This window comes from Bactrocera dorsalis, chromosome 4 (genome assembly GCF_023373825.1).
Source record: "Bactrocera dorsalis isolate Fly_Bdor chromosome 4, ASM2337382v1, whole genome shotgun sequence".
NCBI classification, from domain to species: Eukaryota; Metazoa; Arthropoda; class Insecta; order Diptera; family Tephritidae; genus Bactrocera; species Bactrocera dorsalis.
In genome coordinates, this window is record NC_064306.1 from 16,157,568 (window position 1) to 16,301,746 (window position 144,179).

The following is a 144,179-nucleotide window of genomic DNA, read 5'->3' on the forward strand; positions in this document are numbered from 1 at the left end:
TAGGGTCCCACGGCGCTGTTAATAGTCATAACTTCGAAGTCGTAGATAATTTCGTCAATCTTGGAACCAATATCAACAGCAACAACAATGCCAGTCCCGAAATCCAACGTAGAATAAACCTTACCAACATGCGCTACTTCGGATTGAGTAGGCAATTGAGAAGTATAGTCCTCTCTCGACGAACAAACTCTATAAGTCACTTATTATTCCCGTTCAGCTTTATGGTGCAGAGGCATCGACGATGACAACATCTGATGAGTCGACGTTATGAGTTTTCGAGAGAAAGGTTCTGCGGAAGATTTATGGTCTTTTGCGCATTTACCAGAGCGAATACGATAACGATGAGCTGTATGATATATACGACGACATTGACATAGTTCAGCGAATTAAAAGACAGCAGAGGAAGACCTCCAATCCATTGGAAATACAAGGAGGAGAAGGGTCTGGGTTCGCTTGGAATTTCCAATTGGTGAAACATTGCGAAAAGAAGAAACGACTGGCACGCTTTTGTAAACTAGGCTATAACCGCGTAAGCAGTGTCTTCGCCAGTAAAGAAGAAGAAGTGGGTCGTTGGATCGTTTTAAACACCGGCAAAATATCACACTTAAAAAATGGGCTGCGAAAGTTCGCCTGTTAATGAACACGTACTATCGAGCCTTTACCGCCATTTTTTTTAGCGTAAGCGACAAAAACCAACTTTACAGGAGAAGGTTTTTTTAAATACTTTTAACCATTAATGTGATAGTATTTAAAATTTCTCATCATTAATGCTTTTCAGACATTAACCATACATAATTGAAAAAAAAATAAATTAGATTAAGTATTTATGCTATTTATGGCGCTTACATTATTTTTGCTGTTCCAATCTAAGGTTATTTTGGCGTTACGATAAAAATATCTATTAAAAGTCACTATGTCTAAGGAGACTGTATTTGGTAAATAAATACGTTTTTTTTGAAGGGTTTTTAATGAAATAGTCATAATTATAACTGAAAAATATATCGAGCCAATACGCCAAATTATCGTAAGCGACAATTTTGTTCGAAAATGAGTTTTTTTATAGAAACTAGTAATTTAAGACGTAACGGACCTATCCCTGTTGAATTGTTTATCTCCAAAAAGAAACCGTTATAAAGTTAAAGGCAAGTGCTAAAATTATCGTAAATACATACATTTTGAAAACCTTAACGTAAGCGACACCTAGCGTTTTTTATCTAAGTGGGGGGGGGGGCCTTGCGCACAATTTCATGTCGTGCAAGGGACAATAATACTCTGAATACCACTCGCGCAGGCAGGAAAAATCTTCGTCCTCATAATAAATCTGATGAAGTAAAAGTGGCACAGTTAAAATTGTTCATTGAGATGTTGCCTGCTGTTCCATCCCACTATTGCTATTGAAAAATGTAAGCAATTGTTTTTAGAAGATCAAAAAATTAGCAAATTAGATGACTCAAACTCCTTATGCGTGAGCTTTGATTTAGAAAAAGTCCTCAATACTCCACATGGCAAAAGTGTGACTTTATATTACTCGAGAAAATATGCATTCTATAATGAAAGTATATATGAAAGCGGCACAAGGGATGGATATTGTTACGTTTGGAGGGCGAATCCACAGGGAAAAAGGGGATGTAATGAAATAGTTACCAGTTCTCTTTTTAAGTATTTTGAATATGTTAGAGCAAAACGGTACCCATAGCGTTGTTGATTTATATTCTGATAGCTGTGCTGGGCAAAATCGAAACCATGCGATGATATCAATGCTAATTCATTTCTTGAAAACCGCAATAAAAATTACACAAGTAAAGATAACTTATCTTTTACCTGGGCACACCCCCCTAAAAAAAATGATGCCTGTGGACTCTATTCACAGCACTGTTGAAAGTTTTGTTCGTAATAAAACAGTATGGGCTCTTCTGAGTGGCCAACTATTATTACTAATGCTAGATATAATCCTAAAAGCTACGTACATTGTAAATGTTTAAAGTATGAAGACTTCATGGATTGGAAGTCCTTTTCATCATGCTTTATTACCAGCTAAATTAAAAATTAATTTTTAATATTAAGGGTTGTTCAATTTAATAAAAACAATCGCTATTGTTAGATTGAAATACGGTTTTTTTGAAGATAGTACAATTACGAAAGTTAATATGGATTCCATCAGTCCAGATCGAGAGCAAACAGAGCTACTGTCCAAAAAGGACCACAATCTTTATACGTTGAAGACCTCAAATTTCAGCTGCTAAATACAAAGATTTATAAGAGCTATAGCCAATTAAAATATAATACCAAGCAGATACCATCAAGAATATTTAAATATGAGGCATGATCGGTAACCATACGCGATGCTCTTAGCTGAAACGGATGATGATGATTCTGATAAGGAGCATTAAAAAACAATTACTTCATTTTATATAAGTACCTAGTACCATCTGATTACGAGTTTTTAATATAAATTATGTTTCATTACACATAATATTTTGTTTAACAACTATGGAGTGGAATAATACGTGGTGTTAAGTTAAAGAAAAAACTTTATTTTGTATATACACAGCTTAAGTTTTAACAAATATTCATATGATTTTATATAGAATAAATATCGAGCCTTTACCGCCATTTTAGCGTAGCCGACAAAACCAAACTTTACAGGAGAAGGTTTTTTAAATACTTTTAACCATTAATGTGATAGATAATTTTAAAATTTCTCATACATTAATGCTGTTCAGACATTAACATACATAAAATTGACAAAAAAAAATAAAATTTAATAGTATTTATGCTATTATGGCGCTTACATTATTTTTTGCTGTTCCAATCTAAGGTTATTTTGGCGTTTACGATAAAAATATCTATTAAGTAACTATGTCTAAGGAACTGTATTTGGTAAATAAATACGTTTTTTTGAAGGTTTTTAATGAAATAGTCATAATTATAACTGAAAAATATATTTATTTATATAAAATTATATGAAATATTTGTTAAACTTATGCTGCTGTATGCTGTATATTACACAAAATAAAGTTTTTCTTTAACTTAACACCACGTATTATTCCCAGTCATAGTTGTTAAACAAATATTTTGTGTAAATGAAACATATTTATATTAAAAAAACTCGTAATCAGATGTACTATGGTACTTATATATAAATGAAGTAATTTGTTTTTAAATGCTCCCTTATCAGAATCATCATCATCCGTTTCAGCTAAAGCATCGCGTATGGTTCCATCATGCCTCATATTTAAATATTCTTGATGGTATCTGCTTGGTATTATATTTTTATTGCATAGCTCTTATAAATCTTTGGTATTTTAGCAGCTGAAATTTTGAGGTCTTCAACGTATAAAGATGTGGGTCCTTTTAACAGTAGCTCTGTTTGCTCCTCGATCTGATGATGGAATCCATATTAATTTCGTAATTGTCACTATCTTCAAAAAAACCGTATTTAAATCTAACAATAGGAATTGTTTTTATTAATTGAACAACCTTAATAACTTCTAAAATTAATTTTTAATTTAGCTGGTAATAAAGCATGTGAAAAAGGACTTCCAATCCATGAAGTCTTCATACTTTAAAACATTTACATGTAGCTTTTAGGATTATATCTAGCATTAGTAATAATAGTTGGCACACTCAGAAGGAGCCCATACTGTTTTTTATTACGAACAAAACTTTCAACAGTGGCTGTGAATAGAGTCCACAGGCATCATGGTGTGCCAGGTAAAAGATAAGTTATCTTTACTTGTGTAATTTTTATTGCGGTTTTCAAGAAATGAATTAGCATTGATATCATCGCATGGTGTTCGATTTTGCCCAGACACAGCTATCAGAAAATAAATCAACAACGCTATGGGTACCGTTTTGCTCTATCATATTTCAAATACTTAAAAAGACTGTAATACTATTTCATTACATCCCCTTTTCCCTTGGGATTCGCCCAAACGTAACATAATCCGATCCCTTGTGCTCGCTTTCATATATACTTTCATTATAGATGCATATTTTCTCGAGTAATATAAAGTCACACTTTGCCGATGTGGAGTATTGAGGACTTTTTCTAAATCAAAGGCTCACGCATAGGAGTTTGAGGTCATATAAATTTGCTAATTTTTTGGTCTTCTAAAAACAATTGTTTACATTGTTTTCAATAGCAATAGTGGGATGGAACAGCAGGCAACATCTCAATGAACAATTTAACTGTGCCACTTTTACTTCATCAGATTTCAATTATGAGGACGAAGATTTTTTCCTGCCTGCGCGAGTGGTATTCAGAGTAATATTGTCCCGTTGCACACGACATGAAATTGTGCGCAGGCACTTAAGATATAAAACGCTAGGTGTCGCTACAGTTTAAGGTTTTAGAAAATGTATGTATTTACGATAATTTTAGCACTTGCTTTGACTTATAAGGGGGTTGTCTTTTTGGAGATAAACATCAACAGGGATAGCGTCGCGGTACGTCTTAAATTACTAGTTTCTATAAAAAACTCCATGTTCGAAAAAATTGTCGCTTACGATAATTTGGCGGTATTGGCTTCGATTATGTACATATGTATGTATGTTTGGAAAAACTGAGTGATCTGAAAAAGGATTAAAAATCAAATAATATATTAAATGCAGACGAAAGCGAGTTACTCTACAAGTGTTTGCCGGATCGAACCTATTGCATGAAAAATGTCACAGGGGCAAACACATTTGGAAAGAGCTATCCTATTATTTGCTGTGAACAGGGATGACACCGAAAAACTTAAGCCCCTGCTATTCGCAAAGTCAGCAAAACGATGGTGCTTAAAACATTTGTAGATTTCCAGTGCATTATCGACATAAGAAGAAAGCGTGGCTGACAACCAACTAAATTTTACGAATATAATAATTCCATGGCAGTTAATAATCGAGTGATATTGTTATTCATAGACAATTGCGTATAAATGTTACTCTCATCACATCCAGCAGCAGCCCCTTGACATGGGTGTCATAAAAGTTTTTAAATCGTTATACCGCAAGGAAATGGCTATAAATTTGGTTAACGGCATTGATGAAAAAATTGCAGAATATTAACAGCTATACAAATTGCTTTTAAAGCGTGGAAAAATATTAGCGTATTGAGCATTCAAAACTGCTTTCATGCTTCCGGTTTCAGTAAAATATTAAATGATGATTTATTTGAGGATAGTCCATTGCACGTACTATAGATTATCTTTGGACAACTATTTCTGAGAACTCTCTAAATTCCGGTATTAATAAGTAGACGTTAATAATGCAGTATGGTATGTTGACAGATAACGATTTATTGGAGGAAATTTCATTATACATACATACATACATATGTACATACATATATAACGAAAGTGACGAGAATGATGATGATGCCGAAGAAGATGAATTTTAACCAACTAACAAGGCAGAGCGTCAATTCCGCAATTAAAACTTTTTTCAACGCATAATTTGTGATTGACAACCTAATCAGTTTGGAGCAGTGCCGGATTAGCCACGTAGCATGAGTAGCAAATGCTACGGGCCCCGCGCTCCAACTGACCGTAATTAAAAAAATATCAATTTAGATGGAGGGTAAAATGTCTTTGCATGCTTTAAACGCGAAGCGGTTAGGCTACGCTTCACTTCCACCTTCCACCTGAAAATCTAAAACTCGATTTCGTCACGTTAAATTATAAAAATAAGTTGGCATTTTACCAACTTCTTAACTTTAATGTTCTAATGTTTAATTATAAATATTATAATCGATATATTTAGACTAGGTACATTTCTACCCTTCAAGCGTCCAGCTTTTTATTTTTTTATTAATATCCATTAATTTTTATATTAAAATAAAGTTAAATTTCTGCCGAATACCGCTATTGTGAATTTTTATTAATTAAATAAATATTTTCATAAAATAAAATAAAAATATCATCATTATCGAATATCTCTAAATTTTCTATGCTTCATGGCCATCAAAAGAAAATAAGTAGTATAATTATTAAATTTTTACAATATTTTTATTGAAAATTATTATTTAACGATATTCTTGTGTCTTTCCATAATATAAAAAAAAACATTATTTTATATCATAAAACAAAATGTGTTATCTAGTTATTTCTTTTTCTAAGCAGACGCTGACCTCTTAAGAGCGCAAAAATTTATAGTTCAGTCCAGCCTTAAGAACAAGGTGTTTCAGAGTCTCAAGTCATGTTCTGCTATCTGGACCAGTGGAAAGATTTATTAAGTTCTTGGACATGGAAGGTCAGACTGCTAAACAACTCGCTCAAAGTTTACTAGATTTCTTGAGTGAAGGTGACCCGAATTAAGAAAATAAATAAATATGCAGAATACATTCCCTGTCTTCTACATTCATTAAATTTGGTTGCTAAGTGCGCTTCAGACTGCTGTACAGAAGCATTACTTTTCGATTTCATTGAAAACCGCTATACATTTTTTTCCGCTTCTGCCTATCGATGGGGTCGTCTTACGAACGCACTTAAAGATTATACTTCAAAAATTCCGATTTTGAAACGGTTATCGGACACTAGGTGGTCAGCACGTATTGGAAGACATTTTCAATAACGTGGATCAAAAAGCGGAGTGCCGTAATAAAGCTTACGGACTAATTTCAACGATGAATAAGTTAGAAAGGGGAATTTCTTTATTTATTTATTTCATTTATTTAACGCCAATCGTCACTATACATACATCTAATAACAATTATAATTCTAAATAAAACAAGCTTAAACATATAAAATTAGGAATTAAACACGTAACCTTGTTCGTATGCTAGTATTTTAATAAAGCTTGTTTAACGATCTTTCTGAGGTTCTGTAGAGATCCGCAGAAGAAGTTGATGTCACCGTGCAGAGAGTTTACCAATCTACAGATTCTTTCCTTTGGGCCATTGATTACATAGTTATTGTTCGATCTGCATGTTTTCAGAACCCTCATCTGTCTAAGGTTAAGCTCATTTGGTACGATTTCAAAGTCTGCAAGGATTTCTGGGGCATCAATTAATCCATTGAAGATTTTGAATATGAAGATGAGGTCTGCTACCTGTCGTCGAGATTTCAGGTCATTCATTTTCAGGATTCTTCGGACGTCTTCTGTTGAATTGATATCGTTTCTGTGTCTGTTATGAAATAGCAGCGCTTTGCAGAACTTGTGCTGGATTCTCTCTACTCTGTTGATCATTGAGTCCGTGAATAGGGACCAAATCACTGTTCCATATTCTAGAATAGGTAGCACTAATGCTGAGAATAGGCAGGTTAACGAGCAATTGTTCTCAAATTCCCTACACATCCGATTAATCAACCCTAATACTTTGTATGCCTGCGAAGTAATTTTATCGATGTGTTTCTTGAAATTTAGTCTTCTGTCAATAGTTATACCCAGGTCTCTGATGTCTTCAACTTCCGTGAGTCTTTGGTCGTTCAACGTGTAGGTTAAAGGTACATACCTGCGTATGCGCACGGGTGAAGGACATCACCGCGCATTTTCTCACATTCAAAACAAGTTTATTTATCTTTCACCAGTTATACAGCTCATTTATATCGTTTTGTAAGATGTGAATTTCAGAAACGGTGAAAATTCTACGAAAAATTTTTAAATCGTCAGCGTATAATAAGTACTCAGACTGCAGTTTCCTCCCAGAGTCTCATGGTCCACTTTGTCGAATGCCTTGCTAAAGTCCATATATATTGAATGAACTGGAATACCACTGTCCATGGCCTTCAAGATGTAGTTGACATAGGTATATAAGTTTGTTGTAGTGGATCTGTCACCAACAAATCCGTGCTGCTTAGGAGAAATGATATTTCTGAATGATGATATCAACTGAGGCAGAACAATTTTCTCAAACAGTTTTGCTAATGCAGATTGGATACTTTATCTGCTTTAACTAAACATAAAGCATATAATAATATTACTAGTGTTTTTGAAGTATTTCGACAGCTAAAATCTCTTACAACAGAAGAGATTTTGGAAAAATCCTCTAGTATGGTCAGTGCCTTATGAAGGTGATTTGGAGAATAGCCTAGGCGGCGAATTAGTGCAGTTCGCATAGCTGCTGAAAACAGATGTGGCTACTGTTATTGACAGCAAGAAACCGGAACCTCTGGAACACCAATATTATAAATGTTTTTAAATAATTCTTTAGAATCGTGTTTCCCAAACTTAGATATTGCTTTGCGAATTCAATTATCTCTCATGATCACTAACTGCAGAGCCGAACGTTCTTTTCCAACATTAAAACGTATTAAAAACTAATTAAGAAACACGAAGGGCAAAAACGTCTTCATCCTCTCTCTTTGTTGAATATAGAGTATGACTTGCTCAAAGATGTCGATATTGAAAGTATTATGTCTAAATTTGCCCATAATAAATCCAGAAAACTTTATTTGCAACAATTTTGCTTTATTTAGTACCCTAAACTTGAGAACCTATAGCAAACCAAGGGCCCCTTGACAGAATTTGCTACAGGCCCCGCGCTAGTTTAATCCGGCACTGGAGGTGTATAGTTATGGTTTTGTGGAAAATAATATGCAATTAATGAGTTGAATGTGTATCCAGAATTTGGAAGAAAAAAAAGCAATTTAATGAGCAAAATTATTGGAAAAAATTTAAAAAAATATATTTTTTTAATTTACCCAAGTTTGAAAAGTCTAGTACTTTATTTGCATTTTTTGTAATAAAATTAAAAACAAAGGAACATAAGAAAAAAAATATTCAATGGAGTTAATATTAATTTCTAATTAGTTTAATTTTTTTTGAAAATCCAATATTCTTTAAAACTGATCCAAATCACTTTTTCATAGCATCAACTAGGTTTTGACAAAGATAACTGGAATTGCGTACCTTAAAATCTGATTGAGAAGTTATTATAGACACTTTCACTGCATTCTACAAATTTTCAATAAGTTTAAAACTGGGATTGAGGTGACCATTACAATGATGTTGTTGACCCTAAAAAACGTTTTTACAATTTTGATAATTATGTACATATTTATTTTTTATTATTAAATTATTTACTTTTGCTTCGTCGTTCTCTGTTTGACTAAATTTTTATATTTATATTTTATTTTATATGCTCTCGAGTTCTTGGACCGCAGAGCTTACCCATAGATGTTCTAATTGATTTCTGAAAGTATTATTCTTACCTTATTCTTATTATTTAACGATATTCTTGTGACCTTCCATGTTAAAAAAAAAAACATTATTTTATATTATAAAAACACAGTAATTAAAATGTTCTATCTAGTTATTTCTTTTTCCAAGCAGACGCTGACCTCTTAAGAGGGTAAAAATTTATAGTTCAGTCCAGCCTTAAGAACAAGGTGTTTCAGAGTCTCAAGTCATGTTCTGCTATCTGGACCAGTGGAAAGATTTATTAAGTTCTTGGACATGGAAGGTCAGACTGCTAAACAACTCGCTCAAAGTTTACTAAATTTCTTGAGTGAGAGCGGCCCGAATTAAGAAAATAAATAAATATGCAGAATACATTCCCTGTCTTGAACATTCATTAAATTTTGTTGCTAAGTGCGCTTCAGACTGCTGTACAGAAGCATTACTTTTCGATTTCATTGAAAACCTCTATACATTTTTTCCGCTTCTACCTATCGATGGGGTCGTCTTACGAACGCACTTAAAGATTATACTTCAAAAATTCCGATTTTGAAACGGTTATCGGACACTAGGTGGTCAGCACGTATTGGAAGACATTTTCAATAACGTGGATCAAAAAGCGGAGTGCCGTAATAAAGCTTACGGACTAATTTCAACGATGAATAAGTTAGAAAGGGGAATTTCTTTATTTATTTATTTCATTTATTTAACGCCAATCGTCACTATACATACATCTAATAACAATTATAATTCTAAATAAAACAAGCTTAAACATATAAAATTAGGAATTAAACACGTAACCTTGTTCGTATGCTAGTATTTTAATAAAGCTTGTTTAACGATCTTTCTGAGGTTCTGTAGAGATCCGCAGAAGAAGTTGATGTCACCGTGCAGAGAGTTTACCAATCTACAGATTCTTTCCTTTGGGCCATTGATTACATAGTTATTGTTCGATCTGCAAGTTTTCAGGATCCTCATCTGTCTAAGGTTAAGCTCATTTGGTACGATTTCAAAGTCTGCAAGGATTTCTGGGACATCAATTAATCCATTGAAGATTTTGAATATGAAGATGAGGTCTGCTACCTGTCGTCGAGATTTCAGGTCATTCATTTTCAGGATTCTTCGGACGTCTTCTGTTGAATTGATATCGTTTCTGTGTCTGTTATGAAATAGCAGCGCTTTGCAGAACTTGTGCTGGATTCTCTCTACACTGTTGATCATTGAGTCCGTGATTGGGGACCAAATCACTGTTCCATATTCTAGAATAGGTAGCACTAATGCTGAGAATAGGCAGGTTAACGAGCAATTGTTCTCAAATTCCCTACACATCCGATTAATCAACCCTAATACTTTGTATGCCTGCGAAGTAATTTCATCGATGTGTTTCTTGAAATTTAGTCTTCTGTCAATAGTTATACCCAGGTCTTCAACTTCCGTGAGTCGTTTGTCGTTCAATGTGTAGGTTAAAGGTACCTGCGTATGCGCACAGGTGAAGGACATCACCGCGCATTTTCTCACATTCAAAACAAGTTTATTTATCTTTCACCAGTTATACAGCTCATCTATATCGTTTTGTAAGATGTGAATTTCAGAAACGGTGAAAATTCTACGAAAAATTTTTAAATCGTCAGCGTATAATAAGTACTCAGACTGCAGTTTCCTCCCAGAGTCTCATGGTCCACTTTGTCGAATGCCTTGCTAAAGTCCATATATATTGAATGAACTGGAATACCACTGTCCATGGCCTTCAAGATGTAGTTGACATAGGTATATAAGTTTGTTGTAGTGGATCTGCCACCGACAAATCCGTGCTGCTTAGGAGAAATGATATTTCTGAATGATGATATCAACTGAGGCAGGACAATTTTCTCAAACAGTTTTGCTAATGCAGATTGGATACTTTATCTGCTTTAACTAAACATAAAGCATATAATAAAATTACTAGTGTTTTTCAAGTATTTCGACAGCTAAAATCTCTTACAACAGAAGAGATTTTGGAAAAATCCTCTAGTATGGTCAGTGCCTTATGAAGGTGATTTGGAGAATAGCCTAGGCGGCGAATTAGTGCAGTTCGCATAGCTGCTGAAAACACATGTGGCTACTGTTATTGACAGCAAGAAACAGGAGCCTCTGGAACACCAATGTTATAAACTTTTTTTAAATAATTCTTTAGAATCGTGTTTCCCAAACTTAGAAGATGCTTTGCGAATTCAATTATCTCTCATGATCACTAACTGCAGAGCCGAACGTTCTTTTCCAACATTAAAACGTATTAAAAACTAATTAAGAAACACGAAGGGCAAAAACGTCTTCATCCTCTCTCTTTGTTGAATATAGAGTATGACTTGCTCAAAGATGTCGATATTGAAAGTATTATCTCTAGATTTGTCTATAATAAATCCAGAAAAGTTTATTTGTAACATTTTTGTTTAATTTAGTACCCTAAACTTGAGAACCTATAGCAAACCAAGCGCCCCTTGACAGAATTTGCTACAGGCCCCGCTCTAGTTTAATCCGGCACTGGAGGTGTATAATTACGGTTTTGTGGAAAATAATATGCAATTAATGAGTTTAATGTGCATCCAGAATTGGGAAGAAAAAAAAGCAATTTAATGAGCAAAATTATTGGAAAAAATTAAAAAAAAAATATTTTTTTTTAATTTACCCAAGTTTGAAAAGTCTAGTATTTTATTTGCATTTTTTGTAATAAAATTAAAAACAAAGGAACATAAGGAAAAAAATTATTCAATGGAGTTAATATTAATTCTAATTAGTTTAATATTTTTTTTTGAGAAAATCCAATATTCTTTAAAACTGATCCAAATCACTTCTTCATAGCATCAACTAGGTTTTGACAAAGATAACTGGAATTGCGTACCTTAAAATCTGATTGAGAAGTTATTATAGACACTTTCACTGCATTCTACAAATTTTCAATAAGTTTAAAACTGGGATTGAGGTGACCATTACAATGATGTTGTTGACCCTAAAAAACGTTTTTACAATTTTGATAATTATGTACATATTTATTTTTTATTATTAAATTATTTACTTTTGCTTCGTCGTTCTCTGTTTGACTAAATTTTTAATATGCTCTCGAGTTCTTGGACCGCAGAGCTTACCCATAGATGTTCTAATTGATTTCTGAAAGTATTATTCTTACCTTATTCTTATTATTTAACGATATTCTTGTGACCTTCCATGTTAAAAAAAAAAACATTATTTTATATCATAAAACAAAATGTGTTATCTAGTTATTTCTTTTTCCAAGCAGACGCTGACCTCTTAAGAGGGTAAAAATTTATAGTTCAGTCCAGCCTTAAGAACAAGGTGTTTCAGAGTCTCAAGTCATGTTCTGCTATCTGGACCAGTGGAAAGATTTATTAAGTTCTTGGACATGGAAGGTCAGACTGCTAAACAACTCGCTCAAAGTTTACTAAATTTCTTGAGTGAGAGCGGCCCGAATTAAGAAAATAAATAAATATGCAGAATACATTCCCTGTCTTGAACATTCATTAAATTTTGTTGCTAAGTGCGCTTCAGACTGCTGTACAGAAGCATTACTTTTCGATTTCATTGAAAACCGCTATACATTTTTTTCCGCTTCTGCCTATCGATGGGGTCGTCTTACGAACGCACTTAAAGATTATACTTCAAAAATTCCGATTTTGAAACGGTTATCGGACACTAGGTGGTCAGCACGTATTGGAAGACATTTTCAATAACGTGGATCAAAAAGCGGAGTGCCGTAATAAAGCTTACGGACTATTTTCAACGATGAATAAGTTAGAAAGGGGAATTTCTTTATTTCATTTATTTAACGCCAATCGGCACTATACATACATTTAATAACAATTATAATTCTAAATAAAACAAGCTTAAACATAAAAAATTAGGAATTAAACACGTAACCTAGTTCGTATGCTAGTATTTTAATAAAGCTTGTTTAACGATCTTTCTGAGGTTCTGTAGAGATCCGCAGAAGAAGTTGATGTCACCGTGCAGAGAGTTTACCAATCTACAGATTCTTTCCTTTGGGCCATTGATTACATAGTTATTGTTCGATCTGCATGTTTTCAGAACCCTCATCTGTCTAAGGTTAAGCTCATTTGGTACGATTTCAAAGTCTGCAAGGATTTCTGGGGCATCAATTAATCCATTGAAGATTTTGAATATGAAGATGAGGTCTGCTACATCGTCGAGATTTCAGGTCATTCATTTTCACGATTCTTCGGACGTCTTCTGTTGAATTGATATCGTTTCTGTGTCGTTTATGAAATAGCAGCGCTTTGCAGAACTTGTGCTGGATTCTCTCTACTCTGTTGATCATTGAGTCCGTGAATAGGGACCAAATCACTGTTCCATATTCTAGAATAGGTAGCACTAATGCTGAGAATAGGCAGGTTAACGAGCAATTGTTCTCAAATTCCCTACACATCCGATTAATCAACCCTAATACTTTGTATGCCTGCGAAGTAATTTCATCGATGTGTTTCTTGAAATTTAGTCTTCTGTCAATAGTTATACCCAGGTCTCTGATGTCTTCAACTTCCGTGAGTCGTTTGTCGTTCAATGTGTAGGTTAAAGGTACCTGCGTATGCGCACAGGTGAAGGACATCACCGCGCATTTTCTCACATTCAAAACAAGTTTATTTATCTTTCACCAGTTATACAGCTCATCTATATCGTTTTGTAAGATGTGAATTTCAGAAACGGTGAAAATTCTACGAAAAATTTTTAAATCGTCAGCGTATAATAAGTACTCAGACTGCAGTTTCCTCCCAGAGTCTCATGGTACACTTTGTCGAATGCCTTGCTAAAGTCCATATATGTATATTGAATGAACTGGAATACCACTGTCCATGGCCTTCAAGATGTAGTTGACATAGGTATATAAGTTTGTTGTAGTGGATCTGCCACCGACAAATCCGTGCTGCTTAGGAGAAATGATATTTCTGAATGATGATATCAACTGAGGCAGGACAATTTTCTCAAACAGTTTTGCTAATGCAGATTGGATACTTTATCTGCTTTAACTAAACATAAAGCATATAATAATATTACTAGTGTTTTTGAAGTATTTCGACAGCTAAAATCTCTTACAACAGAAGAGATTTTGGAAAAATCCTCTAGTATGGTCAGTGCCTTATGAAGGTGATTTGGAGAATAGCCTAGGCGGCGAATTAGTGCAGTTCGCATAGCTGCTGAAAACAGATGTGGCTACTGTTATTGACAGCAAGAAACCGGAACCTCTGGAACACCAATATTATAAATGTTTTTAAATAATTCTTTAGAATCGTGTTTCCCAAACTTAGATATTGCTTTGCGAATTCACTTATCTCTCATGATCACTAACTGCAGTGGCGAACGTTCTTTTCCAACATTAAAACGTATTAAAAATTAATTAAGAAACACGAAGGGCAAAAACGTCTTCATCCTCTCACTTTGTTGAATATAGAGTATGACTTGCTTAAAGATGTCGATATTGAAAGTATTATCTCTAAATTTGGCCATAATAAATCCAGAAAACTTTATTTGTAACAATTTTGCTTTATTTAGTACCCTATACTTGAGAACCTATAGCAAACCAAGGGCCCCTTGACAGAATTTGCTACAGGCCCCGCGCTAGTTTAATCCGGCACTGGAGGTGTATAATTACGGTTTTGTGGAAAATAATATGCAATTAATGAGTTTAATGTGCATCCAGAATTGGGAAGAAAAAAAAGCAATTTAATGAGCAAAATTATTGGAAAAAATTAAAAAAAAAATATTTTTTTTTAATTTACCCAAGTTTGAAAAGTCTAGTATTTTATTTGCATTTTTTGTAATAATGCGAAACTTCTTGTTTTACTGAAAAATTAAAAACAAAGGAACATAAGGAAAAAAATTATTCAATGGAGTTAATATTAATTCTAATTAGTTTAATATTTTTTTTTGAGAAAATCCAATATTCTTTAAAACTGATCCAAATCACTTTTTCATAGAATCAACTAGGTTTTGACAAAGATAAATGGAGTTGCGTACCTTAAAATCTGATTGAGAAGTTATTATAGACACTTTCACTGCATTCTACAAATTTTCAATGGGTTTAAAACTGGGATTGAGGTGACCATTACAATGATGTTGTTGACCCTAAAAAACGTTTTTACAATTTTGATAATTATGTACATATTTATTTTTTATTATTAAATTATTTACTTTTGCTTCGTCGTTCTCTGTTTGACTAAATTTTTAATATGCTCTCGAGTTCTTGGACCGCAGAGCTTACCCATAGATGTTCTAATTGATTTCTGAAAGTATTATTCTTACCTTACCTCTGAAAATAAACAAATTTTTGCAACTTTTAACAACAAAATTTCCTTATTCACACAACGCATACTGTAAATAATTTGCGTTTGTTCAAAGGAATTTGATTTCATAAAAAGTGACGCTCCGAACACATAGACAGCGACACGACATGGCAGGACGACAGTGAACTGTAAATGACGTAGTGAATCCTGTTACGTGAATATTTGTAAGAAGGCAGCGACATAACAATGGCTGACCAGTTGACGGCCTGCAGTCGTGCAGCTGTCTAAATAACTGTGTCCATAAGAACGTGGATATTTGAATATTTCACAGATGTCGCTTGCAGTCTGTCGCGCTCTATGTGTTCAGCACTTGAGTACTAAAAAGATACCGTTACCGACGGAAATTTTCATGGCTTATTAGAAATGAATTTTTAGTTTTATTTTTATGCATCACTGTCTTTATTATTTTTCTTATATAATGTAACTGTATGTGGAGTGCATATTTTTCCCATATTTTTTAAAAGTGCAAATAGGATTTTTATATCGCTTCTAATTCAATAGTTCATCATATTATTATTCCGGCCGTGCTTATGTCTTTTTGATCTTAAGGATTTCCTTAGTACATACTTTTACAAATATAAAGGGTGATTTTTTTGAGGTTAGGATTTTCATGCATTAGTATTTGACAGATCACGTGGGATTTCAGACATGGTGTCAAAGAGAAAGATGCTCAGTATGCTTTGACATTTCATCATGAATAGACTTACTAACGAGCAACGCTTGCAAATCATTGAATTTTATTACCAAAATCAGTGTTCGGTTCGAAATGTGTTTCGCGCGACAAATTTTGTTCAGCGATGAGGCTCATTTCTGGTTGAATGGCTACGTAAATAAGCAAAATTGCCGCATTTGGGGTGAAGAGCAACCAGAAGCCGTTCAAGAACTGCCCATGCATCCCGAAAAATGCACTGTTTGGTGTGGTTTGTACGCTGGTGGAATCATTGGACCGTATTTTTTCAAAGATGCTGTTGGACGCAACGTTACGGTGAATGGCGATCGCTATCGTTCGATGCTAACAAACTTTTTGTTGCCAAAAATGGAAGAACTGAACTTGGTTGACATGTGGTTTCAACAAGATGGCGCTACATGCCACACAGCTCGCGATTCTATGGCCATTTTGAGGGAAAACTTCGGACAACAATTCATCTCAAGAAATGGACCCGTAAGTTGGCCACCAAGATCATGCGATTTAACGCCTTTAGACTATTTTTTGTGGGGCTACGTCAAGTCTAAAGTCTACAGAAATAAGCCAGCAACTATTCCAGCTTTGGAAGACAACATTTCCGAAGAAATTCGGGCTATTCCGGCCGAAATGCTCGAAAAAGTTGCCCAAAATTGGACTTTCCGAATGGACCACCTAAGACGCAGCCGCGGTCAACATTTAAATGAAATTATCTTCAAAAAGTAAATGTCATGAACCAATCTAACGTTTCAAATAAAGAACCGATGAGATTTTGCAAATTTTATGCGTTTTTTTTAAAAAAAAGTTATCAAGCTCTTAAAAAATCACCCTTTAAATACATTTTTATATAGCTGAAAAAATATGAGAAGTTATTATAGTAAAGTAAAGATTTTTTTACATATCTGGTTTTAAAATAAATGTTCACAATAGACTATTTGGATGTGTAACCTTGCATTTACAAAATTAGTGGTCTCCAAACGTAAAATGAAAATATTAGTCGTCCCTTTCATCAACAAAATGCAATTAGAAAAAGCGGTAAATTAAGTACATAACTGACTTGCATTAGTTTCATTCATGAAAAATTTACGAGCAGTTCATTAAAAAGTAGTTTTTATTCAATGGAGCTCGTAATGCATAAATTGACAACTATTGTGGAAATAATCACTTTATTTGCTCGTATTATATGATCAGCAGTATTTATTACTTAGGCAACATTGATATCCCGATAAACTGCCGAATACGAAATGCATCGACAACAACGAGTGGGCGTGCGAAGTGCTGTCCTGCTTATGCACATTGTTATGTTCTCCCCTGGCGGGTCGTTGAGCCGATGAACGCGTTTTGACAGCACTGCTCTAGTATAGAAAAGTTTCGTATTTCGTGCTGGTCGTCAACAAATTTTCACAATGTAAAAACTTTAATATCTCCTATAAATTTTATTGAAAATCGGCTAATGTGATTGAATAATATTTTTGAAATGATTATTGTCTAAAGACAATTGAAAAAAGCGGCTTTGGTGGTAATTAATAAACAAATATATGATTTGTAAATGTAGTTAACTAAAATCATGTCAGCAAGTTTTCATTTGATTGTTTTTTTTTGAAAGTTAAGTGAATGAAGCTCTAAAGAAAAGATTGTGCTCACACTGGCGCAAGTCGAGTTGAATCTGTAGTAGGTTCTATTGTGTTCCATAAGTGCACATAAGCCTGGTGGTGACAAGCACATTTGGAGATTACAAAAGTTTATAAAATTCATTGAGATCAAAATATTTATAAAAGTGAAGTATTTGAAAAGTGAATTGTGTACATGCATGGCGATAAATTAAGTAAACGAAAATTCTTTGTATGCGCACAAGAAAAGACTAGTGCAGTATTGAAGTTTATTGTGAATGAGAACTGTGAAAGCGATGCGTTCTAACATTGAATGAACCCCTCTGAGTTAATCAAAATAGATATGCTTCGTCAATGACAGAATTTGAATATTTGGTAGCTTATGGTAAGTTCAAATATTTGTAATTAACAATATAAATGATATTTTAAAAAGCAAAAATATAGTTGTATACACCTCACGAATTCCTTTAAAAAATATTTAATGGGTTGACTACGGTTAATGTGCATATTATTTGTGTATCCATCTCACTACCGATATGTGTGCTTATTACATGATATCAACTTCCACATGAAGTGGATTCTCTGAAATTAAGGAGTTCACTTCGTGAATTAATAAAAATAATTGTTTTGAAAGGTGCAACTGTCAGAGGTGAGAAAGATGGTAGTAATTTAAGTACATTTCATAACAACAGTTTAAAAATCAATATTTCGATGGTGGGAGATATCTTTAATCAATGCTATTTTTATATTTTGATGAGTGCTTTAAAATGTTAGCAACTTTGCAATGAATTCTCTACATACTTCTGTTATTATTTTTATACTGCAATGAAATAATTTATCCGAACTAGATGTTCTCATACGTTTGCAAATGCATCACTGTCCTTTTTGACCTGACCATTTAATTGCCCATTCACAATTTATACATTTTTGTGTTTGATTTTGTCTCTTTCGTGTGCGAGGTACAAAATAATAAAGTTCGAAAGAGATAGTAGTAGAATTTTTAATTTGCTTCTCGCCATTTCCTTTTAGTTTTAGGAATATTTTTTCGTCTTGAGTTGAAGGAACGTTTATCTTACATTAATAAAAAAGTAGTTTTACATTGAAATAAATCTCAGAAATAGTACGAATATTTCAAATTGAGTGGCTTAGAGAAAGTGCAATAGCGGTTTGATCTAAAATAAAGGTGAGACTTTATTTTATTAGTTTTATTTCTCATTGAATAGAAGAAAATTTTTTCATGCTTGATTCTTCTTCCTTTGGCTTAATATTTTTCCTGTTTTTTGGCATGCCAACCCATGTAGGTAATGCAGTTATTCAGTCAGCCATCTACTTCCCTGGACTATTCAGTGTATATGGTGTTTTGAACACGTTTCTTTGGTTTAGACCAGTTGTTGCTTTCTTTGTACAATAGCAAATATGTATATACATATGTAGTTAGCTTGCCCGTAATGGCGAACCAGTGGTAAAAACAAGAATGAAAAAGCAATTTTGTTTTGATCGTCCCTTGCTTACAACTCAATGTTGTCAAAGCAGTGTATTTTATATAGGGTGTCAAAAAATATATTTACTAATATTTTATTGAAAATTTTAATTAACGTTTTTAGTATAAAAATTTTGGAAAATAACATTCCATGTTTAGTTGCGGTATCGGATGTACAGTGTGCGACAAAACTAAGACACAGAGTCTACATTTTCAATATTTAACTAAAAAAATCATAAAGTAAGCGTTTATGTTTTATTTATTTATTTGTATTATTAGTTAATGTATTTTTTTTTTTAATTACCAAAAAATAAACAAATTCACTTGTTAAAAAAAAAAATTAAATTCCGTATATGAAGAATTCCAAAAATCTGGTGCGACAAAACTAAAGCACAACCAAGAATCCACAATAACGCTCTGAACACATAGAGAACAACCCCATATGACAGCTCGACAGTGAACTGTAAATGGAGTCGTGAATCCTTCTACATGAACATTTGTAAGAAAGTATCGACATAACAATGGCCGGCATGTACACAAAACGACACAATTGTCCAATTTGTATGTACACAATTTCATTGTGGCCATACTAATATCTCTCACTTCAATGAAATTTTAATATTTTTTTCAAAGTGACATTTTTTATTCAAAATATAAGTAAATAGGTAAATATTTGTTTTCAATTATCAATTGTTATTACAAATGATATAATACAGCTATTCTATGCTTTTATTTGTAAAATAACGTCAAATTGTTAGTTCTTTGAATAATTTTACATATTAGTAGCATCACTGTTCTCTACACTGTCGACGGCAATTAAAAGTATTTTCATGTTAGCGAGAGCGACAACTGAGAGTGCAGTCGTGTTGTCGTGTAGGTGTCTAAATAACTGTGTCCATAAAACGTGTGTTTTTTAATATTTGGGTTCAGCACATAAGTTCCAGTTCGTTATTCAAAGCGGTTGGTTGTATGTTAAAGTGTTAAATATATCAATGGCTCGAATTTGAATTCTTGAATCGGTTATGACTATTGCAAAAAAGCTTGGAATAAACCATACAGTTTTTTTGCCGAACATTAAGCCGATTTCGCACATCAGGCTCTTTAGTTACAATGCATAGAGGTGGAAGGCCGCGGAAAAAACCGAGTGTGAAGATAACGCAGCCATTCGGCCAATATAAATTGATTACGAAATGGTGAATTGTACATTTTCCCAACGAATCGAAATTTAATATGAAAGATTCAGATGGATTGAAGCTGGTACGCAGACCTTTACTAGTGTTGGGTTATTTTTCAGGGCAAAGCATAGGGCCAAACCATCATATCAATGGTATTTACAAATTTAAGTATAAAATAATTTTTCTGGATATTATATTGTCACATGCTGAAGAAGAAATGACTTTAAAATAGAGTTGTCAACATGACAGCGACCAGAAACACACTGCTATTTGAGTGAAACAATGGTTTGTTGATAACAGGATTAAGGTTTTGAAGTGGTCTGCACAATCACCAGGTCTCAATTACATAGAAAATCTATGGGAAATTGTACATCGAATAATCAGACACGAGAATTGTAAAAATAAGGACGCTTTATATTCATACAAGTAAACAAGCATTTCCTGCGAAATAAACTAAGTTTTTTAATAAGTTAATTTGTTTTATTTTTACTAATTCAAAAAGAAGAATCAATCAACTAATAATAAAAATAAAATCATGTAATACCTACTTTGTGATTTTATTCGTCTAAATACCGACAGTGTAAACTTCGTCCGCACGGCCGAGCGTTTTTACATCTGTGAAACAAACATTTATCGAGGAACGAGGCAGATGAATGCCGGCCGTGGGCAACGTTTTGTGGCCGAGCCGAGATGCATGCTTCTTGGATAACCTTTGTCATCTTAAAACGCTTGCAAGCAAAGGAAAAAAGTCCGGGGGCCACATCTGGGCTGTAGGGCGGCTACGGAAGCGTTGAGATGCCACATCCCAATTTTCTTAACATACTTTCACTCGCCGCAATTTCTGGTCGTCAGTGAGCACTTTTGGGACCATCCTCGCCCACACCTTACGCATGTTTAAATGCTCCGTCACAATGTCATGAATCACAGATTTTAATAAATTTAACATCTGGGCAATTATACGAATGCTTAGTCGACGATCTGAGTTCAAAATTTTGAGCACAAGAGTCACATTGTCGGTATTTTTCGAAGTCGCAGGTCTCCTAGCACGGTCTTCATCAGCGACCTTCTTCCCGGCCCTCCGAAAAGGCCTGGTGCTACCGAATTACACCACTTCTTGCTAAAGCAGCATCTAGGTAAGCTTGCTTGATCATATCAAACGAATCTGTCGCAGATTTACCGAGTTTCACAGAGAATTTAATCGTGTACCTATGCTCTAACGAACGCTGCATTTTCGGCTTGCACCACTCACAGAAACACATCGCGCGAATGTGTTTGTTCTGACCTTTCAGGTGCTCGGAGACAACTGACCAGCCCCTCGTTCATTAGCTAGGAACGCCCTCTAACGAATCCAGTCGTTACGCGCACGCTCCGAAGTACAGTAAATTTAAAACAGTGCTTAAACGCGTGGAAGAATTTCCCTCTGAAATGTAAATTAAGAAGCTTTGTCCAAATTCAAGCATTCTCTAAAGCCTAAAAGTCCATGAAGCCACCAATTGCCTATACGGGCTCGAAATGACGAGGAAATGGCTAATTGTTTTACAAATCGTCTAGAAAAGGTATTTCAACCTAATTGCCTAAAGAACAATTTTAAGCTGTCCAGCTAACCCAACGCAGCTAACTGTCACTCGAGTCTTTTAAGACTTCACCTTCTGAAATTATTAGAATCATAAAAGAACTTAACCCAAAAAAGTCGCCAGTACATAATAATATTACTCCAAAAATGCTAATTAGTTACCAAATATTGCTGTAGAGCTGCCCTCGCTTTTTGCTCTGCAATGCAATTCTGAGTTATGGAAAATGATGCAGATTATATTGATAGATAAACCTGGGAAAGACGTAACACATCCGTCTTAATACAGACCAATCAATCTTCTATCCCGTCTTTCTAAAATATTTGAAAAAGTGTTGCCATCAAAAATGTCTCCTTTCCTCCTAAAAACATTCTACCTTCGGAATTGTATAAAACATTGGAGTCTTATTTAAAAAATAGACAATTTATGGTTAAAGTAGCAGATTTCATATCTGATGAACTTCCGATAAGGGTTGGTAGGCCCAACTCTCTACATCAAATATACAGCAGATCTACCAACAGCTAATAATGTGTTGACATCAGTTTTTGTGGATGACACAGCTTTAGTAAGCCGTAACAAATGCCACATTAGAGCATCAAGAATAGTAGCGGAGTTCTGTCGAAGAATGGCTAGCCACTGGCGTATAAATGTAAATGAATGTGTAGGGTTAGCCAGACATGCTAAGAGGTGGTTAGTGTCATGCGGGGACTCATTGCACGCTGTACATATACTCGTATTTGATATGTCGGATTAAGTAGGAGTTTAACCTGCCAGGGTCTTCGGTGCTTCCTTTTGGCAAACTTAATATACACTGTTAAGGCTATAATTAATGTACGATATAAACATTAACATAACATTTGGGTAAATTTTAGACGCGTTCGAAGAAATAATAACAACCGTAGCGAACATTGAAATACATTATTAATTTTTTTTGTAAAATATTTTATTTCAACTTTCAATTGTGCATGGTAGGAGTTTCTTAAATGCAAAATTCTGGGATTTAGAATAGCATCCCCGATTAGAATTTTTGAACTTCAAAGGCAAATATCTGAAAAACCATTGGTCGGCGACAACTATATACACATTTTTTTAATCTGGAGGATCTTCTCTATACTTGTATACTCATTTTAACCCCGAAATCCCGGGATGCTATTTTAAAATGTAATGTGTAATTTTTGTTTTGTTAATTTGGAGTACCTATTAGGAACTATAAGAACGAAATCAATTAGAGACCGTGGCTACACAAATTTTCATAGCACTCTAACATTTTTATCTGAGTGCGTATTTGGGCTTGTTGAGAGTTTATGTTATTGTTACTCCTTTATATCTTGGAGGAGGTCGACATAGTTCTACTGAGGAAAGGAAAGTTTTTGAAAACTACTCTCAGAAAAGATAAGTCAATAATAGGGAGATACCGCTGACTTATGATTTTTGATATCTTTGTATGTAAAATTCCAAAGTTTAACAGTTTTAAATGTGTAACTTTTTTAAATCTATTGTGCACTAGAGTAACCATGTTTTGATTCTAATCTTATTTTAGGTGTGATATAAAGCACAAATCAGGGTAATATACATTCTAACATTTAACATATGTATATATGTACATATGTATGTATATATTAAAACTTTCAAGTTAATTTAATTCAGCTCTATTCCGTGTACAATATTCTATCAGAAAAATAAATAGTGAACAAATCTTCAACAGAAGATTATTTGATTTGTTTCATTTTTATCAACAACAATTTCGTTCGATTTAAAATCCATCAGATCGCCTGGCAATAATAAATATATGTATGTAGTCATCTGGAGTCATCTATTTTTTGCTGCCAATATAGCCCGTTTCTGAGACAGTTGCAAGTGATTATTTTGTATATCTGGGAAAATACTGCCAATTAATTAATTTTTTCCGTATATCACTTCAGAACTTGTATGGGTTTTGAAAGCATTGCGTATTTGGTTGAAGTTATATTTTACCCTTCCCAATGCTTAGCAATTATTGGGAAAATATTTATGCTGATGGATCATTTTGCAATTGTTCGCGCACGCTTATGGGCAATCGAAGTTTTTTATCACTTCGCCTTAAGAATTATAGTTGAAACATACATACGTTCATTTACCTCGTCGACGAAAGTAGGTCTGTCGCAAGTTATGAGACGTAGTAAGACCATGTTCTTGTGATTTCAATAGTCTGTGGCACTATATTTGTTCTATCTTCTGATAATCTCTTCCAAACGTTTGCGGTCTGCACTTGTTGTGGTTTGACTTTTTTCTTGGTATTTTACTCAAAATTATAATTATTATTTATTAAATATATTTTTATTTATTTTGATTATATGCTTATAGTTTGAGACGTACTTTTTATACTCTCGCAACAAAGTTGCTAAAGAGAGTATTATAGTTTTGTTCACATAACGGTTGTTTGTAAGTCCTAAAACTAAAAGAGTCAGATATAGGGTTATATATACCAAAGTGATCAGGGTGACGAGTAGAGTTGAAATCCGGATGTCTGTCTGTCCGTCCGTCCGTCTGTCCGTCCGTCCGTGCAAGCTGTAACTTGAGTAAAAATTGAGATATCGTGATGAAACTTGGTACACGTATTTCTTGGCTCCATAGGAAGGTTAAGTTCGAAGATGGGCAAAATCGGCCCACTGCCACGCCCACAAAATGGCGGAAACCGAAAACCTATAAAGTGTCATAACTAAGCCATAAATAAAGGTATTAAAGTGAAATTTGGTACGAAGGATCGCATTAGGGAGGGGCATATTTGGACGTAATTTTTTTTGGAAAGTGGGCGTGGCCCCGCCCCCTACTAAGTTTTTTGTATATATCTCGGAAACTACTATAGCTATGTCAACCAAACTCTATAGGGTTGTTTCTTTCAGGCATTTCCATATACAGTTCAAAAATGGAAGAAAGCGGATAATAACCACGCCCACCTCCCATACAAAGGTTATGTTGAAAGTCACTAAAAGTGCGTTAACCGACTAACAAAAAACCTTAGAAACACTAAATTTTACCGAAGAAATGGCAAAAGGAAGCTGCACTCAGGCTTCTTTTAAAAATTGAAAATGGGCGTGGCGTCGCCCACTTATGGACCAAAAACCGTATCTCAGGAACTACTCGACCGATTTCAATGAAATTCGGTATATAATACTTTTTTAATACCCTGATGACATGTACGAAATATGGAGGAAATCGGTTCACAAACACGCCTTCTTCCAATATAACGCTATTTTGAATTCTATCTGATGCCTTCTCTGTATAGTACAATATATACATTAGGAACCAAAATAGAAAAATATGTAAATGACGGATAATGAAATCTCGATTATCACTTTATCATGCGAGAGTATAAAATGTTCGGTGACACCCGAACTTAGCCCTTCCTTACTTGTTGTTTTTAAATTCTTGCAAGCGATTGCTACAGAGTAAAATAGTTTTTTTTACTTAACGGTTGTATGGTAGTTATCATTTAAAACTAATCGAGATACAACTAATTAACAACGCCGGAAGGAAACATCCAAATCGGTTTATATTTTCATTTTCGAAAAAATTTTTTTAATTATACTATGTCGTAAAGATAAATAATGCATAGTTAGTTCTTGGAAATTAGCTATTTTTTTGTTATAAAAGAGGCATTTTATGACTTCAAAGTCAAAAGTGGGTCGTACAACTAATTAACAAGGATTTTTTTTTTGTAAAATGATTTTATTTCGGTTTTAAAGTTAATATTTGCTTGCAAATCCATTACTTTCATTCATCATTCATTGACATCAACGAGATATTGACTCGACTAAACTTTGGCAGACGTCCTTTGGAATATGATTCCATTCTTGTTTAACCTTTTCGTATAATTACTGCAAATTTCCATTTTTATGCGAACGAAGTCTTTTCTTCAAATGTGTCACATTACCCAAAAGCTATTTATAAAATACACATTCTAATATCTTTCAGCAGTAGTGGCAAATGTTATAAAAAATGTTTGACAGCTTTCTCTCGAATCAAAGAGTTTCGCATAATTTTATCCATGACTTTACTACATTGTTTCTACATATTTATTTTATATTAATTATTTGGATATTTACTTAAAATAAGCATTTTATTTTTACACAAATTTCATTAAATACACAACAAAAGTGTTCCGTGTTGACAATTAATAAGTGTTGCCATAATTAGATATGTAGCAAACGAATAAAAATGAATAAAAAAAATAGAATTATACATAAAATCATTATCCCTTTTTTTGATAAATCATGATTTTTGAGCGTCCAGAGTTATTTTTTTGAAGCGCGTCCGAAGGAAGCCAATGCAGAAAGAAGTCGGACACTAATAGACTAATGTCCACTAATGTCCGCAAATACAAAAATGAGTTTTACGCAAAAAAAATTTGACACAACCCGGTGTTGGACCGACCAGGCTTATTTTTTTGACGGACCCCAATGCAAAAAAGATGCGAAAAAACTTGACACACCCTGGTGTTAGAAATAGAAATAGAATAAAGTTTGAGATTCTGCACCGCGACCTAGGGTCTATTGTGCCCTCCCCTATATCGCATGACCTCCCAGAGCCCCAGCAGCCTGAACAGTTCCAGTAGTTTGCCGGGCGCCAGTGAGGTTAGGTGATCCCTGCTGATGTATACTGAATCCAGGGCCTTGAGCCTTTTTCCACAGATTGCTGAGCAATCTAGGATTAAGTGTGCTGGTGTTTCAGCTCCAAGTCGCAGAACCGGCAGGTAGCACAGGAGACCATGCCCATGTTGGAAAGGTGCTTCCTGAGCTTACAGTGCCCTGTGTAGACTGCGACGAGGAGACGGAATTTCTCACGGGGGAGGTTCATTAATTCTTTGAACCTGGAGAGGTTGTATCCTCCTAGGAGCAGCCTGGCGTGATGCATACTTGCTGCCTGCTGCCAGTACCGCTCCCTCTCCTCAGTGCGAAGCAGCTCCTTAAGAGTGTGGGGTCCTACTACTATATATGGCTCTGGTCCCAACATCTTGGACGCTGCCGCCTTGCGCGCCAGTTCGTCGGCCTTCTCATTTCCTTCTACTCCCTTGTGCCCTGGTACCCAAATTAGGTGCACCCGGTTGCGCAAGGACAGGCGGTTTGGTCTCGAACGACAGGATCGCTTTTAGTACCGCTTGACTATCACTGAGAATAGCTATGCGCTGGTTGCGATAGTTGCGGCTGAGGTTAACTTCGGCGCACTGACTGATGGCAAAAACTTCAGCCTGGAAGATGCTTGGGAAGCAGCCCATAGGGATGGACATCTTAGTATGCGGACCCACTATGATGGCCCCAATGCCTTCCGGTGTTTTTGAGCCATCAGTGTACCATCAGGTGTTAGACAGACCAGGGTTATTTTTTTGAAGCCGCCTACGCAAAAAGGATTTTTAGCAAAAAAAAAATTGAAACACCTTTTCACCATTTATTTTCTTTATTTCTTTTAGTTCATGTTCAAAAGATTGTCTGTCCGTCCGTCCGTCTGTGCAAGCTACAAAAAGTCATTATCTGAAAATATATAAAGTGCCATAAGTAAGAACTAAATTAAAATAAAAAAACTCAAATTTGACACAGGGGAGCGCAGTAGCAGTAGCAGAGCAGTAGAGCAATTTGTGGCCAAAAAAATTGAAAAAGTTGTTGTCTAATAAGTTTAATAAGTTTAAAGCAAGTTTTGTCTAACCCAAATATTGAAGAACTGAAAATGGATCAAATCGGATGATTACCCCGCTCACTCCCCTTAAACTACTAAAAGCATTATAAATCAATAACTAAATACCTCAAAATTAATCGAAGGCCGTGGCGCCTTATGACCAAAAATTACCCAAATTCAACCGAAACTGTTTAAGCCCCTAGGTACCGAGTATGTGGACCCCAGTACCTATAGTTGACTTTTTACAGAAAGTGTCGGTCAATGTGAAATATTTATAACTGAAATTCAGAGAGAACCTTTTCTTGGCAATAGTAGCTCTAACTGCCGGTTCTGCGACAGGGAACCTGAAACCCCGGAGCACCTGCTGATCGATTGCATTGCAGTCTGCAGACGCAGGTCTAAGGCCCTTGGAATTACATTTCCGGATAGGGATCACATCGACTCACTAGCTCCCAGCAAAATACTAGTATTTATCGATTTGTTGGGGCTTGGTGAGTTCCTGTGAGTTAGGAGAGGGCACAATAGACCCAAGGTCGCAGTGCATACCTCAATTAATTCTATTGTCTATTGTTGGCAATAGTATATCTGTGTATCAAAAATGAGTTGAATCTGTCAATACCTCCTGGAGCTCCCATATACAAACCTCCGGGTGACTTTAGGCTGCATATATCGGCCAATATTTGAGTTTTCTCAGTGAAAACTACAAAGCGTGCTTTACTCATAACATTTTATCTTTGTGTTTAAAATAAATAAAATTGGGTGGAAGCGTGACCTTTACCCATATAACTAATAGAATAGAACATCCGGCTGACTTTACTGCAATTCGCAGTCGAATTTAGCCTTTCCATACTTGTTTTAATTTTGATTGCTTTTGACGTTTAACGTAATTGAGATTTAAAATACCTTTTTTTAAGTTGGATCAAATTGGAATGAGTATGCTAAATTTTTCTCAAATCGGTGCAGTATTTTAAGAGTTTAACCCGGAGAACACGTGACACGTAATTTCTTTTATGAATAGGCATAAAGATATACATACATATAAACATATATTCTCGCCTACAGTAAGATCTTGGGTATCCCCGACATTGACCTATTCTGCGCTTTGAAAACGTTTGTGTTGTATTTGAGTACCACACAAAATTTAAAGATCTGACGTTTTTGTTTACTTTTTATTTTTTATATCTCTATTCAAAACATTATAAAAATCTCGCTATTTATTTTCTGTTATATATAATATATATCCATACAAACATACATACACCAAAGTTAGGTGGCATATACATACACATACAGTATTCCAATAAAGTCTTCGTACAGCACCTAATAAATAGTTCATTTATAAAAATCAGTAAAACATTTAAAAATTGTTTAATTTTTTTTAATAAGTATTTGTTGGCGACATATTTTATTTTATATTATATAAAAAATAAACATAATTCATTAAACCGTTTCAAAACTATACATAAAAATTGGAATAATTTCACTATTTTAACCCCAATAAAGTCTTCGTACATTCTATTACAAGTAAAATAAATTATAAATATATCTAAATGTGTAAGATTTTAATATTTTGTGAGATCGCCCTTGTTTTTAATAACGCTTTAAGGCGGTCTGTCATCGATTCCACAAGCTTTTGTGTGTACGAGTATCGTACATCTATTTTCAGCCATTCCTCTTGAAGGACTTCTTTTAGGCACGCTTCTGAACTTATATGATGAGTCCTGATACGTTTTTCGAGCAAGTTCCAAATATGCTCCATTGGATTAACATCAGGACTCTGTGGTGGTGTCTCTAGTAAATGGGAGACATTGTACGCCAAGTACATCTTTGTATTATGAGCCATGTGCTTGGGGTCGTTGTCCTGCTGGAAATAAAATGCTTCAGATACGCACAATTTTTCTACGCTTGGCTTCAAATTTCGCTTCAAAATGTCAATGTCAATATGGACCACCCATAATTTCTTCTATTATTTCGAGTTTGCCAACGCCATTAGCAGCTATATAACCCCATACCATCACTCCATCGCCTCCGTGCTTTACTCTTTTAATTGTATTTTTGGGTTGTATGCTTCTCCCGGTTTCCTCCATACTTTAATCCTGCCGTCAGATCCAAAAATGTTGTCTTTGGATTCATCAGAGAATAATACATTTCGCCAAAACACAGGAGATGAATTTTGGTACTTCTGAGCGAAGGCTATACGCTTCCTACGGTTTATCAAGTTTACGGTGAGGCGTGCGTGACTTAAACCCAGCCTTAATTATAGCTTTTCACACAGTTTCGGGATTTACTTTTTTTTTGCCTGTATTGGTGAAGCTCTGTAGCGATTTTTTGAGCACTAATGAACGGATCTGGAGTAACCATTTGCTTAATTTTTAGGCGATCTCCATCGCCGAGAATTGAAGGCCGACCAGATTTGTTTTTATTTTCTACACGGCCTTCATATTTAAAGCGGCCAATAACGGATTATACTGTCGAACGGCTACGGAACACTATCTTGCCTATTTCTGTGTATGATTTATGATAAGCTCACGTTCTTTAATTGATAAATATTTGCCAGGCATTTTTTATAATCACGAAAGTTTTTGTTAAAATTCACAACCTTTACGATTCAAATGAGACACTGAAATATCCCGCTAGCTTACTTCGTTCACTTTAACAAAGTACCGTTATAAGGAAGGTTGCCTGTTATTATTTAGAAAAAGAAAAAAAGCGAAAGGTACGAAGACTATTGGAGTTTAAATAGTGAAACTTTCCAATTCTTAAGTATAGTTTTGAAACAATGTAATAAATTATATTTATCTTTCGTTTAATATGAAATGAAATATGTCATAAACAAGTACGCATTAAAAAAATAAAATAAAAAAATTGTAAATTTTTTTTATCGATAATTTTATCGATAATTTTTTTATTAGGTGCTGTACGAAGACATTATTGGAACACTGTATATAAGTATATATATACATACATACGTTCAGTCTTACATAAATATGGTGAATAACATTTTGTATTACGAAAAAAATAAGTGGTCGTTTATGAACGACGCAAAATGTGTCACATATTATATATACTTCCTAAATTTCGCCTTGAAAATATCTATATGTATTTTGTCTTAAAATAGTATAAACATATACATATTTATATTGATAATCATTGTTGTATATAGACCTCTTGCTCTTCGGATACTACTTGGAGCTTATTCTTCATTTCACAGTGTATACTAGTCCTTAAAAATGAATGAAGTTGGTTTTTAATTTTTTTTATATAAAGGCTATTGATCATAACAAACAAAGAGTTTCATATTCGCCTCTTTAACGCAGAACATACATACATACATGTATATTTATTATACCAGGTTCAATTCAGTATACAGTCATGTACAAATTATATGGTTTGTTTTTAGACAGGTAAAAACATTCTTTATGATCCTTGGTGGGCAACAATGTAGTACTTTGGGAAAACAACAATCATATAAAATAAATAATAAATAAATGCAAAAAAATCAATAAAAACTGCTGTGGTGCATATCCAAAGAGATAGAGTTAGTGTGTTAATTATAATTGTGTTCTTATTTTCATCCATACGTTTTCTAAAGTGCATAAGAAATAAAAGAGTCAGTGTACGATCGCTGAAATAATAATAAGTCATCATCTTTCGTATTATTCGCCACAAAACGTTTGTAAGAAGTCTTTTATAAAATATTGTGAGTACAGTAGAATCCCGATTATCCGGATCAAATAAAACCAGGGGTGTTCCGTATAATCGAAAATCCGGATAATCGATTTCAAAGCAAATCAAACAATATTTAAATTACATATAATAAAGTTTTATTATGTAATAAGTTTTACAAGTGTAGTTTAGATAATATGCTATAACGATACATAATGTATTCATAATGCCTATGTAATTTAAAATGTTGGTTGGAAATAACTTGTTATTGGTCTTTGACATAAAGAATCACATCGTTTCTTTCCGGCCAAGTCCCTGATGCGTTTCAGTTGTAACGACTGCATGGGATCCGATTGACAATTAGAGCCGAGACGAATGAGTCCGGATAATCGGATATTCGGATAATCGATGTTCGGATAATCGGGATTCTACTGTATGTTTTCCTGATCCGTTCTTGTCTTACGGAAACTTCATATGTACTCTATGCTAAACCCCAAAAATACATTCGATTTAGCAAAAAAAATTGTGGAATTTAGTCAAGGAGCTTATATGTATGTACATACGTTCAATGAAAACTAAAAAAACAAAGCTAGAATACGGTCCTCGATTTTGCAAGAGTGATGCTAGGATTTAAAAAGATAATTTTTAATTAATATAAATTTTAAGTGGAAGTTTATTATCCAAAGCACATTTCAGTTACTATTACTTTAACTATCAATAGCACCTGTCGGACCAGGTATGTTACTTACGTGTTCATGAGTAGATATATACGAAATAATCAATGATTGTTTATTTTCGATGAACATTTGGGGTTATATAAAGTAGTGAGTTAATTACAGTAATTGTGTGCGGTTTTAAGAAAAAAAAACTAAATAATGTATGACTATTAATTTAAACTACCTCAAATCACGTGCTTTTCCAATTAGTATTACAACCCCACTAATACATTTCCATAACTAATTTGTTTTTCTGGTTGATTAACACCTCATTTACATGGTTTCTCAAATGAATCCCTAGAATCTATCTTTTTCCTGCAAATTTAATTATACGCACATATGTACATCCATACTTATGTGCATATATAATCACAAACATAGTGTGAAACAGTTATAAGTATATATGTATAGACAAATTGGCAATTGACAACGAACGAACTCTTAAACGCCGCCAAAGAAACTAGTTTTAACTGTAAAATATAAAATTTTTACACTTTTGTAATAATATGTTTATCAAATTTGAAAGCTGTTCCAAGGATTTAATGTTCCGGAAGCTTATACGTATGCATACATATATGTATATGTACAGTGAATCATTAAAGTTTGCAAACACTAATAATTACTTACATATATAAATCAAAAGAAATTACAATAGTTTTAGATATATTTATTATTTTTTTTCCTTCATTTTGTTGCGATTCTTACCACAGGCGTCGACGCATGCTCTCCACTCAATATCTAGTATTATTTCCTCATATTTTGTCCCACTAAGTCAATAAGGCAGTTTTTAGGCACTCTTTTGATGATGGGCGTAATCGGATCACTGCCACGCCCACATATCACCATTAACCCAAAACACATAAGCTGCCATAACTAAGCACTAAATTAAGATATGAAGTTGTAATTGTACAGATGACCGCAGTAGCAAGGGTCACTAGAGGGAAACATTTTTTTAGAAAGTGGGCGTGGCCCTACCCTCTAACAAGTTTAATGTATGTACCAAAGCTTTGCTGAGTACAAATCATATGAGAACTTCTACCGAGAGTGTGGAAATGGATGAAATCGGAGTATAACCCCGCTTACGTGCAATTAAATCGTTTTCCAGAAAACGTCTACGAGCTGATACCTCACTAAATTTAAGATCTAGACCCTTCTTTATTTCTCTAAATGCCACTTTAGGACCTTCTTTAGACGATTGGAATATGAGTCGACCGATTCTCTAGTGGTTTTGCCTTTTCGTCCACGTTGCTGGGATTTATTTTTGTAGGACAGGGAATTTGTAATCATTGAATCAGACCAGCAAAGAGCTTTTTTCATTTCTTTATAAATTTTTTCGAAGATTTTTTTATGATTTCATGCTTTTTGTCGTTGCAACTTTTTTTCTCTACTCACTAATTAAAAAAAACCGCCTAAAATTTTACAAAAATTCATCGTTTTTATGGTTTTATACTTACTTTTCAGTATTTTACAGATATTTTTTGATAATAAATTTATAATACCACTTTGAACAGCGTAAATAGTAGGTGACAGAGACAGAAATGAATGAATAACATCGCAAATAAAGTAAACAGTTGTAATTTATTCTCTGTGTTTTACTCGCAAATTATCCTTAGAAGTTTTGCTTGAATAATGCTTGGATCAAATGTTTTTCTCAGGGGCGCTCCTATTATTTTGAATACAGCTGTACATATTACATACATTCATATGTACCATATATACGAAGGGAATTTTTCCTCTTAGTTTCAATAACATACAACAACTTTGTTTTGCACGTGAGCATCTCGCTTTATTACACATACATACATATGTATCTAAATTTTTCAAATATTCAGCACATTACTCAATTTATACGTATATTTATATATATTTATGTATATATGTACATTAAAGCACGAGAATGCTCGAACTACTTCTGTCTGCTGATATTAGATATTAATGTGTAAAACACTCTTGATCTCTCACTTCTGTAAACGTATGTACGTACATATATACTTAATTCTGGCATGGACATTTTTATACGCTCGTAACATAGTACCTCATACAAAGAATTATATGTGCATCATGTATTTTTTTGATAAAAAAATTAAATTAAAAGATAAAAAAATTTCAAATATATGTAACAAGGAAGTTAAATAGTCTTAGTACTAAATATTTATATGTGCATACATATTTGGTTTTTATTTTTTTAATATTATTAATGATTATGTATACATATATGATATTCACACGTCAGTATTATTACCATTATTCAGTATTACGGATTTAAGTCGGGATGGAATCTAATTCACCAAGAATTTAAGGTGGGCTGGGTCAATAGTGGCCCATTCTTGGTCTATTGCTGTCTCAAACTGTATACCGTTCTTGAACACTTTGTCAGAGACGACACCCCAGAGTATCTCAATCGGATTTAGGCCCGGACTTAAGGCGGACCAGTCCAATACAGGTATTTTTCGCCCTGTAAAGTAGGATTTGGTGACCTAAACTGTGTGTATTGAAGCTTTGTCCTACTGAAAAGTCCGATCGTCGCCATATAAATTGCCCCCAAATTCTATTAACTCACTCTCCAGGAGACCCACCTACATTTGAGTATTTATTAGGGTAGAGATGTAGCACATATATGGCTTTCTCCTATAGCAGAACGCAGCCCATACCATCCCACTACCACCGCCAAACCCTCGCTTAAAACAGGATCGCCGATTCTGGCGCATATCTCTCCAATATCTATAGTTGCAATCAGGGATTGAACTTCTTTTCATTACTAAAAATTACGTTATGCCATTCTTAGCATTAAAAACTAATTTTTGCAACTAAACTTCCGAAACTCTATCAGATATAAAGAGATTCCCAACTCTCCTTTCACTGGAAATGTGAGAGCCGCTCACCTACGAACTTTGACAGTTGACCGGATTGGGTTGGTTTTGACGTTTTGCAATTGGAATGTCTGGAACGGCCAGATTGAAATAATACCAAAAATATATGTGAACGGAGGAATTTGTTGCCACCGTTCAAGATTGCTTTATTTGAATTTAAAACAATGAAAATCAAAAAAAGGCGAAATTTAAATATATGTATTTCATGAAACGTTTTGTAATTTGATGCATAATAGAATTAATTTTCTATTACAAATGATTAAAAACATTTATTAATTGAGAACTAACAGGCTTAATACACCTTATTAAGTATTGAAAGATCGAAAGTCAGTTGTTTTAATATACCATAAAATCATAAAAAAGGAATTAAGTAGTTTCGACATACATACATATGTATATTAAAAGTCCAATATATAATAAATTGCAATCGTAATAAATGCTGGGTATTTTAATTTGAAATGCCTAAAAATCCTTATTTTGTTCGATCTGGCCATAATGGAAAATATCATAAAAAACGCTTATTTTGAGGCGCTCTCACACTGGAATAAGTTGGGCCTCCCATTATCCGACTGTATTTGTTTACATTAGAGCGACAGAAAACATAAAAGCTGCTGCTTTCCTAAGCCAATCTTGTTTTTTTTAACTTTAAATAAGTTACTTTATTTAAATAAGTTATTTATAAAATTATATTTTTATATCTAAATGCAAATTCCAGCTAATTTTTTGTTGTAACGGCTAACCAATTTGAATATGTCAAAAGATAGCTTACCACCCAGGACTGTATCTTTTTGCAAGCAAAAGTTAAGAAATTCTTGAAACGTGTTAACACTTGTTAAAAACAAACAAGTAATATTCCAGTAAAATTTAAGAAACATGCAAATTAATTCAAAATAATCACTTAAATTATGTAAATACCTTCATTCCATAATATCTATTAAAATTAATATCTTTAAAATTTATATGTAGCTTAAATAATTAATTATATGTTGCTTAAATACTTAATTACGTTATGGTGGAAACACCATTTTTATAGACACTTCTAGGAAAGCTCAGTATATACAGTAATAAACCTTTGCTTTGTTTACATACATGTACTCAACTCTAGAAAATCTTAGGGTGTTGTGTAACACCTTTTTAGCTACTTTCATGATAATCAGGGTGTTTTAGCATTTAAGCTACATATAAATTTTAAAGTTTGATAAACTACACTTTAATAGATATTATAAATTGAAGGTATTTACATTATTTAAGTGATTATTTTGAATTACTTTGCATGATTCTTAAATTTTTCCCCAAAAATGTGCAGCCGGGCCCACTCCAGCCTCTTAGTTCTCATTACCTGCGTCAAGATGGGTTTTTCGCTAGTCTCTTACCTCAAAGTCAAAATTCCTCAAGCTTTCTCCTTATCGTCCTTGCACTAATGTTTACGTTATGTTGTTGCTCTAAGTCCCTTCTTATTTTCACACCATTTTTAAATTGCTCCTTGAGACTCATCCTGTAGATAACGCCATTTGTTCGGCTGGGGGTCTTCTTTTTTAGATCTTTCCTACTTTTTCTGTTTTTTGTAATAAATTTAGTTGGATGACTGCAACTTATCCCCTTTGCGATTTCTCGGAATGAGACTCTTTCTTCGGCCAATGTGTTATAAAATGTATCGCTTTTTCATCTCGCGTCAGTCTCATATATTTTGAGCTCATTTTGAAACTCTTACTAACTTTGACCATTGAATGAGTTTTGGTTTTAATTTTTAATATTAATTTGAAAAATTACAAGTCACTTATTTACATTACATATTACATTTAAAATATTTATAATAATTCTTTACTTTTAAATAAAGTTAATATTTTACACAATCTACCCTAATTTAAAGTTTTTGTTTTTTAAGCCAATTTTTTTCTTATGAACTTTGTATCTCAATGAAAAAATCATTTTAAATTACATAGTTTCATAGGAAAATTTCCGCTTCACAATAAGATCTAATGCACGAGTCTACCGCCCGCTTTACCGTAGGACACCGTAGATTTCCATGGTATTTGGATATTTCCCGTAGAAGCGTGTCAGCTGATTGCTATCTCAGAACGCAGGGTTGTCAGTCTCGATATACTGTAGTAATGTAGTAATTATAAAAATTGTCTTCTATATGTTTGAAATTTTCTTAAACTTACTCAAAATCAGAATCGAATGCTTTTATTTATAAATATATAAACTATTTTTAAAAGTTTGTTTTCAGTTTTGATATTTTATATTATGAAAAATTGTAATTGAAATCTTAGATATGATAGAGAATGGTAACATTGTTCAAATCAAAACAAAAAAAAATGGCTGATTTCTACGGGCTCAAGTTTTGCCACATTTTGCTCACTACAGTCGGCAACTGAGGAAGGGAGGAGCGTTTTCGCTGTTTCTGCTATAAGGCCGAGTTTAAGTCTCATCATAACACGTTGCTGGCGTTTTGTCTTAAAATTTGGTTTGAAATGTTGTTGATATAGCTGATGCATAGTTTTGTAATGAGCATTCATTTTATTCTCATTATTTAAGACACGTTGTTTTTTTAATGAAGTTTGCAAGACACATTTTTATACATATCTTTTTTGGTGTAGTTGCTGATTAAGAGGTAGGATGTGTGTGTGCGGATTTTGCTAATTGATCGGCTGTCGTAGATAAAATTTCTATGCTTTTGCCTCGTATGAGAGTCTCTTTGACCCTACGTGTGAGAATAATAAGCTAACATTCGTTGATTTTAAAGCGTTTATTGATGAGAGACTGTCGGTGCATATTATTAGATTACGGCCTTTAGACTTTAATTTTCGGCTTCTTCAATTGCTGTTATCTCCAAGGTGAAGATAACTGTAGCTAAGCGAAAGCCAATTTTTGATTAGTTCTTTTGATTCTGTATGTAGTAATTGCAAAGGTGTTTTCAACTTTGTTTGAACCATCATAGTACCAAATTAGCCAGCTCTTTTGCTTCCTTTTTTGCACTTCCTCGGCGTGTAGTTACCTTAAAGCAAGTAGGTTCGTGCTATTTTTGGGAAAACCACTGGATATGAAAAGAGATTCTGAAGATTTCCAGGGAGGACTTAATACTTTATAAGTTTTTAGTTTCGATATATCATGTCTATCTTCTTAGCCATTTTGAAGATTTCGAAATATGCGTGCCGTCATGTGGTAGTACTTTTTAATTTTCTGCAGACAGTGTTTGGATGTTCTGACATACATATAAAATAAGGCCATAGTAGATTTGAGAACACGATTTTTTGCAGAAAGGTATTCAGATGAAAATTGTTCATATGGCGAAGCCGATGCAAAATAAGTGGCAAATATTTCTGCGATTTGGAGCGCTTCTGTTGTAATTCCAGTAGAAGATTTAAGTGGGTGAATGTAACAAGCGGTGGGTTTGTCCGTAAAAGCTCTTACTACTCACCAGACTTTTTCGTTTGGGCTGATATGAGTGGTAAATTGTTGAAAACAGCTAGTTTTCGTCGCTTTTAATTTTGCGAAAAAGAGCATTACATTTCTTATAGTTAAGCAGGTTATGTCAGGTTAAGTTGTTTTTTAGAGCACATGCCAGTATTTCATTTTCTCGTTTCTAAGCTCTTGCAGCTCTTTTGTCCACCAACAGGTATTACGTCTCTTCTTGTATGGTTTAAATTGCGGAATGCTTACATTGGCTGCTCGCTTAATAGCATTCGCTTTGTTGGCCGCCTCTTTATTAATGTTATCAGTATTCGGACATCGATCTACTTCAATTTTTAATCTCTTAGAAAAGAGAGGTCAGTTTGCGTTTTTCGTTTTGGATCTAGGGTTTGTGGACAGTACTCGCAGAATTTTCCCTACAATCGAGTATTATTGGATTATGATCACTACCGAACGTATCGTCCAATAAGATCAGTTTTGCAAGAATTTGGACCAATTGTCGAAGCAAGTTTGGCACGCTGATTGAGGAATCTTCAAAACATGCGTGCTGAACACATCATAATTTGAGTTAATTTGTTTGAATTTAAAATAACAATTTCGGGCACGAAGCAAAATGTTGCAATGATACTAAGTGAGTAATTTAATAAGACACCAAATTTCATTGTAATTCGTTCGGTTCTTTGGAATATAAAATGTTAAATTGTTACGTAATACATTTTTTTTATAAAATTTTGCCATTTCCCGAAAGTATATCTCCGGCTTAAGAGCTTTGGATATTGGGAGATAAAATGTTTGGTTACACCCGGTCTTTGCTCTTTTTTACTTGTTTGTAATAAGCAATTTTTTAACGCGTGGACGCACAACTAACTATCGATGAGAGAGAGTGTGAGAGATAAAGCAACAAGTGGAATTCACTTTGCAAACACAAAGAGTAAAAACAATAGCATGATGAGATGAGTTGATTTAGCAATGTCCGTCTGTCTGTCTGTCTGTATGCACGATAATTAGTCAATTTTGAGATATCAATCTAAAGTTTTGCACACGTCCTTCTCTTCCCAAGAAGATGCGCATTTATCGGAACCATCTACATCGGACCATTATAGTATATTACTGCAAAACTATATGAAATCAAGTGCTTGCATGGAAAACTTTTTAATTTGAAGAGATATCATCACGAAATTTGGCATGTGTTATTGCTCAAGGCAGTAATGCAATCTCCGAAGAATTTGTTCAGATCGGATCACTATAGCATATAGCTGACTTACAAATAGAACGATCAGAATTAAGTTCTTTAAAAAAACATTTGTATTGTGAAAGGTATTACAATTTCTTGTTATACATATATAAATTGAAAACTTATTGCCGTAAATAAGCTCACTTGGGATATTACGCCACTTGTCGATTGCTGCGTTCATATGTTCTGACGGTATAATATAGCTTAACGGCTCAGAGGCTTCCTGTTAATTTTACATAGTATATAATATATAATGTACTCGTATATTTTCCAAAATGTGTATATGATATCTTTAAAATTTATTGTTTAAACGTTTATTTTTTATTTGGACTTTGCACCATTGGATAAGAAAATAATGCATGCTAAATTTCATGAAGATATCTTCTCAAATAATAAAGTTTTACACGAGTAATTGATTTTGTTCGATCGGTTTCAAAGTCAACTATGTATACTGGTATATAGTATGGTATTGGCAAATGAGCACCCTCTTGAGGACAAAAAGAAGTGTACGAAATTTCACAACGATATCTCAAAAACTGAGGGCCAAGTCCGCATATATACAGTCATATGGTCTGACGGATATGGCGAAATCGACTTAGGTGGTCACGCTGATTATTTATATATACTATACATTTTATAGGGTCACCAACGCTCCTTCTGGGTGTTAAAAACTTCGTGGTATATTTTTCTATCGAGTTTTATATATTTTTCTGTAGCTCATATGAACTACAATTTTAAGTAGTATTTTAAGATTTCCTTGCGCTCTTGGTTTCTTTAATTTTTTAAAGGTGCTTTATATTTATTTTGGAAGTCTAACGGAATACCAAACACCCAACACTGTCAACAAGTACCTAGAGATTTTCATCGACGACATCTTATGGAAGATAGGATGGACGATAAAAATAAGAAGTTTTGACAGGTATATGGAATATGGCAGAATTGTAAGAGCTTTCTATGTTGGGGTTATATTTGAAACGTAAATATTTTTTTTTTAAGTTTTAAGGAGTCAAATGTTAAAAATTATTACGAAAGAAATGTTTTAGTATCACTGTAATTCACGGCCGCTCTGTACAAAAAATGTATGTTTTAAATATGTAAACTTTCGTAAGATTATGTAAAATTTGTACTTTTAAAATATACTTATATTTAAAACACTGTGGGAAGTTTTCATGCCGAACTTTTTTGTATTACATTTGTATTCAAATTTAAAATTATTTAGAACTAATTTAAACTTATGAGAAATTAAGGGGAGCTGTCCTAAAATTTGTGTTAGAGCGAGTAATTATACTTGGGTAGGAATTTTTCATTCAATAAATTTAAAGTTAGTTAGTTCAGCGTGACACCCATCAGTTCTGTAAATAAATTTTTCGTCATGTGAGCTTTTAACGTTAGTTATGGGCTTGGTTGTTTCCAATGTATACGTAGACATAATTGCATTAATTTGATTTTATTATAAAATTGTTTAGCAAAAGATTATTTATATATCTATGTATTTATAAAAAATCAGCCTGCGGACTTATAAAATAGCTTTCATATTGACAAGCCCCTCACAGCCAGGCCTACTACATATTGGTATCCATTCACAATTAGTTCGTTTGTACACTTTTAGTGGGGAGAATAGTCAGTGCAGTAATTTTTCTCGCACAGTTCAGTATTTGAGTGACGGCGCTTTCAATTACATATTGATTAGTTGTTATCTCACATTTACTGTTAGCATTATCGGCGTTGGCTTCTCTCTAGTAGTCAACTTGTGCTCCACCACACTTGCTTGTATATATTCCGAACTTTGCTTGCGCGCTCATTCTCGTCTTGAACGTCAAGGCGAACGAACACAATAGCCGATTATTAGTGATAGTGCGTCAATATTTCAGGTGCTATTAACTGCTGGTGTAATACTGGTGGCAGTTCATTAGCAACAGCTTGTTTTAACAAGCTAATAAAAAAAAAGTAACGTTGGAAGTGTGGTCTCTACATTTCATCATTGTCACTTGCGTAGTCGAAAGTTGAGTGACCAAATTGAAAGTGCTTATTTTATTTTACTTTTTAATTATTTGTTTTACTTCTCATCACATTTACGGTGCGGTGTGGCGTAAATTTACAATTTTCGCAAAATACACTGACCGCATTTGCCGTTATTCGATATACGGACGAGTTTAACGCGGAGTCAGTAAACATTTTCAAATTTCTCTTTATGCTTCTATTGACGCCGTGTCGTACAGCGTATCGCCACCAGTGGTGCCGACAAAGATGTTCCTATGACTGGATTTATTCGTCTGTGATGCTGTGGTAACAAAATAATACTTGTTGAATTAAATATTTTTTTTTACATAACCATATGGAGGAATGAAATCGAAAGTGAAGTTTGTTAAATTGGCCATATGCGCATTAATAATTTCTAATAAGTGGAGTCTCATTACACCTTTAACACATGCTACAATGACTCATCAGTCCCACTGAAAGTTGTTTTCTATAAGTGAGGAGCAGATAAATCGCTTGCAAAGCCGCAATTTTATGCGTTGAAAATCGCCGACCTGACACTCATACAAAGAATTTGTTGTTTGTTGCTGTTTTTTTTTATTGAGCACCTCGTTGCAAAAATATGTGTGTACATATTTTTATGTTCTATTGGCTTGAATTATTTCGGCGGGTATTAAGTTGAATTTGTTGCTATTTTTATCGCTGTTACAAAGGGAAGAAAACGTTTAAATGTTTTAAATTTGAGTGTATACTTATATAATATCCATGCAAATATATAATTTACAAACATACATATGTATATAGGTGCTTTTTCCATACATATTTAGTGTATAATCATATAACATTTTAACGGGCTCTTTCATTTGAGTGCTTTGTGAATGTTAATCACCAGAGAATATTCGCATACGAGTATGTTATATGAACTCGAAAAATGATTTTTGATAAAATTTTTTAACTCGATATTTACTGATTATTTTTGGCCAAATTTTTGTTTATATTTCAGCTATGTGCTTCTGAATAAATTGTCTCCGCTTTAGTTTGACTTAGTAGCTTGTTAGCATTGCATCGTTTATTTTGTGCTGAATCTTCTTATCATAGTATACTGAGTGAAAAAACCATAGTTTTTCACGTTTCTGTTTTGCTATTTAACGTTGTTATTTCACCCAATTTTAAAAAGTAAGCGTATCAGTGCGGAAATGGTAAAAATTTCTAATACTTTTCATAGTACAGGCTTCATGTCTGAACGCAGTTCTCATAATTCATTTTTGGGGTGATATGTGGTGGACGTCACAAAAACCGTCAAGCATTAAAAACCAAATATAAAAAAAAAAAACAAAAAACGCGATAAGGCACAAATTTACACTCTCATTTCGTATGTTTTTTGTGGTACATATGTGAATACGTTTGTATATACATACATATGTATATGTATTTTACGCAATAAAGAATTTTGCATTAGTTTAGAGCTGTTTGGAATAATTTAGTGTGTTTACGATTGAATGTGATATGCGAATTTGATCACGCTTGACATCCGTGTTTTCTTGTCAGGTTTGCTGTTTGTTTGTTAAATTTCACTTTATTTTTTTGATATTTTTTACTGTGGAAACCGCAACCGGTTTGATCTAATAGAAGTTGTTTTACTGAAGATTCGATATGGCGCATAAAGTTTGACCGTAACTTCTGAAATATTGAATATAGTTAGAAATTTGTGTACAAAAGAGCTGTAACGAACTTGTTGATAAAGTGTTATAATATTTTTTTCTATACATACATATGTATATAGAGACGAAAATAATTTTGTATGGAATTGCGTACCATGCCCCCTCGATCTAAGTCCAAAGTTCTTAAGCATTTTGGAATTTTTTGTTTGCATTCTGCATTTAACATTGCTCCTTATATGTTTAATGGGACTTTATCCTGGTTAGCGCCAGACGTCAATACTTTCTGCAGTGAGCTAGTTTTTCACTTTTTAACTACGTGCTTTGGATCACTGTCATGCATAAAAAACCAATTCACAGCACCGATTCGAATGGGAATAGTTCCATAGTATTTTTAAGAACATCAGGTATGAAATTTAATCAATTCTACTATATACGGTCAGCAATGATTCAATATCGTGCCAGAAAAACATTCCCCAGACCATCAAGTGCTTCCAAATACGAGGTGACTAATCTCACTGTGCTGCACTAAGTGGGGTTTGCTATACCCCAATTACAAAAGATATAAAAAATCCGCAGAAGAACAAAGACTTAACTTTTTCTTCTATCTTTTCTTGAGTACTAAATTCAAATATATCTAATTTTTAAGTTTCCGCAACTTGCTTGTTCCATGCATATACGCTTTTTACATTGTTTACTAATGAGACAAGTCATCACTGTCGGAATCCAAGAACAGTATGTTAGTATCCAAATCCACTATTTGTATTGATTTGAGCTCTTATATAATGATCATCACCTTCCTAATCTTGTTCTAACTCAGCGTTAGAATCATCGTCTTCTCCCTTTAGTGCAAATCAAATTCTTCTTTTAAATTATAATAAAAAAAATATTTTTTTATAGCCCTTGGCTATTTTTATTTATTCCGTGACTTATACAGTAAACTCTTACAATATCCAAACTTGCCTTCAGCTCATCACTAAATCCGTTGGGCGGCTGTGTCAGGGCTCGGGTTAACTTGCATGTAATAGTCTTGTTCCGCTTCGAGACATGTTGTAAGTTACCGAATACCCAAGCTCAGTTTATGCACATGTCACATGGTTCGTAGCTGACGCCGAACTAATTGTTTCACGGGTCCGGGCGGCAACGTCATATTTGCAGCTACTGAGTAAACCAACTTGCTGGATACGCTAAACTGAAATTCCTCATTTATTTCAAACATACTCTCTAGAGAGGATTTCAAAGCATCGTTTTTTGTGTAGATCAAATACCATTCTTTTCTTTTCCAGAGTACAATACCATTTTTTACCCATTTTTTAAATACAGCTACAGTCTAATGTCTTTTTTTCCACAACTGCCGATTAATGTACAAATAACCAAATGTGCGCTATTTCTTTGTCCAATTAATTTTTGTTACGTTGCGATTTAAAGGAGTAACAACAAAAAAGTAAGCATGATAACTTCATCAGCTTACCGTTTTAAGTTGTGGAAGGCGAAATTTGAACTAACGTTGGAAATTATTTCGATGCACTTTAGTTGATAAAACTAAATACTGATTTGAATAATTTATTTTAAAAGTGTGCTATTTCTCTGTCCATGACTGTATAAAAATGTTCGATTTAAATTATTTTTCTATTTATTTTTTAACCAAACACAAGTAAGCCGAATGTTTTTACGGTGTGTAGTCAGAACTAGTGGTGGGGTAATTGTTCACCTTTATTGTCTTCCTAATGTTACAAGTAATTGGATTTCTTTGTTTACATACCTATGTATGTATACATGATTATTTGATATTGTTTATTTGCCATATGCATCAGTGTGAGCAGCAATAAATACCTATTGAGCATATGTACATACATAAGTATGTTCCGTGTGTATGAAAAAATTAGTTTAAGCAAAAAGTTCAAATGTTGTCTACACAAATTTAACGTCGTATGTATAAGTTTTAAATCTAATTTATCATTCGGGTATGTGTGAATAAAAAGTAAACATATGACAATTTTGCTTATAGGCAGATATAATGCCTATTAATTTATTAATTGTCGCAAGCAAACGTTTTTATTTAATTATACATATATTCAAAATATTCTGAAAATTTCAATAGACTTTTTTAATTGCTAACAAAACAGTGTTTTTCTCAAAATATATCAATTTCAATTTATGAATACTGAGCGCAAGGGAGTAAATTACATTTTCTTATTAAAAATTCACTTTTAAAGAATTTCATAAAGGGATTCGTGTGTTGTAGGTTGAAATTCTAACCATCAAAAGAGCTCAAATTGTAAAAAAAAATCCAACAAAAAGCTACAGCTTTTTTTTTAATGAATATAACAAATATTTTCAAATAACAAAAATATTAAATAAACATCTTTCTTTAATTGTGTTGTTCGATAACCATGTTTGCAAATTTGCTTATAAAAATAGGTCATAGATACATAGATAGGTCTTTTAAATATGTTATTATAAAGTTTTTTGTTTTTGATGATAAAATTCCGCATTGAAACTTCTTTGTGAGGGGATGATACTCTCGTTTATGTAAAGAGTTTTCAATCATTGCAAATTCATTCAAAGAAACAATTTGTAATTGCCGTATGTAAATATATATGAGTATGAATGTAGTTTTTTATTGTTGACATCAATATATTTATTAGAATTACAATTCATTATCTCTGATTGTAAAAGTCGATTGTCTGAAGCGCTGTTATCAGCTCATAACGTGTATATCACGCACATACGGATATGTTCATTGTATGCATATAAAACTGTAAAAAACCGGTAAAAGTAAGAATTAATAGGCTTCGGATAAAAATATGCATCAGTATTTGTTTCGTGTTCCCAAAGATATGTATGTTCTATTATTAATACACTCAAAAAATTCAGTAGAACGTTTTGTAAACTCATACATATCTGCTACTTTAGATTCCTTTAAAATGAGTCACAAATATAAATTATTTATATAATATAGTTTTTAGGTTTTTTTACGGCAAAATGCGCATTTATAGAGTTTTTTGATTGATATTGTTTATATTTTAATCGATTTTATAAAAAAAAAATTGGATTGCATTCACCGTATAAAAATACATATTTACATATGTATTTAGATATCCAAAAATTATAAATAATCTTTATAGAAGATTAAAACTCTTATTGTGTATCTATAAAAGCGCGTTTATAAAGCCAATAGTATGCCAAAATTTACATTGTTAATGGTATAGTTAAATAGTTAATAAACTTCAGTTATTACGAGTACCTTAACAACGTAACAAGATTTTTGTTTTTTAATGCTTTACGTCTAAAAAAATCGTCAAAGATGTGTGGTTAAGGGTATAAATTCCCTTATTGTACGAAATAAATTATATTTTGCTTTATTATAGTTTCTTTCTTTTCATCTTTTGTTATTAATGTCCGTAGTTGGAAAAATCCTTTTGCAATTTTATTCGTGAGGGGCCGTAGGTTGATGAGATGCCGTAATTTACTATTTGTGGCCGCAAGCGTCCATAACATCATTCTTTTGTGCGAATATTTCATATTATTTCTCTTAAATTTATTGATACATGTTCAATAATTCAGAACTGGGTCATTATTTTTCCAAGTGTAGTTCTAGATCTGGCGAGATTGTTATACATATACACAAACACTGTTAGCACTTTGAATAATATGAATTTGCTCTCATGACAACTTTAAAAGAGACAAGACAAATTATGTCAACTCATTAAAGAGTTACTTGATTCACAATAGCTTTAAATAATTGTACTTTGTGTGTTTCTGTTTGGCTAGATGCGTTTAATAAAATAAAAAAAATTAATAATTACTTCAGACGGTTGCTTAATTTTATATACTTTTGTAGAGCAAATATCTTACCCGATTATTCATGGGAGTAACTGTATACGAATACATGTTTAGTGTGTGCATTTGTTTATAGCCGTGTAGTAAAACAGAAGTTTTCTTATTTGAAAAACTAAATGTCAGTATAGAAATAAACATTTTGCGGGCAACACGTGTTTCTATTCTGCGTTCTTCGTTAGTTATTCGCCCTGCCTACTTCATTCCCTGTCTATTCGCATTCATTTGAATTTTTTGATTTCAGACGGTGATTAATTTTTTGTGTGAACTTAGCTATGTTTAAGAGTATGGAAATAGAAAAGAAGTGATTGGTTTAGTGAATAGTTTCAAAAGTAGTCCTTGTGAATGTCATTTGGTTAATTTGTATGATTTTATATAAAATATAATATATTTAATTTGCCTAACACTTTAAAATTAACAGCAAGTCGTTACAACTAGCTTTGTAAAATTTAATGCGAAATATGTTCATTTCATGTGTGTCGATGATTAGCGCCAAAATAGAATATGAAATTATGAAATACACGAAATTAGAGAAAGTATAAAGTAGAGAAAGCCAATAAATGCGTGTCACCAAGCAATATTGACTTTCATCAATGTGCAGGTTTAAGGAAGTATATCGTCACCTAAAATGCAAAATAACGTAACAACATTTTCGAAAATTTACAGTGGCGTGAATGAAACATGAAATAAAATAGAACAAGAGTGAAAAAAATGTATATTGGTTAAAACTGGTTCATATATGAGCTCAGAACCGGAAAATGTTGGACATACATATGCAATATTATGTATGGATTTTGATGTAGTGAATCGTAATCAATAGGATACTCAATTTCCAATTTTGATGATACGTTATTTTGCACTTTAGGCGACGATATGTATATTTGACTTAAAGTGCAATGTTGTCAGCAGTAGTACCGTTAACACGGAATCAATTGCGCATGCATTTATATAAAACAGCATTCATATACATTTAAATTAATTTTCAATATTCAGGTTGTGCGTCATCATTACTTCCTCTCCTATAGCCTTTTACTTTTTAATTTTGTTTGTGTTTTCTTGTAACTCAGAATTTCTATGATTAAGCCCATAGAAAAATAGAATATCGTATGATGCGCATATACATAGGTGTTGCCTACTGATTAGGTTTGATCTTTTCCTGACCCGAACTAGTGTAGTTGATAAGTTATCAGACCAATAGGACTCACAAAACAGTATAAAATGGTTCATGTGTAAACAGTTATTGATTTACCGCCACTGTTAACTAATAACTCACTTTACACGGAATTCTTTCAAGTTCACTTAGATAGGAATTGGAATTAAACTGCAATTATGCAGAGAAGGAAATCGGATACCACTGGTCAAGTCAGCAAGTGGCGTTTTGCCACAATTAAGGAAGATAATAGCAGTGCAGATTTGGAAAGAAGAAAATCGGACACGATGAGTCAAGGTAGGGAGCGAGTAGGACTTCAATATAAAATAATAATTTTTTTAACAATTATATGAAAAGCGACATCCGTTATTTAGTTTGAATACCAAAATATAGCTTTAAAACTTAGGCCGCATCTTGAAATTTACATTGCTTAGTTGGTGTTTAAATATGATTTAATAGCGTTCTTTTGTTTCTCATTGTACGTTTTTGTTGGAGTATGGAATTTAGTAAGAACTGTTTTAAAATTTTACTTTCGATTTCATCCTTCAATAATAAATATATGAATACACTCATCCTCTACCTCTTTGGCGTTGTATTCATATGCGATTTTTATAGTGTTTATATGGAAATTTCTTTTTGTTCTGAATTTTATTTGCAGAAAGCAAATCGCACAAGTAAAAAGTCTAACCAAACCGAACTCAATACGAAACGAAAGCAGTGAAACTTATAGAGAAAACTGTTTCAGACTTTCTGCCAACATAAAAGAACCAGGAGACTGCTCTACATACAATAGGCTTGGCCAAGCGGCCTGCAGGCAGGCAAACAGGCAGAATACAGGGTGTAGTTAAATTTGTGTTTTACGCACTGGCCGGCCAAAGCATCTTTAAATATTCACAACGTCCATCCACCAAATTTCGTTAGAAACGAAATACAGACTACATTAATAAAATAAGAAAATTTTAAAATAATATCAATTTTTTAGGCAACATTTATATACTTAAAATTCCATAATTGTAACTGTCGCAACGTGGTTGACCGCAATAGTTAGCTAGTGGTTTATAGAGAACTTAATATATTTTTTTATTAATATTGTCTAAGTTTGAATTTTAAAAGGACTATTTATGAATACTATTGAACGTATCAATGTAATCGCATCATCAGAATCATCAATATCATCATCATCATCATCATCATCATCATCATCATCTCCATCACCATCTTCATTGTCATTATCAACACCAGTTATATCATCATCATTAAACGAACTGGATTCATTAAACACTAACAATTCGTCAATAACGACGAAGACTGTGACGGAACCATCACAGTCCCCCACTGCGTTATCTTTGACAGCAGATACATTGACAACATTTTCATCATCTTCTTACAGACAAGCTCAGTCTAGCGCACCTAGCACTAACACTCAAGCACATATACACGACCAAACGCAGACGACGAAACAACCGCTTTTGGTTGCATCTCCAACACCGCCGCCCACACCGCCTCCATCTATTATCGATTCATATTCATCATCCGCCTCCACATCACCTTGCTCATCAACCACCTCAGCATCCTTTCCCCAAACGTCTATTGAAAAGTTCAAAAATCAAGAGACACAAACCCAATTGACCCTCACAAATTCCCTACTGCTCTCCTCCACAGCATCTGTCGTTGCCGCTGCAATCAAAAACCAGTCCCTTGTACGCTCTGTGACCGCCACTAGCATAATGGATATGCCCTTCAACACATCACCCTCGCTGCGCGTGCGTACCACCTCGCTCAATCAATTGAAGAAAACAGCCGATCTTGCCATCGGAAATGAGTTGCATGTCTGTCCTAGCGTTATGTCTGATGAATTGCGCAAATTGCTACCACCGACATCTGAAACGGTAATGACTAAGCCATTTCCGGTGCGAGGTGAACGCGCCATTACCGACGTTACTACGCCGCATGTCATTGCCATGGTCGGTTTGCCGGCTCGTGGTAAAACTTTTATCTCCAAAAAACTGGCGCGTTACTTGAATTGGATAGGCATTTCGACACGCGTCTTCAATTTGGGCGAATACCGTCGTTGTGCAACCACAGCCTACAAGTCACATGAATTTTTCCGCGCTGATAATGAAGAAGCAATGGCCATACGGAATCGCTGCGCTAACCAGGCACTTCACGACTCCTGCGAATGGCTGCTGAGCGGCTTGGGCAGCGTTGCCGTGTTTGATGCGACAAACTCGACACTTGATCGTCGTCAACTAATCTACGATACTGTCGTTAAACAACATAACTTCCGCTTGTTCTTCGTGGAATCTATCTGTGACGATCCAAATATTATCGAACAAAATATTAAAGAAGTAAAGGTGAGCTCGCCCGATTATTACAATATGAACACAGAACTTGTGGTACGCGACTTTTTACAACGTATTGAACACTACGAAGAGCGCTACCAACCGATTGACGAGGAAACGGAATCGCATCTTAGCTTTTTGAAAATTTATAATGCAGGTAAAAAGACTGTGGTGTATAACAATGAGGGTCATGTAGAATCACGTATAGTTTACTACTTGATGAACACCCACATAACGCCACGTACTATATATTTGACGCGTCATGGCGAAAGTGAGCATAATCTAAAGGGGCTTATTGGTGGCGATTCGAATCTAAGTGAACGTGGTCGCCAATACGCCAAAGCATTGTCTTCGTACATTGAACAACAGCACATTGATGGATTACGAGTTTGGACTTCGTGGATGAAACGTGCTATTCAGACCGTGGCAGATGTAAAGGCACCTCAAGAACGCTGGAAGGCGCTAAATGAGATTGATGCCGGTCATTGTGAGGAGATGACCTACGAACAGATCAAAGAAAAGTTCCCTGAAGAGTTCAAGGCACGCGACTTAAACAAGTTTGCTTATCGTTATCCACGCGGGGAAAGCTATGAGGATTTGGTAGCGCGTCTTGAGCCGGTCATAATGGAGTTAGAACGTCAAGGTAATGTGTTGGTAGTATCGCATCAAGCGGTTTTGCGTTGTTTATTTGCTTACTTCTTGGATAAGTCTGCCGATGAGCTGCCATATTTATTTGTGCCGCTTCATACAGTCATCAAACTGACACCGGTAGCTTATGGCTGTAAGGTGGAACACATTAAACTGCCAATTGATGCAGTTGACACACATCGTCCCAAACCGAAGATACCCGGTGATGTGTCGCTGGGTCTGGATGGATTGAGTGGTGAATTGGTGGCACCCGATGGCGTGGGTAAGGTTTTGATTGTAGGTGACGATGTCAACGCGGCAAATGGCAGTAACAGAGCTATGGGCAATGGATTGGCGGTGGTGACAGAGGGCGTGGTTGTTGGCTCAAAGGATGCAGCCAAGAATAACCCGGCCTACCTCTGACGGCAACATCCAAGTACTCCACTCAAACGAGGACTGCTGGCAAACCTCCAAAGGGTTAATACATTATAAGTTAATGCAGCATAAGCAAACATATACACAATGTACATTAAGCATTCGAACTGAATTTGTAATGATGAACTTTTGATTGATAGTTAACTGATAACTGATGGTGATTTTACACACGCGTTTTTTTATAAGAAATTAGCGATATTGAACTGTTTAAGAGGTTCATTAATGACACGGAAGTTTACTATTTGCAACTTGGATATGACTGGACTCGATTTTGTATGCTAAGAGTATAGTTTTAGCTAAATGTCAATAAATTATATGTACTTATGTCTGTAATAGTACGCTTTTGTGGGAATAATTTTGTCTAGTTACGTGATGAGTACATACTTACAAAACTATACATGCATATGTTCAATACAATATTATCATATATTATTACCCAAAGATTTAAAAATTAAGCATAATTGTTAAAATAACATACATATAAATGATTGTAACACATACTACCAATATCTATCAATTTTTAAAATTATTTTCGTAAATTTGTGCTAACATTTTTTCGCATATGCTTGTATTTTAATGAACTTGTGAACTTCAAATTCAATAAAACTTACTTAATTTTTTTGCAGAGGTAAGAAGACTAGGCTGAAACTATTTTATAGCTAATTGCATATTACACAAATTCGTAGACACGCATATAAACAATTTTATTGTTGTAAATTAATACAAACTAAAATACATAAATTTTGTAAAAGTAAGTTTTTTGTCATTATTTAAAAGCAACACCCAATGTACTGAATCCCAAATAAATTATCATATAAGAAAAACACTATACTGCATGGTTTTATTTAATTTCACTATGGGCGACCGTATGCATAAAAAATACTTTTATTCTAGTTACAAGCCAGCCGATAAATAAATTCTTAAAGTGTTAAAAAGGGGTAGTAATTATTTATATTGTACTACATTTTCCGATTGTTTTGCGAGGACATTTTTAAGGATTTTTAGCGATACTGAAATAGTTCTGAACTTATATCGATTTTGTAGCTGTTACGGCTGCACAAAATATTCGCTTCGTACTTTATTTTTAATAGACACCATCAGTTCCCGAAATAAATGGTTGTTTATTGCAAAAGAAAATTTTCTGTTACCTAAATGTGTTTGAACTAATCTGATCATTGGGTCGACCTACTTTTCTCTGCGTCTGTAAAATTTAAACTAAAACGTTATCTCTTTTTCTATTTTTCTTCTTATTTTTGTGGTTTTCAAGTTCGTATATGTTCTAACCATTGTTCTATAACTTGGTGTGACTTTAGTTGAGACTCTAAAAATTTAATAAGGGATACGAATATTCTGAATATTCATATAATTTAAAATTAAATTATAACAACTCTGACAGAATTGCTGCCTCCAAGTGTTAAATTTATTGTCCGTCGTTGATATTTACTTTAACAAAAAAGTGTTAACTTGAGTTATCAGAACTACGGGAGTTTTATTTTGCAATTATTTTTAGAACTAGATAAACGAACTAACCTCATCAAACTTCAAGTATATGTAGTTCAGAAGCAGAAATGAAAAGGTAAGTAAATTTCTTAAGGTGCCTGCAGACTGCGCGCACAAAGCCGAGCCGTACCCAAAGTTTGTTTGCGATATTCAGAATGTATGTTTTATGCATAAAAGAAAAAAATACGGGTATTTACTACTTCCTGTTAGATTAGGAAATTGCCATTATAAATTTAGAGGTATTTAATAAATTCCGATGGACTAGGGGATTCTCGTAATTAGTTTTCCTTGAAAATATTTTTCTACCACATTTATGGTAATTCCTTGTAAGCAAAATATGAGACCAACTTATAAATGAACTATGCAACACGCGGGACTGCTTTACGCTCGGTTCCGGATAGATTCCACTCTGCGATGCCCGTGGGATTTTGTACGAAAATGTACGCGCATAGTTTTGAACTAATTCGTTAGCTTTGCCTTGGATTTAAGCGTCCACTCTGAAGGCACCCTTAGAAACAACGCTGGAAATGCAGTTGAAGTAAAGGGTGATACATTTTGAGGTTCCCTGCGACACCGAGTCCACTGTCTACGGTCTTCGTGTACACTCTCAGCTGCGACTGCTATATTTTCTTCACTTCGTGCTGGACGTGGTTTCTTCGGTCGAATATTATCCAATAATGAATGCTGGGTCTCAAGATAGGTGATGGTGTTGCGAATAGTACGCTCAGTATGCCGATTATGTTGGAAGCGAAGCGAAACATATTCTTTACAGAACGCGAATTTTCGTAATCAAGTTGCACGATTTGTAAGCGTTATTGGCATTGAAATGCCAAATAATATTGAAAAAAATAACATGACAATTTGACATGACTCACGCGTGATCTGTCAAAAAAAGGCTATCGAAAAAATTATCTCTAATCCAACATACGTTACTTTCGATCAAAAGCTAGATTCATATTACTGATGTTTATGTCTTCAATTTGATGGTTTCAAGATAAAATCAAATTTTGAACGTGAAAAATATTTCATAATAATAAGAAAAGGAATTCAGAAGATTTACCGTAATTTTTAATGGGTTTAATAACATTATTTTAATTATATTGAAGGATGTGGTATTAAAGACTGTTATATAAAAATATTTCTAATGTAATGTCAAATTATATAAGTTGTTGTTAGCTTAAGGATTAAAGACATGTCCCGCCGCACAAGCAGTTTAGTTTTTTCGAGTCAAAGAAATTTAATGTTTTAATATTACTTCCATTTTGGTATGAATGGTGAACATTATTGCCTTAAAACGCCTAACATGAAAGTAACATAACAGTAAGTAATTAATTTAGCGACATACATTTACATACTTTTTTTTTCTCTGATGCCACAACGAAATTTTTCAAGCACTGTTTTTTTTTTTTTTAATTTTTCGAAGTTATCGGCAATAGTAGAAGTGGATGGAAAAATCGTATAAGGCTTTGTGGCACTCAAATATTTGTGTTGTTGTGTGATAAAGTTGACTCCCCAAAACACTTCTGCAACATTTTGAATGATTCCGTAGCTGTGATTCCATTGGCAACAAAAAAAAATTCAAACAAAGTCTTTTATTTCATGCTAAAATTTGCTAGTGACACTTTTCGATTCGTAAACGTACAGCTTTCAAACAATACACAATACTTTATACTCGAAACAAATTTAATTGAAAGAAATTAAAGTTTATGTCAGATTTTAATTAAAGTGTTGACCTTAATTTTATTCAACCATATTTTTTTCTTTAAAATTGGAAAAATTCCCAGCCAAGTTGATAAAATAGTGGCCACATTTACAACAGATCAGCTTAGAGAAAAATGCCTCTCTTTTAATTTCAAATTGCGTGGTCTGTATAACCATTTTAGTGAAAGCATACTGTGTTAGAAAAACTTCAAGGGAGTGCCAAATTTCCATATACTTTAAGAAGCCCATAATAACGCGGCTCAAGCATTCAGAAAATATAATTTTCAATTTTGACAGTGTGTTACGACATGAGATGTGAAATTTTTAAAGTAGGAAAAAATTCTGCACTTCCTAAAGACAAACATATGTATATGTAAGTATATTATAGTCTTTTTCTTTTTCTAAGCTCTATGGTCGTCGCCTTTGGATTATCTCTTTTAGGGATAACAATTAATCACATTCGTGAAGACATTTTGGTTGCTCATTAAAACAACTTTTGTTTTTGAGTTAATAATCAAGTAACACAAAATACAAAAAATACTTAACAGCGAAATATTATAGCACCGTATTTCTATTTCGCTGACGTCCTTTTATACATACAAATGTACTTACAGATTATATGTATGTACGTAGATATAATATACCCATATATTATTATAATTTTATAAATATACTTCTGATAACGCAGAAGGTTCTCTGCATTTGCAGACACAAAGAACACAATGCAAATGTAATGATATTGTAAATAAAGGTATACAACCTCTCACCTCTGTTATCAAACTCGTCTGCAATTGTAGCATGCATATGTATATAGTATTCACAAGAATTAATAAATATTAATGTATACGTCTATGTACATATATGGATGTATGTTCCCTACAGTCACAATTATGAAATGTTCCTAAATTATTGGTTTATTTTAGTTGGCACCTGAATAAACTCGTTGCCGTGCACTCTCTTTTTTGCATGTACGTACGTATGTACTTGTACGTGTATTTTGATAATCATTTAAGCCATACATCATGTGAGCAAATAGTATTCGCACATTAATCATAGCCGACATTTTACTAGTTAGCCTGCGAACAAATATCCGTAGTTTATTTACTAAGTTAATATGAGTGTTAACTATTAGCAAACGTCTGTCGCATTGTATGTATTTGTAGGAGCATATACTTACATAATATCTTTATTATAATGCGTTCAAACGGCGATGGTTTATCGGCAAAATATCTCTTGGTGTCACTCAGTGCGTTCACACGAGCGAACACAAGTCCAGCAGCTCTAGTGGAGTTTTTCTGTATTCCTTTTCATAAAATTTTCGCTAATGTTTGTGCGGTTCGGCTGCGCGACATTTGTTACTTGTTGCTTGTTACATAGTTAATTTGTATGTTGGCATGGTGGTCACAAACTTTGATTACAAGGAATTACCATGAATATAATAGAACAATATTTCGAATACCCGCTATTAATATGACGGGAGTTCCCTAATCCATCAGAATGTATTGAATACTTGCTAATAATATTTTCAATTTAGAAATTTAAATATATTTATTTTTTATATTTCTGTTATACTGTGCATATTACGTACTACAAAAAGTAGATAACAAAATTCAAATTTCCGAACGTAGCTTATTGTTATAACCATTTGAAACCGCGCGCCATTGGAACAATAAAAATAATTTCAAAAAGAAAAGGTTTGCTTAAATGCGTAGCAGCGAACTGTTACGAACAAGAATACAAAGACTGTCACCCGAGCACGAGCGGCACGGTCCCTTCTCGCCGAAAAAACACTCTCGCCCACAAAACAACGGCTTGGGCGACAAAAGAGTACATGTGTGAACTGGCACTTATTGCTTTTACTTTCCGTTCAGAATTAAAAATGAGTGTGTTATGATATTACATATCTTGTGTCTACATATGTTATCGGACATATACATACATACACTTCTAAGTTACTTTTAGCTTTATTTCAGATCACATTTCAGTTTCACTTGATAAGGTGAAAATTGCGACGAACAAAGGCTTAAAGAGAAAATGTATTAAAATAAACAGAGACTGCATTATTAAAATTAAAAGTTTTTTTTTGACAGAATGTAGAAGTTTTGCAAAAAGATTCTTTGTAACGACATACTGTAGCAAGACATGTACTCAGATAATTATGATCAGGCACAAAATAGAACGACAACTACGTTTTTTTCCATATAAAACTATTTTGAATTTCATCAGGCCATTTGATTCTAATTCATGCATAATTCAAAATGATTAGATCATTCAATTGATCATGGTTTCGACTAACTCCTAAACGTACATATGTACATATGTTTGTTCTCAATATTTTTATTTTTTTGTACTGTGTTTAGCTTACGGTTGTTTGTAACACCTAAAACTAATCAATATAGATATAGCGTTATATAATATATCATATATAAATGATCCACCCGTTAATGAGTTTATTTAGGCTATTTAACCAAATTTGCTGGGAAGAAGTTTTTCTAGCACATTTTCAAACACTGGAGAATAACGAAAGGCGCCATAATTCAATAAATAAAGACCTCCGAGACATTACATTTAACTCTCAAGATGGTACGGCTTTATAGGAGTTACTATCAAAATTGAACAATTGGGCGGCCCCGCCCACCTTTAGATGAAATCCTATATTTCAAAAACTCTTTGACCAATATCAACCAAATTGAGTGTATCGCTTATTATTCCACATTATTTTACTACGGAGTAAAAATGGGTGAAATCTTTAACCACGCCTACTTCTCATATGTATATTACAATTTTAAATTACAATACAGTATATACATACATCGCCAATGAAGTTGTCGAAGTAAAACTTTGCACAAAATGCATTTAAGGCATCTTGTCTCCAAAAATAGTCGAAATCATACAATAACTTTACAAGACCCCAGAAACCTCACCTAGCCAGCTTATTTTTTATTGAAAATATCGGCCAATCTTTGAGGAATCTTAATGAAATTCAGGAACCATTTTTTTCTGGAAATAATATTCTGTGATGCCAAAAATCCCCCCCTTACACCTAATATGTTAGAAAGATTTTTGAACTTCCGGCTTATATGATATGTGAATATAATATATGAGATACATTAAAGAAAGCGCTTTTAAAATAAATTTTTCGGATATGAAGCAATAAGTACTACTGAAATTAAGTGACATAGGTACACATGTTAGGTTAAGTTTCTTCGAATAATGCAGCGTATCATTTCAAAACCTCTTTGACCAGATGACGAAGTTAAAAAACTTTTCCGACCATATTTTGTATGAAAATTTCGTACTGCGGCAGTCAAGAGTAAACTGCCTTCTTCTTCTTCTTCACTGGCGTAGAAACCGCTTTCGCGGTTATAGCCGAGTTAACAACAGCGCGCCAGTCGTTTCTTCTTTTCGCAAGGTTTCGGCAATTTGAGATTCCAAGCGAAGCCAGGTCTTCTCCACCTGATACTTCCAACGTAGGGGAGATCTTGAAGATGTTGAAGAAGTCACACGAAAGAGAGTCGCCTTGTCTGAAACCTCGTTTGGTATCGTATGGCTTGGAGAGGTCCTTCCCGATCCTGACGGAGCTTTTGGTGTTGCTCAACGTCAACTTACACAGCCGTATTAGGGATACCAAATTCAAACATCGCGCAATAAGGGAGCTCCTGTTCGAGATGTCAAAGGCAGCTTTGGAATCGACAAAGAAGTGTCGATTCTGTTTTCAAGGATCTTTTCCAAGATTTGGCGTATGGTGAATTTCTGGTCAGTTGTTGATTTGCCAGGTCTTAAGCCACATTGATATGGTCCCATCAGTTTGTTGACGGTGGGCTTTAATCTTTCAAATAATACGCTCGATAGAACCTTATACGTGATGTGGAGGAGACTTATCCAACGGTAGTTGGTGCAGATTGTGGGGTCTCCAGACGGGTAATTGCTATTCGAACTTCTTCATGGTCGGGCAATGCAACGTCTGCTCCATCGTCATCGATTGGGGAATCGGGTTTGCCTTCTCTTGGCGTTATACTTTCACTGCCATTCAGCAGGTTGGAGAAGTATTCCCTCCATAATTTTAGTATGCTCTTAGCATCAGACACTAGATCATCTCTGGGGGTTCTACAAGGGTATGCTCCGGTCTTTAAACATTCTGTTAGTCGCCGCATATTTACGTAGAACTTTCGAGCATTACCCCTGTCGGCTAGCTTGTCAAGCTCTTCATACTCACGCATTTTGGAAATAGGCAGTCTTGAAATGCCGTCACAAAGTTCCCTTATACCGAATTGTTGACGAGTGCTCAGAGAGCAGGAGTGCAGTCGAGTAGAAAATCGATGTCGAACTTTCCTTGTGTTTGTTGACGTGCGTTTTTTGCTGCACAGAGGCGGGTAGAGGAACCTTGGCTGCAACAAGATAGTGGTCCGAGTCGATATTAGGACCTCGAAACGTATGCACGTCTAGAACACTGGAGACGTGTCTTCCATCTATCACAACATAATCGATCTGGTTGGTGGTTTTTTGATCCGGAGGCAGCCATGTAGCTTGATGTGTTTTCTTATGCTGGAATCTAGTACTACAGATAACTATATTTTGAGACCCGGCGAAGTCGATCAGCCTCAATGCATTTGGGGAAGTTTCCTCGTGGATGCTGAATTTACCGACTGTTGCGCTAAAGATACCTTTCTTGCCCACCCTGTGGAGCGACAGTACTCGCCGACGGAGTCTCTCCCACTACGAATCCTACACAGAACTTGCGCTCCTTTATATGGCCACCGTAGTAAATGCCACAAGGATCTACTCGCCTCAATCCTTGTCCCGTCCATCGCATTTCTTGGGCGGCGATGATGTCAGGCTTCACTCTAACGAGGACATCAACCAGCTGGACAACGGCACCTTCCCAATTAAGGAACCGGACATTCCAGGTGCATGCCGTCAAATCGTAATCCTTATTTCGTTTGCCATTGTCGTCATCAAAAGTGGGGCTTCTCTTCCAAGGCTTTTCATCCTCCAGACAGAGACTCGATCCTCCTGTCTTCTGCCGATTTGTTTTTATTTTAAGGTTGTCAGCACCACATAAATCTTGAGTTAATTTTGGCATACTCTGTATATAATTGCAATCTTGCGTTAACTTTGGGACAACCTTTACATGTTGAATTCCATTTTAATAATAAAATCATTTTGTATTAGTATATATTGTTACCTATAATGAAAAATAAAATATTCCAATTTTTTGTTGATAACGATTCACTATATCAAATTACGTATGTTCAAAATTTTAAGCTTCAGCGACAAGATAAAGCTTGGTTTTAACAAAAAATAATTTTTTTTTTTTCAATAAGAGTAGTTTCTATTTTATATCGTTTTTTCGTCTCTTGTGTTCCATTATTTCGCATTTTAAGTGACGGTATGTAGGTTTAACTGTCGGAAATTATCAATCTTGTTTGAATTTATGAATAGCTTACTGACAAGTTCTTAAGTGGATCCCGTTTTCAACTGATATTACTGAAATTTTAAAGAATATATGTATGTACTAAAAATCAAGAACAATTGGCGCCAGCGGTTATAGTTTTGTCCATATGTCGAATCTCGGCAAATATTTGCCATATCTAATCAAGCAATGAACCGATCGATCATATCGCCGAAAGAATCGCGATGATGCTAATATAATCATAAATCTGTTTAAACCTGATTAGGCACAGAGAAAATTACATTAGTCTAACAGTATGTTTTCTTCTTATTCTACACTAGAATATTAGAAATCACTTCGATATTTTCCGATTTCGATTTTATTTGCTTTTTATATCTCTAAAATATTTGATATAAATGTTGACATAATGTAGGCAACTTCATATCATAAAGTTCTACATATACTTAAGTGGTAGGATGTTATGTCCAGTTATTAAATTTAAAGCCATACAAGTTAGATTAAGGACTAGTACATACAAAGGTTATATAAATTTACGGTTTCTAGTATATATGCATATGTATTTAGGAAAATGATTATAATACTCACTGGTCACAGAATGGGGCTGGCAGATCGAGATGATTTCTGGTCATGTAGAAATGCGCGTCATGCGCGGCACCCTTAAGGATTACTACTTCTCATGAACTACTACGTAACACACCGCTTTTGACATCGCTAAAGACCTGACTGAACTGATTTATGCGTGGCGCACGAGCGTACCAGTCTAACTTAACCTAAGCTATTTTTACATAATCATACATAATAATGTACCATTTAAATAATTTATAAATGGTAATAAAGATGCCTCTTAATTCGCTGAACTATCTTAACTATAGTTATCATCGTTCCATCCACTGCGGTATTCGCCGTTGCAAATTCGCAAATAATTTTCCACAGAACCTTTCTCTCGAAAACTCGTAACGTCGACTTATCAGATGTTGTCGTCCATGCCTCTGCACCATATAGCAGGACAGGAGTAATGAACGACTTATGGAGTTTGGTCTTTGTTTGTCGAGAGAGGACTTTACTTATCAATTGCCTACTCAGTTCGAGGTAGCACCTGTCGGTAAGAGATATTCTGCGTTGGATTTCGAGGCTCACATTGTTGTTGGTGTTAATACCGGTTCCAAGATAAACTAAATTATCTACGACTTAGAAGTCTTATTGTCTTCCTTAGATTCAGATAAAGTCGATGTCCGATGCTAAATAGTTCCAGAAGGTTGCTAGGTCGCGTAACATAAATCGCGATAAACATAAATAGGTTTGCCAATCATCCACCGAAGCGGCGTGAGTTAGTTAAACAAATTTCTGTTGTGTACTTTAAGTTAATGGTTTTGGCTGATAAATCAGATATAACTGATAAGTAAATGCTCAGCAGCGTATAAGCTTGCATTGAGTATCGGTACATGGATTCAAAGGAGAAAATAAGGTGGCATAGCTTATTTAGTAGCGGTCATTAAGCCGATATGACCACAACCCTTCTTTACTATGTATTATGTCCTATTACCATAACGGAGATTTTTAAAGCAGAAATGACGGAAGTGGCATCACTGGTGGTAAAATATTGGCGTATTTGTCTATCCCTCACTGAATGAAGGTGTAAAATCCTACCTCTCTAACTTATCGAGTTATAGGACTGAATGAAATTTATCAAAGAGAAAGGGACCATAGAATCATAGTGCCATTAGCCATTTACTAACATATATTTTTGTAAAAATGTAAGAAATTTAATGTCATTCAATTTGTGATTTATTAAAGCGATTTCATTCATCTTTTTTCGTTTTATTTTAATGAAAATTTATATTCTAATAAAAAATATAAAGGATTATCTCTTTAAAAATTTTCTTGAAACTGTCGTTTGTGTATAAATTACTATGTATGTTTATGTGGGTGAAATCTAACAATTTAATTTTATAAAAATCTATAACCATTTGCATTAACTAATGTTTCATATTTTAAATAAAATCTTTCATTTAAATACTTTGTATATCTCATTTCAGAAAACTAATCATGTGAAGTATTGTATTTAATCTGATATTCCTAAATACTGTGGGTTATAAAAAAGTACAGCACAAAATCAGCAATTTAGAGTACACAAGTTGCAAGTCTTTTGTTGGATTGGCCATTGTTGCAAACATGTCAGAAGATAACGCTTATAAGGATGGCGACATCGTTTGGGTGAAACTGGGCAACAACTGGTGGCCCGGTGAAGTCACCGATGTGCATCGTCAGCCTGATGACCTTCTCAAACAACTAAAAAAGAAACCCTATTGCGTTGTAAAATTTTTCCAAGAAGATGCCTAGTCAGTATAATTATTCAAATTCAATTGTAAATAATGTTTCTAAATAACTGTATACATATCTTGTTCGTATATTTTTAGTGAATATATAAAGAGTGCAAAACAAATATTTCCTTTCCAATGCAACAAAAAAGATGAGTTTATTAAAAAGGGGACTGGTGAGTATACTAATTTGTTTTTAAAATTTCATTATGCACGAAATTATCTATTTTTCAAACAGCTTTATATAATGCCAAAAATAAATTTATGGAGAAGTTCCCCTCTGATGTGGAGACCGCTGAGCGTTTAACGCGTAAAACTATTGATACAGATTTGCTGATTATAAATGATCGTCCAGATAGCATTGTCAAGGCAATACTAGGACCGACTCTTACACGACGTAGTGACGATTATTACGACAATGAATATATACATAGTTCTACCAATGACTACAACAATAAACGCAGAAGTGGGGTAGGTTCAGAAAACTAACCACGTTATTTTAATTAGTTTAATTATTTCACTTCCAATGGAACGTAGTTACTTATCTCGGCAATTTCATATCATAATTCATTTTTATTAAAAAACCTTCAGAAAAAGAAACGCTCCAACGACTATTTTCGAAATTATGAAGGATACCTCAAAATATATTAAAAAAATTCTAATTGAAGTTATAGTCAAAATATCTCTTATCTATATTTATTTATAGGTTTAAAGTCTAGTAAATGTATACGTCGAAATTTAAATTCTATTTCTACTGACCATTTTAAATATCGCTCTTAAACTTTTTCATAATTAGCAGTTTTATTTTTTAAACTCTTTTTACTTGCATTTAAAGGATTCTGTAACAAAAATCCTCAACATTACACCGAAACGTACAACAACAACAACAACAAACCTTTCTCCAGATAAAGGAAAATCAATAATTTCACCGCATGTCACTTCAAGTTTCGTAACGAACCCGATTCCCAGCAGTGCAGAAACGAATTTTTATCGATGTAATTTGTGCGCTTTCTCTAGCCAGAGGCAAAACGTCATGATCTTACATCGACGGACACATAGCGGCACTGGCACGCCAACATCCGCACAGACGCCTTCAACATCCAATGCACGCAAGGTACCTTCGGCTACTATAACTTCAGAAAACGAGTGTAAGAGCTATATATCTACGATGACTTGGAAGCTTCAGTTACCTACAATATCTTCGAAATGCGAACGAAACTCTTTGAGCGAAGATGATGATCAAAAATATCCTGCAATACTCGACACCTCCACATTTCACATAGCAAAGTCCACAAAAAATGAAATCTTGTCACCGGTGAATAGTCGAAGCGTTAGTGGCACTAAATACAAGCCTTATCTGCTGGCCGGAAGCGAAAGAGCAAGTCGGTCTGCTGCTGCAAGCACGTCGCGTGAGAAAGCATACACATCGTTGCGTATTGATGCCGATGTAAAGGAAATTACTTTGCCCGACGGAATGCCGGTATCTTCCATAAAGGGAGAGCTTAAATTAAGTATTGAAGACGATACCACCGATAACTCATCGTCACACACGACAGAGGACATATTGAGATCATGTAGTCCGCGAAAGCGCAACTTTGATTCCGGTGAAATTATGGATAACAAATCCACCGAGTTGAAAAGTACGGCTGAAGAAATACGCCTACGGCTACTGGCCGACTGGAGCGACGGTGAAAAAGAGGATGAGTTGGTTGATGGTGTAAAACTGAATTTCAATCTGGAAACGCCTTCAAAGATAGAAACGCCACAATACAAATTAGATAAGTTAACAACAACCCCATCAATAGAAGTGAAAAGTGAAAACACTCCATTGGATTTGGCGACACCAGTATGCGCGACAGTAAATAACTTTGGTGCACAAACTTCGAGTCAGACTCAACATCAAAATCGTATTAGAAACATACCGAAGAAGGATCGACGTGACGCGGTATTAAAAGAATTCATAAATGACTATACTGTAGAGTTGCCTACAGTGGTTGATAATATGGAGAATATAAATTGTAATAGCAGCAGCAGCTCCGATTCAGTGGTTGTAGTTGGGGTTGTGCCGCCAAATTGTGGCGAAACAATTATTCTCGATGACAATACTGGCACGGATGGTGAAACAGAATTAACGGTTGGCAAAGATCGATTGATCAGAAATGAAGCATCGATAAATAATACACAATTCAATGATATATCAAAAGATACAAGTTCTGTTACGAGCGTAGTACAAGGAGAACACTTATCTGAGGAACATCAAAAAGAGTCGAATATTGAAGTGCCAGTGCCAATGAAATGCACTGATGTATCGACTAGCCAAAAGCAAGTGGATAAACTTGAAGATAAACATGAAGAAGAATTGCAGTCAAAGCAACATGAAAACGCAGAAACGCATGAACTTGAGGAAAATGTACAAAAAATATCGAAAGAAGAAATTAAACAAGATTTGAAGTCAGAAAGCGAAGATGTCAAGCAACCGAAACAAAAGTGTCGCGGAAAGGGGCAAAAATCAGATAAAGGGCTAAAGAATTCAGAGAAAGTTCTTAATGATAGTTTTGAAAATACAACATCAAATAAATTGGCAGAGGAATTGCCAAACGTACAAACTGCTCATGAAAAAGTAGAAGAACTTATGTCAGCGTCACCACAACGCTTGAAAGAAGAAGAACAACCTCACACCAGCGCTCCCGCGAACCCACGGGCCGATTGTTTTGATTTTCAAGAGGAAGAAGATGAAACTAGCAGCGATGCATTAAAATCTATAGCCGATTTCAAAAAGAAATATCTGTCCCCGGAGAAAGGACAAGACAAACCTCAGACTGATAATTACATATTGCCCGAAAGCGAACGACAACTTTCAACTGAGCAGAGGGATCAACAGTTGGCGGATGATATCGAAAAATTGCTTGAACAAACAACAGCACCCAAAATTTCTGAAGAGGCATCTCTTGGGGACATTTCGCCAACACAGTCTTTCTGCAGTAGCAAGGAGGAGTTGCCAGTTAAAGGTTTACCGATTAAAGAACGAGGCAAACGTATATTTAAATCTCGTAATCGTTCAAGGATTGAAGAGCTGCCTACATCAACAGCAGACAGTTCGGAAATTGTTCTGTCAGGGCAAGCAATTGATGCTGCTGGGACAAAAATGGATGAGAATTTAACGGTGACCGTTACCGAGCAAATCCAACTCGAGGAAAAAAATATGTTTAGTGAGAAAGTTGAATCGAACATAAAAGCAAATCAACAAAAAGAAAGTGACGTCGATGAGTATGAAAATGAAAAGCAATCTTTGACATTTACAGCACCTGCTTTAGGAATGAATGTTGTAAAAACGAATGATTTTCAAGTAATGGAACAAGATAAAGAGAATGAAGGAAATGTCGAAATCGTGCGGCTCGATTCCATCGAGGAAACAACTGTATTAAAAGTTAAAAATTTAAAAAATGGTTCATTGGCTACTCCTACTACGACGATGGAGGTCTTACATTGTGCAAGCTTGGAACAAAAGAAATCCGCTATTATAGAAACTAATGAAACACTTTTATGTCCAACAGATACAGAGATATGCAATCGTGATGATTTACAATTCTCAAAGCAAAATATTGAAAACACAGAACGAAAAAACGGATGTGATACCGAAAATTTAGAGCCAATTATGGCGGACAATGTTAAAGAAACTGAACATTTTCCACCACATGAGAATATTGAAGATGAACTGAAGACACTAAAAGATCATTACAGTACTGCCGACAATACCGCAGATTTGGAGGATATTCAAGAAATTTGCGATATACCCACGAGTGAGGACAGAACTACTATCTGGGAAAAAAGTGTAAATCTAATACTACACCCGAAACAGAATATTACACCCGCAACAGAAATGATAAATGAAGATATTAGTAATGATTTAAATATTCTACTACCCACAACGACATTGTCTAATATACATAGTGAAATAAATTTGATGGATGCATGTACAGCTGAAAACAAAGAACAATCTGAAGTCACAGACATAGAGCACCAGTTAAATAATGATGATAAACCGTTGGAACAAGAAACGGAGAATTCTTTAGCTGTAAATATAAAGAATAATATAGTGGAGGAACAACAACATGACGTCATGTTGTTAGGTGAAGAAGTGCTACAAAGCCGTCTCACTTCGCCAACTGATGACAACAGTTCAATTTGCATTTCTGAAACGGGTGCAGAGTTTGGATCGCCCACCTCAATGTTAGACGATGAGCGTTTGCCAACTTTGACTGACAGGCTGATGACACCCACCGAAGGGTTGGTAGAGACAACACCTTCACAAAACGAAGATGCAAAAACACTATTGGAACAAGAAATAAATATTGTAGGAGGAGATGAAGTAAACGATAGGCAAAACAAAAATATAGAATCAATAGACGAAGTGCTTGTACCCTTGGTTGGGAGCAAAGAAGATTCAGTAACTAAAAACCAGAAAATATTAGGAGTTGTAGTACAGGAGAATGACAATGAAACACATACACATGTTGTGGAAGAATGCGATGGAAATGCTAAAGATGAAAACTCTGGACTCGTAGCAACAAGCGTACAAAAGAAGAACATAGAATTTGTATTGGAAGAAGAGGAGATTTCGAGAGAGGAAAAGAAGAATAACCACGAAACAAACGATGGCAATGAGCAGGCTACAAGTGATGTGAATAACTCTCTTATTGAACATGTGGAAATTTCCGAAAACAATAAAAATGATGAGTCAAATATATCAGAATGTAATAATAGTGTAGTTGATACAGTGCGTGCTGAAACCGATGTAACTCATTTAAATCTTGTAGAAACTGAAACTCCTGAAATACAAAACCAAACGGAAATTGGTGTAGTGGCGCGTGAGGCACAGCAGAAAGAAACTGAAGAAGAAAAAGATGCAGGAGATATTGTAAATAATGTTATTAAAGAACAAAATGAAGATAACGAAAATCCATCTAAGGAGGAAGACAACATTGTCGAAAATAAATTAATTGAAGATCAGTTGCAGATTGAAAACAGGGGAAAACAAGAAGACAACAAAACACTAAGCACGGATGTTTTAAGTAATGAAGTGTCTAATGAAGAATCAGCTAAAGTCATTGAGTACGCACAGCATGAGGAATCCGATGCAGATGACGATTTCATCGAGAGTCCACCTCATGAGCCCCTTTCCGGACATGAAGGGGAAGGTGATACAGAAACATTTGCGACAAAACCAAAATTATTAAATAAAACACATAAGTGGCGTGCAACATCGAATTCATCGGGCAACTCACCAAACTCATTTTCTGAATTTACCAAAGATACAACCAGTAGAAAACGACATACCCGAACGTCGAAACAACAACAAGAAAAATCTAATGATTTTATGACAGAGCTAGATTTAACAGATTTAAATGACAAAGATAATACGACGATATGTCAAAACCAACGAAAATCAACGAAAGTTGCAAAACGAGCGCAAAAAGAAACAGATACAAAAAATGATGACGTCGTTGTTGAAGCCAAAGCAGAAAAACAAGATGCTGTCGCCGATCAAATTGGAGTTAATCACCTGAATATAACAACTCAACAACCACACAATGAAAACTCTGATCCCACATTGGTCGTTTTGTCTACCGATACATATGCTAATCCACAACCAGGCGAGCAGGTTAATGAATTACCAACTGGCCAAGCTGCCATTAATCCCTTGCCTGCAGTAAAATCTGGATTTTCTCGCAAACGACGTAGCGCGACAAAACCAACTCCTCGGCGTAATGCGGTCGCGGCCAAAAACTACGTAATGGAAGAGAACGATGTAAATAACGAAGAAGAGGGCATACAGCATCTGAAGAGTAGAAAATTGGAGAGCCCAAATATCATCAATACAAGTATTGAAACTATGGAAGTAGCCGAGGAGATAAAAACTACGCCAAATGAGATAAACTACGAAGATGAAAATAAGAGTAATTATATGAAGGAATTGGAGGGATCAGAAGAAACCGTCGAATGTAATGATAATGAACCAGCAGACTCTCTTATAATAGAGGATGACCAGTGCATAATTGAAGAAGTATATCTAAATGATACAGTGTCAGTGCAACAAATAGCTATAGAGGAATCGCCAGATAATAGTACCACCAAAGATGAGAACACTGCAGAAACAACAGTCTCTGAGTTAAATTCGTTTCATCCTATTGATGTACCCAACGCAGTGGAGTATGTGAATTACTCTTCAATTGAAAATCAACAACCGATCGAAGAGGTAATAGTAGGAGCTACCAACATAGTGGAGACAGCCACGGACATTGACTCACTACGAAATATGGACGAGGGCTCAAATATTGCAAATGAGACGTCGAATAAGCGGCTGGTGCCTGCCATTAATCCACATCCTAAAGCAGATAATACATGGTGAGTGTATATGTATAAGTACTTATGTAGTAAGAAATGTCATATATAAGTATTAGGGCATCAACTACAAATCGTTTATGAACACTGATTATTATTTTATTACTCCTTTTAATAACTGAAATATACAACATTTTAAACATTGTCCTTCTTGATTTTTTTACAGTATCAATATTTCTCCTATGGAGAAGGTTCGGATCAACGTAGATGTCGCCAATCCACTTTCCACACAAATAGCAAATATTTTAGCCACAAAATCTGCAACTAGTGCAACATTAACAGCAACAAAGCAAAGGAAGTCCAATCTCGAAGAATCTATACCATCATTTATAATCGAGCGACCAGGACAGGGAGTGGTTTCACATCAACAACAACAACATGCATCATCTTCCGGTTTAGAGTTTATTGGCGAGCAAGATGCCGTTGCACACGTTCAGCAAATGTGCCCCCAGGTTAAAATCACCCGAAAAGAAAAATTGATTGAAGTAGCGTCAGCAGCTACCGTGGTAGAACAGGAAGAAGTTGGAGCACCTTCCAATGCTATGTTCGACATCAGCAATATGCCTATAGTGCTTGGTAATGAACATTTTATGTCAGCACAGGGTGATATGCAAATTGTACTGACGTCATCTGCAGAAACAGAACAGCATTTAGGTTCAGACGGCCCACAGATTTTACAACAACAAATTATTCAACCTGCATACAGAACGACACAGCAAGTTTCTCAGCAACGGCAACGCAAACGATCCACAAGTCAACAGCAGCAACAAACGAGCACCGTGGGAGGTAATAAACACGGTATAATTATAATTAAGGCGGCGCCGAGTGATTTGATAATACAACAGACACCTTCAGTTCAAGTGACCCAATCGCAATCGCAGTCGGTTGCCGGTGGTGCCACCCAACAATTCTCTACATCTTCCACCGACACAATGACCACATATAATCTCGGTTCCGGTGTCACCTTGCGTCCAATAGCTGAACCGAAACAAAAACAACAGCAACGCCAACAACAGCAACTTCAGCAGAAGCAGCAACAGACTGGTAACAAGACAAAACCTGCAGCGTCCTCATCAACTGGTGGCCGCAAACACGCTGGCAATACAATAACATTGCCAAGTAGTATTACGGTGAAGCATCGTCAACAAAAAATTTCAGAGGATCAAACAAATGCAGTAGACAGCGCAGTAGCAGCTAATGAGCAACAATCGCAACTAACTCCATCGACAAATGTTAAAGGTCAGAAGTGTAATCATCCAACGAACTCAAGACGCTCACAAAGTCAGTCGCAGATTCAGCAACGTCGATTAACTGCTACGGCGAGCAATTTGGGGGAACTTCAGCAAAAAGAGCAACAACTATCTACTAGTGACGATTGTGCGTCGCTAAATAGACGATTAAGTCACTCGGAAGGACATGCGCCACCACCCGCAAAAATATCCCGAAGCACCGCCACTGGCTCATCTACATTCGACAACCACAACGAGCCAACATTTGCTGCAACGGCGGAACAACAACTTTTACAACTGCAGCAGCAACAATTACAACAACAAGCAGTACAATCTCCGACGACGACGCAGCCACCGCCACTACATCCGCTGCACAATCGCAAACAACGCCATTCATCTCAACAAAATCGACGATTGAGCACAAAAGCCGAGTTGTCAGCGCAAATGTGCTTGCAGGAACAAGCCCAGCAGCAGCAGCAACAACGATTACAGTCAACGCAGATGGTATTGTTGGATCAACAGCAGCAACAGGGTTTTGAAGAGCAACAACAGGAGCAGCACATGACTGCAGTTCATATAGCAGAGTTAGCGTCGGAATCGCCGTCAGCTGAAATTATTCCAGCGGAATTTGAAGCGATACAAATGCAAGAGCAAGTGCCTGAGGTCTACACCGAAGAGATTTTAGCTGAAGAATTTGAAGCGAATGAGGTAAGTGAAAAATTAAGATGTGATTTACATTGTATTTGCATGTATTTAATAATAACTAAGCTACATATGCAGATATTGTAATATATTTTTTAAATATTTTGCAGCATACACCATCGGTAATAGCCGTGCCGGCACAGTCAGTACCAGGCTACCCCGACACGCTATTATTATGTCGAAAAGTAGGTGAGGAGTGGGTCCCGATAGTTGCTCAGCCTTACTACTATACACGCTGTGACCAACAATTAAGGCCCATACCAAAGGAAGTACTTATCGGACACCCGATATTGACGCCGAATGCAGATAAAACACCAGATTTCCATACCGCCGAAGTAGAAACGGAAGATGTACAGACGGCCGCTGCTAATGAAGCGTACAAAGGAGAGACAGGAGTTACCATTTTAATTGGCTCTGAATTAGTACATATGGAATGGGATCAGTTTTTGGAGGTTATGCGTTCAACTGATGATTTGTTTGATTTGCGCGATCACCTTGGACGCGTATTCCAGCTGACACGGGATGCATTAGATACCCTACAACAGGATGTTAATTTGCAAGAAAAATTTCGGCAACTACAGCAGTTGTTGGAAGAACAACAATTAGAAGAGCAGCAGCAACTTGAGCAACAAGAGATGTTGCAACAACAATTCATACAGCAGTTGCAAACAGTTACAGTTGCTGGAGATGAAGGATTAGAAGCTGATATCATACCATTGTTACAAATAGACACATCGCAAACGTTACAGCTTATAGGGACGGATGACGGCAGTCTTATACTTCAATCAGCTCTGACGCAACCACCACTTTCTCCACCATGCACGCGCCCTGCGCTTACAAATGCGACAAATGCGCTGCTAAACCAAACGCCCATCATGTCACCGCTGGAAAAGCCATCTACAGCGGCTAATACAGCTTTGATAGCCGAAAATTCGGGACAAAACATCGACCTGTCCTCAGCAACAACAGCCGACCATCTGGGAGCAGGTGGTTTTATTGCGTCCGATTCAGGGGGTGGCATGCCAAGTTTGGGCGATAGTCTGGCTGTTATAGGAGTTGTGCCCACACAACCTACACTGCTGCCCACCACCGTAACCAATCCAGCGATTGCGCCTCCAAAGTCTGATTTAATACCGAACATGACAACGGCTGCCCAAATGCACGCGCAATACCGACATGCGCAGCGTGCAATATACAATGATCCTGGGAGTTAATATTGCCCAAATATGCTCTATTTAGACAATGTGAACAATGGTCTATTAGGGGATGTGCGAAGGTCGGGAAATACTGCAGTCGAAGTGGGCGTTGGTACTACTGTGGAAGGTGCGGGCGCTGTTGGCATGGGGATGGATGAAGTGCATGAAATGAATGATGTGAATTTGGATACAAATGTGGTAGGTTTTAACGAACATTACTTTTTCAATTAGAGTTCCATCACACATTTACCAAACACTATTTAATGCAAACATTTCCCATATGTTTCTAACAAATCTTTTATATAGTATATAGTAATGGCTATTTAGTGTGAAATTTAGTTGTAAAATAGAGTTACATTAACATTATTATCAGTGTATGAGTGTATATTGTAAAAAGCTGTAAATTCGCTTTACTTTTATTTTTATAAAATTATAAATTTAGTTTGCTATAGTTAATATGAGTATTACATTGTTTGTGTAAGTTGGCATTGAGGTAAATCAAGATAGTTTTTATCAGTTCATGTCAATGCCGTACACATTCTCTCAAATTTTGCTTTCAACTCTCTACTGCCTGTTGACGATAACTTGTTTCCCACGGTACAATAACTTACGCATATGTTGCTCTACTGAGCTGCTCTGTAATGTGGATCTGGAAAAGAAATGCGTTGCGATAGACAATCGTCCTTGTGTGTTACAAACGACGAATTTGTTCGAATGCGTATGATTTTGCAACACATTACACAGTAATTCCTTGTTTTCATTTCGTAAGTTATTCTTAATCAAATCCCATTATTTACAGCACTAAATGTACTCGAATAGGTTTGTAAAAACATGTGTTTACATATGCCAGCAAATAAAAATGAAGAGAAATAAGAAAAATCCGAATTTTGTACTGCTACAGAATTCGTTTCGAATTATTGCAATTTTTAAATTTATAAGCTTCTACTGTATTCATAAGAAATTATAATTACGTTACACACCCCAAATAGTTTTCTTAATTTGTGTAACTAATTATAAGAATAATATGTATTATTTAAAGTTTGTTATATGAGAAACTTAAATCATTTTCCGAACTCAAAAGATTATGAACCAATAAAAAATGCTGTTACACAAAAAATCATATTTTTTTTTAATCAAGCTTGTATCGTAAATATATTTACATCTCTTATTTCATAGTGTGCATTTTCCTAACGATAAGGTTTCGTAATTTAGAACATTTGAAATCCGACATCAAATCTTTTTAAGTTTTTGTTTTAGAAGCGTTCACATGGCAAACTGGGAAGTATTAGCTTGGATTGCTTTCCCCACAGGATTGATAAAATAATGTCGGTTTAATCGATATGATTTGATATAAGTGACTATGTGTTTTGTATGCAATTAGTTTTGTTGAGAGTCATTTAAAAGGAAAGGTAATTGTGCTACAGATTGATTATATTTGGAACATTTTCCCAAACTAATCACGCACAACTTATCATCAAACGACCCATCGCTGGTGCTTGCAATTATGTGTGTCAAGTGACAGAGGTGGATTTGATATAATGTAATCTTATTAAACTTTTGTTCCACCCGAGGTGGAGTAGTCCATGGAACTCATAGGTTGGGTCGCCAAAATAACATATCTTTACTGGATATAGTAACGGTAGAGTATTGTAAAATACTACGATTCGGTTCATTTTATACTCATGCAAGTTTTGTGGTTCATATCAATTTGTATGTATTTAACATTTCATTTTGTAACTATTGCCCTATTATTTTCAATACCTAATTCGATTCCTCGTTGGCATAGCGAAACCAATGTAGTGCGATAAAGAAGTTAATTCTGAACACAAGAAAAGTTAACAGACTTTTATATCATTAGTTGATTGTTTAATAGAAATATTGTAATGTAGCATATACATACTTATGTATTTCTGAGTGCGGCAGACAGGCAACGTCAGACGTTTTCTCTTTAATATTAGTTTTTATAAATATCGCTTTCAAACCATAGATATCTTCCAGTAATTTGCAATTTATATTTGATTTAAATTTTTTAATGCCTAGAAAAGTTAGATCTTTAACGTTAATAGTTCTAAACTCAATCTTTGTATGTACATATCTGTGTTAAATTCTCAGAAAATAAGGATACTTTTATATTTATAACCTTACATGTAAGTATATACAGTTTTGTTCATGAAAATAGATGCTTATTTTTTATAAGTACAATATATCGTGTAATTTGTCCGTCTAATATTGTTACTTTGCTCTTTCCTCCACAATTCTTCGTATTGAATTTTTTAGCAATCAAAAAATGCCTCTGAGGTGGACCCTTACTTATTGCAACTCTCTATAGGCTTTTTCTAATTTATCGATTATTAACTACAATCACTACTATATGAATAGTTTCTTTTTCAGAAAATACAAAAGTACGTCATAAAAAAGATAGACGAAGCATAAGTAATATAATTATTTCGTTTTTATTATTTGAGGGGTCTATTTTACCAAAATCCTCGAGTTTATTTGACAGTTTATGTTAGAAAAGATCTTTAAATATAAGAGCTGTTGCACCACTATTTTCAGGAACACAAACTGTATATGTATGTCGCTATATTACGTTGCGTTTTGTTCAACAATTTAATGTCCTTTTTCACATTACTTACAAAAGTAGATTTATGCTAAACTTTTTTCTATTTATATATATTTTTATTTCTTTTTCTATGTTTTATCTTCTCGCTTCTTTTCACACTCATACACTAGCAGCTTTACATACGTAGCCTCTCTTAGCTGAGCATATCGGTGATCTAAAGAAAACAAGGTTTTCTCATACAAAACCAGTTTAAACAACAAGGACACAATTGTAGTTCTTCTTTAATAAATAATTATATTTTTACTGCATATACATATACATTTGTATAAATAAGCTTTTATAATTTTTAAGATTTGCTATTTTAGTTAATGTTGAAATTCTCTAAATTATTGTAAATTAGAATTTTGATAAGCTTTTTCACTCACAAAAAAATAAAATAATATCAAAACCGAAATGAAGTTAAATTTAACGGAGTTGATGCCCCAAACCAAAACTAAATCTAAAACAAATAAAAATGTTATATCAAATACCTTATAATTATTGTAAAATTATAATGAAAAGGTATTGCTAATATTTTAACTCAATGTAATTAGCTTTTAAGTACAATATAAAATGAACTACTCTCTTAGGTTTATGTACAAAGGATTGAAACTTATGATTCGTTAATAGTAGAATGAATAAATACAAACATACTTATATAATGTGTATTAGTTTGATTAAGAATAAAGTAAAATACTGAACAGCAACTAAACACACACAACGAAAATCCAATTGTGTATATAAAAATAAATTGTATGTAAAATGTGACAAAAAAGTTTTAATTGCCTGCATTCGTTGTGCTTAATATTGTCAACAAGCATACGTGGAAATGCAAATAAATTGCAATGGCGCTATTAACGCTGCCATTTATAAGGGGCAATAGCAAGCAAAAAAGTAATAAGGAAAGTATTTGTTGTATGTGTAAAATTATGTAGTTTAAATTAAGGTAATATTTAAAGCAAATTATATATTAAACATACATATATACATAAATGTATAACCCTCGACATACAAACATATAATAAAACGATTATACTAAAATGAACGAGTATTTATTTGATACATATGTATAAATATGAATTTCAATTGATAATAAATTAGCCGTAATTTACGTGTTTGCTTCGCTGGGTCTGTAAGTAAACAACACATTTAAAATCATATGTACATATACAAATTACGTGTTACGTTTTCTCCGGGGTTATCTCCTAAACTACTTAACCGATTTTAGTAAAATTTAGCACACAGTGTCCAGTTTGATTAAATTTAAAAGGTAGGGTAATTTATATCTGAATTAAAAGTAAAACAATTCATAAATAAAAGGCATATTTCGCAGCATAAGCATGTTTTCAAAATTAAAAAAAAAATCAGTAAAATGCGAAATGGAAAATTAATTATTTTTTTTCATTGACAAACATTTGTAAGATTCATTTTCAGAATTAAAGTTCAAGTACAATCCCTTCGATTCTTATACCGGCAATTACGTTTTTGCCTTTATTCGTAAATAATATTCCCAGTGTATTAAATAGTTTATGGAAGTTATGGTATTTAATGTATATCATAGCCATAGCATTGCATTATTTAATCTTCTATAAGATAGATTATTAGTGATTGTTGCTAATGAACAAGGTGATCTTTTTTCTTGGACGCACTATGTGCAACCGGTAAGACTTCGAGTTCAATCCTTTGGATTCTCAAACCGGAAATAATGTTTTCGACCTACTAACCTACCAGACTAACTTATTAAATATGGTACATAAATACATAGATTATTATAATAATAGTTAATGTATACCCAGAGCCGTAGAGAGAAAACCGGGACTCGGGGGGGATTAGGGCCCCCTGATCCATCCATTTTTTTTATTGTATATTACATTATTATAAGGTATGTTCCAAAGTAGACAGGACTTAAAAAAAACAGAACAAATGGTTTTTTCCTCAAAATAAATTTATTTTATTCAAAATAGTCTCTTTCTGCTTCAGTACAGCTTTTTGCACGGTCCAAAAGCATGACGAACGAGTGTTTTAGCTCATTGGCCGGTAACCATTTTTCTGAAACGGAAAACTCCCACAAAATGCCATTAAACGAAAAAAGTGACACAGCTAAGCTCCTAAGTAAGTTATAAAACTGTAGTTTGGCACAGGGGGTCACAGTAGCAAGGGGATTTGTGGGCTAAAATTTGAAAAAATGGGTGGAGCTCCACCATCTAATAGGTTTATTGTACATATCTCCTAAACCACTAAAGATACAACATTAAAATTAGCTTAAAGCAAATGTGACACCTCCCTTTAAGTAGAATCCTATGTTACAGAGTAAAAATTAGTTAAATCGGACTACAACCACGTCTACTTCCTATATAACACAATTTTAAAATTCATTTGATTCTTTTACTTTCGAATATACAACGCTTATAACCAAACGTTGTCCAAATCGAACCAAAACTGTTCCAGGGGACCTATTTTGTATCTCGATTCGTAAATGTATTCTATTCGAAATTCGGATCTACTTTATAATTATGCAAAAGTTGTACCACCCTGTGCCAGAATAAATACGTACAATTTTCGTTTTCTACAACTCAAACTCAAAACTAACGAATATTTTATTCGAAAATTGGCTTGAAAATCCGAAAATCGAGTTATAGGATATAAAAAATCCGAATTCGAGTAAATTTTTTTTTCGAATCGAGTTACAGAATAGGTCCCCAGTCCCTAGGTACGAATATGTGGATCCCAGTGCCTATAATTGACTTTTTACTGAAAATATCGGTGAGTGTCTTTCCTGATAATAGTAAATTAAAAGTGGGTAGAAACTGGTAAATACTTCCCCTAGCGCCCATATACCTCATTTGCAGATTTTTAAACTTCTGGATGGTTTTATACCGAATTTATCGGGCAATATGTGAGTTATCTTAATAAAATTGATAGAGGGTGTTTTTTCCAGAAACAGTGCATGTAAGTGCTGAGCATAAATACAATTTATTGAAAACGTGCTCTACACTCCATATAAGTAGCTTTATGTAACATATCTGAAGCTACTAAAACGGCTTTAACCTTTGCAAGTTGCAAGAGTATGAAATGTTCGATTATGTCCGAACTTAGCCCTTCCTCACTTGTTTCTTGTTAATTTCTAACTATAAAAATACAATTAAATAAGCACACAAGTGGTTATTTCTGTTTACATTTTTATTAACTGTTTATTGAGTTGTCTTAACATGCAAAACCTTTTAGCATTCACAATGACTTTTGGTGGTTTAGTCAGACATTTTTTCTAATAGTTTATTGTTTTGGCAAAAAAATATAACATGGTATCCTTACTGCTTTCAAATGAGAATTAGGTTTTGCCTATATTATAATCATCAAATACAATTGACTATCGACAATTGGCAAATAAATTAATATAAATGATTTGAATGTGCTAAGTAATGACAAATAAATCATTATCAGAGTTTATTAGCAATTTTAACTCTGCGCGATAATAAAACATAAAATTAAATCCAATATCTTTAAATAAATATTGTCTAATAAACGTAATATAAATACTAAATACCTGATGGCAAATTTAAGAACAAAGAAAAAATAAAACTTTAAATGAATACTTCTGTAGTAAGACGACTAACGATCTGAATTGTACATGAATAGCAAGTGTATTTTAAGGTTTGTTTGTTGTTATTTAGTATTGGGCTTAACAACACTTTTTCATATTATACAGTATAATATAGGGGTGAATAAATTTTCTATTCGAACGTACAATACTTTTTTTTAAGCAATTTGTTTTTACATACTTATTTAGTGAATTTTTTAATCAATTTAGGTTATTGTTGGGTAAAGCAGCAGTGGGTATCATTTAGTGTTCCAATTAGAAATTGGCGTATATACACGACACGGTGAAGACGTTCGCATACAAACAACCTAATAGTTGTATTCATTCACTTCACAGTTTGCCACAAATTTCATTTGTAAACTCTGAGCATTTGGCCTTGCCACCCAAGTCCCCAGTCAAATGTTTGCCCTCCTTGATCACTTCGAAACAGGCATGTTGGATCTTATCAGCATGTTCATTCAACTCCATGTGTCTCAACATCATAACAGCCGACAGCAATAAAGCGGTTGGGTTGGCCAAATCCTTGCCAGCAATATCAGGCGCAGTACCGTGAACCTGAGTGAAAAATATTCAATAAAAGGATATTGATAGAGTTTTTAGTAAAAAAAAATACATACAGATTCGAATAGTGCACCATTCAAACCCATGTTGCCAGATGGGGTCAGGCCCAATCCACCAACGAGACCAGCGCACATATCAGAAAGAATATCACCATACAAGTTAGGCATTACCTGTAATTTAAATTTACGTTAAATACTTCGTAAGAAAGTGTTTTAATATGAAGGAGTTAATACTGCTCATATAGTACATATACATACCAAGACATCATATTTTTTGGGATCCTGCACCATGTTCAAACACACAGTGTCCAAGTAACGTTCTTCGAACTGAATTTCCGGGTATTTTTCGGCCATATCACGCGCGCAACGCAAGAACAAACCATCAGACATGCGCCTATATTTGTTTACAATCATACATAAGTAATATATATTTTTTATTTATTTATTCTGCTTACATAATATTAGCTTTGTGCACTACGGTCACCTTCTTCCTGTTATTGGCCTTGGCGTATTGGAAGGCATATTCGGCGACACGTTTTGACGCCTCCTCAGTGATCAGTTTTATACTCTGTACAACACCATCAACAATTTCGTGCTCAATGCCGGAGTATTCACCTTCGGTGTTTTCACGGATTGTCACCACATCGACGTCGTCATAAAGGGTTTTGTAGCCTTCCAGACTGCGACAGGGTCGCACATTAGCATACAAATTGAATTCCTTACGTAAGGCCAAATTTAATGAGCGATGACCCTTGCCAACTGGGGTCATCAAAGGTCCTTTCAAGCCAATTTTATTTGTATTCACCGAATCAATAGCTGCCTGAGGAATGCCGTATTTGCCATCGGGGCCCTGTATGATATAAAATATATATGCATATTTAGGAGTTATCTAATCAAATAAGCTGCTTTAAGATTATCTTGTTAAAATATACATATAACTACAAAATATATTTTCGTCGTAAATAAGTTTCAGCATATCTCAGTTTTTGTTATCTATTTCTTTGTCTAAATGTTTAAATAAAATGACTAAATACTGTCTTTAATTTATTTTTAACAGTGTTTGACAATTTTTTATAGTGTACTTATAAAGCTCTCTAACCTTTGGATTTGGAGTACATGAACCCCACTAAGGATGCTTAGTATTGTCATCACCTTCTCATAAAAAAAATCTGCGAACGAGAAAGCTTAAGAAACCTTTGTATTTCAGAAGTTTTTATACTATGCTTTGGTGGTGAGCACAATTTTTATCCCGGCAAGTGATACAAAACTAATTAAAATAGCATAGCCAGCCCTGAACCGAGGTACTTTGATGATTAGAAGTGATTATGTCAAAATTTTGTATTTGTAAAAAATGTATATTTGCGAAATGTGTTTTGGACACTATCATAATTCTCATTTTAAAAAATTTCAGTTTCTCGAGTCTACGATATAATCTTAAGTTAACTTGCCTCGCCTTTTAATAAGTAGAGAGATCATGTTAAGAGGTAATTTCCTAGTAAGTGTTTAATTTTTTCATTTAAGACATTAGAATAATTCTGGCTGGCATTGTATTCGTCTCATTATGTTAGTCTAAGTTAATTTAAGTAACTCATTACCTAAGCTAGGAAAGTTTTGGTGATATATATTTTTTTCTCCTCTATAATTTTTGCGAAAACTAATTACTCTCACCAATATACATACATATGTACGTATATTAAACGGAATAATACACTTGATGATAAAGCACATCAATTAAAAAAACGTAATACCTTCGACCTCTAATTAAGTATGTACAAATTTGTATATTTGATTCAAAAAAAAAAAATAAATAAATAAATACTATTATAATTAAAACGCCAAAATCTGGATGATGACGAGCATGCTGGTAAAGTCAGACAGTGTTATCACAAAATATTGCACTTAAATGTTAATGATTGCAAAAAATTCCGCCTACATTTGTACATTCACTATACCAACAACACATAGAAAAAAATATTATTAGAAAAAATAATAAATTAAGACCCATAAAATAATAAATACATGATTTTTATCACCTTATAAATCAAAATAATAACAGTTTAACGAATATTGTATTCGCGTTCAAGCGATTTATTCGTACCTCTTGTATAAACAAGTGTTTCGCTTTAACGCATACACCGTAAAAAGGTATCGTTAATGTATAATTGAAAACTTTCAAATGCACTGACAATTTTAAAACGATTTAGAAATTAAAGCATTTGTGTATATTTTTGATTGGGTATGAGTTAAAAAATGGAATAAACGATAATAAGTAGTAATAACGAAAACATTTCATAGATAAAATTCGAAATGCATAAAAAAGTGAAGCTGTATTGATGATACCTTACTCATATACCTATATTTACACTAAGAACTTGTTAAATAAAACTTATTCCGTTGCTCATTTTCAAATTGTTCTTGCAATATATAATAAGTTTTGGAATAAAATTGTTCAATTTCGCTTTAGCTGCGCCATTTGTGAAGATAAATAATTTAATCTAATACAGATAATCCCTTTTCATTTATTACCTTTTTTAAAAACTTATAAATACACTTACCATAACTGGGGTGACATCCACCGATTCCCATTCGATTGGTACATTGGCAGTGGTGAAAATTTTCTGCACAGCAGCGGAGATTTCAGGGCCAATGCCATCACCAGGAATTAAAGTGACTTTTCTGGAACCAGATGCAAAGCCGCGAGCTGATGTGGGGGCAGTGCTAACCTGAAAATTCAAAAAAAATCATTGTGTTTAATATTCTCTTTTTAACGCTTTATTGTACTTGACAAATATTTGTGAGTAAATATTTACACCAATTAAATATTTACATGCCAAATTAAGCATGCTGTTTCATAGTAAACAAATGCCTAATTACGTTTTTATCAATCAAAGTTTCACCGCATACTATCGTAAATATCTATTTGCATACGCGCGTTTGTTACATAATTTGCCATCGACAGTTTGTCGTATTTTTTCTTGTCTATATGCTTTTCGCCTTTCTGTGTCCACCGAATTGCAACGTTCTTAAAGCTGGCTAGTGGGAACGAATTGCTTCGTTGCAATACTATATAGCATTGTGTACGGGGGTGAGGGCTCATGGCAACTAGCCTCGGTAACATATCACAAGCTTCTTGTAGAGGTTATACAATTTGCAAATTGTATTGAGATGAGCAAAAAAAAAAAAAATAACGACCAATTGTTTCAAAATAATTATAAAGTTGTTAAAATTAAATATCAAAACATAAAGAATTCTTAAGAGTAAATTTTTATAAAAGTAATCATAAAGGCAGATGTAAATTTGGAACTGGATTTGCTGTTATGTAAAAATCTGACAGCGTTGATCTGCATCAATTTCGGTGAATCGTTATTTTAAAAGCACTATTTTCCTAAGGACGCACCTTGACGTGGACCGTTGAATCAGTCAAGCGCTCCTGTCCAAAACGAGAGGTATTAACTCCAATACTTTTCAACTAAAATATAGCGCGAAAAAATATGTAGGCGAAAGGGAATTTAGCAAAGAACACTTAAAAATTGTTAGAAGGATAAAGGAACAGTTAAAGATTGGTAACGCTAACACGGTCACTCACAATCTTTTGAATTAATCTTGCAGCCATTTCTTTAAAATTTCACGCAGATTTGGATTTAATCTACTTAGAGATATTCGTAATTTAAGAACCAAATCACCAACAGCACGGCACAGAACACCACAACCACAAAACTGGCAAATCTCAATTTCTTGCTTCCCAAGAAATTCGTCGGAAAACTGGCAAAAAATCTCCAAACCAATATTGGCTGCTTTTGCAAACTGTCATCCGCGTTTATTTTTTAACCAATTTCTTCTCAAATCACGTGCAAAAAATTCACAATAACTGTTAAAATTGTTATTCACAATAGCTTGTTCATTTCAAATTGGGACATATACGATATGGTATGTCTGCTTTTCCATATTTCTACAAAACACAGCATTATTAAAGTGATAAATTAAATAGTACTTACTCACTAACTAAATTTTCCGTAGAAGAACGTGCAAAACTTTAAAGTAAAAGTTGAGACTAAAAATGTCAAAATATAAGAAATAGGGTGATAGTCCTCATAGCCGGACATCCCCCATATCCCGACAAATTTCATGAACTCAACGGTCTATTATTATTTTCATACAAAAGCAATTCCTATAAGCACACATATGTAAGTACGTTTCAATGACCGGACACGGGCACTATTTTGGTATTATTTTGTTCAAAATTTGTCAAGAAGATAGTGTACAACTTATAGTTTCCCGCTTTTTTAAATTCTTATTAATTATTGGTGTTTTTAGACCTTTTTTTAGGAACAATACGTAAAATGATCACAGCAAACAAATTGGTTCATGGTAGCTTAACGGAAAGTAATGGAGAAATTGTCATTTATTCACTCCTGGCTGACATTGACTCGCTTTTATTAGTTCAATATGAATATAGTTCTGAGTTGCAGCTTCGGATTCTAAGAAAACGTTTTAGACACTTGTTTTTGCCACGCCCCCATATACGGACAGCTATCTTATACGGTGCGTGTTTGGTTATGAGGAATTTCGCTGCATAAGAAAAACAATAAAATTTTGATTTTCTTCAAGTAACTGTTAAATCATAAATGCTTCGAAATTACTTTCAAATTTTCAAAACGCGCCATCATAAATTCGACATTACCAGAATGGTGTGCATTTTAAATGTGCTCTTTTAAATTCTGATCTCATTTGCATCTGTTTTTGAGTAATTTAAAATTTCTGTAAAGCAGAGAATTTATTCAAATACTCGACATTACTGTTAGCTATAAACTTTTTTTATTCCTTCAAGAATTCGACGTTTTAATTTACTTTTATATGTTAAGAATGTCAACAACTGAAAGGTCACAAGTGTTAGAAATTGCTTAAAAAATTAATAGGCTCATATATTTTTACTAACACACTACTAGTTTTCGGACTGGCCACAACAATGACAAGGAAATTTCTTTGATACAATTATATGATGTGTATCGATAGCCCAAAATCAACATTTTTGAAACAATGTTCGACCTCATAATGGCATTCTTCTTGGCACATGTTACTCCAGAGTATAATAGTTTCATTCACCTAACTGTTGTTTGTATAACCTAAAACTAATTGAGATATGTAAGTATATGTATATGTGACCTGGTCTACGAAAAGGGAGCTAACGTGCGAAAACTTTTAACTTTTTGGATTATATTAAAAAAAAGCATCTCATCTTCCATCCGAATCAACTAAAAAGAGAAAATTGATTTTTTGACACCTAAGCCCCCTTTCCGTAGACCAGGTCACATATGGAGTTATGTACACTGAAAGCTCCCATAAGCAGACACTGGTAGGACCAACCTTTTCTCCGATTAATAGAGTTGTCCGCTCAATAGATTGTCCTTAATAAACATCAAAGAATTTTGAGTCCGGCCAATGTGGACGGTTAATAGAGATATCCGCTTAAAAGAGTATCCGATTAATAAAGCGTTCACTGTTTACATATGTACATAAATGATGAGGATGACGAGACGTTTCGAAATCCGGATGCCTGTCTAGCCGTCCATCCAGATTTGGGCAAATCGCCTAAGTACCCCTACTGACACCGTAAAAATGGATGAAATCGGAGGATAACACCACCCACCCCCCATATAACGGCACTGCTAAAATGTACTTAAGCGCGAAAAATCAATATATAAAGGCGTCAGAAACATACAATTTACTACCCGATATTATAGGGGAGGCCTTTTCAAGAGCCGGTGTCAAAATTTGAGGATGGGTGTAGCACCGCCCACATTTAAGCGAAAACACCTATACCTTGGAATCTACTGGTCCTATTTCAACAAAAATTTGGTAGGTAGCATTATTCTAGCATTCCTACACCGCATATCCGAAATTGGACTAAAACTACGCCTACTTCGTATTTCATTTAATTATTAATAGAATTAAGCACCAAGAAATTTATCAAGATGGCAGCTTATAGCCAAAAATATAGGTCGATCTTTGAGATATATTGTAGAAACACACAGATAATCCTTATCTAATACGAATATGCCCGTGTGTCAAAAATGTATACAGTGCACTCGCGGTAACGTGAACACCGTCTAACGTGAACACGCTTTTTTTTACATTGACTACTCTGTAACGTGAACAAACTTACTTAGAAAGTTCAGTAACGTGAACAAAATTTTTGTTCACTACACTTTTTATTAACATACGGACAACACTGAATACATTAAATTTTATTTTTTAATATTAAAAAATTTGCGCAAATTTTTACCATATGACAACGACTTACTTCAGTTGAAGGTTTTCTCTTTCGCGGAGTGATCAATCAATCGGAATGAGTTCTAAAAAATCGAAGTGTTTGCATTTAAAAGAAAAAGCAGACATTTTAGACAGTCTGAAAAAAGGAACAAGTGTGACTAACTTAGCAAAAAAATATAATGTCGCTAGGTCAACAATATGCAGTATTAAAAAGAAAAAAGAAGCCATTTTAAAATGCGTGAATAATACATACCAAGGACCGGGAAAAAGAAAAACTTTAAAATCGTCAGAGCTTCCAGCTATGGAAAAAAGTCTATACCTTTGGTTCATCCGGATGCGCGAAAGGAATTGTCCTGTAAGTGGATTAATGCTAAAAGAAAAGGCTAAGGAATTGCATTCCCTACTTAAAGAAAACGCGACCGGATTCAATGCTAGTGACGGATGGCTTCAGAGATTTAAGAAAAGATACGGAGTTAGATTGCTTAAAGTATCTGGAGAAAAACTCTCATCGCAGCCTCAATTGGTTGATCCATTTAAAGTGAAACTAAAACATAAAATTGAGGAAATGGAGTTATGTAATGACCAATTGTATAATGCTGACGAATCTGGTTTATTCTGGAAGCTTTTGCCAGATAAGACCTATGCATCATCGCATGAAAAAACTGCTCCAGGAACAAAGACGGAGAAGCAGCGTATAACATTTCTCTGTTGCACAAATGCATCGGGTGCACACAAACTTCAACTTTTAGTAATTGGTAAGGCAAAAAATCCACACAGCTTTAAAAACTTTAGTTGCTCTACGGATTATAAGAACTCGAAATCAGCCTGGATGACGTCTGCCATTTTTAAACATTGGTTCCATCAATCTTTTGTGCCACAGGTAAACAATTTTTTCGCTTAATTAATAATTATTATAAATTCTTGCTTTTGGCCAGGTAAGATTGTTTCTAAAGCGGAAGAACTTACCATTAAAGGCACTATTACTTATTGACAACGCTCCCTCTCATCCAAGTGAAGCAGAATTAAAAACTGAAGATGGAAATATAATTGCCATGTTTATGCCGCCAAATGTCACCCCTCTTATCCAAACTATGGATCAAAATGCGATTAAAATAACGAAGTTATATTACAGAAACAGTTTGTTGGCTCCAATAGCAGCAAAAAACTTAGATTTGCTTGAATCAATGAAAAATGTAACGTTGAAAGATGCTGTTACCCTTTCAGCACAGAAACTCTTGCCAATTGTTGGAAAACTATTTTAAGTTTAATGGGAAACGAGGAGGACCCTGAATATAACATTCCATTAAGTATCCTGAAAGACAAATGGAGTGCAGAAATAAACTCTTTAATGCGAATGTCAGTTGATCTCCTTCAGGACTTGAGTCCTCAGGTAGAAGTTTTACGACACACTTTGATATCATTATTACTTTTTTCTATTTTAGGTTGAGTTTACACTGCCAATGGTTCGAGAGTGGAACGATGACCCTTGTGTTGATGATACCACCGAAATCCATGAAATTGAAGAAAGTGACGATGATGATTGTATTGCCGAAGACCCCATAAAGAAAATTGCCGCAAGTGAGGCAGTTGAAATCTTTAACAAGGCATTGCAATGGGCTGGAGATGCAATGGTTGATCAAAGCGACATGAGTGTACTTAGACGCTTAAGGGAGTAAGCTGTATTTCAGCTTTCGACAATCGCTAACGTGAACATTTTCACTAACGTGAACTCCCTTGGTTTTAATTAGTTCACGTTACCGCGAGTGCACTGTAATTAACTCCCTAAGTCCCCATACACTTAAGAGACAAATTTTGAGTTTTTGACTGATTTTTTGCATAGGATTTGTTCCCTGCAAAATACAAGAGTATGAAATGTTCGGTTACTAGAGAACTTAGCCCTTCCTTACATGTATGCTTTGTTTTTGAAAATTTATTTTTGAAACATTCCCGACAATAAAAATTTGTGTTTTGAATGAAAACTGAATTCAAATCCCACAAAACTATTAGAATATTAACAACTAGCTGGCCCCGCAGCCGTTGTCTTGCGTGAAATTATGTGTTTTGAAATGAAAAGAAAGTTGAATTTATCATTTCATTTTTTTTTTTCAATGTAACGCAGCTTCATAAACAAAATTTTTTGGTTTCTGTTCCGGTGTACAGAAAAGATGGCTTTCCAACTCGTGTGCACGCCACGTATATCTGGCCGTGTGAAAAACATAGAATTTCCAAACTTATTGCACACACTATGCGACTATCCTTGTGTCCTGTTGAGTGTCATCTCAAATGCAATTTTCGCTGGAAACTGAAATGGCAAATCGTTGGAACTCAAAGAAATTCGTTGAATCAAGCATTCAGCCCTTTGTATTCGATAGCTGCGTCACAATCAGTCGGGTTCCATTACATAGTTTCGGCGCTTGCAGATTGCAAAACATAATAACGACAGATCAAACTTTGAGACGCAAATGATGCGGTGGCATACCAAGCCTCTCCAAAGAATTTATAAACTCCACTGGATAATTCACGGCGACGTCTTCAATGGAAAGACGATCGGTCGATTTGTATGAGCGCAAGTCTTCCGGAATTTGACTTTGAATCTTTCAGTTGAAGTCAAAAACATCGGTATTTTTTGGCAGTTATTATTGCGCGTGCATTAAGGAATCATAGTTACGATAATTTGGCCAATGTCCGAAGATTGGTGATGAGTTCATCTTTCGTGAATTGATAAACCGCAGATAGAATTGATATCAAACCACCGGAAGCATCAACCGGAATTGACCCATTTCCAATTTTTAGCGAATACGATGTAAAATGTCTTCGACAATGTCATTTTTGTTCGTATCTCATAATTGACGCGGATTTAAAGGCTGATATGGTGAAATGATTATCGCGAAAAGTGTGCGATCTTCATTTGCATTCGAAGTAGCTATCGCATCGTCCAACGTTTGTTTCCACTGATTATCGTGTTCAAGCAATTGTAATTGCACACACCATACCATTCACAGTACGCAATACGCCGCGTACATTAATCAGTTGCAACCGAAGGTAGAAGCAATCATCGTTTTTTGGGTGGGTTGTGCAAATTCATCCTAATGCATTAGTTGAGAACACACCTGAATGTGCATCTACTGTTCGGTCTTGCCATGAATGCAAGGTATTTTCAAATAGAGCAATGTTCTCGTAAGCGGATCACTGACGAAAGTTGAGAAAAAAACTCGTCAATGTTAGTTTTGTTGTTGGCGGTGTTACCACCGGCTGTAATGTATTCTCTGGGCTGAAATAAACTCTTTGGCCAAACTCCATATTAACTGCGAGACACACAACAATCGGAAACCGTTCATGAATTGCAAAAGTAAATATCCTACAAAGCGCTTTATTGCAGTTCACGTATGGACCGTATCGTTAAGACCATTGACCGCCATGTTGCTTCCCTTGGTGACGTACTTACAAACGTATTTTATAGATTACACCAAACTGCAATACTAAACATTGATATGAGTTTTGAATGTGAATTAGACAACAGTGGAGAATATAGTACGAACTTCACTACTCTAAGTTGTATGGTCGTCTGATGAGCTACGACGATGGAGTGGATATCCATCATTTCCAGTTTGCGATTCCGAAAGAAAAGCAAGCGGATAGTGTTTCGTGCATTTATTGTTAGACATATAAACCGAAAAGGGTCCATGAACCATATTGCTTTCCACCACTTCATGTAATACTGGATCTTTCTCTACATCAGGAATTACCAGAGAAATGATTTCATCAATTTGATTTGGTGTAACCATCATCCAAAGAAGAATATGTGCGTGCGGCAAACCTCTCTTTTGCCACTCAACAGAGTACATCTAGCTAAAGTCAATCAAACATCGTAACTGTTGTTTGAAAAGTCGTGCTGTGCCATCGTGACGATCGCTTACTGATTGACCGCGATCCATAATTCCGCACATATGTCACCGCATCCTGGGAGTACTTCCTGCCTTGTCTTAGGCTGCAATACTTTGATGTCAAAAAGAACACCGACCGATATTAGGGCGATCTCTTGGTGGCTTCGTAACAAATTTCAATCTGCAATTGACCTCTTTGTGTGAAACACACGTAAAGTTTTCACTGAATAATTTTCAATTGTTCAATTCACAACCTGTCGTAAAGCATCGTAAATCGTAAAATTATAAAAAAAAAGTGTAAAAATTTATAATTTTACGATGCTTTACGACAGGTTGTGAATTGAACAAATAATTTTTCTTTTGAATAGCCGGAATAAAAAAGCAAGCGATCGAGACTGAACTATTCAAATAATTTCCAAATCAAAATATTGAAAAACAAAACAGAAATTGAAAAAAATGTTTATGGAAAAAAGTTACTTTTTGGAATTATCCAATTTGCCGACTTTTCATGAAAAGTATAAGATGTTTTTATTTCTAAACCTTCCTTAATCCACAACAAACAACCTCTTAAAATTTCATCAATATTGGTTCAGCCGTTCTCTTAGCGTTACTAACGAACAAACATTCATTCGTTTGTATGAGAAAAAGAAAAGGACTGTTTTTAGGGGTTTTCCGGCAATTATTCGAATAATCCCTGAACCTAAACGAATATTTTAAAAAAAGAATTATCAAATTTCGTTCAGTCGTATTAAAGTTATGAGCGTACATACTTACATTTTGGCGATTCATTTTTACATACATACATATTTATATAGACGAAGATGTAAGGTTGTTTTTATTGTTTTTTTTTTGAAGAAATGAAATATTGAAATGATTCCTACAAACATGAATTTTGAACAAATGCTTATGATTTGAAATATAATTTTTGTATTTATGAGTTGTATTAAATTTTGACATAAAGAGATAAAAAGTATCCTATGTCCGTCTCCTGGCTCTAAGCTACCTCCCTACCAATTTTCAGCCAAATCTGTTCTGCCGTTCTTGAGTTATAAGTGATGTAACTAACACGACTTTCTTTTATATATATAGATCATGAGAAAAATCTAATAAAGGTGATTTGGCATTATGAGTTAAAAAAGAAGCACTCTCTCAAGTAACACCGCCTTATATCATCATTAAATCATGAGAAATCTCCCTCAAGCCACCTAACGGTTAAGTCTTCGGTTCGGTTGACCCGGTTGTTATTTCGATGACCTAACCCTGTTTGGATCGGTAAATAATAAGTTAAGATTATCATTAATTTCAGAGAAACACCTAGCAGTAGGGTTGCTTTTTACTCCCTCGATCTGGGCTGGCTTTGAATCCAACCCGGGCCCGCAAGAATTTTTCTATAGCTCATGAGCCAAAAAACTCCACCATAAGTCCACCTCGATTAGATGCAACACATGGAGGGGTTGGAGCCACGTTATGTGGTCCCATGTTGTCAATGAATTACAGCGACGATGACCTTTAAGAACGTGCAACGTGCTTATAATTCACGCAATGTGCCGCCACTTCAGCCAAGTGGCCAACAAGGAACCTCTACGGCCCCACAGAGCTACACTAGGCCGCATAACTGCCAGTTTGATAAATCCGCTCCCAACCTTCATCCAGCTCCAATTCCATGAGAGGGCCACCAGGCAACTTATGGTTCATCAGTCCGTGTATTAGACCGTAATGCATCTTGCACTGCTGGTGTCATTTCCCAACCCGTTCCGGCCTATGCTCTACAAGAGTCGAGTAACAACAGTCGGCAAACCACACCCAAGATTAGCTGCAACAATCACCATCACTAACAGATAACCAATTTCCTGCGACAAATAAGAGTAGCATTACAACTGCAATACAACGGATTTTGCTATGTAGATCGAAAACATATCGCTCATTTGCTGCAAGACCGGCATAAATCAAAAAACGTAATTTTTGAGTTAATGCTGCAGAATTGTTCGTTATATCATACTTCATGTTGAGTGAAAAATTCATATGAATACCTCTTATATGCTCCGCTTGAGAAGAGAATATATTTCCTGTTTTCCGTGTAAGTCAGAGTCAGTTGAAAACTTTAAACGCGTTTTCTGGCGTATCGATTTTTTGACTTATGCCGGTCTTGCAGCCAATGAGCGATATGTAGTTGATTTTATCGCTAGCTGTGGTTCAAAAAAACCAAGCTAAACAACAGCTTAGATCTTCTGATATGTGTGGGCTTAAACGTTTTACGTAAAGATAGTGAGCGAGATAGTGAAGATGGTCAGGTGGCTACGGTACTCTCGTAGCATTTCATTTTGCTATTGCTATCGCTCTCACTTTGACGGGAGCCATAGCAGAACAATATAAAGGTATGTGTTCTGCTCTGCTCGAAGGTTTGTTAGGTAAAAAACTATAACTTAGCAACAGTCAAAAATGGAGGGCTGTACGCTGCTCTGGCGTAACGGTAGCAAAAAATTGGGGGCGGCATGGGAGCAGAACTAATTAAAATTTTCATGTGCTCTCGCATGTGTTTGTTGTTGTTTTATTTTTGCTATTTTATGTCATTATATTTAAATTAAAAGAAAAAAAATAATAATATTTTATTTAGAAACAAAAAATCCAATGCCCGGTTTCACAGTCCATACTTAAGTTGTGCTTAAGATAAAACAGAAAAATTGTGTTTTGCAGTTCATACTTAAGTTATGCTTAACTACTGAAAATGGGAGACTTCAGCAGTGCTTAAGTAACATCTAGTTTTTGTTTCGAATTTTCAGTTATTTGTCCAAAGAAGAATAATAAGAAATAAGAAATTATTTTTTGTGAAAAAATATGGAATCGGATTAGATTTCCACCAGTTCCAATAGGTGCTCCGACTCGCTAGCGGTGAAATTCGGAGTTTGTTAATACCTCAATATAGTTTCTTACAATCCTTACCTCTGGTGGGGGGCAATGCAAGACTTTTATTTAGGGCGAATTTATTGGTTCTGATTTTATTTCGTATTTTTCTTGCTTATATACAAATTTTAAAACTATCTTAAATAACTAAATATATGTGTATATGTGTATGTGTGTATGTTTTTATTGCCTGTGTGTGTGTGTGTGTTATCTCTTCTGCAAATTTATGATTTGTGTCCTATGCATTTTTATTATTATTAGATGTGCATTGCATGTAAATGCATTATGTATATATGTATGTATCTATGTATATTAATATATAAATAGATATTTAAGCATGTTCAATGATATTTGAACAGAGTTCTTTTGTGGTTTTCATCCATTTTCGACATAACTTTCTTCGCAAAATTGATGTATTGTCTGTTATAATTTAAATATTTCAAACATATTTTTATAGATGACATTTGTAAAACATATGTTGCCCATAACGTTGCCGTATATCATAATACAATTTTATAGAAATTAGGCATTGGCTGTTAAACGCAAACGACTACTCAGTTTGCAAAAATGCTTAGCTAAGATTTTATTTGGGCACAACTTAACTATGGACTCTGAAACCGGGTATAAATCAAAAACTTATTTTATTCAGTCAGTGTTTAAATTAAATAAAAATTACAAACCTGTGTAATTCAGTTACAGTATTCAAATTAATGTATTAAGTCTTCTTCTTTACTGGTGTAGACATCTCATACAGCTCGTCTTTCATCGAATGCGATATTCGCCGTGGCCAACGCGCAAAGGACCATAAATCTTTCGCAGAATCTTTCTCTAGAAAGCTCGCAACGTCGACTAATCAGACGTCGTCATCGTCCATGCCTCTGCACTATATAGCAGGAGGGGAATAATGAGTGACTTATCGAGTTTGGTTTTTGTTCGTCGAGATATGACTTTACTTCTTCTTGCCTACTCAGTCCAAAGTAGCACCTGTTGGCAAGAGTTATTCTACGTTGGATTTCCACGCTGACATTGTTGGTTGTGTTTATACTGGTTACAAGATAGACGAAATTATCTACGACTTCAAAGTTATGACTGTCAACAGTGACGTAAGAGCCAAGACGCGAGTGCGACGACTATTTGTTTGATGACAGGAGATATTTTGTCTTGCCCTCGTTCACCACCAGACCCCATTGATTTGTTTCCTTATCCAATTTGGAGAAAGCAGAACTAATCGAGCGGGTGTTGATTCTTACGGAGCTTTTGTATTGATCAACGTCATTTTACACTGCCGTATTAGTTTTGCGGGGATACCAAATTCAGATATCGCGGCATAAAGGCAGCTTCTTCGTGCTGTCAAAAGCAACTTTGAATTCGATGAAAAGAGACGAGAATCGAGTGTCGATTTTCTTGATGTTGAAGAGGCTTATCCCACGGTAGTTGGCGCAGATTGTGGGGTCACCGTTTTTGTGGATTGCGCAGAACACACATAAATTCCAATCATTGGGGATGCTTTCGTCCGACCCTATTTTGCAAAGAAGCTGATGCATGATCCTTATCAGTTCTTCGCCGCCGTGTTTGAATAGCTCGGCCGGCAATACATCGGCCCCGCCGCTTTGCTGTTCTTCAGACGGGTAATTGCTATTCGAGTTTCTTCATGGGCGGGCAAAGGAACGTGTGCTCCATCCTCATCGATTGGGGAATCGGGTTCGCTTTCTCCTGGCGTTATATTTTCACTGCCATTCAGCAGGTTGGAGAAGTTTTCCCTCCATAATTTTAGTATGCTCTGGGCATCGGTCACTAGATCACCTCTGGCGGTTCTGCAAAAGTATGCTCCGGTCTTGAAACCTTCTGTTAGTCGCCTCATCTTTTCGTACAATTTTCGAGCACTATCCCATCCCAGAGCAGGAGTGCAAGTCGAGTAGAAAATCGTTTGGCTGTCTGTTGTGTAGCAGCTTCTCGACGTCGGTGTTAGGACTTCGGAGCGTACGCACATCCAAAACACTGGAGACGTATCTTCCGTCCATCACAACACGATCGATCTGGTTGGTAGTTTTTCAGACAGCCAGGTGGCTTGATGAATTTTCTTGTGCTAATTTCTTGTTTCTTTCTAGTACTACAGATAACCATATTTCGGGACCCGGCGAATCGATCAACCTCAACCCATTTTGGGGTGTTTCATCATGGGGGCTGAATTGACCTTCCTTGTTCACCCTAGCGGTAAAGTCGCCAAGCACGATTTTGATATCGTTGCGAGTGCAGCTCTCATAGGTGCGCTTCAAGCGCTCATAGAAGGCATCTTTGGTCACATGGTCCTTCTCTTCCATTGTGGCTTGGGCGCAAATCAGCGATATGTTGAAGAACTTCGCTTTGATGCGGATTGTGGCTAGACGTTCATCCACCGTGGTGAATGAATGTATTCGGCATCGGAGCCTCTCTCCCACTAAGAATCCCACACCAAATTTGCGCTCCTTTATATGGAGACTTTAGTAAATGCCACAAGCACCTACTCGCCTCAGTCCTTGTCCCGTCCATCGCATTTCTTGGACGGCGGTGATGTCAGCCTTCACTCTAACGAGGACATCAACCAGCTGGGCAGCGGCACCTTCCCAATTAAGGGACCGGACATTCCAGGTGCATGCCCTCAAATCGTAGTCCTTAATTCGTTTGCCTTGGTCGTCATCAAAAGGGGGTCTCTCATCCGAGGCTGGTTGTTATTTTTCAGTGGGTGGGTTTTTTTACGTGGCGGGTCCCAACCCCAAGCGCACAACTCTGTGAAGTGGATGTTTTGCCTTTTCACTTGAGCTCGCCTTCAAACGGATGTTCTTAGGCTACCCAGAGGATACTTGGTCACAGACCCGAAGTCGTGAACTGCTTGAGCTATATATAAAAGAATCGTTTTCAAGTAAATGGTGATCAGAGAACTTCTTCACTTGCGTGAACTTCAACACATGATTCCATCTTCCCTATACATATAATCCTTTATAAATCTCGATTAATTTTAGGTGAAACAAAAAACCGTTAGGTGAACAAACTTATTATACTCTGTAGCAACATGTTGCAATATTATAAAAATACTTAGGGAGCACATTGACTTTCCTCAGCTGTTTAGATATTGAAAATGTTTAATGCATTTAAAACTAATTTTATTTTTGCATCGTTTTTATAAAAAAAAAAACTAATTGAAAGCAAAATAATTGAAATCTGTAGCAACATGTTGCAAGAGTATAAAAATGACTTTCCTCAGCAGTTTAGATATTGAAAATTTTCGGCTCCTATGAACGCCTTCTTTAATATCTTAAGTGTACGAGTAACCTTGAATGTCTCTGTTCTTATTAAGTTATCCCATTCTTAGTAGATTTCAACATAACTATTATAAGAGAGTAGATTGATTATCATTTGTATTCATCTAATTTCACTTAGCTTTAGGTGATCTATCAAAGTATATATGTATAGTATTACTCTAAGTATATACATATGTGTGTACATGTATATTAATTAATTTATACTCTTTAAATTACATAAATATATTCGATGTTCACACTCCCACCTCAAAAAGTAGAAATTATTTATAGCTAAAGTCTCAAAAAACTATTTCTTTACGAATTTTTAAAGCACATAAGTGAAAACGGTTTTAATAATCATATTTTATTAATAATTAATTTAATATTTGCAAGAGATACAACTAAAAGTTTAGTTATTAATAAGCTATGTCGAGAATAAGCTGCCTAATAAAATGTGAGGAATGAATGAATGCTACATACATACATAAGTATGTAGATAAAATATGTAGTACGAGTATATCGCTGTCACAATAGCACAAATAGCAATGAAATTGTTAATATTGTATCATATTTTTTACCTCTAAATTAATACACAACGTTACTTTGCGTTAGAGGGTGGAGCTTCAAAATGTGTTTCTATTCCCTTTTACCTTTTGGACAAAAATTCAATTATTTGCGCTGCAGTCATTCGATGTAGGTTTTTTTTATATTTATTTCGTTTACGGTGATTGCGCACATAAAATGGTGCAAATGCTTTTTATAGTCTCGTAACATGTTGCACCAAGAGTTTAATATTTTGTACACCCATCGGTTTTTCTTAACGCCTTAAATGATATATATACATACATATGTAGTTAGATATTTATATGAAAATATATGATCCGACGAAAGCGCTTTAAGCGAAAATATAGATGTAAATATATAACTAAACTTAACATTAAGTTACAAGACCTTTACTTGGTATGAGATATCGCAGTAGAAAGGGGTTTCAGTAGACCGAAAATTTTTGAAAAATAGGCATGGCTCCGCTTTCTAATCAGGGCCGCCCGTCCATGTAGACAAGTTAGTCTATTGCTGATAGCTCTATGGCGGCGAATATACTTCATTCATGAAGCAGATTAGCAGATAGATGAAACAGATTTATTCAACGAATATAAGCAACTGGCAGAAAATTGCTGTTAAAACTACACCACTCAATGTTTTGAATTATATTTGTTCAATTCGTTCTTAATTAATGGCAATTTGAAAGTTGCTAACATTTTCAGTGTCCACATCTAGTGGAGAGTGCAGTTCCTCTAATTTACATTTATCAAAACTTACCTGTACAATGTGCCAAGAAAGACTTACAGGCTTGGCAACATTATCGATTGAAGGCGAAGTGACACAAACTCTAAATATTAATTAATGTTAAAGGGTAATGTTTAATTTTTCCAACTTAAAGGCACGAAAATATTTTAATATCTAAATTTTTTTATTGTAATACTAATTATAATAATTTTTTAATCTTCTTTACTGACTAACGCGATTATAGCCGATTTAAATAATAATCGCATGGTCGTTTTTCCTTTACACTACGTGGCGCCAATTGGATATTCCAAGCGAAGCCAGGTCCTTCTCCATCTAGTCCTTCCAACGGAGTGGAGGTCTTCCTATTCCTCTGCTTCTGCTAGCCATTGTAGCCGCTGTCTTTTAATTCGCTGAACTATGTCAATGTCTCCGTATACCTCATACAGCTCATCGTTCCATCGAATGCCCATAAATCTTTCACAGAACCTTTCTCTCGAAAACTCGTAACGTCGAGTGCTCAGATGTTGTCATCGTCCATGACTCTGCACCATATAGCGGTAGGGGAATAATGAGTGACTTATGAAGTTTTGTTTTTGTTCGTCTAGAGAGGACTTTACTTCTCAATTGCCTACTCAGTCCGACGTAGCACCTGTTGGCAAGAGTTGTTCTGCGTTGGATTTTCTGACTGACATTGTTGGTGGCGTTTCCCAGATAGACGCAATTATCTACAACTTTTTAATAATAATAAGTAAATACCAAGCAGTTGTAAATGAACATTAGCTTACATTTAGGAAACATTTTAATTAGGAAAGGAAAATGGGTAAGCAATTTATATTATTTACAATATAAAATTTTTGTAATTAATTCTTTAGTACGAATAGATAGAAAAATACCGAAACTGGAAGAGGCAAGCTACAATTTGGAAACTGCAAATATAATATTAAGGGACTGTGTTTCGAATATAAAGTCGCTACAATCTGCTATTCCTTGGCATATACTTTTGGTGTAAAATTAATTTTTGACCTTTCTCAAAAATAATATTTAAAACCTTCTTAACTACCATTGATATCCTACTCTGCGCCAGCCCAAAGATAAAATTATACTATTCAACAACTCTAGAGCAAAAAATTGCGAGTGATGTGCTTAAAGGTTGAGGGTTCTAATTACGAATTTTAATTTTTTAATAAAATTACAATGGATGGGCACACACCCTTTGACTACAACACGTGGATTTATCTGAAGTTGAATTGATGTGTAGGCATGTAGAGTTGAAACCGTAATAAGGGTATATGTTTAATTTTTAAACTTTGGAATAGGAGTGGTTTCTTTAATAAAATAAAAATAATAATTTTCAAAAGTAATGCATTTTTTTGTTAAGACAAAATAAGTTTAGAAGGGCCGCAGAATTTGGCATTTACCTAGGGCGATAATTTGTCACAGGACGGCCCTGCTTCTATTGAGTTTAATTTTAACCCAATCAAATTCAAATCAATTAGATAAAAGACTAAATTCAGTAACTAATTAAAATTAATGCCTCATAACTCTTAAGGACCTGACTTAAGTGAAGTATTTAATTGTTTTCGAGTTAAAGTGAGAGACGAAGTGAAATGTGGCACAAAAATTGCATTAAAATTTTTACAAATTTTAAGTGAATGGGAAAGTTTTTCGAGTTTGTTGATTTTAAGTGAAGCTCGTTTTTTGGCGGTTTTGTCCGTGTACGACAAAAATTTTTCTTTGTATGATATTGTGGTGTGGCACTCATTATGGTCATTATGTTTTCTTCTCACATTTTTTATCGTTTAACTTAATTGTCTCGATTTTTTTGTCTGTGAAGTAGACCTAGATTACGTTGTAGACCACATACGAGTATCTTCTGAGGGGGAAGACGTGATAACGGAAGTTAAATGAAATGGTTAATGGTTTTTTTGGAGACGGAACTGACAAATCGTTGAAACTTAGAAGACTTACTGACATATCATCTGGAACAGTTACTTTGCAAACACAAATTTCTGCTAAGCTAAAGTTTAGCGAAAATATCGAACCAACCTAGTAAGTGTAGTCCGGCTTAATATTCAACAATCAATAGCTGCACCGCAAATGCACAAATGATTAAAATAAAATATTTATGAAATTCTAGTGTAGGCTATTTTTTCGGTATTTATTGTATGCATAATAAAGGAGAATAAATTAGTAAAGTAACAATGTGTTTTATTAAATTAATAGCATGTTCTTTGGACAGATTAAAACAAGAAACTTAAAATCAGGGACCGGAAATAAGAGTTATTTTACAATTTTTAATAAAAAAAATCATACGTAAAGGAACATCGTAGAAAAGTTTTGTTTACACCATCATGATTTTTAGGTGAACTATATGCGAAATATTGTATGATTTTTAAATTTAGATTTTTATATATTTAGATCAAAAATAAAAGTTATTTTTGATTTCTATTTTTTTAGATCAAAAATAAAAGTTATTTTCGATTTTTATTTTTTTAGATCAAAAAATAAGAATTATTTTTGATTTTTATATTTTTAAATCAATAATAAAAATAAATTCAAAATTTGTGGCATAATATGTTTCTTAATTTCTGTTAAGCTTTAAAGTAAAACTAAGGTGTACGGTTATAATAACAGCAAAAAATAAATAAATAAAAATTTTGAATTGATTTTTATTATTGATTTAAAAATATAAAAATCAAAAATAATTCTTATTTTTTGATCTAAAAAAATAAAAATCAAAAATAACTTTTATTTTTGATCTAAAAAAATAAAAATCAAAAATAACTTTTATTTTTGATCTAAATATATAAAAATCAAAAATAATTTTTATTTTTGATCTAAATATATAAAAATCAAAAATAACTCTTATTTTTTGATTTTTTCGATAAAAGTCATAAGAGTTACGGTCCCTGCTTAAAATATATGAGTGAAGGTAAAAGTACTAGTGATGTATAATGTTTTCCAAGGATTTTATTTTTGTCTTCGCTTATAATTTTGGGATTTGCATTATTTTGTCAAATAACGTGCATATAATCAAAATAATTGCATAGGACAATAACAACGAGAAAAAAAACGTTAATTTCGCTTTCACCGTAGCTAGATACCCTTTACAGGTACATTTCTTATAGTATGAAAGGGTATATCTAGATTTTGATCGGCCAGTTTCAATGGCAGCTTTATACTATAGTGTTTTGATCTGTACATTATCTTCGAATTTCGCGAAAATTTCTTGTCAAATGAAGTTTTCCATACATATAGCGGATTTTGATCGATCAAATATTTCTTCCGATATTGTATCGTTGCCTGTCTGAGTGATTATACCAGTTGTTTATTCTTAATAAATTTCAGTGCCCTTACTTACATTCGCCAAATTACAAATTTATTTTTTGTTTGCTAGCCGGAGAGTTACCAAACAGTTTCTGCGAGCCATCATTAACGTCAGTTACAATATCAAAATAAATCCAAACAATTACAGCATAGTTTGAGAACTAAACTGGATATGGCTAGTAAATTCGCGGTCCCAAAGTCTAATTTGCACAATTTAAATCTGGAAGAAGGAGAAATAATCTCGGATGACGAGATTAATAATTTCATTTTATCTGCGAACACGTCTATGAATAATGATGATGACTGCATATAAAACAGAAAAAGAAAGAGGCCGAAATGAGTGCATAAGAAGAGCTTGATAAGCTGGCCGACGGGAGTAATGCTCGAAAATTCTACGGAAAAGTGCGGCGGATAACAGAAGGTTTCAAGACCGGAGCATACTCTTGTAGAACCCCCAGAGGTAATCTAGTGACCGATGACCAGAGCATACTAAAATTATAGAGAGAACACTTGTCCAGCCTACTGAATGTCAGAATAACGCCCGATTCCCCAATCGATGACGATGGAGCAGACGTTAAATTGCCCGACCATGAAAAAATTTGAATAGCAATTACCCGTCTGAAGAACAACAAAGCAGCGGGAGCCGGTGTACATATTACCAGCCCAGCTATTCAAACACGGCGGCGAAGAACTCATAAGGAGCATGCATCAGCTTCTTTGCATGGTCGGACGAAAACATGCCCAACGATTGGAATTTAAGTGTGCTCTACCCAACCAACAAAAAGAGAGACACCACAATCTGCGCCAACTACCGTGGGATAAGCCTTCTCAACATCGCATATAAGGTTCTATCGAACATATTGTGTGAAAGATTAAAGCCCACCGTCAAAAAACTGATTTGACCTTATCAGTGTGGCTTTAGACCTGGCAAATCAACAACCGACCAGATATTTAGCAAACGCCAAATTTTGGAAAAGACCCGTGAAAGGAGAATCGACACACACCACCTTTTCGTCGATTTCAAAGCTGCTTTCGAAAGCACGAAAAAGAGCTGCCTTTATGCCGTGATGCCGAATTTGGTGTCCCCGCAAAACTAATACGGCTGTGTAAACTGACGTTGAGCAACCCCAAAAGCTTTATGAGGATCGAGAAGGACCTTTCCGGGACGTTTGATACCAAACGTGGTTTCAGACAAGGCGACTGCCTATCATGTGACTTCTTCAACTTGCTGCTGGAGAAAATAATTAGAGCTGCAGAACTTAATCGAGCAGGTTTTATAAGAGTGCGCAGCTGCTTGATATCATCGGCCTCAACACCCGCGCTGTTAGTTCTGCTTTCTCCAGACTGGACAAGGAAGCAAAGCAGATGGGTCTGGCAGTGAACGAGGGCAAGACGAAAAAATCTCCCGCCATCAAACAAACCGTCGTCGCACTCGCGACTTGACACTCGCGTCATTGTTGACAGTCATAAGATTGAAGTTGTATATAATTTCGTCTATCTTCGAACCAGTATATATAAACAACACCAACAATGTCAGTCTGGAAATCCAACGCAGAATAACTCTTGCTAACAGGTGCTACTTCGGACTGAGTAGGCAATTAAGAAGTAAAGTCCTCTCTCTACGAACAAAAACAAAACTCTATAAGTCACTCATTATTCCAATCCTGCTATATGGTGCAGAGGCATGGACGATGACAACAACTGATGAGTCGACGTTGCGAATTTTCGAGAGAAAGGTTCTGCGAAAGATTTATAGTCCTTTGTGCGTTGGCCACGGCGAATATCGCATTTGATGGAACGATGAGCTGTATGAGATAAACGACGACAATGACATAGTTCAGCGAATTAAAAGACAGCGGCTACGATGGCTAGCAGAGGCAGAGGAATAGGAAGACCTCCACTCCGTTGGAAGGACCAGGTGAAGAAGGACTTGGCTACGCTTGGAATATCCAATTGGCGCCACGTAGCGAAAAGAAGAAACGACTGGCGCCCTGTTCTTAACTCGGCTATAATCGCGTAAGCGGTGTCTACGCCAATTAAGAAGATGAATAATGGAATTATTAATTTGTTTAATTTCTGAATGGTGTCAAATTGATATTTTGATTGTGATTAAAAAATTTATAATACACGAACTCTTTCGTATCCTTGGGATTCGATGAATTCTTTTACCTCTTGGTCCTGGTTATGATAATATTCGGAATCAATATCTACAGATATTTTGAATTGAACTAGGTTAATTCCTTTTATGGTTTCGTTATTTGCTTTATGCGTTCCGTCGATTATAATGTTACCATGACTTGACTCTATTACAGGATAGTTCTTTTCTTGGATTGTGTTACAATGTGCTTCTTTGTTTAGTAATATGGGCATAGCACAATTGTCTTCCTTTTCCTGTTTACATATGTATTTGCTTACATTTTTTTACATAGTGACTAAGTTATCTAATTGTAATTTGCCTTGTTTATACATTAAAGGTGTTCGTTTGAACGTTTGGAATAATTTTTTTATGATTGGATATTTATATAACGGGTGATTTTTTTGAGGTTAGGATTTTCATGCATTAGTATTTGACAGATCACGTGGGATTTCAGACATGGTGTCAAAGAGAAAGATGCTCAGTATGCTTTGACATTTCATCATGAATAGACTTACTAACGAGCAACGCTTGCAAATCATTGAATTTTATTACCAAAATCAGTGTTCGGTTCGAAATGTGTTTCGCGCGCGTGTTTTGTTCAGCGATGAGGCTCATTTCTGGTTGAATGGCTACGTAAATAAGCAAAATTGCCGCATTTGGGGTGAAGAGCAACCAGAAGCCGTTCAAGAACTGCCCATGCATCCCGAAAAATGCACTGTTTGGTGTGGTTTGTACGCTGGTGGAATCATTGGACCGTATTTTTTCAAAGATGCTGTTGGACGCAACGTTACGGTGAATGGCGATCGCTATCGTTCGATGCTAACAAACTTTTTGTTGCCAAAAATGGAAGAACTGAACTTGGTTGACATGTGGTTTCAACAAGATGGCGCTACATGCCACACAGCTCGCGATTCTATGGCCATTTTGAGGGAAAACTTCGGACAACAATTCATCTCAAGAAATGGACCCGTAAGTTGGCCACCAAGATCATGCGATTTAACGCCTTTAGACTATTTTTTGTGGGGCTACGTCAAGTCTAAAGTCTACAGAAATAAGCCAGCAACTATTCCAGCTTTGGAAGACAACATTTCCGAAGAAATTCGGGCTATTCCGGCCGAAATGCTCGAAAAAGTTGCCCAAAATTGGACTTTCCGAATGGACCACCTAAGACGCAGCCGCGGTCAACATTTAAATGAAATTATCTTCAAAAAGTAAATGTCATGAACCAATCTAACTTTTCAAATAAAGAACCGATGAGATTTTGCAAATTTTATGCGTTTTTTTTTTTTAAAAAAGTTATCAAGCTCTTAAAAAATCACCCTATATTACAGTAAAGGTGTCTTGTATTCATAGTACGTGAATTCGTGCATATTCTAAAACATTAATAACTGGAATATTTTCATTATCCTTTCAATTTCTTCTATGTATATTGATTGCTGCAGAATAGAAATTTCCATTTTTTGCAAAATTTATTGCAGTAATTAAGTCTAATAATTATCTATGGATTTCTTGGAGAAAATTTTATTCTTTTGATTAGGGTTTATAATTTATTTTTCGTTGTATATAATTACGTGCTGACCCCGCAGTCGTGAAATTATGTTGAATTTATTAATAGTATTAAAAATCATTTATTTTTGATTTTTCTAAATTTTTTTTCAATGTAACGCAGCTTAAAAAAACATTTTTTGGTTTCTTTTCGGGTGCGTAAATGTACAGAGAAGATGGTTTCCCAACTCGTGAACACGTCACGTATAAATAGCCGCGTGAAAAACAAGGCATTTCCAGGGTTATGACACACACTTCTAGCGACTATCCTTTTGTTCTGTTGATTTTCATCGAAAATGCGATTTTCATTGGAAACTGAATACTTTCGAACTGAAATGGCAAGTCGTTGGAACTCAAAGGATGGATTTGATAGCAGTGGCACAGTCAGTAGGGTTCCATAACAAATTTCGGCACATGAAAATTGCGAAACATAGTAATGACAGATCCAACTTTGAGACGCAAATAATATGGTGGCATACCAAGCTCCTCAAAAGATTTTAGAAATGCAACTGGATAATTCACGGCTTCGTATTTTTGGCAGTTAAAATTGCACGTACACTTAGCCACAAAAGTGAACATACGATAGCAATTTTGCGATTATCTAATGTAATAACACAAATTTTGTAATTTTTTAAATGCATTTTATTTTTGTTCGTCTTGTACCACTAACTACAACACGAAACTACCAATTTCCTATTGGCACTGCATAAAAAACGAATGAAAAAGGGGAATCCCATATTATGAAATCCCACAAAAGTGTACATACGCTTTACTGATATTTGATTTACCGTTATGCACAATTGATTTTGTTTTTTGTTTATGAATTTTTTTGGGTTTGCGTGGTCAGTTCTTTTGTAATTGCGGCCGTGAAAACATTATCTTTAGTTTATATTTAGTTGCAAAATGTTAAAAAGAAAAGAAACATCGTCAGATCTACGAAAAGTCGTAATAAAACTCAAAAGCGAAGGAAAATCCGTTGGGGAAATTGGAAAAATTACAAATTTATCGAAAGCAACAGTTCTGGTGATAGTTAATAATTTCAATGAGACAGGTAGCTATGAAAATAAGCCTCGCCCTGGTCGCCCATCTAAACTGGATTTGAGGATGGAAAGGAAAATTATTCGTACAATCAACGTTTGTCCAAGGGAAAATGCCGTTAATATCGCGAAAGGCATCGGAAATGATTATGGAGTTGATGTGCATCCTGAAACCGTTCGAAGATGTTAATAAAGCATGATTTTGATTGCAGAGTAGCGAGAAGGAAACCATTGTTAAGAGATGCAAATATTGCTAAGCGGCTTAGCTATGCAAAAAATACGAAAACATCCACCAAACTGATCCAACCTTTTGGGAACGTGTCATTTTCACCGATGAGTGTAAATTTAATGTTTTCTCCAACGATGGTCACACCAAAGTCTGGCGTAAAAAAAATACATCGCTGCAACGAAAAAATATTGTTCCCACCGTTAAGCATGGTGGAGGATCTGTGATGGTGTATGGTTGTATGGCGGCTATTGGTGTCGGACACATAAGATTTATCGATGGAATAATGGATAAACATATGTATATTGATATTCTTAAGGACACCTACATCCCAAGTCTCGAGAAACTTGATTTGCCAGGTGAGCTTATCATGCTTCAAGACAATGATCCGAAGCACACTTCTGTATTGGTGAGGGAATGGTTGTTGTACAACGTGAAATCGAAGATGGAACATCCGCCACAATCTCCTGACTTAAATGTTATTGAGCATTTGTTCGATCATTTCAAAAAACAGATTAAGAAAAGGCGTGCAACATCAAAATCGAATCTGAAGGCTATTATAGTTGACAAATGGAATAAAATATCGCCGGAAACTACTCGAACTTTAGCTTTGTCTATGCCGTCTCGTCTATTCGAAGTTGTTAAAGCCAAAGGAGGCCATACAAAATATTAACTGTTTATTTTTAAAGTTTTTTCCTAACACCGTATGTACACTTATGTGACAATTCCTTTTAATGAATTTTGAATTTTTGCTTTTATTTATCGTTTTACTTTCAATGAACTATTATGTTTGTTTTTTCAAGCTTTTAAATAATAAATTTAATAAAACTGCATAAAAAAAAATTTAAACTTTGAATTATTTTGTTAGAAAATCGAAAAATTGTCATCGTATGTTCACTTTTGTGGTTAAGTGTAGTTACTATAATTTGGCCAATGTTGGCATAAACATTCGTGACGAGTTCAAATTTCGTTGAAGTGAATTGGCAAAAGGCAGGTGGAATTGACATCAAACCAGTATCAAGCGGAATTTGCGTATTTCCAATTCATATCGAATACGATGTAAAATGGCATTGGCAATGTAATTTTTGTTCGTATCCCATTATTGACGCGTGTGTGAAGGCTGATATGTCGAAATGATCATCGCGAAAAGTGTGCGAACTTCAGTCAGAACTTCATCGAATCGTCCATCGTTTGATTCCATTGATTATCCTGTTCCAGCAATTGTAATTGCTGGTATGCTTCTCAAAATGTTGCACACACCTTACCATTCATCACTGACGAAAGTTGAGAAAAAAAACTCGTCAAGGTCAATGCTGTTGCTGGCGGTGTTTCCAATGTCTATACTGTATTCTCTGGGGTGACATACACTTATTGGACAATCTCCAAATTAACTGCGAGACGCACAACAGTCGGAAAAAGTTCTTGAATTGCAAAAGTAAATATCCAACAAAGCGCTTTATTGCCATGTTGCTTCCTTTGGTGACGTACTTACAAACGTATTTTATCGATTTCACCAAACTGCAATACTAAAAATTGATATGAGTTTTGAATATGAATTAGACAATAGTAGTGAATATAGTACGATCCATGTGTTGTCAACTTCGATATTCACTCTTCTAAGTTAAACGCTGAATGTTCTGTTATCTGGTAAGCGACGCCGATAGAGTTGATATCCATCATTTCCAGTTCGTGTTTCCGAAAGAAAAGCACGTGGATAGTGTTTCATGCATTTATTGTCAGACATACAAACCGAAAAAGGATTGTAGTGTCCGCAAGGTTCATGAACCATATTGGTTTCCACCACTTCATATTATTCTGGATCTTTCTCTACATCAGGAATTTCCGGAGAAATGATTTCATCAATTTGATCTGGTGTAACCATCATCGAAAGAAGAATGTGTGCGTGGGGAAACCCTCTATTTTGCCACTCAACAGAGTACATCTAGCATCCAACAGCACCATATGTACGTTGCTTCAAGATAAAGTCAATCAAACATCGCAACTGTTGTTTGAAAAGTCTTGCTGTGACATCGTGATGATCACTTGCTGATTGACCGCGATCCATAATACCGCACGTATGTCATCGCATCCTGGGAGTATTCGGTCATGTGCCTTGGGCTGCCAATGTATGTTGATGCCAAAAAGAACGCCGACCGATATTTGCGCGACCACTTGATGGCATCCTAACAAATTTCAATCTGTAATTGATCACTTTGTGGGCAAAACACATAATATTTTCATTGAATAATTTTCAAAAATTTTTGGAGCAAACGACAAATTTGAACGATTCAAATAATTGAAAAACAAAATTAACTTTTTGGTATTGTCCAATTTTCCGTATGTATGTCGATTCAAAAGTCTTGTATTAATGCGTTTTTCAATTCCAGTGGAACTGAGAGTACAAATGCCGTCAAATGTTTGACAGAAAGTAAGTGGTCAACTTTTATATGGGAAAATGGAATTGTCGTCTTACTCTATCTTACTCGCAATTTTTTCTTATTTGCTCACCGTTTAGACCTACCCCGGACTACAACAAACATTTTAAAACCAAAATCAGCTCAATCGGCTCAGCCGTTATCGAGTTTTAATCAGACTAACGAACAACAATTCATTTTTATTTATACATACAGTCATCGACTATCTCTCGTGCCGTAAAGACGTCTTTTGTTTTTTCGCTTACGCAGTGTTTTTCTACAACCTAATTCGCTTTTCACCGCTCGCGAGTGCTCTATTTCTTTCATTATTCCTGTTTACATTGCTCACTAGCATCCCAACCTCAAAAACATAAACTTTTACACGTGTACGATGGCCCCAATGCCATCAAATATCAGGGAGAATCGCTTCTCTATACTTGACACGGGACCTAAAAGAAAAAAACGCAAACCTCCAATAACTGTTCAATTAGAAGATTTCCCATGTCTTCCCGAAAATAAAGCAGACGACCCAAAATTTATTGTGATTGAAGCTACTGATTCGTCCAGACCTGTTGCATCTTACTCATGTTTCGCAATACATCATGCCATCAAGCAAATTAGCAGTGAAGTGCATAACATATCCACTCTTCGTGATGGAAATCTGTTGCTTCTGGTAAAGAATAATAAAATAGCCGAAAAATTTCTAAGGGCGAAACAATTGGTAGGAGTGTGTCCCATATTAGCCACGCTACATGCATCACTCAACCAAGTGAAAGGTACCGTATACGCTCCTTTTCTCAACAATGTGGCAGAGGAGGAAATTATTCAAGAATTATCCCCCCAAGGAGTGGTCGAAGTTTATAAATTTAAAAAATATATCGATGGGAAATTATTACCATCGGGAGTGGTTTTGCTCACGTTTAACCTTTATAATTTACCCAATAAAATCGATATCGCCTGGTGCAAAGTATTTGTTCGCCAATATATTCCCCTCCCCATGCGTTGCAAATCTTGTCAGATTCTTGGGCACACAAAGAATAAATGCCAACGCTCTCCTCTTTGTGAAACCTGTTCACTCCCTCCTCATTCTCCTTCCGACTGTGAACGCACGTTTTGCGCTAATTGTTTCCAAGCACACCCCTCCTCTTCCAAGGAATGTCCAAAATTTGTACAAGCTAAAGAAATTTTAAAAATCAAAACTACGAACAAGTGCTCAATGCGAGAAGCTACAAAAATATACAAACAACAAGCAAACGTAACAAACTCTTCTAATAGCTCATATGCCGACATTGCATCCACTGCAGTCACAACAAACAATACAATCAACTCCACCAACACAACAATTTACGAAAACAACAATAATGCCAATAAAAAAAACTTAAATAAGTTAAATAAAACACAAACCAATATTGACAACTTTGACCTTCCCCACATATCCAGTACTCCTAGCAAACAAGCCAACATACCAGACTCTCCGAAAGTACAATCTTATACAACAATAAAAACAAATAATAACATTCCATCAACTATCAACAAAAACAATCAAAATAACTCTTCCAACTCTCCGGTTTTGGAAATCTCACATCCAATCACAGATCAAAACGAAATAGAAACAAACTATAATATAAATTCACCTCTTCAAACCAAACTCACCATACTCTTTCTCTCAACTCCAATCATATTATCAACCTCTTCCAACTCTCTCTCAAGTTCTCGCTACTCAGGAACAAAACACATCTGAAAACGAAATGCTAGATTAACGAAACACTTCATACACGACTATTCACATGAATACATATTCTCACTTTCTGCTTTCCTCTCATTTTTATCAATGGTATTAAAAATTATCCAATGGAACATGAATGGATATTGGAACAATTACCATGAGCTACAATTACTTATTAAAGAAAAGAACCCAGATGTGATATGTATTCAGGAAACTCACATCCCAATAACAAATATCCAAAAAACATACTTTCCCAAACAATACACTGGCCACTTTTTTAATTTAAACAACATACAAACTAACAAACAAGGAGTTGGTATATTAGTTAAAAGACATATACCTCATGAAATTTTTAATATTACTTCAACGTTGTCTACCATATCAATCAAATTAAAACTTAACCATCCAATTTGTGTTGTTAATACTTACATTCCCCCCCAGAAAACTTTTAACGAATCCGACTTAAGGTGTATATATCATCAGCTTACCAAACCTTTCGTATGGGTTGGCGACTTCAATGCTTGGAACCCTTTTTGGGGCTCTCCCAAATCAAATCCAAGGGGCTTGATAATTGAAAACCTTATAACAAACCACCAATTATCGTTACTTAATACTGGCGCTGCCGCCCACTTGTCAACTCATTCAACGTTCACCAATGTAGACCTCTCGTTTTCTTCTCCCGAACTGTCTCCCAGAATCGAGTGGAGTGTTTTTTCCGAACTTAAAGGTAGTAACCACTTCCAAATATCAATCAATATTGCTACTGTCCTACATCCTACAAAATTCATTCACCTCCCCCGGTTTAAGACAGATTTAGCAAAGTGGGACAAGTTTCAAGCAGAAATATTAAATAGTATGAAAGGCTCACCTACAGGCAATATAAACCAAGAAACCTCTTTTATTACAAAAACTATACGCTCGGCAGCTAACAAATCAATTCCCTAAAGTACAAGAAAAATTTCTAAAGCCTCACCCATTTGGTGGAATAAAGAACTTCAAGACCTTCGCACCCAAAAAATTGAATGCTGGAAGACTCTAAGAAACTCCATAACGGATGCAAATATAATGAACTTCAAAAAATCGAATGCTCATTTCAAAAGGGCGGCCAAGGCAGCCAAGAGAAAGAATTTTGAAACTTTTACCTCGCATATCTCTCCTTCATCAACCTCCAAAAAAATTTGGCATGACATCAAACTTCTAACTAGTATCCCACATCCCCATATAGCAATTATTCAATCCGAGGGAACAGTTCTATGTGACTCCATAGATATTGGAACAGCTTTTGCACAACATTGGTCCCAATATTCAGTTGACGGCAACTTTTCTGAAGAATACATCCGGGAAAAACGTCGTTGGCTTTCCATGAACTACGCTCCTATAAATCTTTCCTTACCGGCAATTCACTTAGACAATATGATAACATACTGTGAACTGGAATCCGCACTCGTACATGCCAAAGGCAAAACACCTGGCATCGATCGTATATCTTATCCGATGCTATCAAATCTACCTCTAATTGCCAAACAAAGATTACTATCCCTCTACAACAATATCTTTGCGAAAGGCTACTATCCTCATGCTTGGAAAACTGCTGCAGTCATTCCAATAATCAAACCACATAAGCCGTCCAACTTGGTTTCTTCTTATAGACCTATTTCTTTGCTTTCTTGCCTCAGCAAAACGTTTGAAAAAATTATTGCGAAGCGACTAATTTGGTTCATTACTAAAAATAATCGCATCAAACATAATCAAACTGCTTTTAGAAGCAGACAAAGTACAACTGACTCACTCTTGCAACTGCAACATTTTGTATCCGACTCGATTGCCACAAAAAACCACGCCACAATCTTGGCTACCGACTTCGAGAAAGCCTTTGATCGCGTTGGTGTTCACGCAGTATTAAACCAACTCAGACTCGAAGGTTGGTTCAAAAGCTTTTATGATTATGAAGGCATTTATGACCCACCGACAGTTCTGAGTTCGTGTTAATAACGTAATACTTTTTCCGAGGTAAAACCTTTAACTATGGTATGCCCAAAGGTTCTTCCATATCCGTAGTACTATTCATTATTGCGTTCGATAAACTCACCGAAATCTGATAAAATGTAAATGGTATTAAAATAACTACGTATGGTGCTTTTATTTACACTAATTTGAAAGATCAGCAGGCAACTAATGATGTTTTCAATGAAGTACTTACGAAATTCAAAAACTGGGGTTCACTTTCCGGAGCATCTATCTCAACGTCTAAATGTAAATTATTACATATTTGTAAAAGAAAGAGATGTTCATACCCAGATTTAATTTTTGACAATACTTTAATACCATGTGTAAATAACTTAAAAATATTAGGAATATATTTTGACAATAAGTTTACATTTAAGTATCACTGTATTAACCTTAGAAAATCGCTTTCCAGTAGACTAAACATAATTAAGTATTTATCTAGCAAACGATCATTTATACATACAAATACACTTATTAATATTACAAGAGCCATAATACTCTCTAAAATTGACTATGGCCTACCGATTTACGGTTGGTGCTCGAACACAAACATCAAGCAGTTGGAGGCTCCATACCACGCCGCGATTCGTCGTAGCTTAAACGCCTTGCCTACATCACCAACTAAATGTATCTTAGGAGAAAGTGGCTTACCGTTAATAAAGGAAACAGTTTACGGGAAATACTTAATTCTCCAAACACTGACATCCAGAAATGTATAACGCTTACAGCAAAATACAAAAGGAATTTTCAACTTAAATCTACCCTCCGCCGCTGTCTTCAGTTTGCAAAAACTTTAAACATTCATATCCCATCGAAATTTTATACAACCAACACTCAACTCGAATGGCTGATTAGTGATGTTTCAATGAATATATCTCTACATAAATTCAAAAAATCTACCACCAGTAACACAGTTTTTCAACAAAACTTCTTAGAACTAACCAACGTCTATAAGAACAAAAAGATTAAAGAAATTTTTACAGATGGATCCAAATTAACAAACACTGCTTATGCTGTTACCACAGCTTACGGGACAACTATAGGGTGATTTTTAAGAGCTTGATAACTTTTTTAAAAAAAAAACGCATAAAATTTGCAAAATCTCATCGGTTCTTTATTTGAAACGTTAGATTGGTTCATGACATTTACTTTTTGAAGATAATTTCATTTAAATGTTGACCGCGGCTGCGTCTTAGGTGGTCCATTCGGAAAGTCCAATTTTGGGCAACTTTTTCGAGCATTTCGGCCGGAATAGCCCGAATTTCTTCGGAAATGTTGTCTTCCAAAGCTGGAATAGTTGCTGGCTTATTTCTGTAGACTTTAGACTTGACGTAGCCCCACAAAAAATAGTCTAAAGGCGTTAAATCGCATGATCTTGGTGGCCAACTTACGGGTCCATTTCTTGAGATGAATTGTTGTCCGAAGTTTTCCCTCAAAATGGCCATAGAATCGCGAGCTGTGTGGCATGTAGCGCCATCTTGTTGAAACCACATGTCAACCAAGTTCAGTTCTTCCATTTTTGGCAACAAAAAGTTTGTTAGCATCGAACGATAGCGATCGCCATTCACCGTAACGTTGCGTCCAACAGCATCTTTGAAAAAATACGGTCCAATGATTCCACCAGCGTACAAACCAAACCAAACAGTGCATTTTTCGGGATGCATGGGCAGTTCTTGAACGGCTTCTGGTTGCTCTTCACCCCAAATGCGGCAATTTTGCTTATTTACGTAGCCATTCAACCAGAAATGAGCCTCATCGCTGAACAAAATTTGTCGATAAAACACATTTCGAACCGAACACTGATTTTGGTAATAAAATTCAATGATTTGCAAGCGTTGCTCGTTAGTAAGTCTATTCATGATGAAATGTCAAAGCATACTGAGCATCTTTCTCTTTGACACCATGTCTGAAATCCCACGTGATCTGTCAAATACTAATGCATGAAAATCCTAACCTCAAAAAATCACCCGTTATTACTGGCGAAATTCTTCCATCATATTCGTCCGTATTTACCGCCGAGGCAATTGAAATATATATGGCGTTAAAATATGCTATCTTACAAAAAAACAAATTCCTTATTTGCTCAGACAGCTTCTCCTGCTTGAACGCCATACGCAACGTTCGAAATAATTCCATAATAATATCTAAAATTAGAGATATTTGCATTAAACATAAAAGAAAAATAGCTCTTCTCGGATGCCAGGTCACGTTGGAATTCCTGGGAACGAATATGACAACGCGGCAAGATTCTTCGAATCTGCTCCCACTTTTCTTAACGAGGTGCAAGACCAAAATGACCTCAGAAAAATGTTAAACAGACATAAATATGAAAAGAAAGTTGCAGATTGGAAGAAATTTAAACACAAATACGCAATTCTAAACAAACTACGCGAAAAGGTACGCTACCCCATCAACATCTCAAGACAGCAAGCAACAATTTTTACTCGATTAAGGATCGGACACACGCAAATCACTCACCAACATCTTCTTGGCGGCAATCCTATACCATCCTGCCCATTCTGCCCCAGCACATTATCCATGGAACATATATTCAACATCTGTCCAGCACTAGAGAGTATTAGGCAAAAACACTTTAATTCTAGTAAATACCAAACATTGTTAAATACTCCATCTTTCGCAAACATTGTTAATATATGCAATTTTCTAAAAGAATGTAATTTTTATAATAAAATATGAACTTTGTAACTTTATACAATTATATCGGAGGCGATGGCCACAGTAGCTTGTACTCCTTTCTTACTATTAGGTTTAATATTTTGTATATTTTTCCTAATAAAATAATAATAATAATAATATTTATACATATATGTAGATAAACAAAAAAATCAAGAAAAGGGCTGTTTTTAGGGGGCAATTCGAATTTTTCTTGCCGTAAAAACCATCTTTGAACTTCAACGAACATTAAAAAAAAGAATTGGCCAAATTGGTCAAGTTGTTGTTGAGTTATGCGCTTAGCAACACATTTTGCGATTCATTTTTATATTATAGATTATTTTTAAAATCATTAAGGGTGATCTTCTTTCTATAAGATCGCCATGATCTAGTACACCCGTTATGAATTTTAATACTGAACCTAGGATATCAATTGATCGTTTACTTCATTTGCTAACACTTGGTTCCTGAGGATTTCTATACGATTGACTAAGGTTTCGCAGGTAGTATGGTTTCAGGATTGCTGTCAGATTCGTCGTATGGAATAGATATTCTTCGTTCTCGAACACGTAGGTTGGATCTGTTTCCGTCAGTATGTATTTCTTGTCTTGCAGGCTCGTGATTTTCTAAGCTGTCATGGTGGACATCAGCTTTAGGATTACGATTATTTCAGTTTTCATTGTTGCGAAAGTTATCCTATCCTTGGTTGTTAAGATCGTCGAATGAATTTCTCGCGACGATTTTGTTTTTCATATACCTCGTATACATTTAATTTGCCTTTTGTTTGTTGTGATATGTTAGCATAGACTTTTGTTTCTTTTTTATGTGGTCTTTAATTTCACTGAATCTGTTTCTTTCAAAGAATACATTCACTGGTTTGTGATTTGTAACCGAATGTATGGTGCGATTATATTCTTTTACGGCACTAAATATTTTTTCGTCTGCGGAACTTTTATTTTTCGCGATTTGGGCACGAGTTATTTCTAATAATGTGGAATTCAATCGATCAACTTGAGCGTTTGATGTCGAATGGTTGCGCGTAGTCATTGGGCTAATACAGCTCCTATTTCATAATTGCTTTCGTCAGTAGTGAGTTCGAATTCTTTCTCTTTACTTGCTCTTTTAATTTATTTTTTAAATATTCAATTGCTTTAATGTCTTCTTCATCTAATTTTATTTTTATGTTTGAGCTTTGGTTTTTTGATATATTCCCATTCTCGCCTCGCAAAAATATTGTGAGTGGTTTTGTGATTTGGGCGAAATTTTTGATAAATTTCCTGTATTATGAGGTCATGCCCAAGAATGATCGAAGTACTTTATTTAATTTTTGAAAGTATAGACGATAAACCTTTTTTTGATACTGTCCAAATAGGCGAGTTATATAGACTTTTGGTTGGATTATTTTATTTTTCAATAATTTATTTATTTCTTCTTCTACAAATCCTCTATCTGTCTGTGGGTGGGGATATTGTCTTACCTATACTGGCTCGTTAGTTTCAGTTCTGATTTCAGTTTCAACCGTAGTTACGTATGGTAATAATTCATTGTTATGATTGTCTTGCAAATGCTGTAAAAGGCACCCTTATGGCTGTACTGCCTCTCAACTACCCGGCGGAGACGTTGGAGTCGAAGGAGCTTGCCATAGTCCCAGACCTCCTCATCGAAGAGGTATTCAGAGTCAATGAATACGCATCGTCCCCTCAGACGTAATCTTCGGAACGCAAACTGACACAGTACTAGCAACAAAAAGAACGGCGGGAGGTTGCTACCAGCGCGGAAGATAGAGCTTTTCTGTGGGCGCATTTCCTGGAAACAATTAGGGAAGACCAGTGTCTATGATGGATTTGACAATCGCAAGGTAACTACATATTTACTGCGGATTCGATCAAGTGGGCAATGGCTTCGTTCGAGCAATTCAAGTCTCCGAAAGTGGACGGCATCTTTCCAGCGCTCTAACAATAGGGAGAGCAGGTTCTACTGTCACATCTTGTTCGGCTGATGAGGGATAGCCTCACACTGGCGTATATCCCTGAAATATGGAGGGTGATCTTCATACCCAAAGTTAGAAGGATCAGGCCAATTACTTTTTCTTCTTATTAAAAAATATAGAAAAGATCGTAGATCATGAAATGAAGCCGAAGGCGCTGAAAATTGCACCCCTGCATGCTGCTCAGCATGCATACAGAGCAGGCAGTTCGACTAACACTGCTCTGTACCAGTTAACCTCGGAGATAAAGAGTACGCTGGAGAGAGGGGAAGTGATGCTTTGCGCCTTCATAGACATCGAAGGTCCTTTTGAAAACACGTTTCACAGGAGTTTAGCCAGGGCACTGTAGAAAAGGAATGTGATAGCACCGGGGCGCAGATGGATAGAGGCCGTACTGTAAACCAGAATTGCTGAAACCACTGTAGGAGATACAAGGATTAGTCTTTGCATAGTAAGGGGCTGCCCACAGGGGGCGTGCTATCCCCCCTGCTATGAGTCTTGTCGTGGACGAGCCGAGCAATTATATTCGAGGACACTTTCTGCGACCTACTACAAAGAGGTTTAAACCTGGTAAAAGGGAGGTGCAGTGGGGTTGAGTTGAACGTCAACCCCTCTAAGACGACCATCGTTCCTTTCACGAAACGTAGATCCTTACTCGGTCTTAGGAACTTTACACTAGGGGGCAGAGAGATAGAGATGACCAATTTGGTCAAATATCTTGGTCTCGCACTAAATTCCACTTTCCGGTGGAAGCAGCTTGCTGACCTGACCTGGTCAAGGCGACAAAAGCGCTAATGGTGTGCAAACGGCTAGCTGGAAAATCCTGGAGCTGCAAGTTGATCACGTATGGGGCGGTGGCCTGAGCCTCAAAAGCTTTGCAGACTTCGGTAGGGCTCCAACTATCGAAGCTGCAACGACTAGCTTGTTTCTGCATGCCGGGTGCAATGCGCACTTGTCCGACGGCAGCACTTGAAGCCATACTGGAACTCACACCGCTTGATCGGTCAGGTAGCCAAGCACACACTTCTGCAAATAACGGAAAAGAATGTGACAAAGGTAAGGTAATCTCGTCTCAGAGGATGAAAGAGATAAGTGGCACTATACCATTGGTCCTTCTACCAAGGGACAGCATCACCGAAAGGAATAACTTCACGAAGAAGTTCAAAGTTACCTCCATCGCAATGAGCGTATAACCATACTTAGCGATAGTCAAGCGTCATTAAGAGCAGTCTCCTCCTACGAGATCAATCAATCTCAGCTGGTTGAAAATTGCAATTAACCTCCCTAGGGATAAACTCAGGCTACTGGTCCCATTTTACACCGGCCACTGCAAGCTGAATAAGCATTTACACAACATGGGCTTATCCTCATGCGTAAACTGTTGGTTCTGCGACAGGGAGCCTGAAACACCAGAACACGTGTTAATAGACTGCTCAACAGTCTGTAGACGCTGGATTAAGTCCCTTGAATCCATGTTTTCCAGCAGAATATTGGACTTTAACAATATGCTGGGGCTATGTGAGTCTTTGTGATTTAGGAGAAGGCACAATAGACTTAAGGACCTTGCAGTCTATTGTAGTTCAGTTGAGCCCGCTCCGTACGCCGAGTAGAGCGGCTGTGAACAGTGACCTCTTTACAACCAGTGAGAAAAAGTCATTGATGGCGTACAATAACAACACATACTATACAATCCAAATTCTGGTGATGCAAAAGCGCCAGCACAACAATTCACGAAACGCTTAATTCTCATCAATGGCTGTGATGTGGCATTTAAGTAAGTTTATATCATTCATGAATTTTTATTATATTATCCAAGTCACGAAGAACACAGAAAGATAGTATGGGTTCATCTAGCCGGAATAGCAAATTCCACTATCACGATAAAATTTCCAAACCACCACCAAAGAAGCTGAATTACATTACTGACAGTTGATTCCACACGGCGACAAGTAAGTTCATAGGTAGAAAGGTTTACGGGATCCAGTTGGGGCGCTTTTGACAAAAGTTCCATTGAATTCTGAAATATTTCATGTCGTCAAAGATCAATTGGAAGAAGATTGTGGCAATAAAGCGGTACCTATCGTTTTCTAATGAAAATAAACGTATCAAAGATACTATTAAATTTTTTTAATAAGGAAAGTTATTAAAATATTGAACGATCGGTTTGACTCCGTCTCTAAACATTCTTGATTATTTGTTGACGAAAAAATGTGTAAAACGAAAACATGAAAATGTGTGAAATTGGTTCAGGAATTACTTCAAATTCCATTTACTATATATAAGTATTAAGATTTTCGTTATTTTAGCAGACCTTATGTCGAATATGTCAATTAGTGTGCGAGGGAACCTCATAAAATTGATTTGAAACATGTTCTGGATATAGCCTCACTATACGCAATATAATGATATTCCTGCATTTCCATATGAATTTAAAACGTTTATGTTGGTATATAACAAATGTGATATTTTAATGAAATTAAAACGATTTCTTTCTTTAATATAAATTAAATTAAGTGAGTTTAAGGTCTATAATACACAGAAGCTAATCAGATACCAAATTTGTTGTAAACCACACGGTTTCTTTGAATAATAAATGAGGAATTCTTACGCAACATGTTTTCTAAAGTAATAAGCAGTAATCGTATCGGCATTGCGTCTTTCTTAATTTACATATATTTCTTGCTTAGTTGTTCTACCTCTGTTCTCTACCGCCTTACAGAATTAACAAATTAATTGTCATTCGCCAATTTCAAAGCAATTATTTTAAAAGCTTATTTTCTATTATTACGAATATTACAATGACGAAATGGGTTAGTTAAGGGTTAGGGTGGCCGGCAATCAACTTTATTTTGAAAAGCTTGCGTATTACTCCTTTACCACTTCTTCAACTAAAGATGTCCTTAGGGACCTGTTTTTTAGCAAACAAAAAATTCAATGTACAACAAAACTTAGATTGACGCAAACACAATGAAGCCAAGTGCGTCATTGTGGTATTGAAGGGAGAGCACAAACAAGGGGTGGCAAGGCTGAAGCAAGGAGATATGCGCGATTAAGAAAACGAGAAAAATGTGGTGGATGAATTATGATACTTGTTGAAGATTTATGATTAGCAAAAGTAACGTTTTAAATTCTTCAGCGACAGCAACAAGCATGAATAAGCGCCTTCTTTTCTACTAACAATGGCACTTCGTTTGAGTATGAATATAATATAACATACAGATAACAAAAGAAACTTGCGCAATAGACGGTAGAGAAAATTTTGGACCATGCTATGGCCGGATATAAATTTACTGCAATTAGGTTGAATTTAAAAATTTCTCAAACCTCCGTTACGAAAATTGCGATGATATTTTTTCTTCAGAAAGGGGGGGTTAGCAAAAATCGAAATTTTTGGTAAGAATATAAATCAAAATTTCTATTGATAAAATGCAAGAAAGAGTACACAGTACATTATTATATAATTCGAAAATTTTCGTTGGTATGTATATACGAGGTGTGTTCAAAAAGTATCGCGAAAATTATTTATTTATTCATGAATATCTATTTTGTCCCCTTCAAAGTAATCCCCATGAGACACTTGTTCCAACGGTTTTTCCAATCTTCGAAGCACTTCAAAAAATCATTTTTTTTATCTTCTCCAGCTCCTCCTTCGATGTCGTCTTTATCTCGTCAAGAGAAGCGTAACGTCGTCCTTTCATGGGCCTCTTCAGTTTAGGGAACAAGAAAAAGTCAAAGGGGGCCAGATCTGGGGAATACGGTGGCTGCAGCATCATTAGTGTGTTGTTTTTGGCCAAAAAGTCGCGCACAAGCAACAATGTGAGGGACGTTAACGTGGTGCAAAAGCCAATTTTTGTTCTTCCACAAATCCGGGCGTTTCTGGCGGATTGCTTCGCGCAAATTGCGCATAACTTGCAGGTAATATTCCTTATTGACCGTTCTTCCCTGTGGCAAGAACTCATGATGCACCACGCCCCTGCAATCGAAGAAAACTGTCAGTTACGATTCGCGATACTTTTTGAACACACCTCATACTATGTATATGAATTGTGTTGCCTATTCGAAATTTTCAAGGAAGTGAAAGCTTATCTGTCATACTGCTGAAGTCACAGTTCATTGTACAATATATGGCATACAGATTTGTATTGTATTCATAAGCAATACAGTGAATATACCATAAACGTTTTCCTGTCGAGATGCCCTGTAAGTTTGCCACGATGTTTATAAGACCCGCAAGAAAACATCGGAGACCCTACAAAATATTGGTAGTCGTATTTTGTCAATAGATGTCGTTGCAGTCATATATATCCAGTGCTACACACCACATTGTGTCATACCAGATAGTGTTGGAAAGATGAGATTTTAAACTTCATTTAACCGAAAAAAAAATAAATTCGAGGAAGTTGAAAAAAAGTTACAGTTGTTCAAAAATTAGTGAAAATAATGAAGAAATTCACTATATTTTGAAATTTTTGTATAAAAAGGAATTAATGCCACGTAAACCACCAATGAAATTTGTAAAGTTTGCGGAGACGATGCTGTAACAGATCGTGTAGCATAACAATGGTTCGCTTGCTTCCGTTCTGGAAGTTTCGATATGAAAGATGCACCTCGCTCTGGTCGACTTATCGTTGAAAAAGCTGATGAAATTATGGAAAATATTGACCAGGACCGTCACATAAGCAGCCATGGCATCGCCAAGGAACTTAACATTCATCATCAAACGGTTTTTGACTATTTAAAAAAGCTGGCTACAAAAAGAAACTCGATGTTTGCGTACCACATGAATTGCCTGTGAGAAATTTAACAGGAGACAAAAAGTGAATCAAATACAATAATAAAGCGGGAAAAAGATCATGGTTCAAGCGGGGTGAAGATCAACTAATAGTCGCAAAGCCAGGAATGACGCCTCGAAAGGTTATGCTGAGTGTTTGGTGGGATTGGAAAGGAATCCATCGACTACGAGCTGCTCCAGCCTGGTCGAACGATTGATTCTACATTTTGCTGTCAACAACTGATGACTGACTAATCTATCAGGACAACGCTACACCACACACATCTTTTATGACTCGGCAAAAACTGGGAGAACTTGGCTGGGAAGTTTTTATGCATCCACCATATAGCCCTGACCTTGCACCAATTTTGCCATGAGCCATGTCCGTCTGTTGTTTATATATACGCGAACTCCTTTTCTCCCCAAGAAGCTGTTCATTTGTGAGAAATGCTATTGCCTATAGCTGTCATACAAATTGAACGATCAAGCTCAAGCCCTTGCATGCAAACTTATTTATCTGACAATATAGCTTCTCCAAATTTGGCACGGATTATAATGGTATTTATCCGAATATACAATATCCGAAAATTTTTTTCAAATCATAATACTATGGCACAGAGCTGCCATACAAACTGAACGATTAAATTCTGTTCCGTATTGAAAACTTTTTTAATAATTTCAAATTCAATACTTTATTAGGATCTCGCAAAGTTTAGATATCATTTTGTACTAAAAACTTGTGCTTGAAAATAGACCCTCAATCTCGAAGTTACCTCTTCATCGTCGCTAACTTATTTCTATATCTGATGGTCAGATTCGGAGTATATGGTGAATGCGAAACCAAATCGAAGTTCAATTCGTGAAATTTTACCTTGACTTTCATTTCTTTCAGACACAAAACATTTGCTCGATTGTGAACTCAATTCCTTGCCATATCAAAAAGTGTAGAAATGTTTGAGAATTATTTTCATATTTAGGTGTTACAATAGAAAATCAAGTACAGGGTTTCTGAGTAGTTTTTATTGGCAGGTTATTATTTAAGTTTTTTAAAAATGAATGCTTGGGATACCGGAAAGAGAGTTTATATAGTGCAGCAGTACCATGCTTTACACTCCGTCATTTCTCGGCCCTCCCCTAGTAGATGGATCATTATGAGGTAAACATGTTTGTCGAATCTCGAAGTAAGGCGAGAAGACCACATTATCGAGATCCGTATGTTCGCGTTCAAGAAAGAATCACGTCAATTCAGGCAAATTCAAGAGTTTTGACTCGCAACTTATCGGCGCAACTTGGAGTTAGCAGATGATCATTAGACCGTCAACAGATAATTCATGATGATTTAAACCTATTTCCGTACAAAGTTCAGATAACAAGCCGGTTAAATTTGCCTATTCGTCTGGAATTTTGGCAAAAAATTATTGAAATGACCGATGAAGAATATACATAACTTAATAAATTGCCTGTACCTGTCTGATGAGGCCCATTTTGATCTAAATGGAAATATAAACAAGCAAAATCGCCATATATGAAGCGAATAAAATCCAGAAATAATCGAAGAAGCGGAACCTCACCCAGAACGAGTCACTCTGTGGTGCGCACAATTCATCAAGGTTTATTGTCGGCCATACTTCTTTGAAAAAAGCGGCGTAACAGTAACAGTCAATGGGATCGGTTATTTAAAATTTTTAACTAGCGTTTGGTTCGAGTAAGATGGCGCAACCGCATACATAATCAGACCGGTTATTGCAAAGCTCCAACTAAAATTTTAAAACAAATAAATATTAAGAAACTCCACTTTTCACTGGCGTCACCCCACCTGATTGCACCAGACTTTTTCATGGAGTTATATCAAGCAAACAGTGTACAAAACAAAACCCAGAAATCTGAATGAATTGAAGCAGTTAATTAAATCCATAATTAAGGCAATCCCGACTTCAACCCTTCAGGCCGCAATGAATAATTTTCTAATTAGGTGTCGCATATGAGTGGCTGAGCATGGTACAGTCCATAATTTTTAAAAATAATTATAAATAAAAATAAAATGAAATTTGCTATACAATAAAATAAATGTAATGCAGTGATTGAAAATAAGTTATTACGGTTTGTTTTTATAGCTTCATTCGTGCGCCACCATGTAGTAAATTTGTAATCGTATTCAAATTAATATTTTAAATAAGTTGCGCAAACTTTAAAACAATTGTTCATGACCAGATCATCAAACAGCCGTATTTCTACATTAGCTAATTTTTAAGCAGTCTTTATTAACAAAAAAAAGTGATGATTTCAGCCGTCAATAAGATCTTTGGATATGTACGGTTTTGCAGTTTATCCTCACTTGCTGGAAGACATGTCCAAAATAAAAATATTCGCTGTTAGAGCACACGAGAATGCATGTATTCCAATATATCGTTCATATTTCAACAAACAAATACTAACCTGTACACATTTCACAACCGTTTCGGGAAGGCTACGACATTTCGTTATCGGAATTGTCGGCCTTTGCAGTTTTTCTGCATGAGTAGATTGGTATTTTTTGATGAATGAATTTAAAAGTAAAAAAATTATAACAATAACTGAAATCAATCTGGTTGATGCGTATAAAATAAACCACAACCAAATTGTGAAACGCATTCGCACCGTTAAAACCGGAAGCGAATTTTCATGCGACAGTGTCATCAGCGGCAAAATCAGCAGTCTCGCAAAGCAGCGAAAACCAATGAATGGTGTAAAAATTAATATCCTGGAAAAATCATCAGCAGCCAGTAACTGTACTTCACCTACACCACGAAAGCATCGATACTTCACATTACTTGCGACACTAAAGCCGACAAAATCACCGTCAGCAATTTTTTATGCATATTCAAGTTGTCTTTTTATTGTTTTCGTATAATTTTGGTCTCGTCGTTGCTTTCGCCTCAATTTCCGCGTCCAAAACCGTGCGACGTGAACAATCTTACTTCAGTAGGACACCCCGAAATTTCATCGCGCTTTGCAGCAAATGATTTATGAAATTGTTGCTTTCAGATCTTCATCGTCAATTAAGCACAGCTCATGCAACGCTTCCTTAAACATACGTACACGTACACACACAGTGAGTAAAAAAAGTGTTCACATAATGCCAATTTTACTTTTCTTAATGAATTTCATCCAAATAAGACAATGTTATATGGCATCGACATTCTAGTTTTCGAAGCCCATTTCCATGTTTATTTAAATTTGAATAAATACCGTCCAAGCCGTAAGCCCACGTGAACACTTTCTGAGCTGATGTGACGCAGTATGTAACTAATTTTGTTGTTACAAAATAGTTGTTAGCATTTCTTAATAATTTTATTGTGCGAAGTATTTCACATTTACTAAGGTTTGTAACGAAAATTAAAGATTGAAAAATTGGTAATTTATCAAACACGGTCAATTTTCAGACAGGACTAAAAAACTGAACCTCATTTTGCAAAAAGCTGTATGTTCGGTGTTGCAGGAGGGGGTTTCGGTTAGAGAGATTGCTCAAAAACATAAAATTTCAATTGGTGTCATCAGCAAAATAAAAAAAAAAAAACAAGACAATATTAACACACCACCCAAAAATTTAAGCAGGCCTAAAAAGCCACTCCTGAAACAGAAAGGAGTTTACGGTGTCTTATTATGACTGAAAAGTTCCAATATGCGTGCAAGACCAATGATTAAAAACCGTACATGCCAGCGAAGAACAAAGCAGCTAGAATGAAATTTGCGAAAGAACACAAAAACTGGACAAGCGAACAGTTCAAACTAGTAATTTGGACTGACGAAACGAAAATTAATCGTATTAATTCAGATAGACGCATTTGGACATGGTACAACAAGCGATGCGGTCCCACGGACACACTTAAATTCGCAGGTGGTTCACTTATGTGTGGGGTTGTTTCTGTGGCGGAAAGGTAGGAAAACTGCGTCGAATTAGCGGAATAATGGGGGCTACGGACTATATTAGCATTCTAAAGGATTCACTTATTCCTAGCTTCAAGATTTTTGGATGTGAACCCGGTGAGCATGCAAGACAATGACCCTAAACATACCGCCCGTATTACAAAATCTTTGTTGAAAAATAACGTAATTCGGGTGGTGGAGTGGCCAGCTTAGTCACCCGATATGAATCCTATTGAAAATTTATTTTCGATTGTTAAAAAACGGTTAATTGTTCAAAGAGAAACACCAAAAACCATGGATGAACTCTGGACTCAAGTTGAACGAGTTTGGAATAGCTTATCTCCGGAAATTTTAGATAATCTAATTAACTCTATATCTGACCGCATTAAAACAGTCATAAAAGGTAAAGAAGGCCCCACAAGTTACTAATTATTGAACTTCAGTTGTCACTTAATCCCTAAGTTCAAATATTGTTCCCAAGAATTGTTTTACTTTTTAGCCACAAGAGATTATTAAATGAAGTACTTGTTTATGTTAAATAGTTTTTGATTAAATATAGTTTACTTTTCGTAAAAAAAATTTAATTTGAATGTTAATTTTTCCAAAGATCAGCTGCAATGCACTGTTTTTTACTATACGTGAACGCTTTTTGAACTCACTGTACATATGTATATTTTAATGTAAGTACGTTTGACTTCTTTTCATCTTTTGCGAGTTAAGTGAAAAGAAATTTTCAATCTTGCTCATCATTATTACACTTCGCTACACCACATTTCATCCCACTTCCAAAGAGCAAGCTCGTGCAATATCCCGCAGGCATTTGAGGGTGTTGATTGCGTGGCAAATCCATCAAGGTTTATTAGAACACCTGCCCTACACTCTGCATACATACTTTATTGTTTTAACGCCAGCCAGTTTCTGCTGTAGTCTGTGAATTTAATAAAATTAGTTTTTTATTTCCAGCTGAAGTATCTACTATAAAAATACCGTTAGACTCTTGTTTAAGCTTATGGCCGAAATTACCATAAGCGATTAGAACGAAATTAAGTGTTTTTTAAGATTTTATATTAAAAAATGTTGCGAACGAATTAAATATTCGTTATTGGACGAAATTGTAAATGGATCACAATAATGCAGATCGACTGGTAACTGGCGAATGACACGCGTGATGTTTTCCCCAAAGACCTGAATCGAAGCGGGATTGTCCGCATAGACTTTATATACCCCACAGGAAAAAGTCTAACGGTGTGATATCACACGATCTTGGTGAACAATCGACCGGCACAAAACGTGAAATTATCTGCTCACCGAAGTGTTCTCTGCATAAATCCACCAGCTTCAATTAGAGGCATCACGGCTCGATAACAGTTGCCATTGACGGTTACGTTCTCACCGACATCATTTTTGAAGAAATATGGACCGATGATTCCACAAACCACACTTAATTGTCCCTCTTTTAGATGAAATGGCAGCTCTTGTATTTCTTCAGGTTGCTCTTCGTCCCAAATTCTGTAATTTTGCTGCTTTACATACCCATTGAGCCAGAAATGTGCCTCATCCCTGAACAAAATTCAGGTCAAAAATGTCGGAACTTCTTGGAACTTTTCAAAAGCCCTCAGAGCGAAGCGATGCCGTTTGAGAAGGTCAAATGGCTTCAGTTCTTACACAAGCTGTATTTTGTACAATTTCATTTTAAGATCTCGATGTAAATGCGCCAAGTCGTTCCATACGTCAGACCCAGTTTCTGCGAACGGTACCGAATCGACTCTCCATAGTCTTCGAGTACATTTACGGCTGCTATATTTTCTTCATTGTGTGATGGACGTTGTCTATTCGGTCGAATATTATTCAGTGACGAAATCTGGGTCTCAAAATGGGTGATGGTGCTGCAAATAGTACGCTCAGTAGTCCGATTACTTTTAACATAAGTTGAGCGAAGCGCACGAAACACATTTTTTACAGAACGTGCATTTTCGTAATAAACTTGGACAATTTGTAAACGTAGTTCAGGCGTAAGTCTTTCCACGATGAAATGCCAAACAACAAGACAGCTTGACACGATTCACGCGTCGTGATCTGTCAAAAAAAAAACTATTGAAATGTTCTTTACACAAGAGCACATTAAAAGGATTCTTTCAGAATTTTATAAATATACTAGCTGACCCCGCAGCCGTTGTCCTGCGCGAAATTATGTGTTTTGAAATGAAAATACAAAATTCATATTTTATTGATATTCATTTATTTGCTATTTGTCTACATTTTTCTTCAATGTAACGCAGCTTGATAAACAAAATTTTTTGGTTTCTGTTCCGGTGCGTAAATGTACAGAGAAGATGGTTTTCCAACTCTTGAGCACGCCACGTATATCTGGCCGTGTGAAAAACATAGCATTTCCAAATGTATGCCACCCACTATGCGACTATTCTGTTGATCGTCATTTTAAATTCAATTTTCACTGGAAACGGAATACTTTTGAACCGAATTGGCAAATCGTTAGAACTCAAAAGAAATCCGTAGAATCAAGCATTCTGTCCCTTATATTTGATAGGTGCATCACAATCAGATTGCGATGATGCGGTGGCATACCAGGCCTCTCCAAAGAATTTACAAATTCCACTGGTAATTCACGGTGTCGTCTTCATTGTCAGACGATCGATCGATTTGTATGATTGCAAGTCTCCTGGAATTTGACTTTGAATTTTCCAGTTTAAGTCAACAACATAGGTATTTGTGGCAGCTAAGATTGCTCGTACACTCAAGGAATCGTACTTACGACAGTTTGGCCAATGTTCGTATAAACATTCGTGATGAGTCCATCTTTCGTGAATTGATAAATGGCATATGGGATTGATATCAGACCATGGGAAGTATCAATCAGTATTGACCCGTTTCCAATTCTTAGCGTATGCAATGTAAAATGTCTTCGGCAATGAAATTTTTGGTCGTATCCCATAACGCCAATTTGAAGGCTGATCATCGCGAAATGTGTGTGAACTTCAGTGGCATTCGTTTTTCGGGTGGATTGTGTAAGTTCATTCTAATGCATTAGTTGAGAAGACACCTGGATGTCCATCTACTGGATAACCCTGCTTTCTGCGTAACAATTTCTTCGATGATGCATCCCATGTATAATATCAACGTATTTCGAATATAGCAATGTTCTCGCAAACGGATTACTGACGGGAGTTGAGAAAAAACTCGCTAATGTTAATTCTGTTGCTGGTGGTGTTTCTGTTGACTGTACTGTATTCTCTGGGTTGAAATAGACTCTTTGGTCATTCCCCAAATTAACTTCGAGACGCACAACAGTCGGAAAACGTTCATGAATTTCAAAAGAAATATCCTACAAAGCACTTTATTTCAGTTCACGTATCGACCGTGTCGTTTAAAACCAATAACCGCCATGTTGCTTCCTATGGTGACGTATTTACAAACGCATTTTATCGATTACACCAAACTACAATACGCAACATTCACATGACTTTTGAATGTGAATTAGACAATAGTGGCGAATATGGTACGACCCATGTGTTGTCAACTTTGATGTGTTGTTAACTTCGATATTTACGCCGATAGAGTGGATATCCATCATTTCCAGCTTGTGTTTCAGAAAAGCACATGGATAATGTTTCGCGCATTTATTGTCAGGCATACAAACCGAAGTGTGATTGTAGTGTCCGCAAGGTCCATGAACCATGTTGGTTTTCATCACTTCATATAATACTGGATCTTTCTCTGCATCATTAATTTCCGCAGAAATGAGTTCATCAATTTGATCTGGTGTGACAACCATCCAAAGAAGAATATGTACGTGCGACAAACCTCTCTTTTGCCACTCAACAGAGTACATTTAGCATCTAACAGTACCACATATACCTACCCTACTCCAAGATAAACTCCATGAAACATCGTAACTGTTGTTTGAAAAGTCGTGCTGTGACATCGTGACGATCGCTTGCTTATTGACCGCGATCCATAATTCCGCACGTATGTCACCGCATCCTGGGAGTACTTCTTGCCTTGCCTTGCCTTTGGCTGCCATACTTTGATGGACCGATATTAGGGCGACCTCTTCGTGGCTTCGTAACAAATTTCAATCTGCAATTGACCTCTTTGTGTGAAACGCACGTAAAGTTTTCACTGAATAATTTTTCTTTTGAATAGCCGGAATAAAAAAGCAAGCGACCGAAATTGAACTATTCAAATAACACTAGCCGACAATGGATTTTGCTCTGAAATAAAAATTATATATTTTGGTTCCTGTTAGTATGTATATCATTAGAAAAATAATAAAAAAAAATCCCTAGGTCCAATTACGATAATATTATTGAAGTTATACTTCTTATACGAGTTCGGAAAAGGTTGCGATAGATTCAGGTTGCGCAACCTTGCTCAATATGAATCTTTCCAACCTTGTTCGAGTAGCAAGCGAAGCGGTGACAATCGGCGATCGTTTGTTCGTTTCTTTCGGCACAGCTCGGCTTTTCTACCAAATTTGTCATTTCCATATTCATATTTTGCTGTTTTATGTGCGAATGGGATAGCAGAGCTTGAAGCAAACACTATATCCAAAAAGAGTGGCCAAAACGTACAGACTATGTACCTAATCAGAAAAAGGTGTCCAATCTTCGTCTTGTTGAACCCGAGAATATTGTATTGCCACCCCTTCATATAAAATTAGGCTTTATGAAAAATTTTGTAAAAGCAATGGATAAAACGGGAAAAATTTTTTTTTATACCTTAAAAGTATATTTCCGAGACTTAGTGATGCAAAATTAAAAGAAGTGATTTTTGTGGGGCCAAACATACGACGAGTTATGAAGTTGTCTCTAAACTAAATACGCTAGAAAAAAAGCATTGCTTTCATTTGTTGAGGTTGTAAAAAATTTTTTGGGTAACACCAAATCACCCGATTATGAAGAACTCATATCAAGCCTATTGACGGATTTTCAGGCTTTAGGGTGTAACATGTCCCTGAAAATAAATTTCCTACATTGGCACTTGGATTTCTTTCCTCCCAATTTAGGTGCAGTCAGTGATGAACATGGGGAGAGATTTCACCAAGACATATTGAGTATGGAGAAAAGGTATCAAGGCAAATGGACTCCTAGCATGCTGGCAGACTATTGCTGGATATGTTTACGTGATAATCCTGACTACCAATAAAGCAGAAGTTCAAAAAAGTACAAGAAAATATAAATAGAGGGATAAAAATTTATAATATTCAATATATTTTTTGCAAAAACTTTACTTTTATTTTTCTCTTAACCTGGACCTAGCAATTTTTTTTTATATTCAAATTATATATGTACCTTATCAAAGCAACATAAAAAAACAAGTTTGGTTTCAGAGCAGAAAAAAAATGTCAAAATTGTCGGCTAGTGTAATTTACAAATCAAAATATTGAAAAACCAAACAAACAAAAATTGAAAAAAAATGTTTATGGGAAAAAGATACTTTTTGGAATTATTCTCCTTGTTTGGGCGGAGACCTATCCGAATTGGTGGTAATTACCGAAATCGGTCCAGGCGTTCTCTAGTTATAAGCGTAGTAACTTACATCACTTTCTTTTATAGATATTAAGCGATGTGATAAAAACTTGATCCACAGATGTCGCCTTTTTCTTTGGCATCGTTTTGTTTAATACACGTTTACGCCAATTTAAGGTTTGAATATTGGATACTGCGATGGTAGCGCCATCTATCGGTCAAACATTCCAAATTTAAAAATTGATTAAAAATGAAAAAATAATTTAAAAAACATTTTCCAGTGGACCAAATTGTAAATATAAACCATTCCCGAATCTCCTTGAACGTACACACAAAATTTCATCAAAATCGGTCCATCCGTTTAGGAGCAATTCCAAGGCAAACAATGACCCTAAACATAAAGCCCGTATTACAAAATTTTTGTTGAAAAATAACGGAATTCGGGTGGTGGAGTGGCCAGCTTAGTCACCCGATATGAATCCCATTGAAAATTTTTTTGCGATTGTTAAAAAACGGTTAATTGTTCAAAAAGAAACACCAAAAACCATGGATGAACTCTGGACTCAAGTTGAACAAGTTTGGAATAGCTCTTCTCCGGAAATTTTAGATAATCTAATTAACTCTATATCTGACCGCATTAAAACAGTCATAAAAGCTAAAGGCGGGCCCACAAGTTACTAGTTATTGAACTTCAGTCGCCACTTTACCTCTAAGTTCAAATAATGTTCACAAGAATTGTATTACTTTATAGCCACAAGAGATTATTAAATGAAGTAATTGTTTATGTTAAATAGTTTTTGATTAAATATAGTTTACTTTTCGTAAAAAAAATTTAATTTGAATTTTAATTTTTCCATAGATCAGCTGCAATGCACTGTTTTTTACTATACGTGAACGCTTTTTGAACTCACTGTACATATGTATATTTTAATGTAAGTACGTTTGACTTCTTTTCATCTTTTGCGAGTTAAGTGAAAAGAAATTTTCAATCTTGCTCATCATTATTACACTTCGCTACACCACATTTCATCCCACTTCCAAAGAGCAAGCTCGTGCAATATCCCGCAGGCATTTGAGGGTGTTGATTGCGTGGCAAATCCATCAAGCTTTATTAGAACACCTGCCCTACACTCTGCATACATACATACTTTATTGTTTTAACGCCAGCCAGTTTCTGCTGTAGTCTGTGAATTTAATAAAATTAGTTTTTTATTTCCAGCTGAAGTATCTACTATAAAAATACCGTTAGACTCTTGTTTAAGCTTATGGCCTAAATTACCATAACCGATTAGAACGAAATAAGTGTTTTTTTTTTAAGATTTTATATTAAAAAATGTTGCGAACGAATTAAATATTCGTTATTGGACGAAATTGTAAATGGATCACAATAATGCCGATCGACTGGTAACTGGCGAATGACACGCGTGATGTTTTCCCCAAAGACCTGAATCGAAGCGGGATTGTCCGCACAGACTTTATATACCCAACAGGAAAAAGTCTAACGGTGTGATATCACACGATCTCGGTAGCCAATCGACCGGCACAAAACTTGAACTTATCTGCTCACCAAAGTGTTCTCTCAAATAATCCACCAGCTTCAATTAGAGGCATCATGGGGCGATAACGGTTGCCATTGACGGTTACGTTCTCACCGACATCATTTTTGAAGAAATATGGACCGACGATTCCACAAACCACACTAAATTGTCCCTCTTTTTAGATGAAATCACAGCTCTTGTATTTCTTCAGGTTGCTCTTCGTCCCAAATTCTGTAATTTTGCTTCTTTACATACCCATTGAGCCAGAAATGTGTCTCATCCCTGAACAAAATTCAGCTCGAAAACGTTGGATATTCTTGGAACTTTTCAAGATCCCATAGAGCGAAGCATTTCGCTTGAGAAGGTCGAGTGGCTTCAGTTCTTGCACAAGCTGTATTTTGTACAATTCCAAATTAAGATCTCGATGTAAATGCGCCAAGTCGTTCCATACGTCAGACCCAGTTGCTGCGAACGGTACCGAATCGACTTTCCATAGTCTTCGAGTACATTTACGGCTGCTATATTTTCTTCATTGTGTGATGGACGTTGTCTATTCGGTCGAATATTATTCAGTGACGAAATCTGGGTCTCAAAATGGGTGATGGTGCTGCAATTAGTACGCTTAGTAGTCCGATTACTTTTAACATAAGTTGAGCGAAGCGCGCGAAACACATTTTTTACAGAACGTGCATTTTCGTAATAAACTTGGACAATTTGTAAACGTAGTTCAGGCGTAAGTCTTTCCACGATGAAATGCCAAACAACAAGACAGCTTGACACGATTCACGCGTCGTGATCTGTCAAAAACAAGACTATTGAAATGTTCTTTACACAAGAGCACATTAAAAGGATTCTTTCAGAATTTTATTACTATATTCCCCATATATTGAATGATATTTTTGGTGTAAAGTTAGGCATAGGTATCACATATTCGGGACCTGGTGGATTGCATATTTATGGTCCCACCATTGGTCAAGCAGAAATCATACATGGACTCAAAAGCCGCTACTGGCAGCCTTTTCGAGCTGTCACTGCTCACAACCATTTAGTAGATCTCTTATTAGATTCAGGTGTGTAAATATGTACTATATTTATCTATCATTCATTGTAGAAATCGGCTCAGGCCCTTTGTTCTTTGAGAGTAGAACTCGCTTTTTTGATGTTACTGCCTCTTGTGGCCTTCCTGAACTAATTGCGTTTTTAAGTGCTCTAAGAGAAGGTGAGAGATTTTGATTTAATGAAGTGATCTCACTAAAGATTTATCAACCCAAGAAGTAAGTTATAAACAAGTATCCGTATGCAATATACGTTTATTAATATAAGAATTTATTTTGTACTTAAATTCACATAATAAACTTGATACTTAAGTAAAAATACATATAACTTTACTGTCTAATCAATTTGTGTGATGGATGCTTCATCTGCGCTCGAGCAGCGACTGTTGTCGCCATCGGTACGATATTTAATGGAGTCTATAATTTCAACATCGATATCACGTTCACAATTATTACCAACTAAACTCGGACTGTTATCCACAGACGCATGTTCATCGGAGTCTTCACAATCAGGTTCGGATTTATTGTCATTGTCAAAGCTATTGCCATTGCCACCACCAACAGCTGCAGCTACGTTCGATGCGATCAGGTCTCGTGCTGCAAACTGGCTATAAAGTCGGGGTAACTGTTGTAACATATAACTGGCACTGCTCTTAGTCAAGGGTTGGTTTTCTTTGGCTTCACCCAGATCATAGTATTTGGTATAGTTTTCGAACTTACTAGCCATGGCGGTTGAGGTTAGATTGATCGCGTCAAGTGCATGTACAACGGCAGGTTTATTGTCGTTGCAACGAGGCACAGGTACAGTGAAAGCAGAGCCCTGGCGGTGTTTGTTCAACAAATTAACATTAGAGCAGTTACTACCGGTAGCCTCTGAATCGGTGGCCGCATTGTTGTCGTCGACGTTTGTGAGTGGCGATATATTCTCTTTTTTGCGGTCGTAAATATGACCTGAGACGCGTAGATCAATGAAGAAGTGCAGCGGATCGATGCCGTAAGGTGGGTAGAGTGGTGGATACCAAACTGGTGGCGGTGGTGGCAAAACCAAATCCTGTGGTGGCAAAGAAGCTGCAGGTGGAGTGTCCTGCAGCACAGCTTCGGCCGCGCCACCTCTTTCATTCCCATTCTTATTGGGAGCAGTTGCAGCTACAACTTCGGGGGTTGGAATACCGATAGTATCGCACTTGACAATCTTGACATCTGTTGCATCCTTGGATTCATTTTCTAATTTGCGATACTTATTGGCTAAGTGAAAATATGGTTTATTTGTAAGCTCAAGTGGCTTCTCCAATCCTACTGCGGAGACGGTAGCATTGTTGTTCAACTGTTGTTGTTGTTGCGTAAGGAGTTGCTGTTTCTCTTCCGCTTCTTTGCGTTCTCGCAAATGTTCATAGTAAGGACGATGATGCGCCCAAGTTCGTTTTCGCGGCCTTCGCGCCAACACCATCGACTGCTGCAGCTGTAGATTACGCGCATTCTCGTTGTTGCGCGCCTGCACCAAAGAGCGCAACATGTCACTAAAAAAAAAGTTGTTAGCACCCACTGGCGTTGAGTACAAGTAGGGAGGCGTGGCTGCCATCAGTCGACTAACAAAGTCTTGATTGCACATCTCATGAATATTCGACTTGCGCGGTGTCGCAGTGGATGTGGCATTTGTGGGCGAGCAGGACGCAGAGGAGGAGTTGGGTATTGCCGTATCCTTTGAGCATTTTTGTTGCTGTTGCTGCTGCTGTTGCTGCAAAAGCTGTTGACGTTGGTGCTGTTGTTGTTGTTGCTGCTGCTGCTTCTGCTGTTGCTGATGTTCCTCCGACATGACCGCTAGTCGAACAGCTGCAATTTTAACAAGTTGAAGAGAGGGAGAGAAAAGAAAGTAGAATGTAATGTCTGCCTTCAGGAAAGAGCTGCAATTCTTAAGTATAGGAAATTCAAACACAGTAAGAAACAATAAGACAATGACATTTAAATGTTCTTCTCATGTACTTTTCAGATTTGGTAGACAATAAATGGAAACCTGTCGACAATGCCCAACCACGCATTTTGCGTTTAGTCCCTAAACTGAAGAGCTTAACACTGAGTGCCGGAACAAAGCAGATTGTGCATTAAGTTGTTTTTGATTTCAATAAAATGCGCCAAGAGATTTATGTACTTAGGATTGCACAAAGAAATAAGAGTATGGGATATGCGTGTAACTTGTCAAGTAGTTTTTTGATGCAAAGATTTTAGCAGCATTTTGCCGACGGTGCTTTGGAGCACGAAATGAATACAAGCTAATATTAATTATATTCTAGTGAAATGTTCTAATTGTTGAAATATCTTTAGTTTGCTTTATTAAATACTAAGTTTGTGCTGTAAAATTAAAAGGATATACATATTTTGTACCAACTTTCTTTCTATAGAATCGCCAACGAAAAGGACGATCGAAAAATCTTTCATTTATAGAACCTTACTTAAAAACTAAGTTTTCGGTACAGGGAGGCAGCAAAATAAACCTCGCTCCTCGTCTAACTGCTCAAAAGATATGAGCCTATTTTCAAAAAATACCTTATAGAGTATTTGTGAGCTCGGATGGAAAAATAAAGCTATCTCATCTTGTGAATTGGATTGGATCTGGTGTACAGGCTCGGTACCAATCAAACTATTTTTTTTTGACGAAACTTAACTGTTATTAGCAAAACTTAAAAAAATTCAATATTTACATCACTTAAAAGACTTAAAATAACGAATAAATAACAGGAACTGAATATACATAATGCATATGTGGATATGTGGATATATATGGCCGTCATTAGACCAATTCTGACATATGGTGTCCTGGTATTAAATAGATAAAATAGTATGCGGGGGTTACCGAGGCTATTAAGCCATGTCCGACTAACGCGATTAATATGCTCCTGTATCAATTGCCCATATGCGTATGTATTCGGAAAGTAGCAGCATGCTCTGACATACGAATAAGGGATTATATTTCAATAGTCACTTTTGGGTGAACTTGCCCTCTAGATGTGAATGAGGAAGAGGTTAAGTAGGGGGAAAAGCTGAAGCTGCCGAGCTGCCAAATATTAATTCCAGCGTAGTCAACAATTGCAGGAAGGATTTAAGCTCACTGGTCAAATCCACTTGTCCATAATTTGGATACCGATCACAGGAACATTTTGGTCAACGAAAAGCTAACTAGTTCGGCAAACTAAGTCCCTTTTAAACGAATTCGAGGCGGCACCAAATGATTTGAACGTAACGCCCGAACAAGAAAGCAAGATTATATAAACATAGTATTGGCAAGTAAATATATATATACATACATCATTACTTAGAATCACTAACGGCTCCCGTCTTTTTTAATTTTTTATACCCTGAAAAGGGGTTAGGGGTAGTCAGAGGCACGAAAAAATGAGAGTTTTCAGTATTTTTTTTCGCTATTAAATCATGTTATTTTACAAAAGTAGTAATATGGCATTATTATAGGATTTGTCGACTTGAAATTACGAAAATTTAAAAAAAAAAAATTTATTTCCAAAGTTATAGTTGTTTGTGTTGACCCTGTTCCAGAAAAAGCTACTTGCGGTGACAAGCATAAGTCCTTGGAGATTCATCTAAAAACAGTCGGACAAAAAAATTAGTTTTATAAATAGATAATCCCGGCCCTGATCAAAGGATTTCTTTCAAAATTAGCAAAATGGCTGCCTCAGAAAAATTTTTTTTTTTTTAATTTTTGGGAAAAAATCAACAGTTAATTGGTCTTAAAAAATCGAAATTTTCGAAAAAATAAAAATCTTTCGGTCAGGCCCGAGTTTATTATGTATTGTAAAAGCTGTATAAATTTCATTAAAATCTACTGAGCGGTTTTCGAGTTACAGTTGTCACCGATTCAAAAAACATAGTTTTGAGAAAAACGCGTTTAAAGTTTCACACTAGCGCTGTGAAGTACCCGAGCTCTCTTTGTTATTATTTATTTGTTATTTGTTATTAGAATAACTCAAAAACTAATTATCGGATCAACGTGAAATTTTCAGAGAAAATTTTTAAGATATTACACTTAACGAAAATGCAAAAAAAAATTGAAAATTCTAACTACCCCTAACCCCTTAAGTTTGTCACGAAGTTTGTAATACCCAGAAGGAAGCATCGGAGACCCTTTAAAGTATATATATAAATGATCAGTATGTTGAGCTGAGTCGATTTAGCCTGTCTGTCTGTCCGTATTTATACGAACTAGTCCCTCAGTTTTTAAGATATCGTTTTGAAATTTTGAAACGTCATTTTCTCTTCAAGAAGCTGCTCATTTGTCGGAACTGCCGTTAAAGGACCACTATAACATATAGCTGTCATACAAACTGAACGATCGGAATCAAGTTCTTATAAGGAAAACTTTCACATTTGACAATGTATCTTCACAAAAGTTGGCACAGGTTATTTTCTAAGATAATAATGTAATATACGAAGAAATTGTTCAGATCGGCTTACTATAGCATATATCTGCTATACAAACTGAACGATCGGAATCTAGTGCTGGTATGGAAAACTTTTGCATTTGACAAGATAAATTCACGAAATTTGGTATGGGTTATTGTTCATAGAAATAATATAATTTTGGAAGAAATTGTTCAGATCGGCTCACTATAGCATATAGTTTCCGTACAAACCGAACGATCGGAATTATGGGCTTGTATGGAAAACTTTCGCATTTGACGTGGTATCTTCACGAAATTTGATATGGAATACTACTTAAGGTAATAACATAATCTCCGACAAAATTCTTCAAATCGGATTACAATAGCACATAGTGAAGGGTACTATAAAAGAAATGCACCTGTGAAGAGTACAGCCGAAGTTAACGTTTTTTCTTGTTTTTAATTAATGTAGATGAAATATAATATACAAGTATGTACGCACGTACGATATACATTCTGTCAAAAAAGTGTCGGGAATTCTTCATTCATGGAAGAAGCGTTGGAACATGTAGTTTTCGTGATTTCTTGAAATACAACAGATATGCTTGCGATGTTTACAGTTGTTCCAAAAAATCAGGAAGTGCTTCGTGCGCAAAGGACTTCTGTTGGATTCGGCTCATTTAGAAATACCCATGCAGTCGACTGATTTGATACGTATAAATCAACGTTTCATCATCTCTCACTCTTCGAAGCATAGCTTTCGTATTTTTTTAACATTTCTCCCAACAAATTGGCACCAGCCTTACGTTACGTAGGTATACGAGTATCTTCAAAAATGTCCTTCCTTACGATAAAGTTGTGAGATGCTAGCTAGATTGCAACACTATGATTGCTAAATCCCGAAATATGTATAAAAGGCAGTATACGTATGTACATATGTATAGTATACTCATAAAAGTAATAATTATATACATATATACACTGACTATGGTATTGTCATTTTCATCCTATCAGTTTCTAACTTGTTTATGGTAAATTTACTTCGTTAAACAACACAATTACAGTTTGGTCAAAGTTAGTTATTATTTCTAATTCAAATACCTGCGAAAACACAACTGCTCCTCCTCATAATCATAACAAGATTTACTATAATTTTGAAAAACAAGGAAAATTTTTAAAACTTTGACTGTAGTCGATCTGTGGATTCATTGGAACTCCGCCATTCAGCGTCCATTCGCAGTAGAGGGGCTTCCTCAGCCCAGTGCGAAATCAGTGTAAAGGGTTGCTAATAAGCACATGGCTATAGTGAAGCCTGGTGGTTAAAAATACAAGTGCACTCGTTAAATCAAAACACTTTCCCGGCCGTCACCTGCAGTGTTGTATACATACATACATACTATAATATATATACGAGTGTATAGGTTATATGTACTACATATAAGAGTATGCAATTTTGGGAGGTACGCCGCCTTGTGCTACATCAAAATGTTTTAATTCATTTAAATGCCGCCACGGCGGGACTTGTGAGAGTGATGATTCGGCTGCTGATTGCTGATTGCCTGCCTTGACAACAACATATTTCAGCAGGAGTATGAATGTGCGAATGTATGTTTTTTGGAGTCCTGTGCCATCCGGGTGTCGAAGCCAATCTGGCGCACTTGAGTGCTCTTCGCTCTTTTATTTTCGCATTTAAAAGTTTTTTATTGTTTTTTCATTTCGCTTTTAAAAATAAACTTTTGACGAACCGATGTCGTCTAACGAAATGTAACAGCAGCTGTAAAGCACTTCTCTTGTTCCACGCACACCTCACACCCCTAGGTAGTGCGAACAGTAAATGTTTTAATTTGACAGCATCAACTGGCGTACGGTGGCACCGGTGTTGGGTGTGAAAGCTGCGCTAAGTTTAAATTAGATTATGCTAATTATGGTGGTAATCCAATGCGGTTGTTTGCGTTTGTACGGGCGGGTGAGCTGCGGCGGTGTGTAATGTACCCACCGCCGTTTGGCGCTATAATATCCCAATTCTCAAGCGGAATCAATTTGCATTTTGTGTTTCAATGATGGATGTGTGACGGAGTTAGGCTCCCACTCACCACTTTGCGCTACTAAAAGCCTTGCGAAGCCTCAATTTCAATTTGTTTTTACAGCGAAATGAAAAATCAACTTGTCCAACTTTTTTCATATAATAAATTTGGTAAAAGTTTATTCTTGCGCGCTTTATATTTCTTGCTGATTACCATTTGTAAAAGGCGCGACAAATAACTGGGAAGTTGTTGGCAGCTTCTCTGAAAAATGCGCAAACTGCAATAGTTTGTCTGAGTAAACCAATAAAACAAAGCTAAAGTTTTTGCGTTGCAGGCAATTAAAACCAGCAGCTTCGGCTTTCATATGAAGAGAGTTTAAAGTGTTCAAATACACAGATAAACCAGTAATTTAAAGAAGCTCACTTTAATAGAAACGTACTTTGTTATATTAAGAAACTAAAGTAAAACGGAAATTTTGTCTATAGTTTTATGAAATTCATATGCTTTTTAAGCAAAAACATACTTGTTCGATAATCAAATCAACTAAAATGAAAAAGTAGCTCTCATTGATTATTTACGAAGTCAGGAAGAAATATTCAATCGACTTAGAACTTGAAGATGGCTCGAATAGGGCCTAAAATGTGCCTATAACATCTTTAAACTAATCGTAAGTATTCAAAATATTACGATCATACTTCCAACCTTTTGTTTGAGAAATGATGGAGAGATTCGCCTGCTTGATCCGAATTGTAAGCCTTGGCATTAGATAGAGGGTGTACCAGCATTGATATGGGTATGTAAATATTGAGTAACATTGACCATAACTAACCAATTTTATACAAATTTTGAAGGCATCAATTCAGTGTAATTATAATCATCAAACCCTCTTACATGACACAAATTCTACTATTTAGACTGGCGTTTTCTAAAATTCATACAAAAATTTCAAGATCGAGGCAACAGAGTGGATAGCATTATTAATTCGTTGTTTTATGAAGGTTAAAGAATTATAATGTTCTAGTAAAAACTGAGTTTTAAGTTTATTATTAAGTTTATTCTAACATCGAAAAATAATCGCGACCAAAAGTGATTTATCTTCTATACTTTTAAAACTTTTTGGTTGCATCCGAAATTGAGAAAAATTCCATTTTAAATTACAAAACGGAATTGAAATATATTAAAAAAAGTTTCTCTAAAAAATTAAGTATTAAAAAGACCCCGTTTTCCGTTTACCCCATCGACAATCAAAATAAATTAAATATGGACTCTTCTGTACGAATCCCAAAATTCATTATCATGCAAACGTTTCGAAATATTTCTCTTCGTAAGTGTGGCGTATTTCCTGATGTTTATGCTCTAAAATTAGCTGAAAGCAAAAGGTTCGAATATTTTGAGATGAACTTGTGCAATACCAACTCCCTTATGATAGCGATATCGGATTTGTGGTGTTTCTTGAACTTCGACCCACTTTACTCTTAGCTAAGCGCGTGCAAATTTTTTAGGCCTTTCCCTTTCATCAAAACTCCAACTTCAGGCATCTTTTTGAATTTAGAAATAATGTGTTGAAAAATACTTACTATGTGTTTTTTAAATATACTGCCTATTTCGTGAGTACTTTTGTTCCTTTGCTAATATTTGAACTGCGGAGCATGTACGTCTTGAGATATTTGTTTATTCACTACAGGATAAAATTTTTTTAAAAGTAATAAATTTTGACCCTAAGCAAATATAAGCATAGGTATATATCTAGTACTTACTAGATAATTTCATTTAAAGTGTTAAAAACTTAAGTGACCAATTTTTTTTCTTAGCCGTGATATATTTAATTTTTTTGCAATGGTGATCAACACAATTGATTTAGAATCAAATAATATACATACATATGTATAAGATCTACATATTATTACTTAGAATAAAAACTGAAAAAGTTTAAGGGAAAAGTTACTTCAAAGTATTTTTTTTTTGGTTCACTAAAGATAGATGCAGATGTATTATAAGTAGTCTTTTAAATCATTCGTGTGTCCATGCAAGCGGTAGCTTCTGAAAAAATTTTATATATGATGGAACTTATTAAATGCTCTTTTGTAATCTCCAGTTTGAAACAAGGAAAAACCACTCCACATTTACTTCCCATAAAACAACATATTGGATTCAATCAGTTTTTTTTAATCTAATTTACTATAAGTTGACATTACTTCCTTTATTGCCATTCTATACCGTAGTTCATTCATTTAATTATACCTTCCCATATGCCCAATATAAACATTTTTATATTGTCATAACATGTTGCTACAGAGCACAATGGTTTTTCTCACCCACAAAACACCTTAAAACGAAAACGTATAAACTACCATGACTAAACACTAAATTAAGATATAAAACTCTAGTTTGGCACAGTACCTCGCAGTACCAATGGGCACTTGTGAGCAAAAAATTTTGTTTATTTTACATATTTGCTAACCACTAAAGCTACAATAGCCAAACTCGCTTAAGACAATTCTTTTAAGAACTATTACCGGCACCGGGGATGATAACCCCGCTAACTCCCCATATATTCCATAACCTAAATAAGCCAGAGACATTAAATTTTACTCCCAAGATAGTGTGTGAGTCGTTTAAATTAGCCAGGGTAAAAATTGAGCTATAGGCGTGGCACCACTCTCTTTCAGGTAAAATCACATATCTCGATACGTAATATTCCTTTGATATTCTCATGTTACAGTGTGAAAATGGGCGAAATCGGACTACAGCCACTCCTACTTCCCATATAACACAATATTAAATTTTATTATCTCTCAAAAACTTTCACTTTTCAGTATACAAATCAAGAATCAATTAATATATCAGGACAAAACTTTGCACGAGGTGTGCCATCATATGACTCAAAATTGTTCAATTCGAACCAAAAATGTTCAAGCCCTTAGGTACTGAAGACCCAGACCTTATAGTTCACTTTTTAATGAAAATATCGGTCAATGTGTGAGATATGTATATAAATGAAATTCAGAGAGAATCTTTTTCTGATAGTAGTAAGTATGTGTGTTACAAATGGGTGGAATATTGTGAATATTTTCCTTAGCCCCCATATACATAATATAGAGATTGTCGAACTACCGGGTGGCTTTTCAGCGCATAAATCGGCAAATATGTGAGCTATCTTAATAAAATTGAGAGCATGTTCTTCATATAACGGTGCACCTGGACCCCTTATAACTAACTGGCTTTCATCCTTACGAGTTGAAAAAGTATGAAAAGTTCGGTTATAACCGAAATTAGGTCTTCCTTACTTTGGGTAATAAAGGAGATGTCCTTTCTCAACTCCCAATATGTCAAATTATTACAAATATCAACCAAATTGTATTAATGACACTTACAATCGGTTCATAATTTCATCTAATAACGAAAGTTTATTTAATTCTTACATATCATATCCATCTTTACTTACATTGTACTAATTCTTCGTGTTTGTTTTTTGTCTTATTTGTAAGTAATTATAACATCATGATAATAAATTAATAAATAGACTGTATTAGAAACAAATATTTCAGAAAAAAATTTATAACCATGAAACTGTATAAAAAAAATAATTTATATAATAATATTTATAAGAATCATAAGTTTTATTCTGATTGTAACCTAAAGAAACTCCAACCTTTCTAGATTCTTGAAAACTTTAAGAAGCCTAATAGGAGTCGAACTTTTTAGTCAGAGAGCCGATTAGTTAGTTTATTTATTAATAAAAGTGTTTGCATGTCATCCACCCCGGAGGAAGAACGTCTAGCCACAATCCGCATATAAGCGAAGATTTTCGCGCACGCCTCGACGGGAGAGAAGGACGATTGACCAAGTCAAATCAAAAGCCACCAACCAGATCGATCATACGGAAGTCTCCAATGTTTTAAGCGTGCGTATGTTCCGAGGTCCTAGCAACGACTCGAACCACTATTTTGTTGCAGCCAAGATGCGCACAAACACAAATAAGATTCGACGTCGAGAAGCTGCAATCACAACAGACAGACAGCGATATAAGGGAACTGTGGGACGGCATTTCAAGCTACATACTTACAGGTTCAACCGAAACTATTGGTTTTTGGAAAATGCAAAAGAACAGCTGGTACGATGATTAGCCTATCTCCCAACGTTGCAATTGACCACAACACGTGCGGGATGGGATGGAAACCGAGAGTTGATGAGCGGTTGAATGGCAGTGAAAATATAATCGATGACGATGGAGTAGAGTTCCATTGCCCGACCATGAAGAAGCTCGAATAGTGATTACCCGTTTGAAGAGAAACAAAGCGGCGGGGGGCGAAGGATTGCCGGCCGAGCTATTCAAGAGCGGCGAGGAAGATCTGAAAAGGTGCATGTACAAGCTTCTTTGTAGTGTGTACGCCGATGACATCGATATGATTGGCCTCAACAACCGAGCTGTTAGTTCTGCTTTCTCTAGCATGGATAGGGAAGCGAAGCAAATAGGTGTGGTAGTGAGCAAAACGAAAGCATTCCTGTAATCAAACATACAACCATCACACTCGCGATTAGACTCCCACGTCACTTTTGACAGTTATAACTTTGAAATCGTAGATAATTTCGTCAATCTTGAAACCAGTATTAACACCAACAATAATGTCAGCGTCGAAATCTAACGCAGAATAATTCTTGCCAACAGGTGCTACCTCGGACTCTGTAGGCAATTGAGAAGTAAAGCTCTCTCTCGACGAACAAAAACGAAACTCGATAAGTCACTCATTATTCTCGTCCTGCTATATGGCTCAGAGGCATGGACGCTGACAACATCAGATGAGTCGACGTTACGAGTTTTCGAGAGAAAGATTCTGCGGAAGATTTATGATCCTTTGCGCATTGGCCACGGCGAATATCGCATTCGATGGAACGATGAGCCCTAAGAGATATACGACGACATTTACATAGTTCAGCGAATTAAAAGACATCGGCTACGCTGTCTAGATCATGTTGTCCTAATGGATGAAAACACTTCAGCTCTGAAAGTTTTCGACGCAGTACCAGCGGGAAGAATCAGAGGAAGAGAAGACTTCCACTCCGTTGGAAAGACCAGATGGAGAAGGACATGGCTTTGCTTGGAATCTCCAAGTGGCGTCACCTTGTAAAAAGGACAAACGACTGGCGCGCTGTTGTTAATTCGGCTATAATCGCGTAAGCGGTGTCTATGCAAGTAAAGAAGAAGTTTGCAGTTCACTCTTCTGATTTTGCTGCATATACATCAAGATTTAAATACATAAATTTGATTTAAAAAAATATATATATTTTTACTTTTTTATTATATCTCTGAAACAAAGCGCTTTTATAACATGAGTGTTCAGATTCCTTTTGGCAGAGATTTAGTTTCCTACACTTTTCCATTGGAATTTTTTCGATAAAACCAGCTGTTCACTATTTTTTTTCAAAAATGTGGGAAAAACGTCAAAATTTAGAGCTTAGATTATCAGTGAATTTTTCTTTAACATAAAAGCAAAATTTTCATTTCTCCGCGAAAACATAAAAAAATTAAATATGACACCATC

At 35.4% G+C, this 144,179-nt stretch overlaps 4 protein-coding genes across 21 annotated transcripts in view; 2 read left to right on the plus strand and 2 right to left on the minus strand.

The window, feature by feature from the left end:
* The first annotated feature begins 17,095 nt into the window (after positions 1 to 17,095).
* LOC105222198 (6-phosphofructo-2-kinase/fructose-2,6-bisphosphatase 1) lies at positions 17,096 to 75,653 on the plus strand. Of its 14 annotated transcripts, none has more exons than XR_007422685.1 (8): positions 17,096 to 18,126; positions 62,196 to 62,498; positions 62,577 to 62,653; positions 62,716 to 62,948; positions 63,313 to 68,882; positions 69,046 to 70,816; positions 70,921 to 72,204; positions 74,740 to 75,653. XR_007422685.1 is itself a non-coding variant. In XM_049455781.1 (7 exons), exons 2-7 carry the CDS (start codon positions 62,332 to 62,334, stop codon positions 72,022 to 72,024), a joined length of 8,922 nt encoding a protein of 2,973 aa, XP_049311738.1. In that variant the 5' UTR covers positions 17,096 to 18,126; positions 62,196 to 62,331; the 3' UTR covers positions 72,025 to 75,653. The 14 variants fall into 14 exon arrangements, 12 of the variants coding, with proteins under 12 accessions (XP_049311738.1, XP_019844521.2, XP_049311742.1 ...); XR_007422684.1 differs by having other exon boundaries at positions 74,743 to 75,653; XM_049455781.1 differs by having other exon boundaries at positions 70,921 to 75,653.
* Positions 75,654 to 77,770: 2,117 nt separating this feature from the next.
* LOC105222196 (probable isocitrate dehydrogenase [NAD] subunit alpha, mitochondrial) lies at positions 77,771 to 82,538 on the minus strand. 3 transcript variants are annotated; one of them, XM_011199415.4, is made up of 7 exons: positions 82,353 to 82,538; positions 82,164 to 82,235; positions 81,322 to 81,489; positions 79,222 to 79,616; positions 79,025 to 79,160; positions 78,824 to 78,937; positions 77,771 to 78,761 (listed from the first exon to the last, which is right to left on the minus strand). In XM_011199415.4, the coding sequence occupies exons 1-7, from the start codon at positions 82,377 to 82,379 to the stop codon at positions 78,537 to 78,539; spliced, it is 1,137 nt and encodes a 378-aa protein (XP_011197717.1). In that variant the 5' UTR covers positions 82,380 to 82,538; the 3' UTR covers positions 77,771 to 78,536. The 3 variants fall into 3 exon arrangements, with proteins under 3 accessions (XP_011197717.1, XP_011197718.1, XP_029404513.1); XM_011199416.4 differs by lacking the exon at positions 82,164 to 82,235 and having other exon boundaries at positions 82,353 to 82,537; XM_029548653.2 differs by lacking the exons at positions 82,164 to 82,235; positions 82,353 to 82,538 and adding an exon at positions 81,577 to 81,694.
* Positions 82,539 to 86,207: 3,669 nt separating this feature from the next.
* Positions 86,208 to 86,871, plus strand: LOC125778292 (uncharacterized). The gene is made up of 2 exons (XM_049455122.1): positions 86,208 to 86,426; positions 86,479 to 86,871. Exons 1-2 carry the CDS (start codon positions 86,304 to 86,306, stop codon positions 86,710 to 86,712), a joined length of 357 nt encoding a protein of 118 aa, XP_049311079.1. The 5' UTR covers positions 86,208 to 86,303; the 3' UTR covers positions 86,713 to 86,871.
* A 45,603-nt stretch (positions 86,872 to 132,474) lies between these two features.
* LOC105222206 (putative uncharacterized protein DDB_G0271606) overlaps positions 132,475 to 144,179 on the minus strand; it is a 15,772-nt gene continuing 4,067 nt past the window's right edge. For all 3 annotated transcript variants that reach the window (XM_049455338.1, XM_049455337.1, XM_029548657.2), the window contains exon 2: positions 132,475 to 134,054. In XM_049455338.1, coding sequence (XP_049311295.1) covers positions 132,562 to 134,037 — 1,476 coding nt within the window. In that variant the 5' untranslated portion in view covers positions 134,038 to 134,054 and the 3' untranslated portion in view covers positions 132,475 to 132,561. The remainder of the gene's footprint in view (positions 134,055 to 144,179) is intronic.

Coding starts and splice junctions, on each gene's coding strand:
- LOC105222196 (XM_011199415.4), bottom strand. CDS start 82,379: ATGGCTGCAAGATTAATTCAAAAGATT. Junction 81,490..82,163: donor ATTCAACGGTCCACGTCAAG/GTGCGTCCTTAG, acceptor TTGAATTTTCAG/GTTAGCACTGCCCCCACATC. Junction 78,762..78,823: donor ATGGTGCACTATTCGAATCT/GTATGTATTTTT, acceptor TTTTTCACTCAG/GTTCACGGTACTGCGCCTGA.
- LOC105222198 (XM_049455781.1), top strand. CDS start 62,332: ATGTCAGAAGATAACGCTTATAAGGATGGCGACATCGTTTGGGTGAAA. Junction 62,654..62,715: donor GTTTATTAAAAAGGGGACTG/GTGAGTATACTA, acceptor TTTTTCAAACAG/CTTTATATAATGCCAAAAAT. Junction 68,883..69,045: donor CCTAAAGCAGATAATACATG/GTGAGTGTATAT, acceptor ATTTTTTTACAG/TATCAATATTTCTCCTATGG.
- LOC125778292 (XM_049455122.1), top strand. CDS start 86,304: ATGGGAAACGAGGAGGACCCTGAATATAACATTCCATTAAGTATCCTG. Junction 86,427..86,478: donor TTCAGGACTTGAGTCCTCAG/GTAGAAGTTTTA, acceptor TTTCTATTTTAG/GTTGAGTTTACACTGCCAAT.